The sequence below is a fragment of the Chlamydotis macqueenii genome, chromosome 8, assembly GCF_036417535.1.
Source record: "Chlamydotis macqueenii isolate bChlMac1 chromosome 8, bChlMac1.mat, whole genome shotgun sequence".
In the NCBI taxonomy this organism is placed as follows: Eukaryota; Metazoa; Chordata; class Aves; order Otidiformes; family Otididae; genus Chlamydotis; species Chlamydotis macqueenii.
In genome coordinates this window covers 28295554-28433582 of record NC_141563.1, presented here as the reverse complement: position 1 = coordinate 28433582, position 138029 = coordinate 28295554, and the positions used below count along the sequence as shown (strand labels likewise).

General features: G+C 53.6%; 5 protein-coding genes across 7 annotated transcripts in view; 3 read left to right on the top strand and 2 right to left on the bottom strand.

Annotated features, from left to right (window-relative positions):
* The window catches only part of LOC147599978 (uncharacterized), an 11419-nt gene extending 1154 nt beyond the window's left edge, over positions 1-10265 (top strand). For both annotated transcript variants that reach the window (XM_086753714.1, XM_086753716.1), the window contains 2 exons: positions 1-457; positions 9730-10265. The exon at positions 1-457 is cut by the window's left edge. In XM_086753714.1, the coding sequence (XP_086609840.1) occupies positions 1-457; positions 9730-9905 (633 nt within the window). In that variant the 3' untranslated portion in view covers positions 9906-10265. The remainder of the gene's footprint in view (positions 458-9729) is intronic.
* A 7057-nt stretch (positions 10266-17322) lies between these two features.
* On the bottom strand, positions 17323-23414 carry LURAP1 (leucine rich adaptor protein 1). Its single transcript, XM_086753109.1, has 2 exons — positions 23179-23414; positions 17323-19832 (listed from the first exon to the last, which is right to left on the bottom strand). The coding sequence occupies exons 1-2, from the start codon at positions 23377-23379 to the stop codon at positions 19149-19151; spliced, it is 885 nt and encodes a 294-aa protein (XP_086609235.1). The 5' UTR covers positions 23380-23414; the 3' UTR covers positions 17323-19148.
* A 165-nt stretch (positions 23415-23579) lies between these two features.
* POMGNT1 (protein O-linked mannose N-acetylglucosaminyltransferase 1 (beta 1,2-)) lies at positions 23580-37840 on the top strand. Its single transcript, XM_086753108.1, has 22 exons — positions 23580-23723; positions 24577-24771; positions 26009-26117; positions 26520-26635; positions 26927-26992; positions 27434-27547; positions 28225-28342; positions 28641-28739; positions 29248-29375; positions 29941-30011; positions 30303-30378; positions 31595-31678; positions 31811-31852; positions 32070-32128; positions 32618-32690; positions 32992-33120; positions 33433-33558; positions 33714-33778; positions 34166-34210; positions 34378-34513; positions 35022-35131; positions 35422-37840. Exons 2-22 carry the CDS (start codon positions 24661-24663, stop codon positions 35522-35524), a joined length of 1980 nt encoding a protein of 659 aa, XP_086609234.1. The 5' UTR covers positions 23580-23723; positions 24577-24660; the 3' UTR covers positions 35525-37840.
* Positions 37841-44507: 6667 nt separating this feature from the next.
* Positions 44508-48694, bottom strand: TSPAN1 (tetraspanin 1). The gene is made up of 7 exons (XM_086753809.1): positions 48631-48694; positions 47402-47608; positions 46906-46980; positions 46070-46168; positions 45561-45698; positions 44986-45069; positions 44508-44733 (listed from the first exon to the last, which is right to left on the bottom strand). Exons 1-7 carry the CDS (start codon positions 48685-48687, stop codon positions 44680-44682), a joined length of 714 nt encoding a protein of 237 aa, XP_086609935.1. The 5' UTR covers positions 48688-48694; the 3' UTR covers positions 44508-44679.
* A 6186-nt stretch (positions 48695-54880) lies between these two features.
* Positions 54881-136590, top strand: PIK3R3 (phosphoinositide-3-kinase regulatory subunit 3). 2 transcript variants are annotated; one of them, XM_086753131.1, is made up of 16 exons: positions 54881-54938; positions 55499-56177; positions 60386-60481; positions 60697-60774; positions 69296-69427; positions 72428-72629; positions 72988-73073; positions 118942-119053; positions 121407-121505; positions 122941-123121; positions 123968-124093; positions 124872-125014; positions 126180-126356; positions 127209-127283; positions 127604-127774; positions 129227-136590. In XM_086753131.1, the coding sequence occupies exons 2-16, from the start codon at positions 55862-55864 to the stop codon at positions 129426-129428; spliced, it is 2196 nt and encodes a 731-aa protein (XP_086609257.1). In that variant the 5' UTR covers positions 54881-54938; positions 55499-55861; the 3' UTR covers positions 129429-136590. The 2 variants fall into 2 exon arrangements, with proteins under 2 accessions (XP_086609257.1, XP_010117030.2); XM_010118728.2 differs by lacking the exons at positions 54881-54938; positions 55499-56177; positions 60386-60481; ... (2 more) ...; positions 72428-72629; positions 72988-73073 and adding an exon at positions 103059-103978.
* Positions 136591-138029: the final 1439 nt, after the last annotated feature.

Here is a 138029-nt window from a genome sequence, read left to right as displayed (position 1 = left end):
GATTCTCGCCTCTTTCTCTCCCTTTTAAATCTCTTGGGCTTGGAGATCTCTTTCCTCATTGCAACTATGATTATTTGCAACATCAGTGCCATCAAAGATTGGAGCACTTTCCTCTCCCAGATTCTCCCCAGCGTTAACAAGACTCTGAACTTGGTACAGCAAGTGGAAGCCACCACCAGCTCGGTGGTAAGTGTCCTCCAGGACCCCGAGCAGGACAACTACCTATCCAACAGCCAGTCCATGAACTCCAGCAACTTCACGGCTGGCCTAGACCACTTGTTCCAGTACTCGTACTCGGACAATGACCAGCTTTACAAGGAGTACAAACCCCCTCCTCGAGACGCCATTCCTCTGCCCAAGGCTGTCCTCTACCTTCTCATGGCAGCCCTCGTGGTGGTGGCAGTGGCGTATGCCATCGTCGGGCATCTCATCAAAGACCTCATTCACGACTTTATAGGTGAGTGCGGGCATCACGCGTTGTGTGCATGTGGTTGAAAAAAAAGCCTGGTGCAAATCCTGGCGGGGGTCTCCTTCAATTTGGGTAGGTTATAGACCAAGCCTTGATCCTTTCACATTTACAAGAGTGTTAGTTGATCTGTTGCGCTGAGTTCTCCAAACTGAGCTGTATGTTAATCAGCTTCCCAGAGAAAATCCTTGGGTTTAGCTCCCTTCCTAAAAAAATGAGGCTTGTGCGTGTGTGTATAAATGTATACGTGCATAAGTCTGTGGTGCTGAACGATTGTGAAATCCATTGGCCAGTTTCAGCTGAGCTTGGATTAGAGGTCTCCAGAATGAAAAGTTTCATGGCAACAGATACCTGAGCACAGGCTAACAACCAGCTAGTGCATTGTGAAAGGAAAGCTGCCATATGAGCTTAACCCCTTATCAGACATCAGTGAATCCACAAACTCCTAGGTTACACAGCTCAGCAGTCTGGCTCCCTTGTACATCACCTAGCACAACCATCACAGCCTCTGCAATAAATCTATACGACGATAGCCCAAAGAGTGCGCATTTTTATGAGGTTCGGCTTCCCCGTCTCTTTCGTTTCATCCTGTTGCTGATGAATGAGGTCCCCTCCTGTGGGCAGAGGGGACAGGGCCCCAGTGCAGGGAGCTGGTAGCAGTGTTCCAGCTCAGACAGGGAAGCAGGAGGTATCCACAGCGGGATTTAAACTCCTGGCTCCCGCAGGTGTGCATACCCTCCCTGAAAACTCTGGGAAGCGATGTCCTCTGCAGGTGAGCGGGGCTGAAATCCCTGTGCGCACTCCTTGCGCCGAGCCTGCCCCCCAGCCAGGAATGAAGCCCTGCAGGCTCTGTCTCTGCAGTGGGAGGGAGATCACACTCAGCTGGAGCAAAATCCACGTGTACGTTCTCAATTCCCTTTTATTTCCCTGCTCCTGGGACACAGGAGATACACATCAGCCAAAACTCTGACCGGTGCCTGCGGGGTGGGCAGCACCCATGCTGATGGGAGGGCAAGCCAAGTGCTTTGGGCAGGGGGTCCCAAACAGGCAGGGCCCAGCAGATCTGGGATGCAGGGATTTGAGGAGGAGGTATTTGGGACAAGAAGGGCTGAACCTCCTGGCAGAAAGCGGTGCTTGGGGTCTCACATGAGGCTCAGCCAGGAAAATGTCTGGGAGCTGCTGCTGAGGAGCCTTTCTTCGCCCCAGCTGGAATGGAACAGATACTGTCTTAAAGTGTTAAATATAACACTTAATCAGCAGCTTGCTGGGGCTGTAACATCTCCTGGCTCTGCCGCTCATCTGATTTAGCGTCGCCTTCCCAACAAAGGTAGGCAGCAGAGACAGCACCTAAAAATATACACGCTCCTGCCCTGAGATGCTCAAAGGACCAGGCCAGAGCAGGTTACAAACCCCGCCGAGACGGGAGCCAGTCCAGTCCTGGTGCCCCCACAGAGCAGACGCCCCTGCCCTGAGTGTGGGGGTCCCTGTCGCAGGAGAGCATTGATGCGGGTGCTAAAACCCACCCCGTGAGTGGGTACTCCAAAGCAGGGCCAAAATCCAGATAAATGTCGTGCCCTCCCCGGCAGGGAGAGAGGGTGAAGCCGTGGTTGGAGACACCCGTGCCCTTGCCATGCTATTTCCAGCTCAGCACCAACACTCCCTGCTGACCTTGGGCACCTCTTGCTTTTGCCCCAGTGTGGGACAGGGTTAGCGGGGTGCCCCTTCCCTCCCAAAGCCCTTTACAAAGGGACTTCCACAGCCTTGCACTGCACCGTGGATGTCCCAAAGCTGGACAGGCACCAGGACAGCTCTGGGGTCTGGCTGCTTTCTACCACTTTGGAAGAAGCCCTTTCCCCCCTGAGCGCCCTCGCTGAGGGCAGAACATCCTCCTCGCTCTGGCTGGAGGTGACTTCTCTCTGAGTTAGGATCAGAAATTCAGACGTGAGTTTCTGCCCCATCCAGACAGAGAGGAGAAGGCATTTCCCAAACTCCAGCAGCACCCCTTGGTGCTGAAAGCTGCCCGAGCCTCCAGCTCATCCTATTTAGCACTCTGGGCCCGTCTTTGCACCATTTATACGCTTAAAATGAGCCAGCCCTCGGAGGAGAGCAGACGAGACCGTGTTTGTTAACGCTGCCAAGCAGCAGCCTTTAAAGAGAAGGTTTCATTTGAATGAGTTTGTATAAAATGACTTCGGGGACAGGACAGAGGGAGCAAGGGATAGTAAATAAGAAGCTGGTCTATTAGCTGCTTTAACACAATGCTGGATTTATATACTCGGCAGCAGCTCCAACCTCCGCTATCAGTGTTTCTGTGCTGATCATATTTAAAGGATACAGAGAGAGATGGAAATAAGATGCCAAAGGGCTGGAGCCTGTTTCGGGGAGATTAAAGTGCGAATAGTTAATCGCCACTTTAAACACTCACTCGGAGACATTGAGGATGATTTGGAGTCCTCAGTAACAGCTTGTAGGACACGGCTGGGGGAGTCAGAGCATCACCCAACCTCGTGCGCTCACGGGGACCGTGAGAAGCGGGCACTGGACTCGGTTCAGGGTGGCGGAGGGGCTCTCGGGATGCTATTCTTCCCTTCTGAAACCTGAACAGGTGTTTGAGACACTGACACTTCTCTTGCAGCCACTTAAAATTTCAATTAGAGCTTGTCCAGGCATCCCTGGGGGCAGAAAAATGCTGCTGCGATGCCCAGTGGGGTGGGGAGGAGAGGAAAATGGGAGGCTGCATCAGAGGAGAGGGAAAGATGTATTGCTGAAGAGAGGGAGGGCAGAGTTCCCCTTGGCCGAGGTGCGGGTCCTGTCTGTCCACATCCCACAGAGCACATGGATGTGGATAAAAGGGCTCGTCCTGGAGACAGCTAGCCAAATTACCTTCTCTGCAGTCCCTTGCCACTTGCTCTGAGCTGACAAAATCTTATGTTCGCAACTTTCTTAAAACTCACCAAGCGTCTCCGCTCGGGGATGGATGCGAGCTGCTCGAGGCGGGAGCATGGCTCCTGCATGAGCACAGCTCAGACCCGGCTACCAGTTGAGACAAATTGGGTCGAAGCATTTGGAAAGCGGCTTAACTCGGGAGCGTTGGAGAGCTGCCGGAGACGGCGCTGCGGCGAAGTGCCGGCTTGGCAAATGACAAGCCTGTCGCCAACCTACGAAGTGCCTAATTACTGCAATCCTTGGGAATCAGCCCGCCCTCCCTCCTCCGTCCCCAGCAGTTCACTGAATATCACCCTTATTTAAACACAAAAAAAAAAGGAGAAAAAAGGGGGAAAAAAAAGTTTGACTGGAAACAAAGCTGTTGCCATGGAGACTATGGTGTGTGCGGTCCCCGGGAAAGCATCTCGCCACCTGCACCGGAACCACATGGGAAGGGTCCGTTGGTCTGTGTGGGAGCTGATGCTTTGTGGCAAGACCTTTGCCTGTGTCACCCAGTTTGGCCAAGGTCTCCTCTGAGTTGCTGATCTCCAGAGGAGATCTTGAGGAAACTTTGCCTTCAGGAATGGGCCCAAGGCAGGTGCCCAGTTGGGGTAAGGCAGAGCAGGCTCGCCGACGCTGACAGGACCATGCTGGTCGGTGGCTTCAGGACTGCTCAAAACCCTAAGCCAGTCTCAGAGTCTTTCTTTTCTTTGCCCTTTTGACCCACCAGCTGTATTTTTATTTTTCAGCCTTATCTCCACATGCCACATTTCAGGCTTCTTTAGGAAAGCGTCTCCTTGAACAAAGAAACTGTGCATGACTGTAGCATTGCTGAAACTCGCTGCTGGGTGATCCTGCAGGGACTCGGAATCCGCTTTTAATTGCTCCCACGCAGAACCGCAGGGCTTTTAGGATAATTCAGCCTGTGGCAGGGATTGCAGATAGCGTCTCAGGCCTGTCAGAGAGGACTTACATCTTCTTTTCAGGCTCTGTTTTGAGGATGATTTGTTTGCCTCCCAAAGTTACGGGAAAATAAGAGACCATATCAGGTTCCCTTCTGTTTCCTCACCTTGGTGCTAACCCACCTCTGACACTCACCCTCCTGCCTCAGTTTCCCTTTTAGTGCATGGGGGTGCATTAGGGGTTCCTTAGCCACTGCTTTAGGGGTGCTCATGTCTAGCAGCAGCTGCCGTAGCATGGCTTTCACTGGGTTAATTCCCAGTGTAATAATAGGCAGATGCCCCATCCCTGCATCCACCCTGGTATCACCACAGCTGCGGCCATTGACCAGAGAAGCAACCACAACAGTCTGGCCCTGAGAAAAGCAGGCAGAGGTTTGCCTGCCACTCTAGGGTGGCTGCTTTCACCACCAAACCTTTGAAGCACAAAGCCTGAGCAGTGAGATGGCTCCTGGCATGTGCTGCTGGGGATCCACCGAGGCTGGCCCCGAGGATGCACCATCCCACAGCGGCATTTCCATTTCTGCCATCACATGGTCTGCTGGTGGGCTGTGTCAGGTCCCTGGGGTCAGGACCATGATTTCTACTCCTCTGCAAGTCTGGTCTTTCTTGAGCTGAGACAGAGCTGGGCTCCTCACCCTCTGGCCATCTTCGCTCTGCCTCCTTGATGAATGCCTGAGGCTGGAAGATGCAGAAAGCAACTAACCACCCCCAGCAGCATCCCTGCCTCCCAGGTACCACACCTGAGTCATCACCTCTCCAAAACCCCCTCTGCAGAGCAGCAACACTGCCCTGCAGGTGGACTGGGATCAAATTCAGGCTTGATCCAGGGCTATGCTGGTGTAGAGAAGCTGTTTTTAAGAGAAAATCATGATTAATTGAATGCCTTTTCTGTGTCACCCCCTTTCCTCATCAGGCCCTTCATGCTGGTGACAGCTCTGCAGGGGGACGGTGTCCTTACCTGTCCATCGGCAAAGCAGCGTGCCTGTGCTGTAGGGCTGCAGGACAGTTTTGACTCAGCACAGCTAACCTAAGAAATTTCTGCATAACAGGGGAGGAAGACCAGCAAGTTAATTTAGAAAGATGTGAATCTGGGGGGAAAGGGGGACTTCTTGCTAACAAATCACCTCTGACAGAGACAAACAGAGATTTTCCAGCAGAACAAACCTGGGAGATATCTGCTGATTTTGCTAATGAATAAGCAGAGTCTGTCCTGTAAATGAGACAGATACAGTGTCCAGCTGCAACTGCTGCATCGTGTCAAACACGTGAGGGATGCCCTTGAACTCATGTCCGCTGGAAACGCTTTGGCTGGAGCTGGTCCTGCCTTGCTGCAGAGTACGAGGTGATCGCTGGGTCGGGACCTGTTTCAGAGAGGTCTTCTGCTCCTGCTGCTGGGAAAAGGGCTTTCTTAGCGGCTGTTTTCACACCCGGCTCCATTTAAAGCAAGTAAAACTAGAGCACAAGTTTGATCGTTCATCTAACATGTTTCCCCTTCTGTCGTCGCTTTTTTCCATCTCTGCAGGGAGTGTGAATGTCTCACTCGCTGGCTTGCATTTAAATTTCAGCCCTTTCTCCCACCACCCTCTGCTCTTCCATCAGGGACATCTCTTTTCCAGTGGCTGAAGTGCCTCATGGACATCCCACTGCCTGCGCTGTAAAAGGTTTTCAAGTGAGGATCATCCCTTGTGCCACTGGTACAAGGAGAGGTAAAACAAATTGTGAAGTACGGGCAGCCCTGAACAGTGTTTTTCTGCCCCAAAAAACACAGCAGATCCCAAGGGATGCTGCTGAAGACTCAGGCAAAGCTGGGGAGATGCAGGGGCACTTTGTGCCACATCACTCTGCCGTTTAGGGAGAGATGCTGTTCCGCAGCTCCTGATTTACCCAATCTACCCTATCTCCTCTCCCCAGCTGCTTTGGATCAATCGCTCCGTATCGATCTCACCCCATCTCAGCACTTTCCAACTCGCCTTTCGCCTTGCAAGACCTCAGCAGGCACACTGAGCCTCGGCAGCGCCGGAGCGTGGGGAGAGGTGTCTCTGGGTTGGATGCTGCTCCCCCAGACTGGCTGGGAAAGTCACTTTGTCCCTCTGAGGCATTCACAGACATGCCCGTGTGCATGCCCTGATTTTGCAGCATGTGTCACAAGCTCCTTCCAGGGGCTGGGTAGGCAAAGGCAATGTTTTTCCTTCCCTCCACAGCGTCACCATCCTGGGTCTAGGGGTGCCGCTGCCCGAGGAGCGCACTGTGGGACCCCTGCTCTCCCTGGATCTGCCCTTGGGTGCCCCGGGGCCATGGGGTATCCCGGTTCAGCCTGACTTTGCTTGTCTTGTAGCTAGAGCACATGTGAATCTGCATGTGGACTTTGCTCCAAAAGAGGATTTCATTTTCCTCTTGGAGGCAGTTGTGTCCATTTTCTGTTGCTCATGCAGACCCCTTGCCAGATGTAAGGGATGAAGAGAGAAATATCTGTCGTGATGCTAAGGGCTTCAGCTGCCTTCTATCGGTTACCCCTGTCCCTCAGCTCTCAGCCCCTCACCACTCTCCATTACCTGATTACAACTCCTGACAGGGTTTATTATCCAAGGTTTCTATCGCGTGCTTATGTATGACATGAGGTTGTGCATCTCATCCCCCGCAAAGGTCTGAGCAAGGTTTAATCACATCAGGACCAAAGACGTGCAGGTCTCTCCTCCCCCTCGTCCCACCCCAGGTATCCCATGGGGGACCCAGGAGGACCCCGGTTTCTCATCCGCAGGCTGAGCGAGTTGGGGAGGAGCCGGAGGGAGAAGCTGAGGAGGAGCATGCACGGCTGGGACAGAGCCAGCCAGCAGCTGCAAGCAGGGGAAACAAGGGTGCTGACATTTTTATGGTTGTTTCTCCAGGGTCCTGCTGGCAGGAGATCCTTTGCCGGCTCCATGGGGCCTCGCTCCCCTCTTCCACACATGGCAACACGCTGAAGTTACAGGCCATAAATGGCCACAAATAATGTGTAATTGTATAATTACTTCACTCCTTACTTACACAGTCAAATCATAAAGGCATCACAGTAAATACCCTCTAATGACAGCCTAATTACATCTTCCTGCAGATTACCGGGTAATTAGATCCAGCAGGCTCCAGAAATAATTCCCAGGGAAGCAGCGGTTCGGATTAGCGCGTACAATCCAGCCCACACTTACCCGGGAATTAGACTGCAGCAGCCTCACGCGAGCTGCCTTCCCTGGGTACCCTGGCCACCCTCGTCCCCTTTGGTGATGATGCACCATGACCCCTTTCCCATGGAAATTACTTTTGCTGAGCCCTGACGGCACTCGCCCAAAACATCCATCCTCTGTGCATTTCTGCCTTTATCGTGGTGCCATACCCAGCTCTTGCTTCTTCTGCTGCCTGCAAATGTCCCCAAGGGTTCATTGCTTGGCCACCAAATGCCACCGCCCCTTGCTCACAGGCATGCAAAGCCCTGGTCTTTGCTTCCCGTTGCAACCCTCAGCGGATGGCTCCTGGAATATCTGGGGACCTGTCACCTCTTCTTCTAGAGATTATTCCTCTTCTTCCCTGCCGGACCAGCCCCTGCTCCCACTGGAGTTTTACCACTGACGTCAAGAAAAACAAGCCGAGGCCTTTAATAGTATTTGTAGGAGGCAATCTTGTTATTGCCTTCCAGATCCTCCTCACGCCAAGCGACTGCACAGGGGCCGGCACAAGCCTGGGAGGTCTTGGAGGCAGGAGAGGGGTCCAGCCAGTGTAGACCCAGCCCAGGTTGCAGGGCCAGGCTGGGAAGCAGCTGGTGGAGTGTTTGGCAGTACCGTAAATCCCAGCAAAATGGAGGCTATAAAGGAAAAAAGACCTCAGTGAGCTTCTGGAGCTTGGCTGATTTCCTTGGGGAAGGGTTGTGATGAGGAGCCCAGCTGCTGGTGGGGGCTGTGGACCATGCAAGTGAAAGCTGAATGACCCAATTGGGGCTCAGGAGAGACCCAGGGCTCCCCAAAAGCCTTTGCGGACCATGTCTTTGCTGAGTTCCCCAATCACTCTTACCAGCACCGCAGTAGATGTGGGGACAGTGATGGTTCTTCTCCTGCCCTTCCCATCACACAGACCCCGCTGGCACAGCGACGGAGGTGAACAAAAAAGTTAAAAAAAGAAAAAACTGTCGCTCTCTGGACACACTGCCTGTGCCCAGTATGGTGGAAGCTCTCTTGTCCTTGGAGCCTGCACCCACATCCAGCCAACTGACATCAGGCAGTGGGCCCCCCCTGCTCCCTGCCCAGTCCCCGTGGCAGGGTGGACACCTGCTCTGGCTCCACAGCACGAGCATCACACCGAAAGCCATGCCCCATGCCCTTGGGGATGGTGTGGCCAAATATCTTTAGGCTGGAGAAGGAAGTAAAATATTGCATTGCAAAAATGACAAAACTTCTGGGTTTTCTTCAAAAAAAGAAGGAAAAGCTTTGGGGCTTTTGAAAAAAAGCCCCAAAATTCAACCTACTGTGCACACACTGAGCACAGGGGGAACCACAGGTCTTTCCCATCTCTTTTCACCACCAGTGACCCAACAAATTAGAGCTTCATATCCTTTCATCCCTGGGATCCAGCCCTGGCATTTGCCATCATTTGCCTCAGTTTTGCTGCAAAACTTTTTTCTGCAGCCCATGAAGAAGGCAAACATCTCCCTGTGATTTCATTTCTCTGTTCCCACTCTACCAGCCAACCTGTGTCCTCCACCAAAGAGCTGCAATTAAAATGCCCTGTGGGTCCAGAAAAGACTCTGAAATACCCCCTGCCACAAAGGAGAGAAATGTTATTTCTCAAGAGCAACCCCAGGGTTGTGAGAGCGGCCAGATTAGCTCAGAGTCACGTCCAGGAGCTCCGGTGGCCTGCCACAAGCACAGCCCTGAAGCTGCCCGCAGAGGTTTTGAAGCCCTGGCGTGGCTGTGATGCCCTTCCGTGGTGGATAAGCCGTGACCCCAGCCATGCCTCCAGCCCCATTTGGATGTCACAGGGTTATTTAATTATCCCCTCCATTTCCTATGGCAAAAACCCGCTGTAGGAAACACACTGCTTTCCCCACTTTACTTCAGAGACACTTCATTTTCATTTGTGGGATTAGCAGGGTGATTTCATTTGTTTAAGCCAGGAGGACTTCCAGAAACCAGCAGCCTGAAAACCAGCCCAGAGCTGGGAAGAGCAGACATGCTGGTACCAGGGGAGTGGAGGGGGCTGACGGGGCAGGTGTTGGCGAGGGATTCTCCTGTGGGGTGAACACCCAGAGTGAGGGGTAGGGTGTAGCAGGGGGCAGCAATTTCCCAGCCAGCTTTGTCTCTGGGGCCAGCTGGAGGTAACCAAGGGCTTGTTTTGTGCTTTTCCCTCCTCCAGACTGGATCTTCGGCCCCAGCCCAGATGACAACAGCAACAAGAGCGATGTCAACTGCATCAGCAACAGTGTCAACGAGATGAGTGAGATGCCCGAGCTGCCACGGCACCGGGACCGCCAGTCCCAGGACGTGGTCATTGCCATCAGTGAGACCTGTCACCTGCCACAGCAGACGTGACCAGCGCGGTGGCCAGGCCAGGCGGGATGGAGCAGAGGGATGGAGCAGAGGGATGGAGCAGCGGGATGGCGCAGTGGGACAGTGCAGCAGCCGCCTTGCAGGACCGAGCGGCGAGAGGAAGGGATGCGCAGAGCTAGCACCATGGAGCAAAGCCCTCCTCACCCCGGTTTTGCCAACCTCTAAGGACTTTGCCAAGGCAGGCAGCATCACCCTTTCTCCCGGGCTTGTCAGTCCTGCCCTGACATCTGCCCGTGGGTTCGTGACCTCCCTTTCTTCCCTATCAATAGCAAAAAAAAAAAAAAAAAAGGAAATGCAAAATACACCCAACAAACAAAGCTCGCAAGAGAAACAAGGCGGAGAGGAGCCGGGCAGTCCTTTGGCGTGCAGCTGTCCTGGGGATTGGGTGGTGGAAAGGGCGAAGGAGACAAGGAGGCTGCGTGAGAAGTGAGGGTGTCTGTATTTCTGCGGCCAGACCCAGGACACAGCAGGGAACTGGGACTGCAGCTGGGGGCTGCAGAAAGGCACTGAAATATCAGCAGGGGCCAAACCCAGCCCAATACTTCCATGACCTGCCTGGGCCATCACTTCTCTCCCTAGTTCTACAGCTCCAGCTCGCAGCCTGTTTCACTGGGTGCATCCTGCGGGTGTGGGGCAGAGGGGTGACAGTCCCAGCACCAGCCCCAGGCCACCTCCCCAAGGATCCTTCCTCCCCTGTGCCCAGGGCCAGGCCAGGGCCACCACCTCCCTGCCACTTCTCTCTGTCCAAATGCATTCTTTCCCATTGCTAACTCCGGGCAGATCCTCGTTTCACACTTTTTAAGGGGCTCAAGAGAAGCCAGCAGCAGCCAAGGTGGGGGGTGAGCTCCCAAATCAAGTGAGAAAAGGAGCATCCTGATGGTTTCATTGGTATTTTAAGGCCAGCTCTTGCCCTTCTTGGGGTTTTAAACCAGGATCCATCATTTCTCCATATAGCAGAGTGGTTAGCAAGCTCATTCCTTGGTCCCGGTGCCACTTCCATATGAAGATCCCTTTGGCCCCCACATCTTTCCTGAACTTAAAGAAAAAAAGGCTGTACTGTTGGCCCAGAGACCTGATTCTGGGAAAAGGCAAATGGTAAGGACTTCGTTTGGGGAAACAAGCCCTGCCTTTTCCAACCTGAGATACCAGTGCACCGCTAATAGCAGAGGCCAGAGCATCATTTTCCCCTTCTGAAAGTAGTTAGCAAAAATGGATGTGGTTTCAACCTCCTACTCTGATGGCTTTTAATGGGAGCCATTACCAGTGGTCCCACGCTGGGGCTTTGTCAGCTTTGCAGCAAGCAAAGGCAGTGACAGCACCACAAACTTCCCCCCAGTAGCCAACCATTTCCAATCAGATACGTCATTGCTGCCATCGTAATTTTTCTCTCATTTTCTCGGCCCTGGGTTTGTAATGCAGCTGCTCTGGCAGCTGCCAGCCGGCTCCTTCGCTGAGGCTGTCGAGGGGAGCTGGGCAGCAATGCCACAGCAGCGTGTGGAGATGCTAAGGGGGGATACTGGGTCTGTCAACGCCTGGGAGCGGGGCTGCAGTGCTGGAGCTGGCTGTGGGCTGGGGAAACTAGGAAGGTCCATGTTCCTGGGGAACAGGAGATTGTATGGGATAATGGGGCTGGTTTCCTTGCTCCTCTGCACTTCCAGCATCTAGAGGTTGGGCATTGGGGTCACTCAGGTCCACCTCGGCCACCACTGCAGAGGGATGGTCACACCGTGTGTCTGGCACAGACACCGCTCTCAAAGCGACTGGTCCCTGCCACAGGGACTTGCCACTCACTGGGTACAACTGGTCCTCCTGTGGCTGCAGGCAACAGCCCTGGCAGCTCTTCTGCATCGAGGACCCATTGCCCACCAGCTGCTGGAAACAAGGTGGGGGCTTCCCTGAGGATGGAGACAGCCACTTCTGCTCCAGCCAGGTTCTTGCTCCCTTCCCAAGACATCCTGGGTCGCATATGCCGTGGTCTCACCATGGGAAGCTGCTCCTGCACCAAGCAGCACCTCACACTCAGGGCTAGCGTGGCAGTCACCCACCGCAGGCCACCATCCTCAGAGCAGGAGAAGGAAGCAGCCAAGCTCCCTCCTGTGGCCGCCTGCACTGTGTCCCACCAGGCTGCTCGAGGCTGGGAAGGGTCTGGTGAGAAATTGCCCTTGACCCCATCCCTGGCCTTCTGGAGCCAGGACCCCCCTTTGAAGCCCCTTTTTTTGCAGGGATGCAAGGAGGGATCCTGGTGCTGTGCCTAGCCCCTAGACCGACCTAGCCCTCTATTAATGTTACGGTGGTGTGCATGTGGGGGGAACCACCAACCACCTCCATGAGCTGCGGAGTCACACCTGGCCAGCACCAGGAACCAGGCGGGCACTGGAGCTGTGCAGGGCCCCATGGCTGCAGCTGCTTTCTCTACTGACCCCTGCCACACGCTGGAGCGAAACCGCACAGGACAGCAGTTTCCCACGCCACCTTCCTTCGTATTCCCCCCATCCCTGCATCCTTGCTGTCATCTGGCATATTCCTTCCCCCTAATTTCTCCCCACCAGACATTGCACTAGGGCTGAGCAAGGGTGCTTGCGAGCCTGTTGAGAGTGCCAAGGGGATGGTGAGAGGATCCCTCTTTGGTGCAGGAGGTTGCTTTTTAAGTCCCTCTTCACTCCTCTAAGCGCCTTAGGGAGCAGGGATGAGAGATGCCGGTGCTTTTTATAGCAGCCGTAATCCCCACTGCTCACACCACCTGCCCCCCCCCCCAAGGCCTGGGGCTGAGCCTCCCAAATGGGGACTGCTGCCCAAAAACTGCCTCAAACCCCTTCAGTTCCTGGCATTGCCTCTCTCCCAGGGCACAGATCTGACAGACAGACCAACATACATGGATGAGCACCAGAGCAGCTGCCCAGCCTCTCCGCTCTGCTCCAAGACTCAGGGAGCTGGAACCAGCCTCACGGCCCAGCTGTGAGAAAGTCCCCGGGAGCAGGAGGAGCCAGGGGAGGCTGGGGGTTTCTTTCCTCTCTAATCCCCCACATCTTTAACAAGAGGGAAACTGGGGCAGGGAGGGAGCAGGGAAGGGGCAGAGCGCTCCTGGCCCTGCAACACAGAAGCAGAACCCTTTGCAGGGCAGTGTTTGAGCTTCAAAGGCTGACGAAGCTCCATGTCTGGCTGTAACCCCCAAGACCTGAGCTTCAGCGTTTTATCGGGGTTGTTTTGGTGCTGGGGTGGCTGGGTTCCCTTACTCAGGCCATGCCCCCAAAGCCAAGGATGGCATTTGGGTCGTCCAGGTTTCATCCCTGGGGGTGGAGGGGGCTGAGGAGAAGGGATCTGAAATGGAGCAGCAGGAGATGTGATGGGGTGGGCACAGGTGCCTGGGAGAGGCGTATTCCACCTCCCATCCCTCTCCTGGTGGCAATTCCCCTATTCCATCCCTGTCCTGGTGGCCATTCCCCCAGGACCACAGCTGTCCAGGGAGGACGGTGAGCGCTGCAGCTGCGTCGCTTCCATTTGGGGACATCTTCCTCTGATCCTGCTCCCCATCCTTCCACAATGAGGACGTATCCAAACATCCCCCTGAGAGGTGGCCAGGCAGCGTCCCTGCCCTCCCCACTGCCGCGCGATTTCTCTCTTAAGCAGCTCAGCTTCTGCTTCTGTGCAGCCGAAAGTCCCCCTGCCTCTGCACCCTGCCAGGGGGAATCCAACACATCCGTTAACCTTTTGCTGGTTTTGTTTTGCTGACCACAGCAGATGGAATTTTCTCCAGCCCTGGGACCAGGGGGTTTCGCAGGAGAGGGCAGCACAGGAAATCCTGCCTGAAACCGTTCAGGTTCTGCCTGCACCGCTTCCCCCCTGCTACCGGTTTGGCCCCCACCGCCTCTTTGCAACATATTTATTGTAGTTTTCCCTTTAAACATCCCACAGGAAAAAAAAACCAAAAAACAAACAAACAAACAAACAAAAACAAAAAAAAAAAACAAAACAGGGGGGTTCTTCTAGGTCAGGCTGCGCTAAGACGGTGAAAGCAGATTAATTTCTCAGAAGAGCAATTCAGATTTTTCTTCCCCTCCTCGCTGGGGACTGAAGCGGGGCTGGCGGGCAAGAGCACAGACATCTCCTGGGCACATGCAGTTTTTAGGGTCACCCCTGGAGAGGGGGCATCCCCAGGTCGCAGCCCTGTGTGGGAGGTGGGGGGGCTCTTACCAAGTGGTGGGGACACGCAAGTGGGAAGGAGACGGTGGCACAGATGGGACCCTGATGGGCCAGGGCGGGTGCCCACCACCCAGGGAGGAGGAAGGGGAGAGCTGTGCCACCATTCCCTCTTGGAACCCCGTGTCCCCAGGCCCGTCCTCCTCACCCACCTGTGCCCACACACCCTCGAGGCCCCGAGCGGTCACGCTTGTTTTTCACTCCCAAGGAGTGTTAGGAAGCTCTAAAGCTGGAGGATTAGTCTCCAAAGCCAAGGCCTGGCCTGCTGCCAGCCCGGGCAGGGAATATCCCAGGGAAGCCTTTCCCAAAGGCTCTCAGCTCGCACTCCAGCATTGCCCCAGTGGCCTCTGGCCGGTGACACCAAGGGCAGACTCAGAGGGGGAGTTGGGGGGGGTCCCACGGGTGGGGAGGAGGCAGGAGGTGACTCTGAGGCTCCTGCTTGGTGCCTGAGCCACCCTGGGCAGTCGGAGAATCCCCTGCCCAGTGTGGCTTCTCCAGTGTTTAATAGAGGTTGAGCACATGCTGCAAGCCCTTTTCTTAGAGGATGGGCACTGGGTGACATCTCTTCCTTCCTCGGCTGCCTCTTTGCACAAAACCTGTAGGAGCTTCCTGCCTTGGAGACCTGTAACCTTGGGCCAGAGGGAAAGAAAAGCTGGAAACCGGCTGGAAACCCAGGAGAGCCCTCCGCTGGGCTGGTTTAACCCCATACTGGGAGGTCCTGGGCAGGCTGTGGGAAGCAGGCTGGGTGAGCGACTGGTGGCCACAGGAGAGCTGGATGATGGGGCCAGGCTGACTGCCAGGTCCCCCAGGACCAGGACTGAATGCTGTCCTGAATTGGAAGTGGTTTTAGCATCACAAGGCTCTCCCTGGGGATCGCTGCTTTTCTTCAGCCGGCACCAACATTTAAGCCTTTCCCAGGAGACCATCCCGGCTGCCAGAGCACCTTGGGGCTGAGAGCAGGGCTTGGGGGAACAACCAGCCCTTCCTGCCCCATTTGTTGGGGGGTGCATGGGCATGATGCTTCCCAAGGGGCTGGTGGTGTGGCCTGGGGGACCCCCGCTGCCCCCACTAGTGGCACCAGGTCACTTCATCGCATGGCTCTGGCTGAAAACCTCCTCTCGAGGGGTTTTATTCTCAGGCAGGTAACCCTGCAAGGCAGCCCATGCGCAGTTCAGGGGAACCAGCAAGCAGGACACCGTCAGCCCCAGGTTAGACTTGGTTCACCTGGGACTTTTCTTATCTTTCCTTCTCCACAGCAGGTGCCAGAGACAAGCCAGTGTTTGTGCATGGCCCAAAGGATGCATTTTAGAGCAGCCCCAAGCAGCTCTAACACACATTTTGCCTCTCAGCACAGATCCTTGAGTGATGCACAGGGAACAGCACAAGGGACAACAGGGAGCATCCCCCCTACAGCACCCAGGAGGGCGGGGGTGCCAGGATCCAACCCCGCAGACTACACTTGCACCCATACATCCCCTGCACCCGCTCCCTGCGACACCCCATGGCGATGCACCCCGTGGGGCTGTGTGGGGCCACAGGGCTGCCAGACCAAAGGCCACGATGGCTGGCAGAGAGGCTGGATGCCACCTCTCCTCCATGGGGACCAGGCTCTTCCCCGCCTCAGGAAAAGGTTATTTTCACGCTGCTTCCCGGCAGAAGCCAACATAAATTGCTCAAAATGGCTGCAGCGCTCAGGGGACCAGGTCGTTTTGGAGCCGATTTGCATGCAGGGAGGGGAAAGCCCAGAGGACTTTTTAATAACTAGCAAGGGGAGCTATTAAAGTGTTTTACTGCCTCGTTAAGACAGCCTAATCACTGTGTATATCTTAAAAAAAAAAAAATTGGCTTGCTGGTGTTTTTATTGTAACTGAGGTGGGTGTTTTCTGGCACCTGCTGGGATCCTGCCTGCTTTATCTGCTTGTTTTCTTACCTGATACCAGCACCGAGCAGCCCAAGAGCAGCCCAAGGGCAGCCGCAGGCAGGGCCAGGCAGGCTCCTCTCCCGGCAGCGGCGAGGGGAGAAGCTGCAGATCTGCACTGCGGGACGTCTCCCACTCATGGGTGCTCTGCGCCCCATGGCTGCACCCACCTTTCAGCAAGACGGAGGTCCTTGGGGTGTTTCCCCCCCCAGGGCGGGTTTGGGACATGTTGGCTCTGCGTGACCTCTCATGCAGGCAGCCCAGAGACAGGGCAGGGCGTGGCAGAAAAAACTGTGAGGTCTCATCCACCCCTCCAGCTCCAAGGACTGGGATTTGCAGGATACCCAGATTTTGGGGCTATGGGCAATGCAGGCTCCTGTAAGCTAGGCTGAAGAGTCCATGCCCAGGGAAGTCCCAGCAAAGGCTCATCTGCAGCAACACAGAGCTGTCTGACCCCCGGGGTCTGGGTTTGGAAGAGGAATGGGCTGGGCATTTTGTTTCTAAGCTTTTCTTCGTTCTATTTTATTTTATTTTTTACCTCAGCCCAGCAGAAAATGGGGAGATCTTGCCTAGTCCCGCCGGCTCCAGCATCCACCTCTCCATCTGCAAAAGCTCATGGATTCAAAGCCAGGAGCTGGAGCGGATGCTAAGGCCAGGATGGCAGGGCTGGATAAGCCACTCTCGTTTGCTTTGGAAAGGCTGATGTTTGCATGAGCACCGGCTCCAGCGGTTTTAAAGGGACCCACCCAGAAGCAAATCCCAACAGCCTGAAATCAGAGATGTGGCTGTTCCCACCCCGGGCTGGGCTGGAAAACTCTCCATCCTACACCCAGACCCCCCCCCGCCCCCGCAAACCCTGGGTGGAGGAGGCCACAGGAGCCAAGGCTGCAGCTGCAGAACAAGGGAAGCAGAGACCCCAGCATGGCTAAGAGGCCTGGCAAACACCGAGAAAGATCTTCCTTGGAAATTTGGGGCAGGAAAGGTGAAGCTGCTGCTTGTAGTTGGAGACGTAGTGCAGCCGAGCTCCATATGCCCCATCTCCCAAAGATACAGTCTCACCAGCATCCTCGCTTCTGGCAGATGTACCCAGCTGCTTCAGGAAACATGATTTTTAGGTGTCACCACCCTGGTGTGAGAAGGGACAGATCCCCAGACACATGTGCCTGTATCACTAAACCTGCCCTGCCTGCAGAGCTGCTGGTGGCTCCAGGGTGTTCCTGCGGGCAGCTTCTCCCCTCCCCCTAGAAACACCCATAAGCTCAGCAAAGCACCGACAGCATGGGCTGGGAGAAATGCTACCATTTATTAAGCCAGCAATTTTTTTATCGAGAACAATTTTAACAGCGCTGGAGGACTTACCCCATCTCTCCCTGGGACCCTCAGCTGATTTATTGCATGCAGGGTAGAAGGAAAGCGGGGGACAGCCGACCTCGGGGGTGCGGTGGCTCGACAGCAGTGGTGGAGCTACACAGGGAGCCAGGAGCTGCTCACAGGTGGCAGCAAGCCAAGCACGGCTGCTCCGGGGCAGGCAGCTGGGATGCTCACATAGGACAACCCACTCCCAGTTTGCTGGGATTTCCCCAAGTCCTCAGCAGGTGCCATCTCTGGGAATTTTGGACATTGTCCTGCTCTGCACGTCCATCCAGGGAAGCCCTGATGATCTGCAGGGGAAGGGAGGATGCTCGGGGGTCTTGGCATAGAGGGTGGTTTCCGCTGAAGGTGCTGCTTCAGAGACACAAAGCTGAACCTGTCGTGCACCCAACTGCTTTCCCAACCACAGCCAGCTGACATCTTGCATCTAGAAATCGCCACAGCCAGGTCTTCCCTCTCCCTTGGCTTCCCATTGACTTCAGGAGATGCTGTCTCCACTCCCACCACCCCAGCACAGAAAGACCCAGGCTGTGACCCACGCAGGCAGGGGAACGACAGCACTGTGGTGAAAGCAAAGCCATCACAGCGCTCGGCCAGGGACACACACCTGCAGGTTGTGAAGCCAGGATCCTCCAGGCTTGTCCACCATGCCTGGAAAAGCCCATCTCCTTGAAGCAGGATGCTGTGGGATACACAGGTCCTTCCCTGCATCGTCTGGCGAAGGCAGCAGGTCCTGCCCAAGCTCGCACGCAGCTCCAGCTGCAAGCCATGCTCTACAAGCCAGCGAGGGGTGTGCTGGGAGGTATGGGGGGTGAACAGTAAAAGGCACAGGCAGAAGCCAAGGCTAAAAAGACAGAGAAGATGTCTCCAGGGCAGGGTCGCTGTAAATCCACTCCAGCAGAGGAACCTCATGTTTCTGGTTGCTGCAAGGAGGCAGAGACCCGGCACCATTCATCACACAGATGGAGAATGTTGGCCACAATCCCCATCATGCTACATCAGGGGAAAGCATGAGCCTTTCAGAGTCTGAGTCCCACAGGCTCTACCAGGCTGCCTGTACACTGCCACGTCCTGGAGTTTCTGAAGGACCAGGTCCCGAGCTGCGAGACAGTCCAGAAACAAACTGGGAGAGCTGGATCTCCATCTCCCACCCAGTGCTTTGCCCTTCTCATGTAATCACACCAGGAAGGGAAGTCTGCATCGACATCCTTCCTCCACAGGGTATGGACGAAAACTCCCCAGCCCATGCTGGTGTCACTGAGCTGTGAATGTGTGGGAGCATCTCCTGTCCCCTCTGGGTAGCCAGTTTGGGGTAAGGGTCCCCAGTTTTTGCAGATGGGAGGCTGAGGATTAGAGGGGAGAGGTCCCAGGAGTCCCCTAGGATTAGAGGGGAGAGGTCCCAGGAGTCCAGTTGTCCTAGGTTTCCCCACCAACTCTTCCCTGCCACCAACATCAAGGACAACAGAGGAGTGACCAGCCACCTGCAAGCACCATCCCAGAGCAAAGGATTAAGTTTATGGGGACCCACCTCATCCCGCCTCTCCCAGAAATTCGCCATGGGGCAAGCACCCCGTCCCTTAGGGCTGCATCACTGAACACTGACAGGGGTGTCAGAGAAGCAGTGCAACACCACCAAGGCAGCCCGTCCACCCCCTCCAGCCACCTCAACTCTCGCAAGCAAAGACAGTGAAGCAGAGCGGGCAGTTGGGAGAGTCAGACCAGGAAGGCGAAGCCGTGGGCTACAAGAACGTCACATCGTCCTGAGACTGGAGCCAGCGCCAGTGGGCATCGTACTCCAGGTGCAGTTTGCTGTTGAGTTTGCAGTTCTCTAAGTCAGCCTCAGCTTTCCGAGCCTTCCCACCTGGGTTCCCCTTCCCCAGCCTCTCCCCAGCCCCCGATGGCAATTTGGGGTCTCTGCCTGGTTCCAGAGAGGAGGGCTGCTGGCCCAAATACCCGTTGGCCACCTGAGGCTCCTTAGCAAAGCCGTGATCCTGGGGCAGCCCGGGTGGGGAGAGGTCCACGTGGGGCCACTCGTGTTCTGCTTTACCCTTCTCTTGCTTCGCAAGACCCCTCTCAGGGTCGATCCTGACCCAGTCCTGCTCTGCTCTGACCAGGGCTCTGCCCGGCGCAGATGCAGTTTCGGCAGCGTTTTGGGAATACTCATCCATGTCATCGGCCAATGTGTCCAGGTAGCTACCGACGGAGATGCTGTCCAGCCGGTCGTTGGGGTCCTGCAGGCTGTCCCAGCTGCCCCGCCGCGAGGCCGCCTGGCTCTCCACCAGGCTGTACTGGCTGCTGGCCAGGCTGCTGCAGCGGCTGGTCAGCGTGCTCCTCTCCTCCAGCAGCCACTTCACCGCCTCGATGCCCTCGTTCACCACCACCAGCTGCTGCAGGATCTTCACGTCGACCGCTCGCAGATAAGCCTGGCAGGGAGACAGAGAGCGCAGGGTTTTTGGGGGGGAACCAAGGTCACCCTGATGGCTGAGGGACCTGAGGCCCAGCACGCTCTGACAGAGGTGTCACCGCGGTGGCCACAGGTGTCCCAAGCTGCTTGATGAACAGCACGGTGTAGGGGAATACCATGCAGGGAACCATTCTAGGGGACCCTGTCCAAGACCTGGGGACACAACCATTGGGGATCAACCACTTATCACACCCACTGGCCACCAGCCCCCTCGGGGAAATAAATCCAAGGCACTTATGTCACTGTCTCCTGTGGGGTAAGCAAGGAACTGGAGGTACTGGGTGCAGATCTGAGCCCAGAGCATCTCCCAAGCCCTGGGAGGCAGCTGGGACCAGGCAGGAACGTGCTGGGGCATTGCTCAGACTGGCTGGACCATCAGCACCACCCTGGGCTGTTTTGGCTGGCCACCTTCATGCATTTACTTCCCCCCTCCTAGGGCCTGGTGACAACATGACACGGGAGGATTTGGAGCCTGAGACCCAAATCACTCTCAAAACAGAGAAGGATGGCAGAGGGGGACAGGGATTATGGATCACAGTGCTCGCCTCGCTGACTCCTGCCCCTCCAAGCCTGGGGATCGCTCTTTGCAAAACTCCAGTTGCTGCAGAAACATCTGTTTTCCTAACGGAAAGCCCCGCGTGCCAAGACATTCCTGTCTGAGTGATACTGGCCGCCGACAGCCACTGGATTTCCCCTGCGCGGGACGCAAATATTTTGCCAGGAAAGGGAATAAGGCGGCAGTGGGGGGAGAAGGAGGGAAACCCACTGCGGGAGCAGGACAGGTACGGGCAGCCTGGGAGCTGCGGATGCCTGCAGACTCATTCACAAACACACCCTCTCCCCAGCACCAGCAAGCTGTGACAGAAATCCACGCATCCCCTGGGATCATTTCTGAGCACAGCACCCGGTCCCCAGTATCCGGTGCCCTCAGTCACCCGCCCGCCCACGAGTGACCTGCCAGTCTCTCGAGACCCCCATCTCCGGTCCCACAGCGAGCACAGCAACAAAAGCATCCTAACAAGGAGCCTGGGAAAACTCCAGCTAGGGTTTCTGCACGTGAGGCCTCTCAGTCCAGAGGACAGGAAAAAAAAATCGGGGCAAAGATGTGTAGAGACCCGACATCAATCCCCCATGCTCCTAAGCTGGATTTAAATAAAAAATAGCAGCGATGTGCCCGGATTGGGGTAGGAGCCAGCTTCGAAGTGCAGAAACTTCCTTTCTAGGCAAGTTATTTCAAAAACTGCCTACAATGGACTTTTTTGCACACGCTGCTAAAGCATCTGGCCTTGGCAGGGAGAAGACGCAGGAGGAGGAAGGATGGGAATCCCTGACAGGGGGGTTCCTCTTTTTTCTCTGCCACACGCGACTGTGGCTGTCAGAGATGCAAGGGGAGCCACCCCACGAGCAGAGGGTGGGAAAACACTCCCCGCTTTCCATACCATTTGCTGGAAAGAGTCAGCCATCGATTTGCTGCTATTTCAGGCCAGCCTGCCCACTCCCGTTGCACTCGGAGAAACCGCTTCTCCAGCAAGGCAAGGCTAGCGCGGGAAGAGACCAAGGTCCAGCTGCTCTTTATATTCCTCCAGATGCGGTGAGGGGTACACCACGCCAACCCCATACCCATCCCAAAGCCCACACAGTGCTCCCCACACGGTGCCCGCTGGCATCTGGACCCAGGGCGGCGGCAGCATCCAGAGGGGAGGAAGATGACAGCGGTCCTGAGTGCGTGGCAGGGGGCGGAGGAGACCTACCCGGACCCCTGTTCTGGGGTGTGACCCCCTGCCCTGCTCCGTGCCTCTGTTTCCCCACACACATCCTGCAATGCTGTCCTCCCCCACATCCACGAATGTCCCTCCTTTGTTCAAAGGGGGACCCACGGGCCAGCGGAGCTGGGGGTAGCGCTGCCCTCCTCCCCGTGCTCTCTAGGGGCAGGCAGAGGCAGGGGGAGCATCCCCCCGGGGGGAAACAGTCCCTCTCCCCTACCCAGCACATTAGAAACCTGCAGGCACCATCTCCCTTCCAGACATCCAGCCCCAGGGACAAAACATCCTCCTGGGATCAGGAGGGGAGAGTGGGAATTTACTGTCTTCTCCTCCCACTGCCCCCTCCCAGGCCACCTTCTCCTCTGAGCACTGGTTTTGCTGGTCTCTGCTGCTGGGAGAGGAATTTTGGTTCCTGTTCATAGAGATGGGAAGACCGCAGTGGGGAGCCCTGTGCTGGATTTTGGGCACCTGGGTGTTGGTCCTGGGTGTGAGGTGACCCCACTTCTTCACTGGCTGGCGAGAAGAGCCAGGGCAGAGAAAGGAAAAGCTTTTCTGAGTCGAAGTTAACGCTTGGCCAAAGCCAGGCCTTGCAGACCGTGATCTGACTCTGCCTGCACCTGGGCAGGACAAACACCACCGCTGCTGCTTCCTCCTCCTCCTCCTCTTCCTCCTTCTCCCAGCAACCCAGCACCCACAGACCTTTCTCCTCCAGTCAGAGTGCAGCCTGGAAGCCGGAGCGGAGGGAGGATGAAAGCTTTTACGCTGATGGGGAATATTGAACCGGCCAAATCGTGGGTGCGGAAGGCTCAGGCTGGGTCGGTCCCCAACCCCCCCGAGTGGCAGGCGGGGATGCCGGCATATTTCCCTATGGAAATGATGCTCATTCCCTCTCGCTTGCGTGTTTCTGCGTGGGAAGAGTCCCTTCCCCCAGCAGCACTTGAACCCATTGCCCAATCTCGCCACGTTTCCAGGAGGCGCAGGCATCGCCGGTATTTGCTCCCTCCACGAAGAGTGGGAGGCGGGAAAGCTGCCACCAGCACTCCCACGGTCCTCGCTGCTAGCGGAGCCCAACCCTTTACTAGCCACTGGAGAAGCCCCGAGGGGAAGCGAAGGTCGGGAAAGCTCCCGGCGATGCTTGTGCCTTGTCACCCAGAGGGTGACACCCGTGGCAGGGGCTGGGGTGGGGGAGGTGGACACGGGTGGGCAGGGCTGAACCACTCGCCGTGCCCTTGGCGAAGGTCCCTGCCCGAAATCCGGATCCCCGCGACACCCCGCTCCCCGCCGGAGCCAGTGCCCGGAGGGTGCGTGGGGGACAGGACGAAGGTGGGACCCCAAGGTGGCGGGGGGGGGGGGGTGCTGCGTGGGCCGAGGGGCAAAGAAAGGCTGGGGAGGGGAGGTATGGGCTGGGAGTCCCCAAAATGCAGGCAGAGCGCGGGGATGGTACCGGGAAGGTGGGCTGTTACCGGGGGCGGGGGCAGTTGCCCCGGGAGGGTGGCTGTTACCGGGGGGGCCAGGCAGTGCCCCCGGTGCCGCGGGACTCACCAGCTCGAGGCGCAGCGCCCGCAGGCGATCGGCGAGGGGCGGGCGGGCGCCGCGGGCCGGTGCCGGCGGTACGGGCGGTACCGGCGGTGAGGAGGCGGTCTCGGCCCGCAGCCCCCGCAGCAGCCCGGCGGGCGGCCGCCGTCCCACCTTACCGGCCAGGTCCCGCAGGTCTGCGGGCAGCGCCTCCCCGCCGCCCTCCATGCGGGTGGGGCGGCGGCGGCCGCGCTGTCACCCCGGCCCCGAGCCCCGGCCCCGCCCCGCCCGCAAGCCCCGCCCCTCGCCCCGCCCCTCCGCCTCCACCTGCCGGCGGGTTCCGGCCGCGCACCAGCGGGGTCCGCCAGGGAGCGCAGAGCGGCGCGGGGGGGGGCGGAGCTTGTGCCGGCCCCGCCCCCGCGGCGTCTCTGCGGCGCCGGAAGCGGCGCGGCCCCGCTGGCGCTGAGGCTTCGCGGGGCGGCGGCGGCGGCACCGCCGGGCGCGGCCCAGCCCCCGGCCCGGCCCGCCCCAGGCTCAGCCTCCGCCTCCCCCTCCCCCTCGCCGCGCGGACCGTGAGTAGCGCGGCCGGCACTCACCCTCCGGGCCGCACCGCCCGGCTCCCGGCATTCCTGGGCTCTCCGAAGCGCCTGGGCCTGCCGCCCCCCCTCCTGCGCCGCTGCTCTGGGAGGGCCGCCGCTCCTTGCCGCCGCCGCTCCTTGCCGCCTCCGCCCTCGCATGCCTGACTCTCCCCTCCCTCCGCCCCCAGCGCCCTTCGCGACCCCTCCCTGGGGTCCTGGGCTCCCGCACCCCCTCGAGTGCCCGGGTCCATCTGCGGTACCCTCCTCCTCCTCCCTCCGGTATCGCCGGCTCTTTCCCCGAAGGAGCTGGGGTGACGGGATCTCCAGCAAGGCTGTGGCCCAGCGCTGGTCCCCACGTCTGGGCTGGCTGTGTCCCCACTAGTGGGGATGATGCTGCTTCACAGCTCCGCTGCTGCAAGCGGGGAGGGTGGTTGTCCGCAGTAGGGACCCCACAGGCTGGTACGGCTGGTGGTGGCACCTCCATAACGCCGGCTGGTCTGGGGCCTGTCGCTGGCTCATGCCTCTTGGTCGCTTTTCTTTTCGTGGGAGTGGGCCCACCACACTGCAGTGGTATTGCTAAGGTGTCAGCTTGGAGCAGAGGTGCTCCCTGACTTGTGGCTTCAGGGGCTTCCCGTTGCCCAGTTTACAGTCCTCCAGCAAAGCCTGGCCTCCTGCATCGCTCCCTGCGGGGCTGGGGGTGCTGTCAGGTGGGGAGGCTCCATGGAGCTTCAGCTTGTGATGCATGAGTGCCACTCACGGCCACCCTCTGTGCCAGGCCCTGTCTTTGCTGGGGAGAGGGTTTGAAGGCACTCGCCTCTCTCACCATGCACTTTTCCCATCCTGGCAGGGAGCCCCGATGGAAATGAGAGTGGAGCAGAGCGCATCCTGACCCCTGCCCCACGCGGCTGCCTCTGCGCCGGCCCCTGTGACTATGGACGAGTGGAAACCCAACCCTGCCGTCAAGCCCCACAAGAAGCGGAGCTGGTACCTTGCCTGGAAGTATAAGCTGATGAACCAGCGCGCTCTGCGAAAGCTGTGCCAGGTGAGTCACCCGCAGGCCTGTGGTGGATTAGGGAGGATAATTTATAGAGTTTATGAGCTTATGGAGCAGCTGCGTGGATGGAGGTGGGTCTCTTGGCAGTGCTGGGTTGACCTAACAAGCATAACTTTTCCCCCCAAAACCTACCTCCACTGATTTCGTGCTCATGTGTGGAGGAGTCTGCAATGTCTAGCGGTTCCTTCTAGCTGCAAATAGACCTGTTGGGTAGTTCTGGCAGGAGATACAATTATCCAGGTGTCCTTGGGTGGCTTTCAGCTGGAAACCTGACTGATTTCCTTCCTTCCTGGTTCTGGACCTGTGCCGAGTGCAGCAGGGCTTTGCCTGCCTGTTTTGGTTTGCAAATCAAGCCTGGTATAAGGCACAACAGGTGGACAGAGGAAATAGTGCCGAGTATCGGGATCTCATGCTCCAGAGGCAGCTGGCGTCTGGGAAAGCCGCGGGCCTGGTTGCTTGTGCTGTAAAACAGCTAATCCTCGGTGGAGCCGGCGTTCTGGCGGGTGTCTGGTGGCGTAAGGACAGGGAGGGTTTGGCCCCATGGCAGCAAGCTGCAGAAAAGGCACCATTCCTGAGATGAGCAGAGCTTGCTGAAATCTGGCAGTTGGTTTCTGTGGGAGGGAGTAGGGGAGGGTTTTGCTTGTGCCTGGGGGCCTGAAGGCTTGTGAGGGCTCCCTGGAGAAGGAGGCTGCTTGGTCCTGCGTCCCCTGGGGTGCTCGGGGGTTGGGAACGGGCCTGGTCATTCAGGCAGGCGTTCCTCATCATGCTGAGGTAATGGGCTAGAGCCTGTATGCTGTCATCTCTCTCTTTCATGATACTGCTGTGGCTGAAAACACAGATGAATTTTGAACTTAAGATATGTAAAGTATAGCTGCAGCTATGGAGTAGCCAAGTCTACAGCAGCTGGTCTTCTCTCAGCAGCTCTGACTGAGCCAGTCTTGCTAAACCTGGCTGCTGGTCCTGCTTGGTGCTGTTTTGTTTGCTTTAGTCACCTGGGCTGCAGGGCTGCTTCCCTGCCTCTCCGGTACTGACCAGGGTGGAAGGTCTGGGCAGGGTGGTAAGGTGGCCTTGCTGCTGGAGTTGCTCACTGTGAGCCCAAGGCTCTGTTCTTGCCTAGTTAGAAGTTTTCTGTGCACAGATCCTGAGAGGTGCTCATACTCCTGAGGTGGGCTGATCCTGGGGTTGCTACTTACAAGTTGCTAATGCAAAGCGTCCTACATTGCAGACAGGTGCTGTCCTCTTCCTGCTTGTAACCGTAATTGTGAACATCAAGCTGATCTTAGACACCAGGAGAGCTGCTTATGAGGAGGAAGAGGAGTCTGCACAGGACTACGGTGAGGGGCAGCATCTTGCTTTTCTTTGAAAACAAGGAAACTGGAGGGAGGGAAGTAATTTCTTTCATCAGGGCAAACTTGTGACCAGCTATGGTATGAAAGACAGGTCTGTGCATGTGGATTTAACAACAGTTAATAGAAAAGACTGTTCCCATTCCTGATCTGTCTGCTGAAGGCTTCAGCACGTTTGGCTGCAGAGGTCTGTGTGGGGATAGCTTGGGTCAGACCTGTTACCGTTTTGGGTTTCCCTTACCTGCTGTCCCCTATAGATTCTGACCCATGGCTTGCTGAGCTTAGATACCTTGTGGACATGACCTCCTGGAGGCTTGACTGGGCTAGTGCTGAGCAGGGACAAGCCAGGGGTGCTTTGGCTGGTTGAGACTGGGCATTTCTCCCCTACAGATGATGAGCTGCTGAATGTAGAGGTCGCTAGGCACCCTGTCAGCAACAAGAAGGTCTTGGATGTCGAGGTGTACTCCAGCCGGTCGAAGGTGTATGTGGCTGTGGATGAGACAACAGTAAGTGACGGGTACTGACTGTCCCTGTAAGCAGTGGATGGATGGAGCTGAATGGGTGAAGTGTCAAGCACTTTGGCTGGCAAGAAGGTCAGGAGTGGATCCCTCTCCTGCTGACAGGACTGTGGAGGTGTTGTCTTGTGTGGTCTTCTACTCTGGCATCCATCACTGCCATGCGCAAAGCCAAAATGTCCTAGGAGAGAGACTTGCCCCTTGTTTGGGGGCTCTGATGTGCTGAATGGGCAAGGAATAAGAGGTCTTGTCATATTCTTATCAGCGTTTCTCTACTTACAGGTCCTGGAAGATGAGGCCCGGGAGCAGGGAAGAGGGATCCACGTCATCGTCTTAAATCAGGCTACGGTAAAGCATCCCTGCCTGTCTGCATTTGTCTTTCTTTCTGGGCAGTGTTTGTCCTTGCCCTTTAACTGTTGGGTACATGAGGCAAAGGGCAGCCAGGAGAGAAGCCCCTGAATGCTTGTTTCCCTGTGGTTTCCAGAGCACAATGTGGTCACCCATGGGGTCCCTGTTGTGTTTCTCTTGTGCTTGCCTAGCTGTCCTCGGGGAGCAGGCAGGAGAGGAGTTGTGAGGTTGTGAGATGCTGTCATATTGTGTGCTCAATGCACTTCAAGTTGTGTATGAAGGCCCAAGGGCTGAATTTGCCTGGGAGCTAACTCCCTGGCATACCAGAAAAGTCACTCATCATGTTGTTGAGGGACTGAGGCTTCCAGGACAGATTTCCATAATTCTGTGTGTCCTGGCCATATAGCGTTTAAGATGCCTCTGACGTTTGAATACCAACAGGGTCATGTGATGGCCAAGAGGGTCTTTGACACCTATTCTCCCCATGAAGATGAAGCCATGGTACTTTTCCTCAACATGGTTGCCCGGGGCCGGATCCTGATCTTCACCATTAAGGTATGTGACCTTAGTGTCAAAAGAAAAAGTCTTGAGACAGGACGCCTTAAAGCTTGACCGGGCAATTGCCTCCTGAATGTCATCAGGCATTCCCAGGGCTAAGCATCGCAACCCCACTGGGCTACGCCTCCCTGGCTGGGTCGCCTGCCTTGTCCTCTCTCTCCTCCTTGTTACTACAGTTACTGCTATGTGCCCAGCAAGACAGGAGAGCAAAAAGCAGATGTGTCAGAGCCTGCAGCAATAAACAAGAGGTTAGGTGGAGAATGGACATGAGGAAATATAAGGATGTGGTAGGAGCCTTCTGCGTCCCAGTTCCAGGCTCTGCAGGGGGCACTGTGAACTGTGCTGGCTCTGGGCTGCTATGCAAGAAGCACTGTACTGCTTTCAGGGTTTCAGGTTTATCTGTGTGAAGTGTTGCTGAACACACAGTCCTGCTTGAGAACAATTTGGTCTCAAGGAAACAGGAGTCTGTGACTCCTCTGACTTCCCAATGGGTCACAATGAAGCCACCACCAGGTTTAGTGGCACAGAGACCTTAGGAAACCTGCTCTTGAAGGTTTCTGGCTCAACTGATTCAAGGGTAGGAGTGGGCCCTGTACCCTTTTGATATTGATGGGAGGCTTTCCTTGTCTGCGTTAGAAGCCAGACCTCAGCTGCAGAGTTGTGTTTTGTTTCAGGATGAAGGCTCCTTTCACCTAAAGGACACAGCCAAAAATGTCCTAAAAAGTCTGGGGAGCCAAGTTGCACCCTTCCTGAGCTGGAGAGACATGTGGACCTTTGTGGGGAAGAAGGGAGGTGAGTCTTGCACAGGGTGGGAGAGAGTTCATGGCGTGTTTTTTTTTTTTTTGGGAGGAGCCAGGTGAAGACAAACCCAGCCCATCCCCAGCGCACTGTGTGAATAGGGAACAAGTCACAGAGAGTGGCAACTCTGTTCCTGGGGGGGATGGGGGCAGAGCATGTACCTTCAGCAGCCTGCCAGAGGCTAATGGGAAAAGATGCCAAGCTGCCACCCTGAGCTACAGGCCCTGGTCGTGCCTTGACGCAGTGGGGACGGGCCCTTCCAGACAGTCCTGACCCTCTGTCCCTGCTGCAGGGGAAGTATATGGGGAGAAACATGCCAAGTCGCCTGCCCTCTCAACATGGGGTGACCCTGTACTGCTGAAGACAGAAGTTCATCTGACATCTGTGGAAGGTAGGAAGTAAGATCTGCTCTGTGGTGCCGGGTATCTCTGAGAGATATCTGCCTGCTGCTCTTGATGTTTTTGAGTCAAAGCCATGGGTCTGTTAGCAACATCCCAGGATGGATTTAGGGCTGTTGAGATGGGGATGGTAACTTTTAAAATGGGGCCAGCTTCTCTCCTTCCTGCATCTATGGCAATTCCATGCATGGTTGTTGAGAAGAGTGGCGATGTGGTCTGGCCATTTGTCACCTTCCCAAACCTGGCTTGATCCAGTCTTTTCTGACTGTTGGCCTTGAACATGGCCCATTGCTGCTCAGAGTGGCCATATGGTGGGGATGGTTTCTGAATGGCTCCTGTGGTTATATCCGGCATCCGGAAGTGCTGTTTGTTCGTAGTAATAAGGACTGGCTTGGTGATGGCTGAGCCCAGGGAGAGCTGTCCATGTGGCAGTGCAGCCTGCAGCACGGAAGGTGAGGCCATGGGAATGAGCAGTCTGTTTTTCCTTCTTGGTGCCTCCAGAGGCTGAGTGCCATTGGCCTGACACAGAGCTGAACCGCCGCCGGAAGAGGTTCTGCAGCAAAGTAGAAGGTTACGGCAGCGTTTGCAGCTGCAAAGATCCCACACCCATCGAGTTCAACCCTGATCCCGTGAGTGCAGGGGCAGAGTATTCAGGGAAGGGTCCAAGAGGGAGGGCTGGGCTGGACTAGGTGTGTTTGCAGCTCAGATGCAGAGCCCTGTCCTTGAGCACCAGCTGGGTGGTGCAAACTGCCCCTTGGCAAGCTCTTAGCATCAGCAAAGGTAAGGTGAATACGTGTGGTCAGGTCATGCTGGGAAAGGGGAGTTACCTTGCCCTGTGGCTGCCCTGAGCTGCCATGTTACCATGGCTCTAGGAACATCAGTGTAAGCAGCAGAGCTTACGTTTGGAGAACAGTGCTGAAGGGTTTGGACAAAGGTCTTTATGTGAATGCAAGTTGAGATTTGGGAGCTGGATCTGAGGTGGTGTGAAGGAGGGAAGCTGGCAGGGTCTCCAGCAGTGCTGAGTGGAGTCCTGGTTGGTCGATGCAGTCCTGAGCCGAGGGGTAGGACTGTGCAGCTCTGCATCTTAACAATGGGGCTGATGCCCTCCCCTTAGATCCTGTTCTCAGGGACGTAGAATCATTTAGGTTGGCATGACCTCCCTCAGCCCCACTCACACACATTGTTCTCTTCCAGCTCAAAGACAATAAAGTCTTTGATGTGCCTGTAGCTGTTATTGCAGGGAACCGCCCCAACTACCTGTACAGGTAAGCACTTCCAGGGCACACGGCTTCTCTGCTCTGTGCCACAAGACCAAGCATGGCCCAGGGCCTCCCCTTCATCCAGCCTCCTCCTGGGGTTGCATGAGCAGTGTGGGCAGACCTGCTGGGACAGCTCCCAGGGTCCTTGCCCATAGGAAAGGGAAGAGCCTGGGAGTAGCAGGTCCTCTTCTCTAATCATGCAGACTGTCCACCACCCCAAGGGATCCATACGCCTGTGCTGAATGGCCTGGGCTCACCAGGGCTGTGCTGCACTCAGGCCCCTCAATCTCTCCCCAGGATGCTACGCTCCTTGCTGTCGGCGCAGGGTGTCAATCCACAGATGATCACAGTCTTCATCGATGGGTACTACGAGGTGAGAGCACTCCCAGAGGTCCTTGTAACCAGGTCTTTGGTCCCCCAGCTGAGAGTACGTGGTACTGGCCCACGCTGGGGTCTCCCCATCCCCTTTTCTTGCTTGATGAGTATTGCCAGCCCTTTGAGTAGGGTCTGGGTGTAACACTGCCTGTCCAGCTCCGCTCTCAGTAAGAGGTGAAAAGACCCACAATGGTCTGTTTTCACAAGGCTTATGAAAGCTGAGGCCAGGTAGAGGAGGACTGGCCCTTTAGAGAGCAAAGACCTTCCTACCAGCTCAACCTTATAAAGCCCTGGAGAATCCCACTGCAAGCCCTGGCTCTCTGGCAGCAGGATGTGCTCCAGGACAGGCATGTGGGGTCTTAGTAGGTCTCAGGAGCTTGCTAGCCCTCATCTCTGTAGCAGCCCATGAGGCATTGTCTGGTTGCTTTGTGATGGAGACAGGGAAGGGAACAGGCTTGTTTCTTTGCAGGCCTCTCTCACTGCTGCTGAATTGTGGGGCTGGGGGATCTGGCTTGTTTATGCAGGCTCTTACTGCAGCACATCAGAGTGGTTAAAGATAGCAGCATCCATTGCCATGGCAACTGATGCAGCCTCCCTCAGCTACGAGGGGGCAGCCTGGATGCTCCTGCTGCCATGGTGGATACCAGGGAAAGGAGGAATGGTTGGTGCAGTGGGAGCTCCTTCTCTCTTTTGTGGCTGGGAGCTGAGGCCGTCTTGGGGCAGAGATATGTCAGCCCAAATGTGGATTACTCCTGACCCCAGTGCAGATGTGCTTGGTCAGAGAGGTCACCTTTCTTGGCCGTGTAAGAGAAAATAAAATTGATTGTGGTCTTGATATTAAGCAGCTAGTAGGTGTTCCTAGGTATACCTGGTTTTTTTTCTGCACTGTCAGTGGGGGACTGGGAATTTGGGGCCTCTCAGATATTCTTTAATAGGACTTTGAGTCTGCAAACTAGCAGGGCTAACAGAAACTCATGGTGATATGTAAGGCCTGAAGGACCAAGAGGGTTTGACAAGTTCCTTGCTGTTCGACGAGTTCCCCTGGGTCTACAGCACAGCATCATTTTGAGCCTCACTTGCCCCTAAGAGAACAGCCACATACAGGGGATCCCACAGGCATATTCTTGTTGTCCCAGCGAGCTGGCACTGGCGGAGGGGTGGGGAGAATGTGTCCAGATGACACATTTGATGAGCTTTGTACCTTTCCATTGCAGGAGCCAATGGATGTTGTGGAGCTGTTTGGCCTGTCAGGAATCCAGCACACTCCCATCAGCATTAAAAATGCCAGAGTTTCCCAGGTGAGAGACCTTTCCCAAATCTTGGCAGAGTTATTTCCTGGCATCTGGGGTAGCATTCAAGGAAGGCAGGTTTAGCCCCGCATCTGTGCCAGGTTGGTGCTAACACAGGCAACCATCTGTCTTTTCTTGTAGCACTACAAAGCCAGTCTGACTGCAACCTTCAACCTGTTCCCGGTGAGTGGGACCTCTGCCTGTGTCTTGTCTAGGTGCTCGACCCATGGGAGCAAGACAGTGCAGGGTTTCCCTGGGAGAGTGGCATCTGTGATCCCCTTCTAAGAGGAGCTGGAATCATTCCTCTGGGACAGGAAATAGCACAGGCAGGGAGCACTGCTGGGTGTCTCTATTCTGTCCTGTTCCTCTCTATCCTTCTGACATTCTCCTTGCCCTGTAGGATGCTAAATTTGCTGTGGTTCTGGAGGAAGACCTTGACATTTCTGTTGACTTCTTCAGGTAAAGCTGTGAGTCCCTCTTTGCGTGAGGCATTTCCTAGAAGCTGCTCAGGAGAGGCCAGATCCCTGCCATGCTGTAGCTCACCTGTCCAAGGCTGAGCAGTCCCCAGGCAACAGCCATAACTGAGCTCTCCCTGCAGATAGTCTTGAGTCCACAGTCCTGGCACTCAGTGCAGGGTGACTTCAGGGTCTAGGATCGCTTCCTGGTTTGCTTTTTTGGGGATGCTGGTCCATTCTGTACACATATGGTTGGGGCTGCCCCGTAGCAAGAGGACAGGGCTACTGTTTCTTCTTAAGGAGGAGAGGCTCTGATGGAGTACAAGACAATGCTGTTTGGGTGCTCCTCCCCTGATCTCACACCAGCATCAGCTATTTCAGCCTCAGAGATGGGTTCAACAGTCCCAACAGTTGGGGTGGCTTGTCCCTTGGTGGAGAACTTGCCTTGGTTTGCCTGAGGGAAGGATGTTTGACTGGGCAACTCTTTCCTCAGCTTTCTGAGCCAGTCGATACACCTTCTGGAAGAGGATGAGAGCTTGTACTGCATCTCGGCTTGGAACGACCAGGTGGGTCAGGGAAGGATGGTGGAGCAGGGACATGTCTACCCTGTGTTGTTCCTGTTTCAGGCTGGGGTCCAAGTTCCATCTTTAAAACAGAGTGTGCCCCCCACTACCTGAAGTGGGTCTGTCTCCCCAGGCCTGGACTGTTCAGAAGTGTCCCTGAAAATGACTCTCCTTTCCCTCCATGTGCTTCCCAGTGGCTGTCCCCTGCTCCCCATGCTGAGAGGATCAGTGGAGCAAGTTGCTTCCTTTTTTGGGTGAGGTAGGGCTGCATTCAGGGTGCTGAATGCTCCCCGTGACATTGCAGGGCTATGAGCACACAGCTGAGGACCCCTCGCTCCTGTACCGTGTGGAGACCATGCCAGGCCTGGGCTGGGTGCTCCGGAAGAGCCTGTACAAGGACGAGCTGGAGCCAAAGTGGCCGACCCCTGAGAAGGTGAGTACCCTAGAAGGACCCTGTCTTCTGCACCCCCATCTCTGCCTATCAGCAGTCCCTGTGGGTACAGCTCTTGGAGGGGCCCTGGCTCTCCCTGAGCTTCAGCTGGGAAGGATGCCAAAGCAGAATGGATTTGGGACAGACAGTAATGTGAGGACTACATAACCAGCCACAGAGCTGGCGGGAACAGCCCAGGCAGGCTAGGGCCGAAGAGGCTAGAGCCAGTGTGGGCAGCCAGAAAGGTCTCTGGATGGCCACGCTACCAAATCATGTCCCCAGACCTGAGTGTGAGTGGCAGTTTCCCCTCCCCAGCTCTGGGACTGGGACATGTGGATGCGGATGCCTGAGCAGCGGAAGGGCCGGGAGTGCATTATCCCTGACATCTCGCGCTCCTACCACTTCGGCATCGTGGGGCTCAACATGAACGGCTACTTTCACGTGAGTGACCTCCCTCAACCTTCAAGTCCCATCCTGGTGCTGAGCTCTGACTTTGCCGCCTTTCCAGGTAGCAGGGATGCTTGAGGTGACCTCCAAGTACTGCTGACCCCTGACTGAACTCCATTTGCTTTCCCTCCCCTCTCTCTCCCTCCCAGGAAGCCTATTTCAAGAAGCACAAGTTCAACACAGTTCCGAATGTCCAGCTTAAAAATGTGGAGAGGTGAGTGCTGTTCAGAATGAGATCTAGATGAAACAGTTTCTTGACCTGACCCGTGTCCCCTTGTGATGGAGGCGTCTCCCTTCATTCTGGAACAACAGCCATAACCTCCAGCCCCAGCACACCGGCCTCCACTGGGTAATCCTTGCAGTGGTTTTTGTGAGGTTGGGTTCAGCTGCTTTTTGCTCCTGGTGTACATGTTGAAGGGTCACGTTTTGCTGCCACATCCTCCGGGATGCATGGTAGTCGCTGCTCTCCATCCGTTGGCTCCAACCTGCCTTTTAGTGTCATAACTGGATCAGTCTTAAATTTGGATCATCTTGGGATGTTCCCTGCTAATCAAACTGTCTGACTCTGCCCTGATCTTTATGCTCTCTTCTCCTCCAACAGCTTGAGGAAGGATGCCTACGAGACTGAAATTCACCGGCTCCTGGGGTGAGTGCCTGCAGAAGGTTGGGAGACCATGGGGCACACTGGGTGAACCAACCAGGACAGAAGAAAGGGTGGAGGTGGTTCTGGCAACCCCAGCCACGGCTTTCGTGTCTGAAGTGGGAATAGGGAGGAGGTGGGATCTCCCTTCACTCCCTGTTCTGTTTCTCCAGTGAAGCTGAGGTCTTGGACCACAGTAAGAACCCCTGTGAGGACTCCTTTGTGCCTGACACCGAGGGCAGGGTGTATGTCATGTTCATCAGGATGGAGCAGGAAGCAGATTTCACCACCTGGACACAGCTTGCCAAGGTGCGGCCCCTGACATAGCCCATCCTCACCCTTCACTGATCTCAGCATTGTTGGGAAACATCTTGCTGCTGTTCTTGGCTTTGCCCATGGCATGAACACAGCTCGGCGAAAGGATTCTTGCTGTCCTTGGGTGATGTTAAAGCTCTTGGTGTTTACAGAAGGTACTGGGTCATCCAGGACAGATCCTTGACTCAGTGGAGAAGATAAGTCTTATGACCTCCCTGTGTGGGAGCCCAGGGCCTGAGCTTGTCTGGTAGTTTCCATCGCTTGCCTGGAGGTGATGGTCAAACCTGCTGTCCTGAGGCAGGGATGGGAGCAGGATCCCCCTCTCCACTCCCTGATGGTGGCTGGAGGGGCGCTTCCCTGCACCACCCCAATGAAGGGGTGCAGCCATCTCTGCTGTGTCTCAGGGGTGGCAGGGTGGTCGCTCTTCCCTTATTGTGGGACACCCGTTCGTGATGTCTGTCCCCAGGCTCTGATGCCTCTTCCTCCCTCCCCACTATCCTAGTGCCTCCACATCTGGGACCTGGACGTCCGCGGGAACCACAAGGGGCTGTGGCGCCTCTTCCGCAAGAAGAACCACTTCCTCGTGGTGGGGGTCCCTGCCTCCCCCTACTCGTGAGTATCAGGGGCACAGGAACCTGGTAATCCAGCACCTGCCATCCTCATGGCACTGTCCCCTGCCTGGGACACTGCATCATCCACTTCTGTCCCAGCTCAGTCCTGGGCCATACCACCCCTCTTCTGAATCATTGTGGTGGGAGGGAGGACAGGATACATTCCCAGGGCTGGAGAATGTACCAGTGGGAAGGAGATCACGCCAGGGAGGCAGGTGGTGCTGTTGGGAGTTGGGGCCCTGAAGGAGACCACCACCTCTGCCTGCTCCCATCCAGCCTTCTCACCTCCAGGGCCAAGAAGCCGTCATCAGTGGCTCCGATCTACATGGAGCCCCCTGCCAAGGAGGAGGGGGCGGTGGCAGTGCCAGCAGTTGCTGCAGCAGAGCAGACGTGAGACTGGCAGCTGGGAAGCAAAGGGGAGCGGGGAAGACAGAGAACCGCATGGTGCACAGACAGAGTTGGCAGCAGCTCTCAGAGGCCGGTGACTGGACATGGACTCCCATTTCAGGCTGCAAAACAGATCTTGGGCTCTCTCCAACCTCCTGTTGTGGTCTCCCTCTCCCTTGCATGGGACAGGGTCCTTCCCTGCAGATACGCCACCCCTCATCCCAGGAACGTTTTTTTTTAACACAGACTCTTTACTAACGCTGCTTCTCTTGTCCCGTGGCTGGGCAAGGCTGGAGGAAGGAGATGCTCAGTTAGGGGCTAGAGAGGACCTCGAGGAGGCCTCGAGAAATACTCTGCTTCCCTTTTTGGCCCTCAAGCCCTGAGAAGGCAGCATGCTCATGGAAAAGTGCTGCAGCCTACTGGCTAGGTGTTATTTATTAACTCTTGCCTGTCTGGCTCCGTGCCCAGTGGTGAACGCGGTGGTGAAGAGGGGATCTTCCAGCATCTCTTCTATCTCCTGCACAATGGATGCATCTTGAAGACTGTGCTGGGCTGGACTGGACATCTCCCTGCACACCAGCTTCGCATCTTGGGCTGCAGCGACTGGTGCAGCCCAGCTCATAGGCAAAAGGGAATGCTGAAGAGGAGCTGAACTTGCTGTGGACATGTAGGGGACACCCCATAGCCAGCATGAGGGTGGTCAGACACCCCTTTCCTTTCCCTGCAGTTCTGGGAGCTGGAGATGACTGTAGATGGAAGCGGACTAGGCTGTGTGCTGCACCTCAAACCGTCCTCACCCACCTTCTCTGTGGGGAGCAGCCGTGGGGAGTGAAAGTGCCTTGCAGAGCGAGCCAGCGGGCATTTGCCCTGGCTGCAGGAGCAGGATGAACCAAGGTCCTCTGGAGTGAGAGATGCTACGCTCTGGTGTGGTCCTTGCCTGTGGTACTATACCCTGTTTCTCCCTTCTCCCTGGCCAGGTACCCCCAGCTCTTGCTGAAGGCAGAGGAGGTTTGCTCTCCTGAATCTTCACCCTTACCATGGTACGATGCTACCAGGGAAGCTGTGAGCTGAGCCGGGATGGACAGCCTGGCTCTCCTGCTGTGATACACCCCTCATGGAGAGAGGGGGTCCCCATCCCCCCTCCCATGCCTTAGGAAAGACTCCAGGGCCCCCTCCCACCCCCAGCCACTTGGTACTAATGTCCACCCCTCTCTGGGGGCAGTCCTGGTCCCCTTCCTCAAAGCACATCTCTGTCTCATCCATGCAGCAAGAGATCTGTTCTCTCCCAGGTTCCCCAGCTTCAGGCAGAGATACTATGCTCTGGCTTGCCCTTGGAGGAGGATTTGCTGCTCAGCCCTTTCCCTGTGGTTTTGGGAGCTCTTCCCCTTTGTTTTCTCACTGTGAACTGAGCATCGGGGTCTACACTACACTAACTTATTTATTTATTGCTTGTGGGAAGGGGAGGATAGCAGGAAAGCAGCATGGAGAGCTGGCCGCCCGCAGTGTGAACAGTGGCAGTTGGGAGAGGTTTGTCTCTTGTCCTTTGTTCCTCTCCTTCCTCCCTTGCCCCGTGTAGGCATATTTGTGAACTTGGGCATCTGACCCTCACCATCCCTTGCGTATCCGTCCCAGCAGCAGGGATGGGACAGATGCAGGAGGGGAACAAGAGGGTGCAGAGTGGCACCCCTGAGGCTGTGGTATGGGCTTGAGTTCAGCCCTGCCCTCTGCCACCCCCAGCGCTGCCCTTTGCTGGGACTCTGCTCTGGCAGCCAGTGGGCAGGCAGCCTCTGCGCTGGTCCTCAGGGTAAAGCAGGTTCTTTCAGTGCAATGGGAAAGGGACTCTGTTTCTTCTGCTGCATTGGAAAAACCTCCACAACTTTCTGCCACGATGCTCTTTCCTTGCCATCTCCATTCCCAAGGCCGAGTTTCCTGTCTCCCTGAAACTAAATTCACCCTCTTTCCCTTCTTTTCAGGCAGGGCTCAGGCTTGGTTTCCTCCTAGTTCCTGGTGGGGCTGGAGAAGGTGGTCCTGTGGATAGGGAATGGCTAAACACAACTTCCCCTCTCTGCTGTCTGCCCTGTAGTGACCAGGGAGCTGTGGCTCCCTGCTCTCAGCCACAGCAGGATTTAACCCATGGGCTTCAAGCTCCCCGCTCTCCACACAGTGCGAGGGGCCAGCTGGGTGCTGTTCTCTATCCCTCCCCATTCCTCCAGCAAGACTCCAGGGCAGCAGCTGTGGTAGGGCTGGGTGTGTGGGCACCCAGGGCTTGCTGCTTTCTGAATCGAATTATTTTTTCAAGAGTAAACACTGCAAAAGCTGTTGAGCCTTGTGTGTTTCATAGCTGGCTTCGTACCTGGCCCAGGGCTGGGGTCCCTGGTTCTGGCCACCTGCCTGGAAAGGACAAACCCTTGTCCTCTGGTGTCTCCCCTATGCACTGCAGGGCTAGCTGTGGGCTAACAGTAGCCCTGGGGCCTTGCCCTGTGGCTCCTGTGCCAGCAGAGGTCCTCCAAGCTGTGCTGAGCAGTGCCAGAGCGGCATGCACAAGTGTGTGAGCTGTTTCCTCCTCTTTATCACTTTTATCTTCAGTTCAGTAACGGAAAGTCTGACCAGCTGCCTGGAGACTTTTGGCGTAACCAGCTCCCATGCTCCCTGTGGCACCTCTCCAGCCACCGTCCCCTGAGAAATACAGATTCATGGCACTCAGTTCCTGGCTTGGTGTCCCTTGGGGGTCAGCAGGGTGAAGCAGCTGCTCGCACTGGGGTGAGGGGCAGCGAGCAACGCTTGCACCTTGCCGTCAAGCAGGCTGAGCCCCGCAATGAGCCTGGGCTGTGTTTCTGGCCTCACTGGTGAATTTGAGTTTCTTTCCTTTGAGGGAAATGGGAAATTAAGATTCCCCTGCCCACGATCACAGCAGAAGGAAGGGATGTTGTAGCTGGAGGGGACTGGGCCTCTGCTGTTAAGCAGCCACAGGTAGAGCTGAGACCTGACAATTCATGTCATGTCACACCAGGACCAGACCCCCTCCCACTGCTCCTGAGCTGTTCAGCCCCTGTCTGGTTGAGGCTGGGAAGGGCAAAGCAAAAACGGGGTGCAGGAGGGACCTCCAGTAAAACCAGCCCTGCAGCACAACAGCTTTCGCTCCTCCCCGCAGGGGTGGATGGGGGCAGGGGTGAGGCGAAGCCAAGCGCGGAGCAGGCTTGGTACTGCCATGACAGAAAAAACAGCTGGAGAGCCTCTAGGTCAGCCCTGTGTGGGTGACTTTTGCAGGAGGCACAAGTGACCTCTCCACATTTCTGCCCGCATGGGGCAGGGAGCCCTGGGAAGGTAGGAGGCACACGCATTTCTGGGGCAGAGACCACAGGACCCAAACAAAACAATGACGTGAGAATTCTGGCCACCGCCATGGACCGGCTGCAGCCTGCGTCCTGTACCAGCTGCCTCCTGCTCCCCCGCCTGCTCCCTGCAGCCAGGCTGAGCTTCTTCCTAGGCAGCTGCCGCCCCCTCCCCAGGGCCAGGCACAACTTTTGGGATATGCACCCCCTTGCCAGAGGCTTTCCTCCCAGTTCTGGGAGCTTTGCTTGGCAGTGCTGGAGCTGACAGCCTCCCCGTCCGCATCCATCTCCTACCGAGGCAAATCCCTGTGGTGCTGAGCCCCTGCCCGGGTCTTGTGGGCAAGGGAAGGATCTGGCCGCTGGACTGATGCGGGCTCAGGTTGACACTCACCACATCATGCTCGCCTCGAGGAGCCGGTGTTTGCAAACTGCTGTGTTTGTAGGAGCATCCCCTCCTGAAACGGGAGGGGTGGTGCTAAAAGCAGGTTCACCCCCTTGAAGGGGAGTGCCTGTGCCAGGCTGATGGAGTGCTTCAGCTCATCATCCCCAGGGTGATGGTGATCCCAAGGTTCGCTGAAGGGGCTCAGTACCTGGGAGCTTGTTAGAGAAGCCAAATCGCTCCCCATCCTGCCCTTTCTTGGGGTCTCACTCACCTCCCAGCTCAACGCACAGGTGCTGGAGCATCCCTGGGTGTCGAGGAGCTGGTGGGGCGACTGGCCCATCGCCTGCCCTCCCTGGGAAGCCCAACCTGCCAGCTGCCACGTCCGGGCCCCCTGGGGCACCAGCTTTAGCACGTGCAGCCCAGGTTGCGGGTTCCCAGGTCTCGCCCTGCCCCACGCAGCCCCCCTGCAGCCTGGCCTCCCTGGCTTTGTGCAGCTGTACAAAGGAGAACCTGTCCGGGCTGCTCCGCGTCCCAGGAGCTGGCTGATAATTAAACAAAGGCAAAATAGCCTTGGCATGAAACTTGACCTTTGGGGGGGAGGGGAACTTTGCATCATTTCTGGTGGTGATGATGTTTATGCGTTATGCTTTTTTGGCTGGGATCTCCGTGCCATGGGAGCGGGGAGTCCTCATGCTCTGATGATGGGCTGGGATGTGGGAGACCTGGTCCAGGCTGACCCTTCCCGTTGCACATCGGTCCTTCTATGCCCCACAGATGGAGGGAAGCACCCTCCGGCTGGCATCCTCCGGGATAACAGACACGGTCCTCTCAGATGGAGGGATCTCGGCGCTGGAGGAATGTCAGTGCATAAGGCATGCTGGCCTTGTCCCCATCCCTGCATGGCAGTGACGCTGTGCCCAGGCCTCCCTCATCCCAGCTCGGGGAGCTGATCCCAAATTTTCAGCACCTCTGCTTTATAAAGAGCCCTGCAACGCCGAGGTGCCCAGTCAACTCCTAGGAAGGGGCTCTGCTTGGCTTCTTCCCTTGGCCTCTCCCTGCCCTCCCCTGCGCCCAGCCCATCCCTGTCCCCATCCCCTGCTGTGCATCCCTGCACAGAGCTGCCACCTCCTGTGCCCACACCCAACAAAGCCCAGCGATGAATTAATCTTCAACTGGGTACCCAGGATTGTTGCCGTGATGGTTATTACCCTGTGTGCTGCATGACGCGGCGTTAATGATTAACATCCCAGGTTCAATGTCAGCTCCTGCTTGCTGCCTTTTGAGTAGCCCTTCCGTCACCTCCTCTCATATCCCAACAAATAACCGGGGCATGGACCTGCCTTGAAACCAGCCCTGGGGCTGGGTGGGCACCCAGGACGGTTTATCTCTGGGGTAGGGAGGAGGAGAAGGAGACCCAGGGAGGAAGGCTGTGCTGGGGAAAGGGTGCATTGCCTCACTACTTCCCCTGGGGCCACCCTGTGCCCTTCAAGGATGTCCTCTCCTCCTTGATCCGGGAACGTCCTGGCCAGGCTGTTGTGGCAGGTGGGGGGAAATCCCCCGCAGCGGGCACTCCTTGGCAGCTGGTGCCAGATGAGTTTGCTTTTGCTTCCCATTCGCTCCCTTTATCAGCACAAAGCCGAAGAGCTGTGATTCCTCCTCCCACTCATGACCGTGTTGTCCCCCACCAACGCTAATTCCCAGTAGGGAAGGGACAGCTTGTTTCCTAAAGCGCTGAGCACTGCCCGCTCCCTGCCAGCACACACCCCTCTGCTACGCAGGGTTTTGCCCGTTGTGCCCCGGGGCAGGTGATGCCGGTGGCGAACGTGCCCTGCAAATCTCCTGGGACTTTGGCCCCTGTGTGGCACCCATGGTGGTGGGGCAACACATGAGCCAGCACCCCATGGTGGGGTGAAAGGCAGCTCTGAAGATATCTGCCTTCCCCATATGGCTGGGGGCTCCAGCCCCTCGTTTTCCCCACCCTGTGCCCTGTGGGAGTCTGCTGGGGGGCCAGATCCATCCCATTCAGCCCAGCCTCCAGCCCACGCACCGGCCCTTTCCTTATCGTCTCCTCAGCCTTGAGCCATCCCGCTCCTGAAACAGGGAGAAATTCGCTGTGTGGGTTGTGAAAGCGGCTGTTTCCCACAGAGAGAAGGTCAGAGGCTCCTGCGGACAGGATGGAATATGATGACATCGGGCCAGTCCTTGTCACATGGGGGCTTTTTTGGGGCCTCAGCAGATGAAAGGAGCTGCCATGATATTCCTAGCGGCTCCAGGTGGATGGGGGTCTGCGTGCACCCCTGTTTCCCTGTACAGAGCAAAGCCTGGGACACAGGGACCAAACACCACCCATTTGCTAAGCCTGACCATGACAGTGACTCTAGCATGTCCCTGCACAACCAAGTCCCCCACCCCAGCCATCCTCATCACCTCCCCGCCATCCTCATCACCTTCCCAGCTGGGAGAGGAGCAAACCCGACCCAGGAGAAAAACAAACCCTGCCCTGGGCCCCGCCACCCTGCCCTTGGCTCCTGCCAGCTCTGCCCATCCCAGAGGGTTTCTGCCCCTCACCGGTGCAGCCTGGTCAGCACCCACACCGGGGGTTCTTGCCCACGGTGGGTGGCACAACCATGGCCAGGCAGCACCCAAGGGCGCGTGGCTGGAGACAGCAGTGTCCCAGGCTCAAGCAGGCGGCAGGGCGCTGCTTGCTGCTGGCGATCTCTGCCAGGGAGACTTTACCCTCCCGCTCTCCCCTACTCCCACGGGTGGAAAAGAGGAACCCCCACCCCGGCACACATACACACACACCCTGTCAGCTGCTCGGGCACCTCGAGCCCAAGGACGCGTTCCCGGGGGCAATAAGGAAGTTTCTGTTTGCTACCACATGCCCTCAGGGACTTTTTGGCCTCTCAACTGTCAACTGTTGGGTGCCAGTCTGGGAGAACTGGGCAAACCTAAGGGTTACAAGATGCAGAAATGCCTGGTGGCACCCACACAGGTTGGTGGGGAGGGGTCACTGGGCTGAGATGCATCCCGGGGCTGGTGGGGGGACCAGCTGGGATGGGGTCTCTTGGGGGAGCCCGGAAGCCCTGGTGGTGCCTGGGCAGTGGGAAACGGAGGGCAGGGACACAGCAGGACCACCGGGAAGGCTGCAGCACCAGTCTGGCTTACGCCCTGCTGCTGCCCTTCGGCTGCCGGGGAGCAGAGAGCTGGGAAGGGCAATGGGGAGGAATCGCATCCGGGAAGAGAAACTGGTCCTTCGAGTTTCCCCAGCAAGCAGAGGGGAGGAACCGAGCCGGTGGTTGCAGAGGTACTGCCAAAACTCAGTGCCACAGAAACTGCCTGCCCTATCCTGGAGAAACCCTGCGGCAGGGAAGAGGTGTGAAGGTGGGAGCCCCCACCCAGCCAGGCCTCGCCCCCAAGTCCGCTCCACCCCACGGGGACAATGGCAAAAACAGCCGGCTTTGCCAGGCAGCCCCAAAAAGAGAGAGCAGAGGGGTACACGGCCAGGCCAGGTGTGCCCAGCTCAGTGCTTGCTGGTGGTGCTGGGGGCCATTTGGCATTGGCATGGCCCCTGGGCACCATGACACCCCCGGGAACGACTCTGGGCACGTGGCAGGGTCCAGATGGCTCCCGTGTGCTCAGAGAGGGTAAAGAGGAATAAAAGCCCTGACATCACCCGTGAGGTCAACAGTTTATGGCAGAACCAAGATCTTCACCCATCCCGCGAGGAGGAGGAAGAGGAGGCCATTTTGTGGCAGCTTCCCCCAGGTATCACTGGCAGGGCCAGAACCCACGTCACTGGGGCTGAATCACCCGGGGTGGGGAGCGAGTCCCCGCGCCCGCCCCATTGCCACCCAGCTGCTCCTGCCAGGGTGCTGGGGAGATGCTGGTGCCCCGGTGCAGCTCCGTACTCGGTGCGGGAGCTGATAAGGGGGTGCCACAGCGGGCACGGAACAAGGCAGTGCGGGGGGAGACTGTTTGCACACTGGCTTCCTGCCCCGCTGCTAATTGCCTTGTCCTTCACCACCACTTCCCCACAGTCCTCACGCTCTGCCCCACAACCAGGGAGGTAGGAAGCCTCATTTCAAAATGAGGTGAAGCACCCCTCAACAACACCTACCCCCCAAACCACCCGCCTTGGCCTAGCTTTTGAAAATGGGGAAACTGAGGCCCGGTGAGTGGATGCTCAAGGTGGGATAACTGGCTGGTGCTGGGGAGGGAACAATGCTGGGGAAAAGGGGTGGCTGGAAATGTTCCCAACCCACACACAACCCCCCTGCCATCCCCACATGTCAAGGGACTGTGGGTGCATCACACAGGTGTCATGAGACCATGCTGGGGGATGGAGATGGGGCTGGCAGGACCCCCTCACCACCCCATTTGGGGTTCCCAAAGCTGACGGGGACACCAACACCCCCCCAAGCCAGCCCTGCCTTTCAGGCTGAGCTGTTGCTCGGTGCATGAACAGGCGGTGCTGAGCCAGCGGCAGCTGGCACGGAGGGCAGGGCAGCTTTGGGAGGCTGCCGGTAGGCCCCCCACTCCCCAGCTGTTGTGCAAACACAGGGCTGCTTGTTTCCAAGCACCTGAGCAGGTGAGGAGCCGCAGCAGAGGGAGGGCAGGCAGGGCTGTGCTGCCTGCATGGGGCTGATGGGATGGGGGGAAAGCAAGGCAGCCCCCCATCCTGCCCCACTCCCCCCGGCAGAGGCTGTTTATGGACGCTACCACCAAGAGCAACTCCAGAAAATCATTTGTATCCAAGATGAAAAAATGTATTTGTTTTTCTTCACAACACAGGAGCTTGGCCATGAAATGACAAGGGGTATGGGGCAGCACCAACAGGGCTGTGCTTCATGCCAGGGCAGGGACCAGCCAGCATCTCTTTTAGGGGACAACACGGTGACAGGGGCAGGGCTGGCAGAAAAATGGGTATAAAGGTAGATACATCCCCATTTGAGGGTGTAGTTATCACCTACAACATCTCAGCTGGGCACCAGCCCCAGTTCAGTGGAGCAATGCAGGGGGCCACAGACCAGCCCCACTGCCAGCCCCATGTAGGGACACTATGGGGACAGCGTGGGAGAGGTACACCACATGCCTGCAAGGGTTTAATCAAGACATCGCTGTGCTGCTGCCGGATCAACAGCCCTGATCAGCCCCTGTGCCGCTTTATCTCCCAAACAGACCAAGCAGCTTCCCGCCCCCCCCACCCCACCCCCTTCACAATAAAACCCCCAATCTCTATGTACAGACTCAGTGTGCCATATCAGTACAAAAATATACACAAACTCTACAGATCCCAGCTCAGTAGATCAAAACACAGTTATAAATCACAGTGCACAGGACAGCATCAGGCTCAGGGAGCGATGGGGTCTCCCTCCAAGAAGCACAGCACGCCACGGGCATGCCCCGGCATGGTGGGAGGGCAGATCATCCTCCTGCTTCCTGGGGTCATTTCTGATCCAGCTTGCAGTACAGGTACATGGAAACCGCCATGGCTGCGATCTGGGGGTGGCAAGAGGCAAGTCAGCCCCCCTAAGTGTCCCCCCCAGCACAAGTTTGGGTCACAGCCCATAGCATCCATCCCCAGCACGCGCAAAGAGGAAGAGCTGGGTGCACCCAGGGAAGAGAGCTCAGTAGCCACCATGAGGCTGATGGTGGTCCATGGGGCTGCACCAGCTGCCACCCAGGCCGGTCCCAGCCCCACCACTCCCCTCCAGGTACAAGGCAGCAGCACAGCAATGCCCCAGCACTCACCTCCAAGGCAGCGATGCCAGCTGCCACACCACCCACCACACCCGCGTTAGTCTTGATTTCTTCCAAGATCTGATGAAAACAACCCTGCAGGACACAACCACACAGGTGAGGACCAGCAAGGGGCACCAATCCCCTAATCACCAGGGAACAGCATCCCCAAAAAGAGGTACAGTTCTCCAGTCCAGAGCTGCACAGCCATGGAGAAGGTCTGGGGGCCTCGGGGGGCGGGAGGGGGGGTCAACTCATCTCAGGCCAAAGCACAGTATTGGGGTTGTAGGAGCAGAAGAGGCGAGGAAATCACCTGAAAAGGCAGACTGGTGCCCAGATTCATGCTTAGCTCCAGGCATGCCACCCTGCTGCAGAGCTCCCTTTAGGACCAGAGCAGTGGTAACAGCTCTGCTCGTCTCCACTGAGGAAAAGCCAAGGCCACCACAGCATCCCCCAAGACTTAAATCCCATGGGGCCACCATATTCAGAGCTGGGGCTGGAGCTACAGGACAGGTCTCCCTCCTCATGCCAGGGCACACCCCAAACCAGGCTCTGACAGAAGGTGAGAGCAGCTGGTGCATCCATACCGAGACATTGCTGTGTGCGGCGAGCGTCTCATTGCAGGGCTGCAGGTCCTTACAGCAGGACTCCGGGTAGGTTTTATATTCATTATACCAGGGGGAGCCAGTGAAGTCTGTGTAGTTATTCAGGCCACAGCAATCGATCTGAGAGAGAGAGGAAGGAATGGGGAGAGCATCCTGCATGTCTGCCTCCTGGGTCGGACATGGTCTGGACACCGCTGCCCCATGGAGGGGGTCACCCAGGTCAACCCAGCTCTGGGGCGGTGCTCAAAGGCCTTCTTGGGACCAGGATTTTGCCCCACACGCCAGCATGTACAGCTCTCACTCCAGCAACAGGACCACTACATCCCAGCAGGTAGGTCCCAGGCACCTGGGAAGCCAATGGGATGGCGATAGTTCTGCACATCCAGGACCACAATGATGTCCCCATCCTGCTGGCCCACCCAGGTGTGCACCACCAGGCCTGTGCTGGGAGCATCCTGACCCACAGCTGGGGGCCCTAGAGGTCAGCGCACCTCCCTCATGGTGACATTCCAGATGTGTGTGAGACTCTTATCCGCTCCATACTTCTCCCTCAGGAGAGGGGTCACCACAGCCGTCAGCAGCGTCTCTGCCTGGAAGAGGAGGCAGAGAAACACCATCAGAGAAGGTCCTGAGGAGCACTACAGAGCCGAGAGTCCCCATACTGGTCTCAGCCCACAGGAAGGAGGCCAACCTCCAGGCCAGCATGGCTAGGAGCACGTCACACCACGTCCCTCTGGCCCAAGGACACCTTGGCCACTTCCTCACTAACCATTGCTTTATGGCACCGAGGCCGCTTATGACAGGTGAGTCATCTGATAAGCAACATAACCAAGGGAGCCAGGAATGACGCTTGCCCTGTGGTTGACTTCTCCTGTGCCTAATGAGGCAAAGTCCATGAGGGTGGGAGCAGTCACCTTTCTCCCCAGGTGGTTTCTCAGGTGCCTAATAAGCAGTTGAGTTTGCTCAGCATCAAGCATTAGAGACATCCTCTCCCATATGTCTCCTACCATCAGAGGTGGAGAAATGTCAAGCCTCAGCTGGGCTTTCAAACCCCTGGACTAAGGGGTTTGAAAGAAAGTAGGTGAAACTTGTACCAAACCCTCATTTCTTTAGGGCAATGGGCACCCTTGTTCCCTCCACCCTCACCCCAGCCTGCCCACGTAGCTGGTGCTGGCAGGGACCAGCGTCCCTTCCTCCTGCAGCAGTGCCCACCTCTCAGCTTCCCCATCCATGGGCAGCACTGCCAGCCCCCCAAAGTCTCCTGTTTTCCCAAGGGGTAGGACAGGTCCCAGATTAGCCCAGCCCAAGACTCAGATATGCCACTCACAAGACCTGTGTAGACCAGAGCCACCACAGCAGCAGCAATTTCAGCAATGAAGATGATCAGCACCACCGAGAAGAACTAGGACACAGCAAGGGGAGGGAGGTCAAAGCAACATCCGGAGTCCACAGGGCCCCCCAGAACCCATCTGCTTCCCAAGGGCTGCAGGACCCTCCCTCAGGGCTCAAGCCCTGTTTTATTGCCCTCAGCTCTGCTCCAAGGCAGAAGCAGCACAACCTTGGGGTCCTCCAACCCTCCGCCTGCACGGGGCTGACCTCTCCGGACATGCTCCAAGAGAGACCTCTGCTCAGCACCTGCTTCCTCTCATCCCTGCCTGGGGCAGACTTTGGGTCCAGAACTGCCTTTCCAAGGTCCACCCAGCTTTCCACCACACGGGAACATCCAAAGAACACATCTCCACAGATAAATCTGTCCCTCAGATCTCCCCCACCAGAGACCCAGCTCAAATGAGGCTTGGTAAGGAGATAAGTCAGATCCATACCATCATCAGGAGACACTTGCTCTCCTTCTGGGCGCCGCAGCACCCAAGGAAGCCGATCACCAGCAGGATAGCACCAATGACGATGAGGAAGTAGCTGACATTCACAACCTGCAGGACACTAGAGGAGACTGCCCCAAATATATCCAGGAATGACTGTCCATCCACTGTGACCCAGATGCCAACTCCCAGGAGGGTCCCGCCACCGAGCTGGGAGAAGAAAGACAATGTCAGCTCCCAGGCAGGCAGAGGTGCGGGATTTGGGGAAGGTCCTGGCACAGGTATTTCTCCCCTCTGCAAGTTTTCACTGTACCAAACCAAGACTTTGTGGCCACTGAGGGCAGCTAAGGGTGCTGCCACCACACACTTGGGGTGGCCAGATTGATCACTACCCCGCAACACACTCCACCACCAGCACATGACTACAGTGTCACAGCTGCCCCTTTCCCCAGCCCAAGGGGTTTCAGTGCCAGCAGGAGGGCAGAAACCCCCATGCAGGGCAGCCAAACCCCCTGACCCCAGAGGGCCCTTCATGGCCAGCTCAGACAGCAGCCACCATCACACTGCCACAAGTTCCTCCATCTGGGCAAGCTGCCCACTCACACATCCATCTTGCCCCAGCCCTGTCCTCCACCCACTCAGCCTTCCCCACCAGCCCCAAGTCCTGGCAGGAGCTTTAAGGAGGATGTGTTTCCCCAGGGTGAGCCTGGAGGCTTTGCAACCCCCCCCCCCCCCCCTTCTTCCCAAGGCTGTATCCCACTGCACCCCCTTCCAAGTGGCTCCATTGTTCCTGCAGAGCCAGGGGAGGGCACAAGGAGGGACATGGGTGGCTGATGCAACAGCCACTGTCCCCAGAGCCCAGCATGGTCCCTTGGGCTTTGCCCAGAGCTGGGGATGCCACTGGAGCAAGAGAGCCCCACAAACCCAGGGCCTTGGTCCTCAGTTTGGGGCCAGAGGCCAAATCTCGCACCCCACCAGCATCCCAGGAGCACAAGTCCCACCTGCACCCAATGGCCCACACCACCCGCTCCATCCACCACAGAGAGGGCCACAGAGGGGCAGGAGGGCCCACACAGGCCGGTTTTGCCCACCCCGTCAGTGCTCAGGGTGCTCCCCAGGAGCTGCTCCCTCAGACCCCAGCCCCTCGGACCAGTTTCCCAGAGCAGGCAAGGGGGCTGCCAGGCTCAGCCCCCACCCCGTCCCGGGCAGAGACGGCAGCTGGGGTCACTTACAAAGATGGCCAGGTTGAAGAGGATCATCATGACCTTGATAAAGGTGAAGAACCCCATCTTTGCACCTGAGGAGAGCAGAGAGAGGTTAGCGGGAGAACCCCCCCACCTAGCGGGGTCTGGGGGCTCCCCACAGGCAGAGTAGGGGGCAACCCACGGGATCCACTCCCTGAAACCGCCGAGCCCAGCCTACCTGAGCAAAGAACCCGTCTCACAGCTCCGTCCCACCCACACTGTCCTCCCCACCCCGCAGCCGCTCACTTTTAAGAGGGCGCGGCCGCGGGACCGCCCCCGATGCTGGACACCCCCCTCGCGTCCGGCCCGGCCCCCGTCCGGCCCCCCCCACGCGTGTTCTGGGGTGGTTGGTGGCTTGCTGCCCTCTGCCGCCAAAGCCACCCGCCCCGGGGGACCCGGGTAGTCCCCACTCGACAGAGGCCCACGGAGCAGGAGGCTGGGACCCCCGGGATGGGGGCTTTGGGGAGGGCAGGAGCTCGGCAGCGGTGCTGGGCATCGTGTTTGGGATTTTCCGGCCACGGACAGCCCCGTGTGTCACAGCCCCACTCTGCCACCCACTCACAGCACGCCCAGGGTTGAGTCACCCCGCAGCTCAGGACCACTCGGGCAGGGGCCTCAGGGATCTCTCCAAATCCCGAATCTCCAACCTCCTGGGCCAAAACAGAAGCAGGCAGAGGGAGACACAGGGGAAGGGCCACGTGAGTTTGTAAAGGAAAAGGGAAAAAATTTAGGAGCCGTCCCTCCCTAACTGTTGCACAAGGAGGCAGATTTTCGCTGTCGGTGACACAGCGGGGTGACGGCAGGAGGGGACAGTGACAGCCACAAGAGATGCCAGCGCTGGAGCAGGTCAGAGACCTGCCACAGCCTAAGGGCTGCCAAAAGCTATTTTCTTTGGAACGATGCTTTGAAGCAGGGCTGGCTGCCCGCGGAGGGGGGCTGCAGCTGGGAGCCAAGCAGCGCACGAGGGGATGCTGCATCCCCAGGCCTGACAGTGGGGGTGGTCCTTGCCCATCCAGCGCACCCCTGGGGCGTGTTGGTCCCCTCCCCAGCACCCACAGTGCGTCCCTTCAGCTTGTCATCAAACCGCAGAGCGATGCAGGAGGCCGGGGAGCCCTCATCCTGCGACAGCAGGCAGCCAACGCAGGCTCTGCGTGCTCGGCACGTCTCACCCCACGCCCGGCTCCCCCAAAACCCCACAGCAAATTCCCTGCCTGGCCATAATGATACATTTCAGTGGGGTGAAGTCAGCCCCACTGGGTTCCAGCCAAAGCCCAGTGGCGTTTGGGGGAAGCCTTCAATCCTCCCCGCCACCCTGGGTATGAACGCAACCCGTGCTGGAGCTGGGGGCTTTAACCCTTTCCCCCTCGCTGCCTGCAGCCTCAGCCCTTCCCTGCAGCAGCTGCCCCTCCTCTGCTGCCAGGAAACCGCTCGGAATGAGGGGCTGAGCCTTCATCCCTCTTCCGAAGGAGGACCACTTCCCCCGCAATGCAAATGTGGACCCCCATCATATAGCCCCTCTCCTCACAGTTGCCTCATCCCAGCCTGACCTTGTTCGCTGCATGCATCCCCCCCACCCCAAAAAATAGTTTTTGGCAGATATGTACATGCTCCCTGCCATTCCCGATTGTTCTCAGCCACAGGGAAAATCCAGGGATGAGCCATGGGCCGCTCCACTCACCTTCCCAGAAGCCTGGGGTTTAGCTGCTCCCCAGCATCACCCATCCGAGCCCCATTAGGGAGCTGGGGCTGGATTTTCTGGCTCTCCAGGAAGGCCTGACCTGACCAATGCAGGACAAGCCTGATGACATTCCCATGTCCCTCCTGCCACCGCCCCGCTGTCCCCATCTCTGTGCACAGCCTGGCTGGACCCCAAGCCACCCATTCCTCTCTACAGGCAACCCAGCCTGCGATGCTAACTAAGCATCTGCCTGGGAATAGGTGGGGGGAACCTAAACTGGCATCTCGCACCCCGGCAGCCCTCCTGCCAGCAGGGCTTGCTGGGGCCCACGGCGTGAATTAGCAAATGCTAAATAGCCTGAGCAATCTGCCAGCAGGGAGGACAGGCGGGTGCTGAGCCGGGCTCGCTTGGCTCTGTGTCACACACAGGGACTCAGCTGGGCACAGGGGATGTCACCCCTCCCCCTGCCTCAGTTTCCCTCCTGGTAAAGCCTCGAGCAGGGTCAGCCACAGAGACTAGAGACCAGACCAGCTCGGGCTTGACGGGATTTTGGGTTAGCCCCAGCCAGGTGAGCACCTTGCAGAGGGCTTTCACGTGGGTGTTTTGGGCTGGCAGCATCTGTCCAGCTGTCTGTCAGCATCCAGTCAGCTGGAGAGCGATGGATGGCTGGACATGCTGCAATGCGCGAGAGATGGACCCGGCTTCGGATTTGCAGGTGGAAGTTACTGCATGTTGCAAATTTGTGCTCGATTCATCACTTCCCACCTCCTGCTGGGGAGAAATAAAAAAATCTACACGAGCCAAAAGTTTTTGACATCTTGAAAATGAAATACTTCAGTTCTCAGCTTTGAAAGGACTCAAAGAGTATTGGCCAGAGAACTGGGGAAATCGCTGATTCCCCCACCCCGGGAGGGACCAGGCAGTGGGACCACATCAATTTCCCCACAGCCCATGGCTGCAGCTCCTGCTTCAGGGGAACCCTTCCCATTTCCATGTGAAAACACAACTTAGGTCCAAAAAAACGGGAGCTGCTCCAGCTGGTGCCATGATCTGTGCCACGCAGAGCCCGGGGTGTAAACATGGGGGCAATAAACCGGGGCCGCAAGCGTGTCCCAGTGGCGCATCCCCCCGGTACGAGTCCCTCAGGGAAAGGATCCAGCCCTGCCCCTTTTACGTAGCTGATTTTAACCATGATGCTGTTTCTAGCCGTGTGTTAATAATGCAATTAAAGGGGGGCTCAATGGCATCTCCCTGCCCGTCTATTGGGCTGAGCTTATTCCCGTGCATTTGCCCCCTGCAGTGAGACCCCCGTGCCCGCCCTGCTGCTGGTCCCCTGCCTGCGCCCCTCCAGATGAGGTTTTCTCATTTCTCACATGTGTCCCAGCTGGTAAATCCTTCCCGAATTCATTAACCAGAGCCGTGCAGAGGCGCCAGCTGCTGTCAAGCTGAGCAGAGCGGGCTCAGGGATGCAGAGCGCTGCACCGCGGGGTCGCGTCAGGACAACCCCGTGCCCGAGCGCTGATGCTCTGGAGGCCGCTGCAGGCAAGAGGTGCGCTGCGAAGCCTTTGCCGTCTTCTTGCCGTCGTCCTGAGGATGGCTGGGGCCGCCCGGTCGATGGAGGGATTTCTCATGGTTGGGGTGTGGGACTTGCCCCGGCTCGGGGCTCAGTGCCAGGGTGCGCTGGTGCCCGCTGCCCAGGGGGGTGGCGTTGAGGGGCCGTTGGTCCCCAGTGCAGTGCCAGGGTGCCCTGCCTGGCACAGCAGTCTCTCCGCTGACACCCGCTCCGGCAGCTCTTGGTGCCTGCCACGCTGTGAGGCTTCAACCCAGCAGAGAGGCACAGAGAAGAGCCTCAGGGCCAGCCCCGGGCCATGCCCTGAGCTTTTCCCTATGTTCCTCAGGTTTTTCCAGCATCTCCCTCCCCTTGTCAAGGGTACCCCAGCCCAGCCTGGCAGCTCGGCAGCAGGAGCATGGCTCTGGGAGTGAGCAGCTCCCAGCTGCCCGCAGGCACCGCGCAGGCAGGTTGTTGGAAGAAGAACTTGGCTCTTCCCAAACCAAAACCCACAGAGGCCAGAGCTCACTCCTGGGCACCCCATGAGAAAACTGAGAGAGAGGGAGTTTTCCTGCTCCAAAAGAGAAGAGAAAGAAAAGTGTGGCCCCCTCTGAAGTGGGGAACAGAGATGAAACAAAACAAAAGCCACCCGTGAAATGTCAGTGGAAATCAAACATCATTTCTCTCTGATTTCTCCAGCTGGGAAGGGCTCAGCCCAGTTTCACAGCTTTGCTTACTCCAGCCGGGCACATTAACAGCTCTATTTGTGCTCTATTTATCCACAGCTGTGTGGCTAACTTCTCTGCCTGCTGCTGGGGAACATGGGGCAAGTGTGGCCAGCGCATCGTGGGGCTGGATGGGATGGTGCCGGGCAGCCCCCAAAGCAAAGAGGGGAGCAGTGAAGCCCTGGAAGGACAAGATGGAGCCTGGCAAGCATCCCCTGGAGATGGGATGGCTGGCCCAGCCAGGAGAGGAGAGGGGCTTGCAGCAGGGCACGGGGACCCCAATAAGGAGGTGAGGGGTTAGTGATGCAGGGGTGACACAGGGTGGGGGAAGTTTTGGGAATAACCCTGCTGCAGCAGGACTGGGGTGTGGGTGAGGTATGCTCTGGGGGTTAACAATGAGAAGGGGCCCTGGGACAGGAGCTGGTGGTGCTGGGGAGGGCTGGGGTGATGCTCAGCCCCATCCAGGGGGGCGGCAGGGCAATGGGACTGGGCTCCAGCAGAAGATGGTGCCTTTGGGTTTGGGGACTCCGAGGTACATTGGGAGGGGAAGATGCATACTGCTAGGTGTGAGGGGTCCCACTCAGTAGCCTGGGAAGAGGAGATGGTGGGTGTCACGCCAGGGTGTTCCCCTGCCCCAGAGCCCTGAAACTGTGTTAATTCCTGACCTGTGTGTAGCATTGCTCCTAGGATAGGATGGGTGGTAATATCAGGTGGTGGTGTACTCACCAGTTTTCCCAGCTTTAATCCTCTCCCAGGAGGAAAACAACACCTTGCTTTTCCCCAGGCAGTCCCTAGAGCTCTGGCACCATGCTCAGCTCTGTTTGGCTTGACACAGGCTGGGGAGATCAAGCATGGCTTTAGGCCCTTGGCAAAACCCCATCGTCACCAAAGGGCCATGACTGGGGCAGCCCCAGGCAGGGAAGCGCGGTGCGAGGGGAGGGCAGCATCCGGCTGTTCGCAGCCGGCCAGTGGCCAGGAGAGACTCCAGCTTCATCCCGGCAGCAGCGCGGTGCCAGCAGGAGCAGGGAACGGAAGAGAAAAAGCCCTTTTGGTCCTCAAAGGCCAGCAGCTGGGCTGGACCTGGGCTGGGGAGCAGGGCAGCGGGGGCTGCCCAGGGAAATGCAGCTGGGGTGAAATCCCCTGGGATGCTGCTGCCCTGCAGTCAGGCCACACACTGCAGGGAAAGGAGGGGGGAGTTTGCTGAAATTACTGGTTGGAAGGGCTGTACATCTCCTGTGCTGCTCTGCTGACCTCTGTGCCTCAGTTTCCTCAGTTTTCCCAGCACCTGGGGTGCCCCGTTGGACCTCGTGCCATCCCTGCCCTGCTCCAGTGCTGCCCCGGATTCAGCCAGAGCGCATTTCCCAGAGCTCGTGTTTTAGGTACCATCTATTTTTAGGATGTCCAACCTGCAGCAAAGACAAGGAGCAACTGCCATTTCAGAGACGTCAGCGTGAGAAGCAAGGTTTAAAAAAAAATACCAACCAAACAAATCCAAGCCTCTGCACCTCTGGGAACATCACATCAACCTCGCCGTGCTTCACAAATAAATATTGGGACAGCTCCACCATGCCCCAGTGTAACTGGCTCTGCCGAGACTCGCGGAGACATGAACCACCTCAGGGCAGAGGCACCCCCAGCATGGATGTCCCTCAGCTAGAAGCAAGCTGAGAACTGATGCTCTTGTTGCATGTGACTACACTGCTGTTGCCATGAGCTGGTTTTGTGCGTGTTCCTGCTGTGGCCAAGCTTGGCCCTTTGTGCGTGAGCCCTGCCAGCCCCCTCCAAGTTCTCTGGCCCATTAAATTTTAACTGTCACTCCATTAATTTTTAAAGAGCCTTGCTGCATGCAAGAGCTCCCACAGCATCACCCTGTGCTGTTTTATGGGGTGCCCAGCCCTCTCCCCGGGCCTGGGGAACATTTCTGGGCAAATGCTCAGGAGGAGAGTGAGGAACCTGGGCTGGGATTCTCCATGGCAGCTCCTGCCTATCCTGTGCCTGTTTTCTACCCTGGCAAAGGGATGGGGTCCTCTGTGGGTGGGCTAGGGGCTGGCATGGGGCGGGGGGATGTCCATGGGGTGCTGGTCCTCCCCTGTCCTTTAGCATCCCTAAGGATGGATGGAGGTTTCCCCATCCGTAGCTCTCCATCCCACAGAGGAGGCAATTCGGGAGCAGAGATGCTGCATCTGGGGATGAAATCATCCACACACTCCTACAGCAGCGCGGCGGGGGGGGGGCACCCGGCTACCGGGGAGGAGGAGGAGGAGGAGGGACACTGACATCATCGCCGGAGCGGGGCCGGCTCCGCTCCCGTTCTCCGCTCCCGCCGGGGAAGCCACCGCGCCCGGTAAGGCTGGGGGGGCTCTGGGGGGCAGGGGGATGGACGGACGGACCGACGGACGGTCCAGCGGCTGCTGCACATCATCCCTCCCTCCATCCATCCATGGGGTCCTGTGGGATGCGGGGGGCAGCGGGTGGGCAGCAGCACAGCCTTTCCCCCCTGGGGAAGACATCTCTCTGGGAGGAATATTTAAAAATGCACCAAAAAAAAAAAAAAAAAAAGGAAGAAACCAAGCACAAAAAACACTCGAAAATCCTACGTCTTCATCCGCCAGCTCCGTGCAGCGATGCCGGGCTGGAGCTGTGTGCAGCAGGAGGTTTCTTAGCACATATGTCTATTTTAAAAGCCTGTGGCGTGATCTCTTGCCCTACTTTCCAGACTCTTGCCAGTACTTTCCTCGCGTGCAGCGGCCGAGTCCTGCTGGCAGGAGCTCCCTGGGAAGCGGGCGCTGAGCGAGCCGTTGGCCTCTCCCCGGTGTCGGGAGGCTGGGATGGGGGGACAGGGTGGTGGGATTAGGGTTAGACGGCGGGTTTGGTCACTAACGTCACTGCCGTTCCCAACTCCAGCACCACGCGGATGAGACCAGGTGGAGAAAAGGACAGTTCGTAGCCAGCACCCCAATTAGCTTCACTTGCTCCCCTCCATTTGCCCCGGTGATGAAAAGGCTCCCTGTTCGTGCCTGAGACAACCCTGCCGAGCTCTGGGCACCTGTGTGGCTCTGCAACAATTTTGGGGCTGGAGGGGTCAGCGGCCGCTCTCCAACATGGAGATTTTCCATCAGTGAGATGTTTATTCTGCGTGCGTAGGGAAGGGAGCGCTCCCATCCCCGCCGCCTCGCCCCGGCCCGGCCGTACCTGCCCCGTGCAGGCACCTCGGGCCCCCGATGCCCAGCTGGATTTGGGCAGCGTGACCCACACTACATCATCGCCATGGCGTCCTCGGATGGGCTGCAGTACCGGGCTCTCTACGAGTACCAGAAGGACCGGGAGGAGGACCTGGCGCTGTGCCCCGGCGACGTGCTGACCGTCAGCAGGGCTGGGCTGCTCAGCAGCCCCGACTACAAGGACGGGGATGAGCGCAGCCCCCAAGGTTGGCTCCACGGCATCAACGAGCGCACCAAGGAGCGCGGCGACTTCCCCGGCACCTACGTGGAGTACCTGGGTCCCGCGCGCGTCGTCACCGCCACCGCCAAGGCCAGGCCACGGCCCTTGCCCCCGCCGCCCGCTGGGACGACTGCACCCTGGGGTGAGTGCTGGAGGAGCAGGAAGGTGGGAGCCCGTGGGTGGGGGTCCCCTGCAAGATGGCAAGGGTGGCGTGGAGCCCGGGTGGATGCTTGATTTTGGGATGGCTCAGCAAGGATTCACCCTCGGGATGGGGACCAAGCCCCAGAAGGAGGAGCTGCCCTGGGAGTTATTTGCCCCCGTGCATCAAGGCAGTTGCAGGAGGGGCAAGGGGTGCCCCCCAGGCAAAGACACTGCAGAGATTGCTCCTCAGCAGCACCCCAGGCTGGATGCTGTGCTGGCGTGGGCTGTCCAAGGGGGTCTGCGTCTGTAAGATCACAGGAGAAGATGCAGGAGCCCTTTGGCCCTCCAGGGAGGAGCAGAAAGCCCCATGGCAGTCTCTGAGGATCTTTTCTTCCAAGTGCTCTTCTCCATCCCACTGCGGCACCCGATTCTGGCTGCTCTCGGTGCCCGGGTGAGCGCTGGCCCCCAGCCAGCCCCTGGCCGTGCAGTCACTTTGTGCAAGCTGGGACAGGGGATGCTCTGAGCATCCAGTGGGGTCGGTCTCCAAGGGGGGTTCCTCCATCCCTTGGGGCTGCAGCACCGTGCTGGGGAGAATATTCGGCAGGGCCCCTCCTAGCATGGGGATCCCAGACTCCACCAGGATCTGCTTAGTGGAGTCTGAGTGTGGCCAAGCACATTGGGGCTGAGAGGGATTTCACAGCAGTTGCATAATGTACCCAAGCTAAAAAAAAACCACCCAAAAAGGCAAAGTTAGAAACCCCTCTTCCAGCCAGGCACGACCTGGCAACTCCAGCCAAAGCCGCGGTGCTGTCCTCCAGAATGTGATGGAGAAGACATGGCTGTGGGGAAAGCGGCATCAAGTTTAGCCAGGGCTGCCCAAAACCCGCCCAGCTGCTGGCCTGACACCTCGGGCACCCTCCTCGCCTGGTCTGGGACCAAGGCACAGATGTGGTAACTGGAGAGGCTGTTTCCCTCCTGCACTGTCTGGGCTTGGGGGGCTACCTTGGCCCAGGGTTTAGAGGGGCACCCGCTGACAGGGAGATAGGGTTCAAGGGCCCCTTGCCACTGTGATTTAAGAGGATGGGGGCCACTCGGCCCCTGGGCTGAGCACGGCAGGACCCAGCTATCATGGGGCAACTCCTTCCCCCAACGCCGTCCACCACCATTTATGGGGCTTACCATGCAAATCCCGCCTCTCAGCCCCCCCCCCAAACAGGGATGCTGGGAACCCCCTCTGCCTTCCCTCACCAAAACAGGGGTGCTCATCCCCAACTGATGACCTGAGTGCGCCAAGGCAGACGCAGTCCTGGGTTGGCAAGCAGCTGTGTGCTGCCATCACAGCGGGGAGGAGGCCACTTTTTGAGGGTGAGCTCCCTTCCCAGCCAAGCTCACCGGCATGCAAGGAGCCCCCTGCCCCTGGCTGTTTGGTGAACAGAGCCCTAGGAAACTTGGTGCTGTAGTGTGGGCAATTTGGGTCAGACAGGAGCACACACAATAGCTCTCCAGCCCAGTTCACCAGGATTTTTAGAGCATGGAGCCACCCTCTTGCTCCTGCCCCTGCTGCCCATCACTGTTGCCTCGCACCTGCTCTGCACAGGGGGTGGTATGGGATCCTCTCTGAGAAGCTGGGAGATGGGCCCAGGGGACCCCTGCCCACAGGTGGCGGGACGTGGAGGTGCCCCACAGACGCAGGCAGCAAGTGCAGCCTGGCTGGAGAGCCTGGCCCGTATGAAGGGTCTTGGCGCAGGAGCCCTGGCCCTGCATGTACTTGGGCAGGAGGATAACAACTTAAAATTAAAAAAAAAAATTAGTGAAATTGATATTTTTTTTTTTTTTTTTTTTTTTTTAGTAGGGAAAAACCCACCAAGGCCAGGTTTTGGGGGTAAATTGGGGAGGGTGCTGCCATCTGCAGGACACGCTCTGGCTATGGCCTGGTGTCCAGCCCCACGGTCCAGGGGGACGTTGGGTGCTGCCCCTCCGTGGGGTGCCCCTCCGTGGGGTGCCTTCCCTGGGGCGGTGCTGGGATGCATGGGCGCCTTGGCAGGGGACGCTCGTGGCCCACAATCACGTCTTTCTGCAGCAGGGGAGCAGCATGCGCCGTTTTCTGTCAGTTTAAACCCAAAACTCCCGGCTGGTGGGATTTCCCTTGGAGTAAAAATCCCCAACATGCTCTTGGAAGAGAATGGACTTTTTTTTCTTTTTCTTTTTTTTTTTTTTTTTTTTTTTTAATTCTTCCCATACTGTTTCCATTCCCAGATGGAGGTTTTGAGGGACGTTTTTTTTTTGCCTGGTCTGAATGCTTATTTTTCTGTGACAGCGGCATGCCGCCCTGCGTGCCCTTGGTGCCCACCCAGCCTCGGTGGCTGAGGACCCTGGAGACCCCGACCAGGGTGAAGCCCTGGGGGAAGGCCTGAATGGGAGACAGACACTGCATTTCCCAGCTGTGCCCCAGAGCCAGGGTTGGGTCTGTGGGGAGGAATGGTCTTTTTCTAATTAAATAATATCCTAAAAAATGGTTCTGCAGCAGATCTGAGTTCCTGGGGGACTTCCCAGGAGCTTGGTGGCTGTTTTGCCCCTGCCTGGTTGTCCTGGGCAGCATCACCACTGCAAGGCATCACCTCTGCTGTACCCGGGGCCGAAGCTGAGCAGTGCATCGGGATGCTGGGGTCCTGCCTGGCACCCTGCGGGGTGAGGACGGGCTAAAGCTCCAGCCCGAGCCTGGGGCTATTCCTGCTGTTTCCACCAAGAAGAAAGAGGTTTTGGTTTTTTTTTTTTTTCCCATCACTGCCTTTCCCCAAGCCTTTGCCTTGGAGACCAAAAGCCAGTTTTCCATAATTGAAAAACCACCCTGGAGTGGGGACATTTTCCATGGGCTCTGAACCGCCTGCTTTGCTTTAAACCCTAAAATCTTCCCCATTCCCACCTGAGGCACCTGCACATCTCCATTGGCGCAGAGGGGACCCTCTTGCTGGGCTCTGGGGAGCACCAGGGCATCACTGCAGCAAAGATGGGAGCCTGGATCCACCCATTGCAGCCAGGTTGTGTTTTTGCAAAAGATCCAAGGCAGTGCGGCCCTGTCCACAGCCTCCCATTCCCCTTTTTATTTTTTTTTTAATTCCTTAAAACCACTGTGGGGTTCTTGGCTTCACATTTGAGCCCCCTGCCTTCCACCAGGCAGCAAAAAACAAAGATAGAATGAACCTAACGTAGAAGTTGGCCATTCTGAAGCGTGCTTCACTGCAGGGGGGAAAGTCACACTCGGGCTTTATTTAATTTGCCAGAATTTTTAAAAATATATTTCCAGCAGAACAGATCCACTCACCACATAAAACAGGAAAAGAGCTCTTGACACATCAGCCCTTCCAGATGCCATCCGTGCCCCGGCGGACGCACCTGGCTCTGATGAGCTGAAGCCAGTGGCAGACCCAGGCTGTCCCCTGCCTGTGCCTGTCCCCTGCCCGCTGCCTTCCTGCGGGGGTTCAAGGCCACTAATGAGAGACTGGGGCAGAGGAAATCTCAGCACTGTGCTGGGGGTAAAGGAGAGCTGCTCTCACACCTGCCAGAGGGTTTGCTCCTCTCTGGCAGGGTCTGGGGTGAAGCACCCTTGGTGTAAATCCCAGCAGCCAGCAGCACCTGGGCATTAGTGCCATGGGAAGCCTGGCCTGTGCTTGTCTGATGGGTTCCTCAAGGACTGGTGGAGGTCTGTGCCAGCCAACATGGGCAGCTGAGTTCTCCTTGGACTTGTGCTCAACCCTATTGTAGACAGTAAAGAATCCAAGTGGGTGAGAGCTGCAGGGAGCTGTGTTCATGATGGGTATGGATCTGGCCCGTCAGCTCCTGCCTGGTGCCACTAAGGGCTGTGAGTGACGAGAGGGGGCAGTCTCAGTGCTGTGGGAGGAGAGGTGGGGAAAGGTTTTTGGCCCAAAGGAGCTCCACGCTCAGGGCAGGATGCTCCCCACAAGCAAGGCATGTGGCTGAGCAGGTCTCTGCATCTCAGCAGGCAGCTGAGCCCCTGATAGTGACTCTTACTGCAAAAAGAGGATAAAATAAGGGAGAAGTTCTCCAAAATTGGGCATGCGTCAGCTGAAGTGTTGGTGGTAGCTGTGCCAAAGCAGCAGCTTGATCCTGTACTGGGGCAGTCGAGGGAAACGGCTGGAATTCCCACAGGCAGGAATTTCCAAACTCCTTCTCCCCATCTTTCCATCACAGGGCTCCCTGGGCAGGCAGAGCTCGCCGAGCAGCCCACCCTCCCCGAGCAGGCACTGCCGACCGTGGCCAGGCTCATCGAGGCGCTGGAAAAACAAGGTACATGGGTGCATGCACGCGACCACCCGCTCTGCCCGTGTTCAGAGATGCCCCGAGAGCATCACTAGAGCCAAACCTCTCCCTGCGCACCCCGGTACCCACACAGTGTGGGCAGAGCAAGGGCACCTGGTGATTTTCGGCTCTGCCTGCTTCCATGGCATTGGAGGGAGGATTTGGGGCTCAGGACTGACACCTCTCTCCTGGCTGCTCCCCAGGTCTCGACAGCGAGGTGCTCTACAGATCTGCCCCCAGCGTGCTGGGCGATGCTGAGCTGAAGAAGGCTCTTCTGACGGGTAAGTCCCAGAGCTGCGTCCCCGCCGTGTCCCTGGTCGGGAAGGGGGCTGTGGAGGTGATGCTACCCAGGCAGGCGATGCCAGCCAGGCACAGCAGGGATGGATTACTACCTCCCACCTCCTCATTACAGCTCTGTACCCTAACTACAGCCCTAATTACAGCTCTGTACCCTAACTACAGCTCTGTAAGGCCCTGCCTGCGTCCGAGCGGCTCTCTGCTCCTCAGTGCCCCAGTATGACGCTGCTGAGAGGGATGTGGGTGCAGGGTTGGGGCTTTTCATTAGAAGTTCTATTTTTTTAGGGAGAAAAATATTTTGTTTTGCAAACCTTTGGGGTTTCTATTTGAGGAGCAGGAGAGGGAGAAAGCCTCTTATGGGTGCGATAGGGAAAAAAAAATAAAAGGAGGAAGAAAAAGCTCATTTTTTTAGGAGAACGGGAAGCGTTTTTCAGGACTGGGGAGGGGGGCATGAATAGGTGGGGAGGAGGGAAAAATAATCTCCCTACTTCTGCTCCTAAATTCACGGCTGGGATGGCACGGGGGCGTTGGGGACGTGATGGAAGCAGGGCGCCGCTCAAATTTGGCGGGGGGCGGGGGTGCGGTGGGAGCTGCGTCGAGCATCTCCATCCTCCCGGCCGCGGTGCCCAGAGGGCGGCACTGTGGGACCAGGCACGGCCCAGCCCCGCACTGCCCGGCTCCGGCGCCGCGTGTCCCCCCCGCAGCCCCCGCCTCCGCCCGCCCTTGGGCTCAGCATCCCGGGGCCTGCGGCACGGCGGGGATGGAGGGGGGGCGGGGGGAGGGCCGGCGGTAGCGCGGCCGTGTTGCTGGGGAGAAGAGCTGTGATGCAATCGCTAAATTAAGCAACATGACCTCATCGCTTCTCCCGCGCACCGGGAGCCCAGTTCCCCGCCGGGCGGGGGGACCGGGATGCGGAGATGGAAGGGATGCAGGACAGGAGATGTTGAGGAGCCCGGAGCTGCTCCATCCCGCTGCCCGAGGGGTGCTCTGCTCCCCCGAGGATGATGGGGGGCAGGGTGCACCCCGCTCTCCTCCCTCCCTTTGCAGGAGCCCAAGCTGCAGCCGGGGGAAGGCAGGGGCTGTGGGGTGCCCGTTCGCACGGCCTTGGCCCCCGGCCTGCATTTCCCGGCTGGTGTCCGGAGGAGGTGAAGGCATTTTGAGACCAACCCGGCTGCCATGGGCACGGGTGCCCAGGCTGGGCAAGGGGCAGCGACAACAGCACGAGAAGGGCGCTTTGCTTTCCCAGCACGCAGGAGTTTCGGATCCTCCATCCTTCCCGCACAGCATCCCTGGCAGGTGCAGGGCTCCCTGGCAGCACCGCAGCGGTCACTACCGAAATCCTGCCCGGCCTCAGGAGACTCCCCCAGCCCCGGGGCAAACCCCATTGGCTTCACCAGAGCCTGGACTGGAGCTTGGAGCAGCTGCTGGGTCCGTCTGGGTTTTCATCTCCCACTGTGGGAGCCAGCACGGGGCAGGGAAATGCCATTGTGCTTTCCAAACCATTTGAAAGCCCTGAAAAATCCCCAACGTCCCTGAGTGACTTGATGCTCCCAAGCCCCCCACCTCCTCTAGGACCTCAATAAGCTCTTTTATTTGACAACTGAAGGGACTGCACTGTGTCAGAGGGCTGCTCTGCAAGTGGGATGGGGACGTTCCTCTGCCAGGGCCAAGCATCTCAGCAGAACCAAGGCTTGGCAGCCTGCTCCCCCGGCAGCCTCCTGTGGATCAGAGTCCCAGCACTGCTTTCCCAGGACCCCATGGAGCCCAACCCAGGCTGGGGAGGGCAGGGGAGCATCTCTGCTTTGGCTCCCAAACAGGCATAGCGGTGCTCTGGGGTAAAAGAGCAGCACCAGCCCTTTCTTTACATTTGGTGGGGTAAAACATCCTCACCAAAAAATGGAAGCAGCATGAGGCAGCAGAAGTGAGGGTGGCATTTCTCTTCCTCCATTGCTCCTGACAGTCCATCCCTCCAGCACCCCACCTCTGCTAGCAACCCATCTGCAAAAGTCAAACTCCTTCTTGGAGGAACGGGGAGAAATTGGAGCCGGGGCTGGCAGTGGCTGGAACTGAACCCTTTCTCAGCTGGGGGGAATATGGGCTTCCCACCGCGGGTTTCAGCTTCCCTGGGAATACCCACATCACACTGGTGTTTGGCAGCGGTGGCAGGAAAACCTTGAGAGAGTGCAAGGAAAAAGGAGCAGGGGCTGGAAAAGTTAGAGTATTGGTTTTCTAGCTCCCAAATCAGAGAATGGTTTGCACTGGAAGGGATCTTAATGTGTTGGAGAAAGCAGGGTGTTTTCTACACTGGAAGAGCATCTGAGCTTTCAGTGGGAAGGAGGTTCCCTTGGGGACAAGGAGCCGTGCAAGTCGGAGTGGTCCTGGCTGTCCCTTTTCCCATCCCTGGCCCTTTCGGACCCATGGAAGACCTAGCCTGATGGAGCAGCCCCCGAACCAAACATCACCCAGGCTCTGGGATGAAGGTTCCCCATTCTTGTGGAGCTGCAGCAGTGTTGGGAAGAGCAGACTTGGATGCAACGTGGTTCCATGCAGCTCTACAGCCTGGGCTGAGCCTGTCCCCATCCTGGCACTGGTGACGTCCTGCAGGATGGTGGCATCTGACTGCTGGTTAGAGCCTGTGCACCAAACTTGGTATTTCCATGTTGGATGATGCAAGAAAAAAAATATTTATAGGCAAGAAAAAAAAAAAAGAAAGAAAAGATAGAGCTCATTGATAAAGGGTGGTCAGTGAACTGAGCTCCCACTGCCACCTGGCTGAGATGCCACCAGGGCTGGTATGTGAGGCACGAACCGAACGGTGATTGGGCTTGCAGCTGGCTTCTGCTGGCTCCAGAGGAGAATGAAGTGTTTTAGGACACTCGGTGCTCAATTCAGACCCTTAGGTTCCAACAGACAAGCAGGGCGATGCAAGATCACTGAACACGGGAGTCAGAGTCACATGGCAGCACCAAAAAGGGACTTAATGAAAAGCCACAGCCCCACGGGGGGCCGAGGGGACTCACCAAAGGGTTGCAGGCAATCAGCCAGCCAGGAGCTCTGCTGCAGCTGCAGGGAAAGAGTTATGGGAAGAAAAAGAAGAAAGTAGAGCTTCAAACGGCAGCGGCACGGTGCAGGGTCAGTCCCAGCTGCCCCCCGTGCTTCCTGCAGTGCCCAGTGCCAGGCTACTCCACAGTTTGGGGGCATCTCTGTGCCAGTCCTGCCAGGGGTTCCCAGCCCTCAGCACTCCTACTGTCCCCTCTGTGTGGCTCAGGGGCTGTTTGGAGCACAGGGGATGGGGCAAATCAACTGCAGAGTCCCTGGTGCCTGTGAACATGAGGTGTACGAGCCCCTCCAGTGCCCAGGAGTGATGTTTTCCCACCCCATGTTTGTTTGGGGTCCTGCCCGCACCCCTCGTCCCTTGACAGGTGCCAGGCAGCCACCTCCTCATGGCTGCCATTGGATTTGGAAACTTGGGACCTTCTCTGGCCAGTGCCCTTTAGAGCTGCTGGAGCCCTTTAGAGCTGAGGGACCTGAGCTGGGAGATGCCTGGCATGGGGCTGGCTGCAAAGTCCTGCGTGTACTAGCTGGTGGTCTGGATCCTCATCCCTCCTCCCTGGTGAGGATGGGACACAGAGACCCTGCAAGGCCCCCAATCCTGTGGCTTCCTGGGTGTCCCGTATGACTCGGATGGGGCTGAACCCATCCAGGATGGTGGCAAAGCACAGAAACCTTCCAGATTTCGGATAACCCGTGCCCCGCTCTGGGGTCCATCAGGATACGCAAAAGCCATGAGCCTTCCCCAGGCAGCACTGGGAAAACCTGCTGTTGCTGGCAGGGCCAGGCAGGAGCTGCCTGCACCTTGGGTGCCGGGGCAAATCCGGCAGCAGCGCAAGGTGGATTAGAGCCCGTGTCTCCAGGCGTGCCGTGTCTGCGCTGCCATCCTGTGCACTTTGATCTCGGGCCTCGGCACAGAGCAGTCTGCCTGGAGATACAGGCTCACGTGCCCGGGAATTAGGTCAGGCCTCGGTGGGGATTAGCAGGAGGCCGGGAGCTGCTGCTGGGCAGAAAAAGCTGGGCTGGAGCGGAGAGAAGTCTAGGGTGCCTTGCACCGCTCCCCCCATCATCCAGGCATGGATGCCCAGGGAGGGAGCACGTTGCTGTCCTCGTCCCTGGGATGCCAGAGGGAGCTGGAAGTCCCCAAGGGCTCTGGTTTCCCCTGGCCAAGCTATTAACTCCACTTTACTCCCGAAGACAAGGCGCCCCGCTGCCTACCGCGCTGCTTTTTATTTATACCTGCAGTGGAAATAAACCCCGCGTCGTCAGAGCCTGGCAAGAGGCATGAGCTCATCTCTTATATTTGGTGGTGACAAAAGAAGGGTAAATAAACGGCAGTGGCGCAGGCGTCCCTGCCAGACCCATCAGGGTGAGCTTTTGCCGTCCCCTCCCGTAGCTGCTGGGGAAACTGAGGAAGGGAACTGCCCACGGGAAGCTGAGGTGGGGGAAGGCAGTCTCGCTGGGTACCCTCGAAAGGGGGTCCCAGCATACCTGTCCTGGCAAACTGGGGTTATGCGGGGAGTGAAGCCCAGCTGGCAGGGTGTTTGGGGCTTCCAGGAGCTCCTGTGCATGGGCAGGGGGTGTCCCGGCAGCTGCCAAGTCCCCAGCACACGGCACCACCAGGCTGCAGAGGGATCTTACAACGATGTCAAGTCCAAGCCGGGGAAATATTCCCTGATTCAGTGCACAGTTCCCCAGTAAATCCCCACTGTGGGATGCCCAGGAGCCCTAAATGTCTGGTTGGGTCTGGGGGTTGTGCAGATCCCTGTGCAGGCAGCATCCGTGTGGGTGGGAAGCTGTAGCCCCCAGGACTGGGTGATGGGGACATCCCTGCAGTACCAGCTGGTGCTTGAACCTAAAAGGTCTGGAAGGGGTAGGGAAAATGCCTGGTCAGTATTTAAGTCAGCACTGGGTACAGGTGGTTTGTGTGTCCCTCTACCACAGGGACCGTGATCTGCACCCTATCACCCAGGCGCTGGCCGGTGACATGGGGCACAGCCTCCACCTATGTCCATGTGCAGGGGACGGCCAGTCACTGGGATTCACTCAAGCCTCTCCTTCGAAACAACCCCCTCACCTCCTCCCTGCCACCTCTTGGCCAAACATCCTCTGCATTTACTGAAACTCTGGGCTTACTCACACCTCCCCAGCTGGCTGCAGCTGCCCGGAGAGATCTCAGCATTTCCTGCCCAGCCTGACTCAGCCCAAAGCCCCGGCACCCCTCCACCTCTGTTGGGATGAGGGGTCTGGCATCCCGGTGGGAGGAGGCTGGGAGCACCCATTGCTTTCCCCTCTGGGCCAGTGGCCATCCTGCACACCCCTTCCCCAGCCCCAAATTTATTCCTGCTTTTCATCCCCCATGGGGAAGGGATGCTCTCCACTGGTCCCCAGCCACTTGCTCACTCTACCAGCAGGTCAGCAAGCAGGTTGTGTGCCAGAGGGGGTTGGTATAGGATTGAGGTTGGGGTTTTGGGGTGTTTTCCTTCTGTTTGTGGCAGGGAGATGGAATCCCTCCATCATTCCCTGAGGGAAGGGATGGGAACATCTGGAGAGCAGCGGGAGAGCCTGACTCATCCTGCAGCATCATTAACTTCTTATAGCTGGTTATCATCTCCCTCTGATAAGGAGAGAGCAGCATCCATGGGGTCAGAGCAGTGGTAATTGGCTGGGAAGGTTCCAGGTTTAACCCTTTCCCAGGCTGCTGGCCGAGCCTCCCAGAATTGCTGGAGTGCAGCCGGTGCCGGGGAGCAGCTCAGAGCACCCCTCAGTTGTGCTCTCAACCTGACAGGGAGCCCAGCTCACCACGGCAGCTCCAGGGGAAGGAGGGGAGCTGGGGCAGGAGGATGCCACTGCATCTCCGGGAGGATGGGGACAACAGGCTAGTGGCTATTTCTAGCCACCATGCCAAGGAAAATGGTGCCAGCATCAATCAGTCTCCGTTAGCAGGGTGTAAGTCCCCCTGGTCTCCCCATCATGCCTCTCTCTGGGTGTAAAGATGTTTTTTAGTCTTCCTTTGATAACAGCTGAGCCTTCCCTTTGAACAAGCCCCCAAGCCCATGCCTAACGATGCGCACGAGCTAATTAGGCCGCGGTGGAGCCCGGGGCTGATCGCCTGGGGCCGGCGCCCGGCAGCCGCCCCTTCCCCGCACAGAAATAGCTTGCAGCAGCTCTTCCCAATCTGCGCCAGCATCCTGAAGGCAAGTGACAGGTCCCCACAGAAACCTCCACAGCGGGTGGGGGAGAGCAGCCAGGGCTCCTCCTGGGTGAGAAGGGGTTTGGGGTTTGCCCAGTGCACCCCACTGACAGGAGCAGCTCTCTGCAATGCAGCCCAAGCAACGAGACCCCGCAGCAGCAGCATCCCTGGGCTTTAGTCATGCAGTGGGGGGTTTCAGCCCAAAACAAGGGTTGGAGCATCTCGCAGGATCCCTGACCCTGCTTTCCTCCCTCTGCCTGGCTGGAGCCAACCTGCCAGCTCACTTCTCCAGAGCAAGTGGTAGCAAAAATGAGGAACTGGCTGTCATCCCCCACAAATCCCAGTAGAAATAACTCTTTTGTCCAGCTGAGAAGGTCCAGAAGTGTGGCTGGGAGATGGGAGCATTAGCATGGACCAGAGCAGGGCCAGGGTGCAGCAGGTGAGAACTGGCACAGCCCTGCCCACCTCAAGGATGCTGAGGGCAGAGTGGGGCGATGCTGTGACATCAGGGGGTGCCAGAAAGGCAGCGCCCGCCTTTGTCCTGGGTTGCGTTTGGCCATGCTGGAAGGCTGCCTGCCCTGGCAGGCAGACGTTCTCATGCTGCCCCCGGGCATGGTTCCCAGCCCATCGGGTGCTTTCTCCTGAAGATGAGGTAGCGTCTCCAACGGCTGGGTTAAAGGCTTCGCTTTGGGCATTGGTCAATCTGTTTTGTCTCCGATCTCTGAGCCAAATGGCAGGCACTGTCTATCCGGGACCTGCCACAGCTTCTTGTCCCCAAGCAGGTGGAGGGGGAGGTGGGCAGGGGGTTGCCCTCGGGCTGCCTGGCCCATGGTGGGGTCACCCCAAGGAGACAAGATCAAGGTCAAAGTGCCCAAAACCAGCCTTTGCCAGGAGTTAGGGAGCTGCTCCCAATCCCAGCCCCGCTGGCTGGGCATTTCCAAAGCTTCGCCCTAGGAAACAGCTTTACTCCACTCTATTGGGCTTATCGCCCTAGAAAGGAGCACAGGCACATGCGGTCAGCTGAAATGGTTGGACACTTGAGGCATTTTCTGCTGGAAAATGCTGGGCTGGGAGATGGAGCATCTCCCAAAATGGCACTGATTTTGGTAAAGCTGAATTGGGAGGTAAAGACCCAGAGAGGGGGGGCAAAGGGGGCTCGGAGCAGGGCAAGCCCACCGTCTTCTTCTCAGTCACAACAGAGTGGGCCATTTATGCTCTGACATGTCGTCCTTAAGAGAGTGCAAAATTTGCTTTTTTCAATATTCTCATGTAGAAGCAGCAAGAAATTAAGTTTCTACAAATGAACCATTTCAAATGATCCCAAATATCTTGGGCTTTTTATTATTCCCCCCTCGCATCCAAGATTTCTCCTGCTAGGAGAATTTCAAAATGTTGCCTTTGGTTCCAGTTCAAATCAAAGGCGGATTTTGAAACCTCCAGAAAGGGACTGTCACCCTCCAAGCAGCCACCTCCTGGCCCGGCTGGGCTGAGAGACCTCCAAGAAAAACGCATGAGGCAATACCAAAGGATGCTGAAAGGGCTCTTCCCCCGGACCCTGGTGAAGCAATGTCCCCGTGCCAGCCCGGCCATGGGGCTTGGATGGACGTGTCCCACCCTTTGGCTCCTGCAGGACTGTGGGACATTTCTGCTCGCAGCGCTGCCTCCATCCCAAGCCCGCGCTGGGTGGGCTCAGCCTCCCCTGAGTGCTTTGCCCCATCCCTGGAGCATCCTTCACCACTTCCCCTGGGGCAGCTGCCCTTTGGGACACGTTCACAGTGTTTCAGGTTTGCTGGGGGTGACGTGGACCTTCAGTAACATGCATTGTCTGGGAACCAGAATCCCATACCATGGAAGCATTTTCCAAGCAGGGAAATTCCTCCAGGGCTGGGATTAGCACATGGTGCCTGGCCCTGATGGCTGGAGGGGGCCTGGGGCAGCCGCTCAGCCCATCTCATCAGTGCTTTCCTGTGGTGGGACCCTGAAGGGATAGCGAGAGCCCCCACCCCACGCGCTGGAGGTATAGTGCACACAAGGCAGAAACACTGCCTCGTGCTCTCCATGGGCACATGGAACTCAGGATCAGTGGATCTGGTTCAGGGGAGCTGGCGGTGAAATCATGCCATACCTGGGGGATGAGGACATGGGCAGAGAAACCAGCACCCGTGTCTAGAGGAAGGCAGGCAGGGATGGAAGAGCTCTGAGCTCCGTGCTGGAGCGGCAGCATCACGGGTTAAAGGCTCCCACTGGGTCTCTCCCTGCAGATTCCTCGGCTGTGGACATGGACCTGTACGATGCCCAGACACTGGCGGAGGCCCTGAAGTGGTACCTCCAGGAGCTCCCGTCGCCCCTGATACCCCCAGCCCTCTACAGCGACTTGGTCCACATGGCTCAAGGTAAGCACGGCCGGGCTTCCCCCATGTCTGGGACCTCTGTGGGGCTGCAGGAGCTTTGAGCAGCCCCTAGAAAGGCTCCCCAGCATCTCCAGGGTGGCTCCTGTCCCCATCCCCTGCCCGATGCTGCACCAAGGGCAGATCCTGAGAAGGACTACTGGGAATATCCCCCGCACCAGAGTGGCACAGCAGCCTGTGGGAGATGCTCTGGGAAAGTGAGGGGAGATCTGGTGGGCAGCTTTACTCTGGGTGTAGCTTGGTTCTCTCCAAGGAGGAGGAGGTGCTGGCTGCCGGGACGGGCAGCTGCCAAGGCTGGGTGATGCTGGCCCCAGAAGAAAGCATTATTATAATATTTTGGCTCTGCTGCCTGGGAATTTTTTACTGTAATCTCGTTAACTCTTGGCTTTATATGGGCATAGAAAATTCCCTGCTTTTTCAGCTTAGTGCTGTTAGGAAGTGCCTTTAGGTCCCTGCAAGCTTTCCAGCCTCTGTGCAATTGTATGAGACAATCAAGGTTTTTGTTTTATTTGGATTTTTTTCAAATAAACAGGGCAGGGCTTGTACCCAGGTCAGCAGAGTCCACGGTCCATCCCAACAGGGAGCCTGGACCAAAACCCATTTCAAAGGAGACCTCACAGAGCCGCTCAGCCCCTCCCAGCCCAGCGCCCCATGGGCATTCCCAGGCACACATGAAGCCCTTGCCCACCATGTTAGATAGGACCTGAACCCCTTGCTGCCTTCAAATCCAGGATTTCCACTTTCGCAGGAGCTCGTCTTGCTGCTGGTTGCTGCAGTATCCTCCATCCCTGTGCATCACCTCCCTGCCCTAAGCCAGATCAGCGCTTGGGCAGATCATGCTCTTGGCTGCCTTCAGAGGCACCAAAAGATCATCCATGGCCAGGCTAGCATGGCCTTCTCCTACCACGTCCTGGTGGGAAAAGGCAACAGGCTCTTGGTGGCCTCCATCAAGGCAGGAGGGACACACAGAGAAGATGGGGGATAACTCACATCCCATCCTCCCTGCCCTGCACAGAGACACAGAGCCAGGAGAAATACCCCTGGGGCTGGTGGCACCAAGATGTTGCCCTTCCCTCACCCATCGAGAGAGGAGAAATCAAAGGCTGCCTCCCTTCCAAGGATAAAAACGCAATTAGGAAGCAATTAGCTGGGTTGCCTCGTTAAGCGACTTCAAAGGAAAGCGCCTTTCCCCCCCGCAGCCTGCACTGGAGCAGGCTCTGCTCCTGGCACAACGGGTGCAGGAGGAGGAGGAGGAGGAGGAGGAGGAGGAAAAGGAGGAGGAAGAGGGGGCAGGAACGGAGGTGAAACTGATGGGGATTTCTCTGGGGCTTTAAAAAAAATAAAATAAAAATACACGTCTTTCAGGAGACGGTGCTGCTTTTTGGCAGGCTGCCCTTGCAAGCAGGCTCCTTCTTCCCTGCTCGAGGCTGCGGGCTGGAAAAGTGGCAAGCTGACCACCTGCAAAAGGAGGTGGAAAACATCCAGAAATTCCCCCTTTGGCTGTGCACTTTCCCCCTGCAGCATCCCCTGGGTGCAAAAATGTGCAAAAAGCAGTTGACGGGGGTAGGGGAGGCCTGGAGTGATGCCAAACATCCCACGGGAGCAGCTTGTTGTGAAAAAGGGCACACAAACACCCCATCACCATACCAGCTGGGTTGTGGACCTGCTTCGGAGGGGATCCCTGATCCCCCACCCCTCCGGCTCTGGTGCACCCCATGCCCAAGGATGGATGCCGGGAGATGGCTGGGCATCGGCCAAGCCTCAGCCCTGGTGCAAAGAGCCACGAGGAGCTGAGTCAGCCCCCAGCCGAGCTGGGCTTTGAAGCCAGCTGAGAGCAACACAGCCCTGGGGACCTCCCTGTCCCCTGCAGATGAAAGGGCCAGGGATGCAGGACGGCTGGAGAGCGGCTGTTTCTCGTGCCCAGAGCAGGACTGCAGTCCCAGGCCGCTGAGCTCACAGCTCACAAGACCGAGGAGCCCCAGCCAAGGCTGCTAGAGGGCACTGGGAACACAGAGGGACACTGGTGGGAACATCATGGGGGGCATGGGTTGCTCAGGGCCACCACAATGGGAGTCCTGGTGGCACCTCCATGACATACAACACCACTTTATTCACATGGGCAACTCAAGGGTTGCTGGAAGTAGTTGACCCCCCTGATCAACTGTCGTAGTTCAGCAGGTCCGCCCTAGGCCCAGCCGAGTCCACTGAACAAAGGGGAGCGACTTCTAGCAGTTTCCTACAGAAGCTACCACCTTAGGCCCCCCCTCACTAACAAAACCAGAACATCAACCCACCCTGCTGCTGCATTTCAGGGGGAGGCCATGCTGGGAGGGCTGCAGAGACATCGCTACGGCTGTGCCTGTAGCTCTCAGCCCAGGTGCAGCTTTTTTTTTCTCCTAAAAAGCCTTTTCCCTCCCAGCTTGCTTTTCCTGCAGGGGAGGGCTGAGCCTTTAAATTCAGCAGGTCCTCCAGCTGGTGCCTGTTTCTGTCCCCTCTGCTTTGCTCTGCTTTTTCCATAGCTTTGCTGGGTAGGGCTCTTGTTCCTCACTGGAGCAGTGGCGAGGGGTGTTTAGGTGCAGCCCCTGCCAGGTGAGCAGCTCAAATCCCCTGTGCTCCCTACTTGAGAGGGGGAACGTGCTCATTTCACCCTACAACCTGGTCTGGGGTAGTGTGAGTGGGCAAATGAGGCTGCCAGCCTCTAGCAAGAGGCAGCTGAAATCCCCAGGGCATCACCTCTGTGTGCCCTATGCTCCCTGGGGTACCCATGTGTCCCACAGCTTGTCTGCAGGAAGGGGCAGGCTGCAAAGAAACAGTCATGTTTTTGGGGGGAGAGGTTGAAGTCAGGTTTTTGGGGGCTCTGTGGGAGGCAGAGGCCTGCTACAGCTCATGCCATGTGTGCTGGCAGATATCAGGCTCCCATGAGAGGCAAGGGGATGCCTCACTTCCCAAACTGAACTTGCTTCTCCTGTTTCCCCTCTGCTGCAGAGGCCCCGGGCCTGGAGGAGTGCGGCCAGCGAGCCAGAGCCCTGCTGGCCCCCCCGGCCCTGCCGCAGCCCCAGGCGCTGCTCCTGCGCCAGCTCACCAACCACTTCTGCCGCCTGTGCCAGGGCACCCGCCGGAGCCGCCTCTCGCCCCGGCTCCTTGGCGAGCTCTTCGGGGAGCTGCTTCTCCATCCCGCAGCCACCAGGTGAGGTGACCCCATCACCCACAGAACAGGACGGGGCAGGCGAAAGAAGGGTGCCCGTAGCCATGGACACACTGGCCACCAAGCAAGCTGGTTTGGCTGGATGACAGCCCATGGATGGCTCAGCCCTGGAGTTTTCCGAAGCAGGAGGCCAGAGCTGGGAGCCCCCATCCCAACTGTGATGCTCTGCCATCACCCGTGTTCCCACAGTGACCAGTGTCACACATGGGACTGGGATCCACAGCATCTCCCCAGTCCCACAGGACATCTCTCGGGGTGGCTGGCTTCTGTCCCAGGGGTGTGGGGGTCTCCAGGGGGGCTGAGCTGCTGGCACCCCCACAGACTGCCCCTCTCCCCACAGCACCGAGGCAAGCCCTGAGCTCCGCGCAAGGATCCTCGAGTCCCTCATCGTGGCCGGCGAGGCAGCAGAGGTGCCAGCAGCCCCCGGTAAGAGATGCCCAGCCGGCAGCAGAGTTGGGGGGCCACGGGAGTAAAATCTGGGGACGTGATAGCAGCAGGTCGCGGGGTGGTTTCGGTGACTGGTGCGGTGACAGGAAAGTGCCCGTGTCCCTGTGGCAGTGCCCGGGCTGCGCTGGCTCCCTGGCTGGGTGTGCTGTTCCCATTTCCCTCCCTCCTTTCTGCTCAGAGAGACTGGTTTTGGGGCATTTCTCTGCAGCCCCTCAGAAGGTTTGCAGCTGTTCGCTTGCTTTATGTCTGTGTTGCTGCTCTTTGGTTCTGGTGTGGTGCAAGTGGGTCCCGCTCCCTCATTTTGGGAGCTTGGTGCGTGTGGGCGCTCTCGGTCAGGGCGTGGCGTATTTCAGCGAGCAGTGGTGGCAGTCTGGGAGGAAAAAAATACCAACACAACCATAAAATGGCAGGATGGTGACTGCTACAGGATGAAACCTGGTTTTATGATTTTTGACTTGTGTTCAGTTTTCACATGTGCAGAATCGCACTGCATCTGTCGACGCGCTGCTGCTTCCCCGCTGGGGCACCCCCAGGGTGGGGGTGAGGATGAGCACTTGTCCCCCACCTCTCCGTATGTAGGAAGGGAGCTGGGAGCGTGTGTTTTTTCTGCAGGTGTTAATGACCCCACCCAGCCTTCACGCCCCCCAGGACTGCAGTTCTGCCCTGTTTATTACCAACACCAGCATTTGCCTCCAGCACCCCTCTGCTTCTTACTCCTGCTCTGGTGGTTGATGTCCCAGCTCTCTGGCCGCTTTCTTCTGCTGTGTCCCTCTTGCTTGGTGGCATCTCTTCTCCCACCACTGTCCAAAACTGAAGTGCGTGCTGCTTATGTCTTCTGCAGCATTCCAAGGACAGGAGACAAGGGGTTGATCCAGGCAGAGACGTATGTGGGAGGGAGGGAGGGAGGATGCTCAGCAGAGCACAAATTGCAGACCTTGAGGACCACAGAGGTCCATCCCTGTGGGATCCCATCTCCGAGGGATCCAGCTGTATCCCCACACTGAGCTGCCCAGATCCCCAGGAGGCACAACTGCTTCCAGCCCTCCTGCTTGGAAACACACTGGCCTTGGCCCCAGTGAATCCTGTCTCCGTGTGATGTCTCCGGGTCCTTGTCATCGCCCTGCCTCCCTGAGGGGCAGCCGGGCCAGCAGGATTACGACTCTTAATATTCCTCATAAATCAACCCTTTCAGACCTGTCATCTTATTTATCGCTCTCGCCCACGAGTCCATCGAGATCCCTATGTCTCTTCCAGCCACTGATCCAGATGTTGGGCAGCTGCAGCCCAGTGGTCCTCGGGGTCCCCACTGCTGCCCCCAGACCCTGTGCTGTCACTGGTTGCCCCCACCGCAAACTGAGCCGAGGGGTTGGGCAGGATCCTGGGGTTCTCATCTCCTTTCTGGGTCAAAAAACCTCCTCTATGGGCACACCCCCGCATGGGCACCCCACAAGTCTGGGGCAGGGCACGGGGTACCCGGGTTCGCCGCCCCGCCGGCTGCTTTGCTGCAGGACTTCAGACAAGTCCTGCCACCTCCCTTCTCTTTGTGCCTAAAAGTGAGGATATTATTACTTGGCTGTCATCACATTAGGATGTTGGGAAGCTTAATTAAATGCCTGCAAAGCGTTTTGGAGGGCTGCAGATGAAAGGGGCTATATATAAAGTGCAAAGAATTATTATTAGCAGTGGGATCCGTGCCCCAGCCCCGCTCCCATCGCCCTGGCCCCGCTCCCCCGTGTCCCGGCACCGTGATTATTTTCGTGCGTGTGTGGAGTTGCGGTTTTATAATTATACATATAAAATAGCTATAAATACCCTGCAATAACACGGCGGGTGTGCGTGCGGAGCACAGGAATAGGAGTCGGTAGCCGACATGGAGGAAACCGCGGTGTGACCTCATTCTGACTCAGGTGTAAATATACCTCGCGTGAGCCGGCGTCTGGGGGGCTTGGGGGCCACTCTGGGGGCTGCAGGGACAGCAGCCGCCTCGGCAGCAAGGGTCATGTTTTGGGTGAGGTCGAAGCAGGCTGCGAACCCTGCGGAAGCTCCGGCAGGGTTGGGGTCCCTCCTCTCCCACGCATCCTGGGGCTGATGGTGGAGGCTTGGGTGTGAAAATGGTCAAGAATAAAAATGTAAATTATGAAATCTGGTTCCTGGAGGGGCTTACGGGGGTGGATTCGCTGTTGTTGAGTTTGCCGCGTCCCTTCCACAGGCTGGGGGGTCTCTGCAGCCACCCATGGACAGGGTCTGAAGGGGAATGGCATGGGATGGGTCCATGATGGCTCCTGAAAGTTCTTCCCAGTGACTGGTGGATGCAGCAGAGAGGTTGTGCTGGAGGCACTGGTTTGCACAGGGCAATGCTATGGGTCAGTGGCAAAGCTGAGACAGAGCTGGGGCTGGGCAGCCACATCCAGGCCACCTCACCATGCTCTCCAGCAAACCCTGGACAGCCACCCCCAGCCCAGCCTGGGGGCTTGGGGGCATTCCCCAGCCCCATGGGGACCCAGGGGGCACACAGAGCCCACAGCAGGACCCCAAAGCATGGAGATCTGTTTCCCAAGCAGGGTGAGGGGGCAGGGGAAGGCGAAGGGAAGAAGTGATGCAAGTACCAGCTCAGCTGAAGGAAGATGACTTCATCTCCTTTTCCTCTCCTGATGCTATTTATAGCCACTTTAATTTACTCCCCTTTGCTTTATTATCTCTCCAGCAAGCTGTTAGCCCTCAGACAGCAGGATGCCTTTACTCACCATGCAGCACAGACTTCTGCCAAAAAAAAAAAACCAAAAAAAAACCCAAAAAAAACCCCAAAAAAACCAAAAACAAAACCACCAAAAAATTCCCAAAAGCAGGGGCGAGAGGCAGGCAGCAGAGTGCTGGGGGCAAGAGTGTCACTGTCCTGTGGCATAGGTTTCTGGAGAAAATGAGAGGATTTTGGCTCCTTTTGGGGAAAAGAGTGAGAATTGGGCAAGAGAGATGTCTCCCTTCCTCCTTACGAGCAGTGCCTGGAGGGGACAGGACTGGTGGTGCCAGGGTCCCCTCCTCACCCCAGAATGGGGGTTACTGTTTTGCTGGGCCCTGCTGAAGCAGGCACCCCCTGCTCCCCCAGGACCTCTAGCTCTGCCCCACTTTACACAGGGCCAATGAGTGCCAGTGAGTGGGAACTGGGTGCCAGCACCCAGCCCAAGCACCTTGAAAACACCTTCCCAAAGAGCAGGTTTGGCAGGCCCATGCCGTGCAGAATCCAAGGCACAGTCTCCCCACGGAGTCACTGTCCCAGTGACTCCAAAATCCAGTCCCTGGGGGGGTCAATCCCCAGACGCTCAGCCCTGAGCCCAGCACCGTGGGACCCCACGCTCCAGTGCTGAGCAGGGATGGAAGCCACAGGGCTGTGGTGGTGCTGGTGGCAGGTGACATCTTGTGATGTGACATGCTGGGCACTTCCCAGCCCAAGCCCCACGCCGGCATCTCTGTGACAGCGTTGCTGCTGAGCAGGACTGCTGCGTTAAACCAAATTAGAAGTATCTGGCTTTGAAGTTTTTAATTAACTTTTTTTTCCTGTCTGGTTTCTTCTGAACCCAAGGGAAAAGCCCATCCTCTCCTCTCCTCGGCTGTCATGGCAGGGGTTGCAGACTCACAGGTCAGGAGGGAGCAGAGGGCTCAGACCCCACCTGCCTGGGATGCAGGAGGCTGTGTCCAGGTGCTGCCCTGCCCGTGCCAAAGCATCCCAGTGTGGCCAGGAGCATCCTGCCACTTGGCTTGGCACACTGGCCGCAGGATGCCTCCAGTCTTCATTGTCCCTCAGTGTTTTCATTGTCCCTCAGTGTTTTGTCCCCGCGGGGCTGGTGAGGAGGATCCCATGGGGGTTAAAAATTGCCAGGACAAATCCTAACCAAAACCCCTTGGGTGAAGGGTTGGGGGGGGGGGGCTGCAGCTGAGCAGTCCCCTGCACCAAGGCACCTGGTTCTGGCTCCCCTAATCTGCAAATAATACAGAGCAAACAAATTAACGCTGGGGAAGGGAGAGGGGGGAAGAAAAGAAAGCCAGAGCCTATCTAGTGACAGGAGTTAGGGAGAGTGGCTAAAAATAACTAATCTCTGAAGGCATGAGGAGGAACACAACAGAGATCCACGCTCCTGCCATCCCAGAAGGTGGCCTTGCACCTCACCAGCTGCTCTGGCCATAGAACAGCCCAGCTTGGTGAATCTGAAGACGGAAAAGCCTCCGAGATGATGGGCAGCAGTGGGGAGGCGAGAGGTGCAGAGCCATGCTGTGGACTGAGGAGTGACGGTCACACCCACAGCAGAGGATGGGGGTCCCCCAAGCACCCAGGGCACCCGGTTGGGAGGCAGCCACTGCCTGACCCACTTGCATGCAGCTGGTGGGTGGTGGAATGCTGCTGGGAGACCCCAGGGGTGCTGCCTCTGCAGCTAATTTTAGCTCATGTTCAATTAATCATGGAGCAGGAGGGGATCCTGGCAAGCCCAGCCTTTGCTGGTGCATCTGCCAGCTCCCCTGCCTGCTCCATGCTCGCTGCTGGGAGAGCAGGGGCTGGGACACATCCCCACCCTGTGATTTTGGGCTGAGGAACTAGGAGCGACCCTGCACCACAGTCCCCTTCCTCCATCGGGGTGTGAGCGGCTGGGACAGCCCTGGGAAGGATGCCTCGTGGCAACCTGGGGACAAAGGGTGGGAGACCTCTTTTGGCATCTCCCCGTGCCTCAGTTTCCCCTCTTGGCTGGCAGAGTTGGCCTTTGCCAGTGTGGTTTCTGCACTACTCTGGGCAGGTGTTTTCCTAGCACACCAGGGCTCTGGGATGCCTCCCTGGGGTGGGGAGCAGTGACATCCAGCTGGGAACGTTTCAGCCAGCCCAGAACTTGGCCGCACACCCCGGTGGCAGTCCCTTTCCTGGAGGTCACCAGCTCTGGCCCCTTCCCATCCCCAAGCTCTGCAGGTGGCCTTGCCTGGGCCACAGCACAGCGCCGCCGGGCAAAGCTGGGACAGAAGCAACTGCATCACTCGGGGACTGGCAGCATCCCAGGCACGAGAAGGGACAAGGGACTCTGGTGATGTCCAAGGGTGGCAGCTCCTCTCTCCCCATGGCAGCCACAGCCCTGCTCCACCGGCCCCAGTCCTTTTTGCGGCAGGAGGAATGGCTCCTGACGGAAACATGGCTTGGCTGGGATTGAAACCCTTTTCCTCCCCGCACTGCATGGCCGGAGCTGATAACGGGCTGGATAACCCCAAGCATTGTGTGTGCTGCCGGCCGGTGACCCACCGGAGGCTCCGCTGCCAGAGGGGAAATGCTGTTGCTCGGCTGGCCGCGATTTGGAGGGAGCGTCCCTGCGCGCTGGTCAGTGGGGCTCTGGGGCTGCCCTAACAGGCCTCCTTTATTTTTACCAGCACGTGAAGTTTTAGGATGGCTCCATAAGACCCTCACTGGTGCAAGCCTTGAGGGCTGGTGCCAGCAGGCACCAGCCAGCTTTGGCTGTACGGCCACGAAAGCTGCCAGCCCGGAAAACCAGAGGGTTCAGAGATGTTGTCTGGTGTGGCCGGAGTTTGGCCCTCGGGGTCTGCAGGGCTCTCTGGACATGGCTTTGCAGCTCCCAAAGGCCAGGCTGGCAGAGCAAACCCTCCTTGACTCAGACGGAACCACCGGCTTTGCTGTTACAACCCGGCCAGGGCTGGCTCGCTCCTTGTGCCGGCAGCCGCTTGCCGAGCCAAACTGCAGGAGCGTGCGTGCCAGCACACATGTCCTCCCTGCTCCTGCCCTCAGACGCTGTCTGGGCTGGAGTCACTCTTAATGCTGCAGTGACTCTGGCTAAACCCCACTGGCAGCTTCGCAAAAGAAGATTGGGAGGGTGACAAAGCGCTGGTTGCACCGCCAGCCACAGATGGTTTTCCCACCAGGCTCCGAAGCCAGGAGCATCCTCTCCTGCGCCGTGGCATTTCTGTCCCCTGCAGCCTGCCTGACAGCAGGTTGCCCCGCTGCCCTTTTGGTTAGGAGATGCTGGAAAAGGCTGATGCTGCCCAGGAGGGATTGCATGGTGAGTAAAGGGTGGCTGAGGCCTCTGTGATCCCACCAGCAGCTCTGGACCCTGGTCCTGTGTGCAGGCTCTGCCTCCCTCAAGAGCATCCTGGCTCTGGTCCAAAGGAGAAGGGCAGGATCTGTGCTTTCAGGAGGGAAAATGAGTCCCAAGGGGACAGCAGGGCCGTGCCAGCGGCCGAGCGTGGGACTGGGGTAAGCGGTGACTGTCGGCTGCTATCTGGGAGGTCAGGCAGAAATGCTCTCGCAGGCCTTGCCTGGCTTTAAAACCTATTAACGTCACTTTGCCATTCGAGCCAAGACCCGCACAGGCAGCAGAAACATTCAGTCGCGGCTCAGATCAGAGCAGGATTTCAATTACAGTAATCAAAGGTGACACAGATAAGAAACCCCTGGTCTATGAAGCTGCGACAGCTGTCCTCTGGCTCAAACCAGCACCCATCCAGAGCGGCTCCATCAAAACCACTGAAGTGGTACTAGGGTAAAATTGGATTGCAAATCCATTTTCATCTGCTGTGGTAGAAAATGCTTTCCCTGCGCTCCTTGGGGAAGAAAGCCACCTTCTCAGGAGAGCAGTAAGGGAGGAGGGTGCCAGACATGGAAAAGGGGACATTGCCCCAGCAAAGGCACTGACAGCCATTTGTGGATGATGGAGGCAGCGGGACAAACAGCTGGGATGCTGGAGCATCGTGGCTCTGCCTCCTGCTTTCCCCTCTCTCCTTCAGCCTGGCCCGGCAGGGATGCTCATGGCTGGGGCAGGCATGCGCTCAGCCCGGTGCCAGGCTCCTCAGAGGGACTGGCATTCCGCTGAGCCCTGCCGTGGCCACAGCACCCCGGGCCGTGCCGCAGGACAGACGCCCTCAGCCAAGCCGTGGGGACACCCTCCAAGTCCCGTGGGTGCAAGGGGCCCTTTCTGCCCCCCCACCCCTGGCATGGTGGGAGCTGGCCAAAACACAGAGGCTCCTTCTGCGCCCACTGGCCCCACTCCAGCCTGGCCGGGTGTCAGCTGCCCAGCCATGGCGTGTCCCCCTCCGGGAGCGTGAGCCCTCTCCCGAACACTGGGGATCTGTGCGGGGCGGCAGGACTGAATGGCGGGTCTGTGCCGGGCAGGGCGGGAAGGCGAGCCCCTTGACTCATCTGTTTACCTGGAAGTGGAGAGCGCGGCCAGGCCCGCCTGCCACTGCAGTGGGTGCTTTCATGATGGAGCTAACGGGATGGGGAGTGCATCCGTTCCCCAGCACCCCGCAGCGTGCCAACGATGGGGATGTGGACAAGGACCTGGCGTGACTTCTCCCACCTCAATGTGTCCATGGGGTGCTGGACCCTCCTGCCCGCTGTAGATGGAGAGCTGGAACCTGGGGAGACATGGTAAGATAGGAACAGGCTATCCGAGGGGTGGGTGATGCTGCTGGCCGTCCTCTACTCTGCAGTATTGCTGTGTCCCAGGGCTCTACAGGGTCCCCCCGCATATGTCTCTGTGCTGGCTGGGTTCCCATACTGTCCATAGCTCTCTGTACCAGCCATGGGGCCCCACACGGGCTGTGGATACCTGTACCAGCTCTGTCCCCATGCAGGCTGTGTTACCCTGTACCAACTGTGTCCCCAAGGGGACATGAGAGTCACTCAGCAGCACCCAGGGAGCGGGGCCGCCCATGCAAGCGGTGGGTTTTGTCCTCATGTGGGTCAGAACTGACAACCGCGCACACGCTGCTGGGGAGGGAAAGCGGACAAGAGTGTCTTGGCCAGTGCCTGGATGCATGGGGGTTAACGAAGCTGGCTAGCTGTCCCCAGGGTTCAGGTTGCCGATGCTGATGCTGCACAGCTAATCCCAGAGGCTGCCAGATAGGACGGGGACTGCTCCCTCCACCCACACTCAGCCCGCGCAGGCAGGGCCAGGAGCTGTGCCATGACCTGCTATGGCCCTAGGCCAGCTGATGCTGGAGATAACCAGGGCACAGATGCAATGAGTTTGGCATTCTCAGTCTCCGGCAGTAGTACACACGGGGTTGGCAGGCAGGCAGGGGTGTTGCCTTTTACCCTGGCCTCAAGGCTTAGAGACTTTCCAGTTCGCAGCAAAGCTGTTTCTGCCCAGTTCATCATCGTTCATCCTTCCCTTCAGCTGAAAGAGTTACTGCCCCATGTCCATGGCGGGGGCTCGCGGACTACATCAAATCTCCATGAGGCTGTGGCTGTGCTTCGGGGTTGCTGAGCAGATTCCTCCAGCTTTGGGCATTTGGGGAGGAGTGTGGGCAGTGAAGGAGCTGGGACGCCCGCAGAGGCTGGCATCTTAGAGAGCAGCCTGGCACTGTGTCATCCCTGGGAGACCTGGGGCTGGGGCTGGACCGTTTGACCTCACACCACACAGACATGGCTGCAGCATCCTTGCTGAGCACCCTCGGCTCTTCCTGAGCACCTAGGGGACCCACGAGTCCTGGCTGCCCATCCTGCCCGCCTTCAGCACCTCTAATTTCACCATCCTGCATTGATCTTTCATGCCCTGAGGAGGGAGAAGCATCCAGGGCTGTGCTTCGGCACCATCCCAAATTTCAAACCCGGGTGTGCACAGTGCCATGGCAGCGCCTTTATTTTTTCAGCTGCTTCCCTGTTTTCTTTGCAATTGGGCTCTTCCACTGGGGATCACGGCAGTTATTTGGGGAGGGCTCAGTGTGCTGCTGAGCAAGCAGCCTGCAGCATGGTGCCCAGACCCAGGACCTCGTGGTGGCCTGCCCTGTCACGCACCCCCATCTCGGGTGGCTCCAACCCTCCTTGGCCATGGCACGGGGGCAAAAATCTGGGCTTGGGAGAGACTTCTACACACCCTGAAGTCACCCTGGGACCTCAAAGCCACCTGCTCCCCATGGCCTATGTGGCTCCACATACCATGGACTGCCCAGATTTATCTCTCCAAGGGCACCAAAACCATCAGGGCTCTTGGTCCATGGTGTGACTGTGCCGAGCCCACTGAAGCCCAGCATCGTTGGCATTGCTCTCACTCTGACACTGGTGCCTTCCGCTCCAAGCCCATGGCTTCACTGGAGCATCTCTCCTGTTACCTCCCATCCCCGCTACTCTGGGATTTAAAGCTATGGGGAATGTGGGGAACAACAGCAAAGGAAGGCACCCCGGGGGAAGGAGTGGGACCAGGAAAGCATGAGCCCTGGGACCCCTGCATGAACGGGGTTTGGAGGACTGAAACCCTCAGTGACTTGGTGGGCAGGTCTCTCTAATGGTTTTTGCCCCCAAAGCTGGGGATGTAGGCGAAACACTTCTGGGCAAGGGAAAGCATCCATGCCTGTGGCGGCACAATGATGTTCACATCTCAGAAGTGAAGAAAAGAGTGAACAGGGGAGAAACTGAGCAAAACGCCTTCAGCGAGATGGAGCAGGGCAAGTTGAGACAAAGTCGAGGAGGGGGTTGAATCTCACCAAACCCTGCAATGTTGCATTTCAGGGCAGTCCTTTTTGTTTCAGCAGTCAAACAGTGATGTCCACCGTCTGCTCCACTCGGTGAATAACTGCCCGCTCACTGCCGGCTCCGCTGGCCGATTTCTTTTATATGAAGAAGTTCTGGAAAGAAATGCATTTCTACTGGATCAGAGAGGGGGTTGGTAATGCAAGAAGCACCAGCCCAAGCTAGGCCATTGCAGGAGCAGTTGTAACCGTTGGGTGGCTGCATGTTTCCGAGCAGAGCTCTGCTCCGCAGCCTCTGACAGCTGTTTCTGCAAGAGCCTTAAATTGAAACATCTGGAGTGTTTCAGAAAGAGAAACCTGAGTGTTTTGGGGTCCAGAACAATTCAAAAGATCCAAGACAAATTCATGAGCCATCAGGCCTGACCTAAATCTAGTCTTTTCAGTGAGGAAGCCAAAAGCCCTCATCCAAGTCATTTCCTCCCAGCTTTTAGCGGGATTAGAAGTGCAGTGTCCTGCGCTGGCAGGCGTCCCTCCATGCTGAGCACATCCAGCCCCTGAAATACCTTTGTGCTGGCCCCAGAGTCCATCTCGGCATTCTGATGCTTGCTGCTACCATCGCTTCCAATTTAGACCTTCTCGTGGCAGAGACTGATATAGAAGCACTTTGCAGGATGGCGCTTCCCCTCCCTGGGGAGCCGGCGCCGGCGCTTGGCTCTTCCCGCTTGCCGGCTCCGAGGAAGACCAAGGAGCTTGAATTACTTTTTTCCAAGAAGGATGGATTTGGTTTGCAGAAAGATAAGGTCTGGGGAGCCGTTGTTCTACTCTGCTGAGCCTTTTGCCATCTGGAACAGCTTTTGGTTTCCTTCTGGATGCCCCTTCCATGGCCTGCGTCGGCACGGCTGGGACAGGGGCGAGGTTGCTCGGACCCCCAGGGAGGGGAAGGGTGAGGAGGTGGAGCCGGGGGACATGTGGGTCTGTCCCTGTGCACCCTCTTTGCAGGGGTGGGAGAAAGTCAGCTTGGGCAAGTGGAGAGCTGGTTTAGGGAAGGGCTTGGAGCAAACCCTGCTGTGTCGATCGTGGTTGGGGAAGTCCCCCCGGTCAACCCTTCTGTGGGACGTGCCCACTCTGCCTGAGCTGCCGCCTGCTGATCCCCTCACCAGGGTGGTGGCTGTGAGCTCCTGGAGCCGGTGCTTCTCATGCCACGTCCTCCCGCCCAGCGGTGGGGAAAGCCTCGTCTTCTCCATCCTCCCTCTTCCCCTCTGGGGAGAAAGGTAAAAGCAAAGAAGTCAGCATCAGGGCTGGATGGCTGGATCACCCAGGGTCTAAAGGGGGTAAGACTCTCCCCAGGGTAGGGGCACTGCTAACTCCAGCCCCCCAGGTGAGGTCTCCAGTGTCTAGTAAGGGGTTGTGCTCCTGCAGCTACTTTGTCCTCAGGGAGGCCATAAAAAAACGTCTCCCAGTGCTCCCGCTGCCTGTTCCCAGAGAAGCTGGGGGAGAACTGGGTCTCTTGGGCACAGTGCTCCTCCCAGCTGGAAAACACCCCACAGAGCTCTGCCAGGGGGTGGATGTCAGCTCCCATGGCCCTGTGCGGCTCTGAGCCGGTTGTGCCTGTGCCACACAGCGGGGTCCCCTGGTTTCTGCCGGCTGCTCAGTGGCTTTGCGCCAAAAGTGTCCTACGTGGTGGCTTTGACTGGCTGTCCCCGAGGCTGATACCTGGCTTGGGACCACACTGCCGCTGCCCAGGCAGCCTGCACCGTCCTCAGCATCCATCGCTTGAAACCGCAGCCTCTCGGCGAGCATCCTCCCCGGAGAGGCCGCTCTCTGCAATTAATCTGGGCACGGTTTATGCTAACGACTCTCTCCACTTTAAATTATAAATGGCCCTTGGCATGTGTGCACACAAACACACGTGCGTGCGCAGAGATCCTTTAAGGCCATCATTAGCTGTAATTAGTAGGATCTGTCACTCATCTTTGGCAGTTAACGATGAGCCCTGAGTCAGAGGAATCCAGCGGCAAATAAAATAAACACGATTTCAAACAGTTTGGAAATAACAAGCCCTCATTAATCAGACAAGCCCCAAAGGGAAGCCCTTGGAAAAGCGGTGGCTCCTTTGCCGTCGTCGAGAGTGGGGCTGGGTGGGCTTTGCTGGCCTCACCCATCCCACTCCCTCCCCAAACTCCCCTCTCCAGTGGGAGTGGGAGCCGGAGGCAGGATGCTTTCCCGCTTTGCCAACTTCATGGCAGGGCTGAGGTGTCAGAGCTGGCCAGCTCAGGCAACAGGCCTGAAAGCTGGTAAAATCCACCAAAAAGGGCTCTGGCATGGCCTCTCTCTGGGTGAAAGCAGCCGAGGCCGGATCTTGCCCTGAGGTGCGGGCAGGGCGATGCCTGTGCCCCAGAGCGGGAACAGGGGCTCGGCTCTGGGTGCAGATGAAGCAGCTTTGGGGTAGCATATCCCCTGTCCATCGCTCATCCCAAGATGTGAAAGGCTGCATGCTAAGGGCGTGACAGAGGCAGCAGGAGCGTCCCCAGGATCCGGCCACACATGGCAGAGCAGGATTTGGGGAAGGAGCTGGTATGCGGGATGTTTCCTAGGGAGCAGGGGGAGCTGGGGAGTTTTCTGGCTGTCACAGCTGCAGCTAAATCACAGCAAATAGGAGGGGAATGGGACACATGAGGCTGGATTATATTACAAAGGAGCAGTCCATCATGGGGTATTTAAAATAATCCGCTTAGATGCACAGTAGCAGATTTGGAGTGCTAAGGGAATTGAAGGCGCTGTGGCTTTGCAAGGCTGGATCAGATCTAGTTAAGACGCCACTTAGGACAGCACATCCCATCCTGCCTCGATGCCCGAGGGGACAGGCACATGGCACCCGCAGCCCCTGCCAGGCCACCCCGCCCCACCGGGGAGGCACCCAAGGTGACACTGGCCATGTCAGGTTGGGTAGCAATGTCCCGTGGCATCTCCCTGGTACAGGCAGCAGGTTTGGGTGATGTAACTGGTGCTCAGGGTCCAGGGGACGCAGGTGTAACTCAGCAGGACCTTCTCCCAGCAGCTGGCTGGCTGGCAAAAGAGCTCAGACTGGGGGACACCGAGGAGGGAGCTGCACCCGTGCTGTCAAGGAATGGGAACTTCTAAGGGCATCCCCCTGGCATCTGCCGCGCAGCTGGGGCTGGGGACCCGGTGTGGGGTCCCCAACAGGCTGGGACAGGGTGTCACAGGGGGCTGGACAGGACTCTTGACGTTGCTTTGTGGGGGGAGCTAGGGCTGGGGCTGCTCTGGGGACAAGTGGCCCTATCTGCAGGGATGGCAGCTGGACGGGCTTGCAAGCTCCACAGCATGGCTGGTGGCTGCAGAGGGGGGTGGCTCACTAATGCCATGAGTGAGGGGGTCCTCTGTGGGGATCTGGGGTCTGCGTGGGTAGGAGCATGGGCTGTCTGAGCATCCCTGAGCATTCTCACATCGCTCCTCTGAGCCGAGCTGAAAGCTCAGCCCCAGGGAAGCCAGCTCAGCCCCAGAGAGGGATTTCATCCCAAAGACTTCATCACAGGCAGGCATTCCCTGAGATGAGCATCCTTCCAAGAGCAGACACCTCTGGGCTGCTCTGACCCCAGGGGTTCAGCCCACAGTGGCCCCGCAGAGGCCAGACCCAGCAGCACCCTCTCGGAGCCTGGCAGCGTTGCCAGACATGACCCCGGCACAGAGCTGGCCATCACTCTGCCCATCCCTTTGCTCCCAGGGAGGGCAGAGCCCAGGAATATGCCCACAAAACCCCAGGTCACAGGTCAGATTAGGCCATGGGACTGCCTGCCCCTCTCCTTGTGCTTAACCTGTGCCCTCTGTCTCCCCGTGACCCCGCTGCAGTGCCACGCTCAAGGCGAGGGCTCGCTCCTGCGGGTTTAACCGCTGTCCCCAGCTCCCCTGAGCATTAATCCAAGGGAGGATTAAGGTTAACAAGCTCCTGGAGCCACCCAGCCCTCATGCCTCTCGGGATGGACCACTCTGCCCTGGCCCCAGAGAGGGCATGGTGCCCTGCCGTCTCCCCAGGACTGGTTGCTGTCCCCCCCAAGCCCTTCAACCTCTCCTCCACCAGCACGCATCTCACCAGAATTGCATGGCATGTGCTTGTCTCTTCTCAAATTGGAGCCCAAGGGCCATCCCTGGGGCTTTGGGGGCTTCCAAGCCTCTCTGAGCATCTTCTCCCACTCCTTGCAAGCCCTGGTGATGGGGACCAGGGTGGGGGCTTGGCTTCTCCCCTCACTTCTCCCCTGTCCCCTGGGTGCCGTGCTCTGGGTCGCTCATTCCTAGAGAGCTCCAGGTTCACGATGACTAGTTTAAATGCACAGAAAATACCTTAATCCCCAGTAAGCCCCTGATCCCTGCCTGCCTCGTGCTCCTCGTGAGAGCCCCCAACTCTGTCCATAATCCCAGGGAGAGGTGACCCGCACACCCTCCAGCCCTGGGGACATGGAACCCTCTCCAGGGCACACACGAGCTCCCGGGGCCGGCATACAGGTGCTGGTTAGCCTTGCCCAGGTGGTCCTCTGTCACTTGGAAGGGACAACGGGGATGGAGTCCCCAGGGATGCTCCTGCCATGGGGTGCGATGGCCAGGGTGGGGGGGTCACAGGTGGAGCTGCCTCCCTGCTGCACCCACCTTAGTGCCACCAGCTCAGGAATAGGAGCTTTTAGAGAGAATCAGATAACTGTTACCTATTTATATATAGTTATGACTTTTTAACTTCTATTTTGTGTTCCTGTGTGCTTCACAGTGAGCCAAGCCTCCCATGTCCCAGCCATCCCCCAAACCCCTGCACCATCCATTGCAGGGGGGCTCCCAGGATGTGGAAATGAAGAGGCCCCTGGCTTGTGGGGTGAAAGAGGGCCCTGGCTCTGCCCCCAGCCCCATTTCCCCAGCGCCGGGAGCTTCTGCTGCCTTTACCTGCCCTGACCCGCAGCCCCGCGAGCTGTAATCCCCCTCCTGCTGCACTCGCAGGATCAGAGGCTGCCAGCGCCAAACCCATCCTGGAGAGAAGGAGGCACCGGAGCGGGGGGTGGTAATAAACCCTAATGACACCCTGGGGAGAGCAGGAGGGTGACAGGCTCTCCCCAGTCTCTTAGGTCTCTAAATAGGCAAAAGGAAAAGAAACCCTGTTTGCAGAAGTGTCTCTTATATTTATAAGAAGCAAAGACGATGCTGGGATAGAGGCTGAGCTGAGCTTTTAACCAGCCAGATTACACTTAGCAGGAGCATTTACCTCTGCCTCTAATCCGCCTGCCACAAAGACCGGCTAACTCCTTCCCGGATTTGACCGGGAGGCTTGAACTCTTCCCGTAGAGGAGAGACTTAATTCCGAGCTGGTGCTGGAGGGCTGCAGGGCCAGGGTCAGCGCTCCCTCCCAGGGACATCAGGTTTGGGCTGGAGGTTTGAGTCCCAAACTCATTTTTTTTCCGGGCCAGCCAGTCCTGCAGGCGGGACAGGAAGCAGAGGGGCAGGTGCTGGGAGCCCCTCGGTCCCCAGGAGCTCGGGGATGGTGAGATGGGCTGGTGGCAGGGGGGGAAGAGGCTGCTGCGGGATATGGCCACGCTCCTTCGGCACCCCAGGGCACAGCGACCCCGCACCACTGCTGGGGCCCGCTGTGCCCCATTAAGGGATTTCATTGGGCAGCTTTGGGGCAGGGGGACAGGGACATGGCACTGGCCGATGTCACCGAGCTGGCTGGTGTCGGGCAGCACGCAGCTCTGTCAGCGCCGCCGGCACAAGCACCTCTGCAGCAGCCGGCAGCCCGCCGGTGCGATCCATCGGTGAAGACAGCCTGGCTGGGAGAGGGGCCAGGAGAAGGGCTGGAGCGGCTGCCAGCACTGGCGTGAGCCCGGCTCTGCTCCACGGGGCCTGGCCCAAAGGGCTGCCCACCCTCAGTCGCGCCTTGCACCGCCAGCGCTAAGCCCAGGTTTGCAGGCTGAGCCGGGAAGGAAGCGTGAGCTGAGACAAGAGAGCCAGGGCTGAAGCCTCCCCTGAATTCTGGGAACTCGGCGGCATCGGAAATGTTCCTCCCGGCACAGCTGCGTGTGAGGGGACGGCATGTCCCCTTGGCCAGACCTGGCAGGGTCTCCCTCCATCCAGAAGCACCTCCCGGGGCGCGGGGGGGGTGCGAGCCTCTGGTGCAGCCCAGACTAGAGTGACACGGATGGCCAACGCGCTGCCACGTCCCGCCACCACCACCCCGGCACCGGCTCCTCGCACAAAGGCCGGAAGCGGGGTGCAGCTGGGGGGTTTCCCGGCTCTGCTGCGGCCTCCGGCATCGCAGGGCTGAGCCAGCAGCCAGCCAGCGGCGCCCAGCCTGGCCTCTGCGTGGCTTTGCTGAGCTGCTCAAGCGGTTTCTGCCACAGTCAGGGCTTTCACTGCCTTTTCTCTGCTGGCTGCCCCGGTGCCACCACAGTGGAACCGGTCTGGGGGGCCAGGGGCTGCCCAGGGCATGGAAGCAGCTGTAACTGCTCCATCCAGGGTTCACAGCACCGCCGTCGAGCATCACACTCGGCAGCAGAAAGCACCTGGCAAGAGAAAATCCACCTCATGTGTTTCCAAACTTGGCACTGGGACCTGCCCCAAGGCTGAGGGTGCCAGGCTGCAGCAGGCAGTGGCGGGCCGGCCGGCCACAACAGCCGTGGCTGCAGTGGTGAGGAGAGGATGCCGGCCCGCAGTGAGGGCCATTGAGAGGTTTGCTGCCCTTTAGGGTGTGTCCTGGGGCAATCAGCTGCTCTGACCATGGCATTATAGCGGGGACCATATGCGTAGGGCTGGGATGGCAGTTGGTGTCGTGCTCTGTCCTCCTGCATGCCAGCTTCCAGAAATCACCTGAAATCATAGAATCATAGAATGGTTAGGGTTGGAAGGGACCTTCAAAGGTCATCTAGTCCAACCCCCCTGCAAGGAGCAGGGACATCCCTGACTAGGTCAGGTTGCTCAGAGCCTCATCCAGCCTGGCCTTGAACGTTTCCAGAGATGGGGCCTCCACCACCTTTCTGGGCAACCTGTTCCAGTGTTCTATAACTCGCATCGTAAAAAATTTTTTCCTAATTTCTAATCTAAATCTACCGCCCTCTATTTTAAAACCATTACCTCTCGTCCTATCGCAACAGGCCCTACTAAACAGCCTCTCCCCATCTTTCTTGTAGGCCCCCTTGAGGTACTGGAAGACCACTATCAGGTCTCCCCGGAGCCTCCTCTTCTGCAGGCTGAACAGCCCCAACTCTCTCAGCCTGTCCTCATAAGAGAGATGCTCCAGCCCTTTTATCATCTTCGTGGCCCTCCTCTGCACCTTCTCCAACTGGTCCATGTCCTTCTTATGTTGGGGGCTCCAGAACTGGACACAGTACTCCAGGTGGGATCTCACCAGGGCAGAGTAGAGGGGGAGAATCACCTCCCTCGACCTGCTGGCCACGCTTCTCTTGATGCAACCCAGGATGCGGTTGGCCTTCTGGGCCGCAAGGGCGCATTGCCTGCTCATGTTAAGCTTCTCATCCACCAGCACTCCCAAGTCCTTCTCCTCAGGGCTGCTCTCGATCCATTCCCCGCCCAGCCTGTATTTGTGCCTGGGATTGCCATGACCCAGGTGCAGGATCTTGCACTTGGCCTGGTTGAACTTCATGAGGTTGGCACAGGCCCACCTCTCCAGCCTGTCAAGGTCCCTCTGGATGGCATCCCTCCCTTCCAGCGTGTCGACGGCACCACACAGCTTGGTGTCGTCGGCGAACTTGCTGAGGGTGCACTCTATCCTACTGTCCATGTCGCCGACAAAGATGTTGAACAGGGCCGGGCCCAGCACGGACCCCTGAGGGACACCGCTCGTGACCGGTCTCCACATGGACATTGAGCCATTGACCACCACTCTCTGAGTGTGGCCATCCAGCCAACTCCTTATCCACCGAGTGGTCCGTCCATCAAACCCATGCCTCTCTAGTTTAGAGAGAAGGATGTCGTGCGGGACAGTGTCAAAAGCTTTGCACAAGTCCAGGTAGATGATGTCAGTTGCTCGTCCCTTGTCCACCGATGCCATCACCCCGTCATAGAAGGCCACCAGATTGGTCAGCCACGATCTGCCCTTGGTGAAGCCATGTTGGCTGTCACCAACCACCTCCTTGCTCTCCATGTGCCTTAGCATGGTTTCCAGGAGAATCTGCTCCATGACCTTGCCAGGCACAGAGGTGAGGCTGACCGGCCTGTAGTTACCTGGGTCTTCCTTATTCCCCTTTTTAAAAATTGGGGTTATGTTCCCTCTCTTCCAGTCATCGGGGACCTCACCAGACCGCCACGACTTCTCAAATACGATAGCCAGTGGCTTGGCAACTTCATCCGCCAGTTCCCTCAGGACCCGCGGATGGATCTCATCAGGACCCATGGACTTGTGCACCTTCAGGTTCCTTAGATGATCCTGAACCTATGTCAAAGGTGGTCCTAGCACCCTGAAGGCATCTAGGCAGGTTTCAAGCCCACCTCCTACGTTTGCCCCTGCAGTGGGTGAGGTCCACAAATATCACCAGATACATGAGGACACTTTGCAACCAGCCCCATGCTGGGATGGAGGTTGTGCTGGAGAGCAAGACAGTGTGATTTGGTCACCACAGCTTCTGGGCAATGAAGATACATCTTCTTGGGACTGTTGCCTTCTTATTGGAAGCGTGGGGCTCCTGCCTCTGCCACACTTCACTAGTTGCTGCCCAGCGCAGGGCTGAGCAGTGATGCCTGTGGGCAGTGGTGGGTCCCTCCTGCCTGAACCCACACAGAGGCTCTGAATATCAGAAACTCCGGCTGTGCTCCGCCGTCCCCACCGGCCGCCAGCTCTTCTGATCTCCTCTCCCAGGGGAAAAACCTCCTGATTTCCCTTTGGAAACCAAACGGTGCTGCACGGTGGGGGAGCAGGAGGGGAAGGGAGGCCTGTGGCTGGACTACAGGTCAGAAAAGCCAGCCACATTTCCTTCCTTGCTGGCAGCCCCAAATTCACGGTGACCCAGTCATGATGTGAATGGAAAATTAGCCATCCCTCATGACAAGTGATGGCTGTGCCGTGGCATCCCATCCTCGCGGCAGCATCCCCCCTCCAGCTCCTCCTCCCATGTACCCAGCCCCAGGTGAGTGTGCCCCAAGGGGTCTGGCCGCTTGTATTCCTCGCCCACTGCATCCCTAACAAGCAACCTGCCACATTTCATTGCCTTTGCACAAACAACAGCAATCCTGGAGAAACGCTATTGCTGGGGCAGGTGGGCAGGGCTGCGCAGGCCCCCACGCGTCTCCTCTGGCCTGTCGGGCAGGGGGCCAGCTTGGCTCCCACAGCCCTGTCTGCCGGCAGCGCTGGTATGTTCACCGCGAGCTGCCGCTGGCCCGGCTGCCGCTTACAGTAAATCTGAGTAAGTTGTTTTGGGCAGAGCGTTTGAAGTCCCGCAGGCAGCAAACCAGCTGTATCCTCCCAGCACAATCATCCGCTGCAGGCATCTCCCGTTTCCGTGCGCCCCTCGGCTTTCCCAGCACTGACCCGCCGTGCGTCAGCTTCTGTCACCGGCATGAAGCCGCTTTCCTAGGGCTTCCCCCAGCTTCCCGGAGGCAGCTGATGTCTCGGGGAGAGGAGCCACGTCTGCCATCACCCTCTGCTTTGGGTCCGGGTGTGCAGGAAAGCCGGGAGGAAGGATGCTGGGGCACTCGGTGCTTGCAGCACAGTCCCACAAACGGCTGCCCGGCCACCCTCTTGCCTCTTCTTTCTCCCATCGCTGCCCTCCAGCCATCAGCTGCAATCTCCAGCAGAGGAACTGGGGGATTTTTCTGCTTTTTGGGGTGAATATGAAGTCTTTGCCCCTTCAGTGGCCAGCAGATGAACCTGAAGGGCCACTCAAGCATTTCTTTAAGGGCTCAACTGGGATTTAGGTGGTGAAGTTGCTTGCTCTAGCCCTCTTCATGGATGGGCAACTCCATGCATTGGGAAAAGGCAAGATTTGGCTTAACCAGAAGAGTTTCTCTGAACCCTCAGGATCACAGTTTGCGTTTTCCTCTCCTTTACCCACAAGGATCTTCTCCCTACCCATTTGTTAAGTGAAAACCACCAAGGGTCTCATGTCACTGGTGATTGTGAGGCTTGGGGCTGCAAGGACTGTCCCAGACCTCACTTCACATGTGCACCCCAAGTCCAGAGGAAGGTGAGGTACATGCTGCTCTGTTGAATGAGCAAGAAGCAGAAAGCAAGCAAGGCACTAAGTCACTCAAGCACAGATCACCTCCCAGATGCTGAGCCCTGCCAGCCCTGACCCAGCAGCCTGGGGACACTGCCCCAGGGCAGCTCTGCCAGCCCCACAGCATCTTCTGCATTCGGCCCAACCCTTGCCACCATGGGAAAGCATGCACAGCAGACAACAGCTGAGGGACTTTCCAGGGTGGGAGTTTGCTCCTAGTCTGATTTTTCATAAGCAGGCTGCCAGCTCGTGAATTTGAGGTATTTTTCAAGTTGGTTCCTGCAGTGGTAGTGATCAAATAATTGCTTATACACCCGTCTGGCCTGATGGCTCCTGCTCACGGAGCAGAAACTTGCTGTCAAGGCTGCTGGGATGTGCTTTCCCCTGTGATGGCATGGAAGATGGTACTTAAGAGGAACATGTTGAGGCTGCAGGTGACTTTCCAACGTAGAGCTGTGCCACTGTCCAGGCACACTGCTGGACTTGTGCCGCCTTCCTCTCTGTGGAGCCGCAAGAGGCTTGTGCCCAGCAGCAGGCTTTCCCCCTGTTCCCCTTGCCCAAGAGGGTGCTCCCAGCATCTTCTCCACTCCTTTTCCTCTCCTCCACCCTCCCACCAGCTTGCAACCCCAACAGCCCATCTCTGGCTCTTCCCACCTCCTGGTGTTCGAGCAGGCATCCCGAATGACCCTGCTGCTCCAAGTGATGATGGAGGACACACATTCCCATGGGAAAGTCAGCTCTTCCAGCAGCAGCCTCCTCCAGCCCCCAAAGTGACAGGGACGTGAACATTTCTATTCAGACCAACTGTTTTTTCAGGCATTCGTAACCCTCTCTAATGTGTTTTTCTTTTTCTCTTTCCTTTGGGGATGGAATTATTCTGGCTTTGTGCAAAAAAACAGCTCTGAAGTGCTTGGGGAGTAGAAGCCTCCCATTATACTTTTGAAAAATAATATTAATCTTCCCTCTCCTTTTATGAAGAGCTCTCTCCCCAATGGCTTGGGACTGGAGGTAGGCATTTGATGTGGAAATAGCCCTTGCTGAAAGAGCCCCTTTGATGTTTGATTTTCACAGGGCCAACTCTAAACCAACTGCGGGGTGCAGAGGGTGCTGGTGGGGCTGGGCCCCAAAGGGTGCCCAGGAAGGACGCATGGCAGAGGGGAGGTGCTGCCAGACCCTTATTCTGCCTGCCTGCTGTTTCTCTGAGCAACAGGCAGGTGTTTCCAGGCTTTCAAAGACAATAAAACCAGAGAGATTTCCATTCATGAAAACTGCCCTTGGCCTGACTCCGCTCTGGGACTGAAGGCGGGTGCTCAGCCTGCAGTGAGCCAGAGGGACGGACGCAGCTCTCCGCCATCCGTGCTGCCTTCCCGGCAACGGCATGGTGGCACTGAGCTCTGGGTTCTGTAAGCCTGACTGTGCTGGTCCTCCCATTGCCTTCTGCGCCAGCCATGCCCCGCTCCCTGCCCACTGCAGGAGCCCATGGCTCCGGCTGGCAGACACCCACGCGTCCTAAGAGCAGGTCTCCATGCCTTTGCCCAGGACAAGAGAGACCTGGCATCTCCCCATCAACTGCAGAGACCAGAGGAGAGTGCAAGAAGCAGGATTTGGCCTCAGCTGCAGAAATGCAAAGGCAAAGGGAAGGAGAGGACATCCTGGCCAACCCCATGGCCCACTGAGCTCCCCAAAACACCTGTGCTGAAACCCACCCACTGCAGGGAGCCGGGGCATGGGGCCGTGCCGTGAGGATGATGTGCCTGAGCTCGGTGTGAGTGGAGGTGCGGGCAGGTTAGCACACACACCCAGACAGCATCCGCCGGTGACAGCAGCCCCATCCTTGCTGCAGGGACGCACGGGCTGGTGAAGTGGATATTCGCTTTGGGACCGAGCCTCTGTCTCGGGGTGCCTCAGACACTGGTCCTATCTGATCATTTAAAGTTTTTAGTGTCCACCAGCCTTGCCCCCCACCGTGCAGCAGCAAGTTTTTCTCTCCTTTCCCTGCCTCTTCCCCTCCTCCTGTTTTCTCACATTTAATTCCTCAAAGCACTTTTAATAGGCTGCCGGCTTTGCCTGTGTTCAGCAAAGAGCTCGTGTCCAGCGTGCGCTCATGGCGCTGAGAAACAAACGGGTTTGCACTTCGGTCTCTACCAACCTACACATTGTGAGAGAGAACCAGCCGCCTTTTTACCCAAAAGCTTTGTCCTCAGCAAAATCTGAAGATGTTGCAAGTTTTGTTTGACCATCAAGGAACAGAAGAACTGCTGGACATCTGGAAATCCTGCACACGAGCATGGTGCCAGCACCACTCAGCCCTAAGGCACATGCTTAGCAAGGCCAGTGCTCCCGGGAGGCAGGGGACCAGCCACACACATGCTGCGCAGTCCCTCCGTGCACGGACAGCAACGCTGATGCCTTCCAAATGCTCTGGGTTTGTGGCGCGTTTGGAGGACATCTGTGCAGCATTGGCACTGATGGGCTCAGGCGTCCAGCAAATGGCTGAAGGATTTACCTGGTGCACTGGGAAGCTGAACTTCACGCTGCGGTGGCTGATCTGCCAGCACATGCCCACCTTCAGCTGTGCTGCCGCAGCCTGGTCCAAGTAAATCTGTGAAATTTGGGGGTTCGGTGGTGATAAAGTCCTGTCCGGTGGTGCAAAGCAGTGTGGTGGTTTGCAGGGACGAGGGAGGTGTGTTTCCTGCGTGTTTCTAGAGGATGTCTAGGACTTCAAAAGGCAAGCGGAGACACAGAGTGAGCTCTCAGTCCCATAAAGTCCCACCTCTCCTCCAGGAAATTTATATTCTTCTCTTGGTTATTCAACCAAATTCCTCCTTTGGGTTTGGAAATCTTCAGCAAAGAAAGAACCTTAATGTAAAGGACAGGGGAAAAAAAGGTCTTCAAGAAGCCCACCTGCAAGTTGCCTTTGCTCAAGCCCTCCCTGCCCATCACCTTGGCTGGACAAGGAAGGCATCGCGTTCATGCGCTGGTTTTTAAATGATTACCCTACGCAGCACTTTATTTCCCCACTTAGCGTTCAGAGGCTGCTCTTCTTGCACTTATTTACTGTTAAGCAAAGAAAGCCAGGGAAAATGATCTCCAAAGCAAACAGAGCCATGTTTCCATTTGGGAAAACTTAGAGGGAAAGCACGTGTAGCTAAGCAACAATGCATGATGGTCAATGGGTCCTTTTCCAAGGCATGAATTGCATGTGGATAACTGCAAGGAAAACAACCCCAGCCAACACGCTGCCGACGTTCGAATTCTTGGCCTAAGCGATTAATAAGAAATGAGATGACTTTTCAATACCCCCGAGAGCTCCCTGGGTTGTTACGTTTTTTTTTTTCTCCCACTTTTGATCTCCACCCAAGGTTCCGGGTGGGAGTCTCCAATACCGCAGCTGGGCAGAGCTCCGAGTACGGATGCGTTGCAATGAGGTTCCCTGGACCCAAAAAGCTATGGAAGGAGATGGAGACAAGGGAGTCCCATGGCAGGACTGGGGACCCAGCCAGGAGAAATTTCTTCCTGTTTAGGGCCAGAGCAGTGCCGGTGTTCATTTGCACATTGTCACCTGTGCCCCCAGCAGTACATCGGGATGGCTTTGCTCACTTATCCTCCCTGTGAAACGAGATAATCTCCGCTGTAAGAGAAGGGACACGCTTTCTTACTGTGGGGTAACGTGTTATGGGTATACAAGGGTACCAGTACTAGGATAACACTAGCTATGGGACTGTAAAATCATTCCAGAAGCCAGGAATGGGAGAGTTTGCTGGAAGACAAATAGGTAAGGTCACGTTTGGTTGGGGGCATGACGTCCATGTCACATAGCTGCTGGCCTGGCTCAGTCGCGGGTGAAGGTTTAGGGAACTCTTCAGCTTTGCATCCTAGGGCAGGAAAACTATTGTGTTGGGTTGGGTTTTTTTTTTTCATAATAATAGCAAATCTACCAGAGTTCAAGCTTTGCATTTGCAGAAGTGACCACCCATCCGGGCTTTTCCAGAATTCTCCCTACCGGGAATGGTGCCACCTTCAAACTGGTGCTGGCAATTCAGCCTGAAGGTCACCAAGCGGGACGGCAGCAGAACAGGGACCGGACCTCGCCTTTGCTAGGCTTGCCATTGATTTCCTCTTCCTGCCACTTGCATCACTGGCAGCGATAAAAACACACACTGCCATGTTTATTAAAAAGAAAGAGTTATTGCAGGAAGGTATTGGGATTATTTCTTTCCTTCATGAATAAAGTTCTACAGTTCCTCTTAAAATCAGACCTGAGGAATTTACAGAGTGGTTATTGTACATTCCTTGGAAAAAAAAAGTTCTGAGCAAGTAGTTCCAGTGCATTAAAGCAATGAATAGAGGAAGTGAAAAATATTTTAAATTCCTCTACAGTGTTACATTTCAAAAATGTCCTGGTTTAGGACATTAGAATAGGGGGGTGTGGGGTGGGTTTTTTTTCTCTTTTTTCCCCTCTAATTCATCTGAACTTGTTACAAGTCTCCTTCCATTTTGCTCACCATTTCCAAGACTAAATAGAGAGAGGCCTGGAACGATGACAAGAGATGCGAAGTGCACAAAGGGACTGGAGTGTGGTCCGATAATTCTGTAATTGGAGCTGCTCAAGGCGAAATTTTTTTCAAGCCAGTGTAAATGGGGATCGCTGAAACCCTTAACAATCGGTCTGTCAGGCTGCTTCTTTAATGGATTGCTCTGTTTAACTCTCTCTGTTTGTCACTGGCAAGATGACAAGAGAAATTAGTGTACTGGAAAATATAAGGTAACTGGCAGCTCCCCAGCCCGGCTCCACGGCCCCGCAGACCCCGGGGTGCCGCAGTGCCGGAGCCCAACTCCCTGACTGTTCTGCTGCCTCTGTGGAGGAGGAAGAGGGGAGCTTGCAACCTCCTGCCCTTCTTAGGAGTAGGGAGACCTGTAAAAATACCCAGTGGCCCTGGGACTGACATAGTGAAGAGTATGTGGGGAGAAGGAGTGTGTCCCCACAGCTGTGGGGACCCTGAAGCACTGTGCACAGCTGGCTGCTGGCTGGGATTGGGGTGGGGAGAGGACCCGAGCATCCTCCCAAGGCCAAGTCACAAACCTTTCATCAGCTGCAAACTGGCTTTGTCTTCTGCTTTTGGATACTTCTTTTTTTTTTTAAGCACAATGGGTTAATGTCAGCCTTCTGGGGGCGTTGGGTGCAGGGTGGGAGCACTCAGCCATTAGAGAAGATGCTTGCAGTGCGTGCGCAAGAGTGTGCGTGAGCATACGTGAGTGCGTGCAAGTGTTCACCACTTTGGAGATGCTACTTGTTCGCAGCCAGCCTCACAAATTTGGCAGTGACAATGCCCTGAGGCTAGAGATGTACCTTTCGCTTTTCCCAGGAAATTCCATTCTGGTTTGGCTGAGTTATAAAAAAAAAAGTTTGAAAATCGCCATTTCCCTTCTGCTGCCTGCATTCCTCAGGAAAACTTTGGCAGCCTGTCAAAACAATAACTGAACGTGAACTTTCTAAAGAGCTGGCCCGGTGCTGTCTGCCAAAGCAGCAATTCAGCAGAGCTCAGCGCAGTGTGTCCTTTCCCTCACCCCCTCGTGCCCACCCCCTTGCACACCCATCCCCGGGCACCCTTTGGCGCAGACATGTCCACCCCGGACACCAGTGGGCAGAGCACGGGGTTGGCATGCGTTGCCTCACTGGAAACGCCACACACCTCCTCTCCCCTCGCAGAAGAGCGGCTTTCCGTTTCAGCCCCGACTGTTACTCCTGCGATTTTTGGGACAGAAACCTCTGAAGCAGTGAGGAAAGGCCAGTCCAAATCTTGCTGAAGAATATGTTAGGTCCAGCTGCAATAACCTACGTGGTAGACATTTATTTAAAAGATCTTATTCTTTTTTTTTTTTAGTGTTATTTCCTATGCTAAAAGAATGTTGTTTACAATGCAAAGCCAAGTGCTTTTAAGTTAGGAAATGCCTAATGTATGATTCCTCGCAAGCTCAACTCCGTGTGCATGGGTTGTGCTCTGACCTTTCCGTACGTGAGCCCCTATTTCCACCTCTTTCCTTGTGTGGACGCTGGAGGGAAGAGGGCACGGGCTGCTCCGACAGTTGTAAATAAGACACTTCCTAACATATAAGTGTTTCATTTGAATGTTTTTGCAGACCGCATATTATTCTTTAATACAAGTTTTTGATGCAATGTATAATTTTCAAACCAAAGCACCCGACTTCGGCACACTTGCCAGAGTTTTCCCTCACCACAGAAACGCGGCCGCATCTGGGGTGGAGCGAGGCAACTGTTTTGCAGCCTATTAGGATGCAAAATGACTCTAAAGGCTAGAGGAGGCAGCCCAGTCCTCGTTAAAAGCACCCATTACATTTCACATGAAGGTGCAGGAGGATGCAGGGAGGGAAACTGCTGCTACTTTACCCCCACAGGGGTTAATACTCTTAATCCGGTGGCAAATGCTTTGCAGTCTCTGGAGTGATTTCGGGGCTCAGATTTACAATTCAGGGGGAAGATGGTGTTTGCACCATCCCCATGCTGCTAGCACCGCGCTGGTTCAGGAAGAGAGGATGAATCTCTGCCTTTCCCACCACCTTTTCTGCCGGCAAGCCCCAGGTTTCGCTTGCAGCGCGCTGAGCCGCGCTGAGACTCCAGAGGCAGCGTCTGAGCCGAAGCAGACTAACGCTCCTGCCTTCTCTCATCTCCTTGTCACCAGGAGGTGAGAAACAGGCAGGAATAATCCGTTAACTAAACCAAACTGCCACAACTGGTTGTTCTCGTGCTGTTACTTGCAAGATGCGGCTGCCCCTGTGGGAAGGTGGCCGCCAATTACGGCAGATACTCCACAAATCCCAGTGTCCGTGCAGGGCAAGGCTAGTAATTTTGTGTAGCGCATACTGCCGGCCAGGGAGTCATCCTTTCCGATGTGAACGCAGCTCTATCTTCTACAAACTCCCCTCCAGCAGGCCCTGAGCTTGTGCTAACGGTGAAGCTAATATTTGGATCTTGGGAGTGGCCAGGAGTCTCCAGCCTGCCCCAAAAATCTCTCATCATTTCAGTACGTTTGGCTGGCAGCGCTGTGGATTCAGCCCCCCTCCCTCCTCCGCCCCTCCAACTATAAAAGCCTGTTGTGGCCTACATTCAGCTGTCAGATATCACATTATCGTGGTTCGGCAAAGAGGAAACCAAGCAGTTTGGCACAAATGGCTTTTCTGTGTTCAGCCTGTTCCAGCGCGGGTCCGTTCGGCTCCTCCTGAAGCACATGGAAGTGCTCAAAACTTCAATATTTAATCTTGCCTTGAAATGCAAATTGTCAGATCCAAGGAAATGAAAGCGAGCGAATGCATGGCCGGTGACGCGGGGAGGCAGGAGACGCTGTGCTCGCCTCTTGCCTTTCAGCCTCTCTTTGCAGCAGGGCTGCCCTTCTCCTGCTCAGCGTGGGGCACCAGGACCCTTTCTCGAGCACTGTGACCCTGGTCAAGCGCTGTCGTTATCACTGTTATTTTATTTCAGTGTTTGAATGTAGCTTTTCCCAACTTGGGGTGATCTAGCGCTCAGCCAGACCTTGAGCATCCCTGAGCGCTCGGCACGCTCCCGGTTTTGTTTCTGTTCTCCGAGGGCACTGCCGTGACACTGGATGCTCAGACTTTGTGCCCATGGAGGAGAGATGCAGAGGCAGAGGGGATTTTGCAGTGTGTAAGGCAGCACGTGTGCCCCCTCTCCCCCCCTGGCATGCACACAACTGCTCACCCCTATTGCAAAGCAGGCAGTGTGGTAGGAAAGGGAGAGCCCCATGCATACGTGTTGGGAGCCAAGTAATCCTGGATATATTATAAGCACAGTTTTGAGAAATAAAAACACATTAATATTCTGTTCTCTCAAGGCATTATCCTACTGTTTACCATTACACACAATCCTTTGCCTTAAATTGCATCTTTGATTAAAGCAGCAATGAGAGAAACCAGTGCTAATAACAAAATGTATTCTGCTTTAAATCACTAAAGTGAAAACATCAATAAGCTGTAACCATCAGTGCCGCCATGAAAATGAAGGCAACCACCATGGGAAACAGCAAGGATGAAATCCACTTTGCCAGCATAAAAGCCAAGTAATTAGGTCTTATGTGGGTGGAACATATAATGAGGTGCAGGAAGGGGGAAAATGAATTTCAACCCAAGCCTGCCTCCTCCTCCCCCCTCTCACCACTGCTGCTAATACAAGTTTGGGGTCTGCAGTAGGGACAGCAGCCCCATTTCTCAGCACCACGGGGTCTGCAAAGCAGCATCCACATCTCCACCTGCACTCACTGCCCAGCCCTTCCACAGCTGGTGGGCAGTGGGTGGTTTGTACCCACGGTACCAACTTAAATTTCAGTGGGGGAGAGGGGTGTGCTTCCAAGGAGGGTACTTCATTTTGAGCAAGCTCGAGCTCATATATTGAATCAGTCGAAGAAATTTAATTTAAGAATTAGGAAAAGGAATCGTATCTGGTTATCGTGGATTAATCAGAGTTTGCGGATGGGGATATAAATTTAATTTATCTACAGTGAGTTATTTGAATCAAAGCCCTGTGCTCCTCTGCAGCTGTCCGTCCCTCAAGGAGCTCTATTACTGGAGCTGCTCTCAATTGCTTGCCATGGAAGTTGTGATACATCAGCAAACTTCAGATCATCTGCGCCCAGCTCTTCCCACATACCCTTACGTTGGATACAGCCTCTCAGTTATTCAATGTTGCAGTCACTCCCCAGCTCACCTAAGCCAGGAGTATGTTTCCAGTAGCTTTCTGCCTGATGCTAGAGCAGGAGAAATTATTCATAACTTACTCTTCCATGCTTTAAAGTGCAAAAAAAAATAAGCAGACAACTTCAGTGCTAGGTTTTCTAAGGTTCCTTGACATCTCCGCAGCAGATCAAGGTGCTCATGTGTCCTTGTGACACTGGTTAGAAGTCTTCAGAAAGGGCTTTTCCTTAACTTCTCAACAGCTGTCATTTTACCTTTCTTTAAGGATGCTTTGCCACAGAGGCCGACTGCTGAGCTGCATTTCTGCCTTCCACCAGTGCTTGTGGGCTGTGGGCTCAGGGTCTGGCCATCAGGATGTGGATGTGGCTGGGAGGCAGGTTGAGGTGCAGTTTCAGGTGTGTTTGCAGCTCAGATTTATGCCAAAGCTTGGGAGAGGCAGCCATCCGGTTTAGTGCCTTTTGCTCTGCTTTTTTGTTCCTCTGGTTATGTCGTGAGAAAGAGTGCTGGCTTTCCCCGGGGGTCCCACTCCAGTTAGTGGATGGTTATGATGCCCTCTGAAATGCTCAGGTTATTATTTGGAATTCACGGCAGGCAGCTGCCAGGGACCTGCAGAAGTAAGGCAGGGGAGGAAAGACCATGTTTCTGCCAGCAGCAGGGCAGGCAGCTGGGAGGTAGTGCGGTGGGGCCGCCAGCCCAGGCCCCAGCCGGGGATGGGGACAGCGGCCCTGCCAGCAAACGACCTCTCGGGCCTGGGCCGCGGCCCTCTCCCACAGACCCCATCCCCAAAGCGGGGCCTGGCCCTGGCCGTGGGGTACCGGCCCGGGTGGCCGCAGCTTGCCGTCGAGGTGGGCAGGGGGCGTTCCCCCACCGGTAGCGTTGGGGCCGGCTGCGGCGGGGGGCGCACAGCCCACGGGCTACCCCAGCCAGGGCCGGGGGTCCTGCCCCTCCGCCTCCGCGCTCGCCTTTCTTTGTCCCGCTTAGTAACCGGGGCTCCCAGCCAATCGCCATCGAGCCGGCCGGCTTCGCCGCCAACTGATTGGGTGAGCTGTCCAGAGCCCTCTGCCAATCCCGGCGCTCACTGCTCCCTCAGACAAAGACAGCAGCTCTGGCAACTGGGCTCGACTCCCCCCGCCCCCCGCGCGTGCTCCGCGGCAGCAGCCCCTTGGCGACAGGCCAGCCGAGGGACCTACCACCGCCCCGGCTCGCCTCAGAAAAGGGGGGGGTCGCTAGGAAAAGGCGGTGAGAGAGGCGGCCGAAGTGACAAAAGGGAGCCAGGAAAAAGTTCGAAAAGTCGGAATTTTAGTTTATGCCAGGCTGTCTCCCTGAGCTTGTCTCCTCGGAGTGAAGAGGGACGTTTTTCCCTTCTGCTTTTTTCTCGCACCCCTTCCTCTGCCTTGTGGAAGCGCCCGCTCACACGACCCCCTCCCTCCCTGCGTCCTCCTCGAAGGGGTTAAAAAGCCGGCGCGAAGCCCCGCCCCCAGGGCCCCTCCCGCGCGGCGCTGGAGGGGGGCGTGGCCTCGTCCTCGGCAAGAGACGGTTGGCGACGGTTGGGCCCCTCAGAGCCTCTTAAAATGAAACCGAGCGGGGCCGGCGGCGGCGGCGCACAGAGCCCGGGGCTGCCACCGGCCGGAGCCGCTCGGGGCCGCCGCCTGCGTTGCGCGGGGCTGCCAGCTGGGCACGGCGGGCGACGCCGCTACTGCGAGCTGCCCGCTCGCCGCTGAGCCGAGCCGAGCCTAGCCGAACCGAACCGGCGGGGACCGCGGGCCGAGCGGCCCCCAGCGCTGCCCGCCCCGCTCGGGCTCCGCGCCCCCCGCCGTTATTGTTGCCCGCAGCTCCCTCCTTTCTCCTCCGCCGGCGGAAAGAATTCATCCAGAGACCGAAATCGCCCCTTTTCATCCGCTTGCTTCGCAGTCTCTCCTTTTTATCCCCTTCTTCCCACCCTCCCTCCCCTTTTGTGTGGGGGTTTTGTTTTGCTGTTAGCCCGGTATTTTAAAAAATACCCCGAAAATGGCGATTTTTTAAGAGAGAATTCAGGAAAGTGGCTTTTCTGTGGAAAGGTGTCTTTTTAAACAAAAAGAAGCACTCTATATTGTATTATATATAACTACCTATCTTAGTTCCTGCAGGGCAGCTGCTGAGGTGGCTTGTGTGCTGTTTTTTTTTTTTAATTAAGTTTAATTTTGCAATTTTTAAAAAGATTATTGAATTTTTTTTTTTTTTTTCGCTAGAAGTGTTATTTTAGAGCGGGGTGGATTCTTCTCGGCTTCTCCCCGTCTCCGTCTTTTTTTTTTTTTTTTTTTTTTTTCCCTCCCCTTCCCTCTCTCCATTAAAAGCCGGGAAAGCCAATCTCTTATTTATAAACCTGCCGGGACTTGCCTGTCGCGATGTACAACACGGTGTGGGATATGGACCGCGATGACACGGACTGGAGGGAAGTGATGATGCCCTATTCCACTGAGCTGATATTTTACATTGAGATGGACCCTCCAGGTAGGGAGCCGAAGCCTGCGTGCCTGCCTGCGCGCCCCTCGCAGCCTTTTTCATTCCTGCCTTCTCTCCCCCGCCTGTCCTCCGTTCCAGACTTTTCCCATTTGGAAAAGGAATGGGGAATCTGCAGAGGGGGAGGTGAAAATAAATAAATAAATCCTACAGTTAAACTTTGATGCTTGCATAAACTTTTCAGGGACTTGAACCTGCTGTCTCCTGGGCAAAAGTATTTTAATACTGGTTTTTTTGGGGGTGGGAGAGTAACTGCGATTTATGGTGCCTTTTGGGAGGTGGAAGGAGACAGGAGGAGGTGAGCTGCTCACAGCCCCTCTCCCGAGTCTCCTTTTTTTTTTTTAAAGCCTTTATTGAAAACCGTATATTTTAGCTGTATTCACTTCTGGAGAGCGTTTTTATTAGCCTCTTCACCTGTGTGCCGTTATGTGCCTGTAACACTTTGATGGCAGTGATTTACCTACCTCCATTCAGTTCCAGTTTAATCGCTTTTACAGTCTCAGAGATGCTTTTCTCTCTTTGCTCTCTTCCAGCATTGACAGATGAGGTGTGTGTTGTCGCTGGGTTTTGGTGCTGGGGGGATAATACTTGGGAACAGGCTGGAATCCATCCCTGGAGGCACTGTTATTTTGATAACACTTAATAACCTTGTTCAAAGGGGTTTGATGCAACTTTTTTTTTTTCTCCCCCGATGGATTGCCAAGTGCTGAAAATGAAGAAATGCGTTGTCTCCTTGCTTGCCTGAAGTTTTTAGATGGGACAGAAAGTTTCTTTGTGTCTGAAGAGTGAGGGAAGGCTTACAAGGAGGAGAGGCTGAGCCTTTCTTTGGTAATGAATTGAAGTAAGCGTAAATGGGTACTGGTGAAACTGTATCTATACCTGTAAGAGTCTAACAGGCTGAGGGCAGTGAGATAATTGAAGGGCCTTTATGTTCTTGGGTCTCTGATCTGTACAGCCAGAAGGTACAGTAAAATATGCATCAAAAAATCTTAGCCTGCAGAGAAATTGATAGCAAGTAAGTGCTTCTAAGTGGTATCTTCTGTTCGGTGTGTGCTGTCAAACTTTCGAAACGCGCTTTTTCAATCTGTGCTTGAATCATAGCTTGTATCTCCAAGTGTGGTTTAGTCTCTTTGTTTCGGCACAGTGAGCTCTTTTTTTTCTCTCCTTAGGTATGTGGTACTTTAAAAGAGGAGGAGGTGATCATCCTGAGATTTTTGGATCTCAAGGACCTGTACTTCCTCTGGTAACTCTGATGCTTTAAAAATTGGACAGATTCCCAGACACACAATACTGGCCACTACTCATTAAGCTATTGCATAGCTGACACTACTTATTTTTAGATGTTACTCCTGAAAGTGTAAGTTCAGTCAAATCTGCTTGCGTGCTTCTGTGACTTTCAGAGGGTATCAAGCGAACAAAAACCTGTGTTCCATTGTAGGTGACTTAAAACAATTGGTGTGGAGTTTTTTTATTTAAAAAAAAAAATAAAGCCCCTTAAATGGCTTATGCGAGGAGGCTTCTAAAAGGGGCTGAGTGAACTGGTCGGAAAACAACTTTTCAATATTTCTGGAGGAATTCGACCATACAGCCTTTGAAAATTCACATTAAGCAGCAGCACTTCTGACATTAATAATGCCTATATTTCCAGCACTGAAGCCCTCTTGTCAGGGATCAAGGCTCTGCACAGTCCAAATACCAGTTAGTAAAAGGGCTTAATGTTACATGCTGGTCCCTGAAGTGTTCAGTGACTTTATCTTTCATATTTTTAAACTGGAAAAGCCAGAGCTGGAAGTGATGCATGAGATGGTCCCCATGTGTATCTCCTGATTTCATAGAACTATAACATTTAAATTGTAGGGGGAGAGAGGGAGAGCGTGGCCAAGGTGGTCTGCTTTTTCCCTTGTCCAGAGGTGGAGCAGGAAAGCATTTTCTGGTCTGGGATGATAGGTCATCTCTAAGGGGAGCGTGGAGGAATTTATTTGGAAGACTTAAACACTCTGCATGCCTTGGGATAAAGTCACTGCCTTTGCACCCGGTAACAACCGCAACTCCATTTGGCCCACTTCCAACAGAAATTTGTGAAGGTTTTCAGTAGAGCATTCCCCCGCACGGTGGCTGGAGTGCCTGAGCAGCTCAATGGTAGCAATATGTTTTCTCAGCAGCATACAAACTAACAATATGCAGCGAGTGTCCCCGCTGCCAAAGGAGGCAGCGCAGTCTTTTGTTCACAGAACTTGCGTGAAGAGATCCCTGGCTGGTCTTTATGCTGCAGTACTGGGCATCGACTGATAACAGGAGCCAAGTGTCTCAAATCACCCGTGACTGCTTCTGATTACATTTTAGTGCGTCTAAACTTCAGGCAGAAGACAAAAGCAAGGTGAACGTAATGTGCCATGTCACCCATAACCTCTAAGTCAAGGGTGGGGATACTGTTTCTTGTTAAGGGCCAGCAGACCTTTAATTTATCTTGGCAGGCTGTCTTAATACCCACCTTAGCGTTGCCCAATAATAACACAGAAATAAAATCCTGTGATGGCAGGCAGCCTGCAACACAGCTGTAGCTTCTGTCAGGCCTCAGTGCACCTGCACCAGCTTATCAGTGTGCTCATGGTTTCTGTCCAGGGTTGTAGGTGTAAATGGATGCTCAGAGCAGGTCCTGAAGCTTCTCTGCTAGAAGGCTTGCTCAAAAGTTCAATAATAATCCTAAAGTTGATGCCTCTCTCACACATGAGCTTTCCCCAACTCCAGCACCAGCAGGGTGAGGCTACAATGGATTGCTAGCTTTCTGCTAGCTTTTAATCCATCCTAAACATAGGAGTGGGACAGTTTTTCTAAATAGAACAGTGGAACTATAGATTTGGTTCTGCCAGCCTTGCAAAGCATGCCTTAGCGCAGTACAACTAGTAAGGGAGCAACAGTAGTGACAACCAATGGGGTGATTCCTGTTACTTAAAACTTTTTCATTCTGCTCGCGCGCATAAATGCATAATAAAATATCTCCCTGGCACATGGCAGGATCTATATGGCAAATAATACTAGGTGCAACTAAATAACTTTACATGTCTAAAGACAAAACTGGAACCATCAATTGCATATTCTCTAACATAGTAGCTTCTAAACTTTCTAATCAGGTTTAATTTAGAGTATTATGACCATAGCAGCATCACACGCTGGTTCTGGTGTTAGGAAACTGGCTGTCAGGGGTTCGCTCGCATCTTTGTTCTTGCTGTGGGTCTTGCTGTCTGAAAAACCAAGAAAATAGGTTACTGGATTGAATGTAGTTTTTCTTTAGCAACATCTGTTCAGGTCTGCAAGAAGTGGTTACTGACAGAAGTCAAGTTTTTGAACGGAGGATGTTGAATTAACTGCAAAAGTTCCCAGAGTACCTGAAGCATTATTGCCTGTGTACTACCTCCCTTCTAGTTAGTAGGACTAAGGCATGTTTTTCCCTCTGTAGATCTGGGATATATTATCAGTTGTGTTGATGACAAAATGTTTAATCACTGAATACATTTTGTCACAGTTGGATGAAAATCAGTAAGAGTTCCGCTGGGATTTCAGATACAGATGTCAGCAAAGATATTTGGCTCAACTACACATTAAAGGTTAGTTTCATTTGTGTGGGTTATGAAGAAACCCACAAGTTTAAAGCAGGCTTACTGATACAGAATCTGTAAGCAGATAATAAAATAAGTCTTTGTCCTAAAGCTGTACAAAAGCTACCTTTTTGAAGCCTGTTAGGCCCAAATATGACAGACCATGTTTATAACTTGACCCAACAGTCTCTTTCAGGAATATTACTTTTCGTTGCCTCGTGTGCTGAGACTGACTGTAACAATGCTGCTGCTGCTACAAAATCTTTTAATAATTAGGGAGGGGGCAGCAATAATCTATAGGCTGCTTAGTTTAGTCTGCTTTGCAAAAGCAGCACTACCATTGTATGAGTGAGACAAGTATTCAAGGGGAAAAGTGTATTTATTCATTATAGTTTCTATTTTCTTCTCATATATAATTTGACAACCCTTGTTTTAGGAGAGCAATACTATAATTGTAATTTGGAAAACATAGGGTTCTGTTCTCAAGGGCAGTGTTTACTCGGATACCAGTCCTGCTGTATCATTATCAATGTTTCAGTGGAAACTGAATGTGGTTTCTCAAATGGGGTTTGTGGTAAGCAGTAGCCAGATGTAGGTGAACGCTGCATGTCTATGCTTGACTAGTTTTCCAGGGGGAGAACAGATGCAAATTTTAATGGCATTGTCAGTATTGTCCTTCAGCTTATCTAAGCTGTCTCCAGAAGCTTATCAAAGAAAAGTTCTGCTCTTATACATCTTATTAAAAAAAAAAAAAAAAATTAGTAGTTCTACTAATGCATGTAATCAGGACAGCAGCACTGTGGCAGCAACTGTATTCATAGCAAATTTAAGTCTTGCTGAAAGTCAGGTTGCCAAAAAAGCAGATGTTAGGGTTTGAGATTTACCTTATTACAGAAGGGAAGTTTTAGACTGGGAGTAAAACATGGAGTAAATAAGGCTCAGTCCTGGAAAATAGTTTGAATTGGAGTCTCAGCTCCTTTAAGGACAGTGATATGAAATGCTTGTATTCTTTTCTTGTTACACCTAGATTCTCTACTGGCCTCTTCATTTAATGACTGCTGTAACCATTTTTTATTTCTGATTGCATTTTCAAGCTTGCTTTTGCATTCCTTGCATTTGGTTTTCATTTTGATGGCTCTAACTGTTAAAGAATATCACTCATCAGCTTTCAATTAAATACATGAATGCAAAAAATAGCATCATTAATATAAAGTGAAATGATGCTTTGCTTGAGATGGGAGAGCCTGCTTTAAAAGACTGACATTTTTGTTTATCAGTAGGCTTTCAGATGATTTAGAAATAGTTGGGCAGGGAAAGCTTGCAGAATGTTGTTGTTCAGCCCTGTGTTGTGTAAAGCTGTAGGTTTATCCAAACTAAAACGTGAAAACATTCTGAGAAGAAACCAAGATCTTCACTGCGTGTTTGAAAGCAAAACCTGCAGCAAATATTATTTCTGCAATTGTTGTTCCAAACAATTTTGTGTATAGCATGACAGGAGTTAATCACTGTGTTACTTCCTTCTACCTCACCTGTTTAAAAGAAGACTCTTCTTGGAGTTTCTTTGGGGACTATCGTTTTCCCAAGCAACAGAGTCAACTTCTGTCTTCACCATTGCCTGTGTGATATCTTATTCCAGAATGAAGCTATTGGGGCTTATCTTTGCTCTACAGCTTGGGAAAACAGAGGCATAGCTGGTCATGCACATCTGTGCCCAGTACTAAAAGCAGTTGGGTGCCTGACATCATCTCATGTTGGTTGTTTAGTGAGTCACTTTTTGGGCAGAGAACTAGAGAACACTGGAAACAGCAGCATAAAGAATACTTTTATCAGCATTCTCTGTATGTTTTAAAGCTTAGGTTTTATTATTGTCAAAAAGACTGTTAACTGTATTGAAACAGGTTGCTGTAAGACTTTGGCCCCATTAAAGCAATAGGTGTGTTCTCGCTGGATTTTTGGCAATTCGTTTTTGTAAAGTAGGTTGCTGAGTAATGCTTAAAGAACAGACTCTACTCCTGTACTAAATGCCCCTATGGAAACGAGTCAGATTTTCTTTTTTTTCTTCTGCTTTTTATCTCATTTCTTTTGACAGGTTAAAATCTGCAGAATAGCTAAGTAAGCAAGAATCTGCTTCTCCGCGTAATCTAAACTATGGCATATGAGCTGCTGGGTCCCCAAACAATCTGAGTGGATGTTCTCTCTTCAGAAGAAACTTTCATTGTTCTTCATCTTTGCTGTGTCCTCCACTCAATAGACAAAGGTTTTGCAGTGTTTCAGTGAATATATTCCACTACCTTGAACTGTTCTAGGTGTCCTAAATAAAAGTGGCTACATAAAGGGAGTTTTATAAGAATTTATGCAGTTCAAAAGAAGCGAAGTGCAAGTTGTGCCTGTTGTCGCCCTTTCTGAAACAGACCCCAGCTGCCCTGCTGGACGCTGACCAGCTGCCTGGTGAATCCTGATGCTGAAGCACAATGTCCTCTGAAGCCTTCCTGTGACTGAACAGGATCCAGGTTCTTCTCTGGCTTTGACTCTGGTGGCACGCTTGAGATAGCTACTTTCCATCCAGCCCCCTTTGAAAAAGAAGATTAAATACTTCAACTGTTTCAACCTGTGCCTACTTCCAACATTTGCCCAGATTTTGTGAACTGGAAAAATGTTATTTTAATGATAGTTCATAGGAATATTCCTTCTTCTAAGATCAGATATCCCTGAAGCTGACACGTGGTTATTTAGGAAAGGCTTGAAAAAGTCATGTTTCTTAGCACAAAAAATTGTGGGTTTGGACAAATGAAAAAAAACCATCAGTCCATATCCCCTCGTTTGTTCTTCTGCTATGGAATAACTTGAGTTTTGGGTTGGTGTCACGCTGGGACTCTTGTACTTCAGGTCAGTTTTCTCCTTCCAAACATAAACCTCCTATTTCCTTCTATTAGCTACTACTTGGTCTCTGTAACTTTCCTCCTCTTCCCCATAAAAGAAAAATATCCACAGGAGCCATTTTTTCCAGGGTTTTCACCTTCTGTAGCCTTATCCTAAATTTCAGCTTCTGTAATCCATAACATCTGATGCTGCACATGATCATCTTTGCTTTTGGAGGAATTCTTTCCTTCCTTCCTTGTATCCCTCCCCTCAAAAAACCTAAACAAAAGAATCGAAAACTGGAGCTGCTGCAATGGAGCTAGAGACAAATTGCTATGAGGGAACCCAGCTTACTGTTCGGGTATGTTTTTCTTTGAGTGTGGGCAATAGGGTTTACACTCCAACACCTGCCCAGGAAAATGTTTTAGAGGAAAGATGAATAAGAAGTTCATTGACAATATTTGTATGTAAGTTCTAGTGTCTGTTACACCCCAAATTTGTACATTGCAATTAAATTTTCAAGGTGGTCTGTACTCATGCTGCACTACCCTGTATAGTTATCTTGAGGACATTGTAGGAATCTAGATTGTTAGCCCTCTGAGGAACTACTGCCAAGTGTCAAACTGGAAGTCTGTGACTTTTTGGTGGCATCTTTACTCTGATTCATCTCCTTTTTCCAAAAGGAGTCTCTTGAAGGATACAAGGAAGCTTGAATCAGAGATTAATGTTTAAGATCTTTTCTGTTTTGAAGAGCACAGTACAGTCTCACTGATCAGTTTTTGGAGAGTGAAGGAAGCCAAACTGCTGTGGTGAAATGGATTTCATTAAAATATTTTGAAGATCACAGTGTTCTTGGGTGAGAAGATTGAATCAATTTCTTCTGTTACACCTTGAGATCTCAGCCTGAGCAATGGCTGTAGAGTCTGTCTGGCTGGAGAACTTCATGCCTCCTCTGAATCTCAGCTTCTGCTGAAGGCACCGCATAGGACTGAGTGTGTGGGGACTTCTGCCTCAGTGGAACTTCCTTCAAGATAAAGATTCTTGGAAAACATACAACAGTGTTCCTCTGAGTACGTTTCTACCTTGAAATTAATTCTGGAGTGTTGATTTGAAATGCACCTTTTGATCTTGATCTCAATGGCTCTGTTAGCAATTTAGGTGGTGTTGAAATATTTCTACTTTGGTAACTAGAAAATAGTTTGACAGAGTGCAAGGACAGGTACTGTATGAGGAACAATTTTACATACTGCTCTGAAAGATCAGAACTGTTGGTAAGCTGAAATAAAATGCTGCTTAGAGCAGTAAGAATCACATATATTTACAGCTGCATTATTATTATTTTTAAGTAGACTCTTGTGCAGCAAACTTTTCAGTGGCACTGATCATTTCTGTGAATTGCTTCTCCTATGAGGTTTGTACCTGACACCTGGATGGATGGTTAGTCTTTGAAGTATCTGGGGAAAACAACCCTGGGCTGTTTTTATTTAAAATGGCTTTCTTTTGGCTTTGGTAGATCTCCTAGCCCTAATATGTCACTGGCTTGACTTCGTTCTCAGTCTTCCACAATGAAAACCTGTATGCTGAAGTTTGTGTTTTCCTTACTCTTATCCAAAAACCTATTTGTATGTATTGACCAAAGAGTATTTTTAATAGCAGTTTGAAAACTCTGCGTGTGGAGGGATAGAAAACATGCTGTGGTGTTTCTTCTGTGAAGGCAGATGAGGAACAGCTTTAGTTAATAAGCAAAAGGGAGAATCTACTTGCTCCTTACATTTTATATTTACTTTTATCTTATGGTCTTCTAGACTTTATACTATAAAGTACAATCGTTCTTATCAACCATTTCTGATTTTCATGGACAATAAAATACCTGGTGCTGGCTTTCATCCAAAGAGTGGGTAAAAGCCTAGGTCTACTGGCTAGCAGATAAAGCTGTTCCTTCCTGAACTGAGCCAAGCACATGATGCTGGGGAGTGACAACCTTTGAGTGACAAAACATGGCAAAACTTATAAAACATTCTTATTGCTTTGATATCCAGCTTATTAGTGACATGCTAATTATGCTTGGTAAGTAAGAGAAAACTTGTCCTTTTCATCCTCCTCATGTTAACTCTGCGACAGTTATCTCAGCCCTGTTGGTCATGGAACCTCTGACACTGTTGTAGCTTTGCAGCTGTTATGCTGTGGTCTGGCTTGAAAGGAAAGAAGTTTTTCATCAAGCAGTGAAAATAATTGGGAAGTTGGGATTTTTTTTGGCTTCACAACTTCATGCAAAGGCTGGAATGAAGAGGAAATGCTGTGTTACTTTAGAATGCAGAAGTCAAAGATCCCAGTGTTGTTTAGCTGACAGTGAGCATCTTCCGTTTCTTCTGTCTCAGCCCGTGAAGTAACAAGCCTTGCAAAGTAGTGAGGGGTGCTTGTGAAATGCCCAAAAGACTTCTGAATTTGAGCCAGCCTCTTCTTCACACACTGTTGTTGCCCACTATTCTGCAGAGGTCCCATAGCAGATAATCTTCTAACCTGTGCAGTAGCTGTGGATGCTTGTGAAGGACAGAGTGCAGCAGAAATCTGGCAGGCTGTAGGAGGTGAAACAGTGGTTTGGAGGTGTGGGAGAGGACTGGATAGCTGGGGAGTTTTCAAACAAAATAGATCTTTATCAAAAAAGCCAATTAATCAAAACTGAAATATTTCTTAGAGGTGTTGGTTTTTATGAAAGTTTATAGAAACACAAGCAAAGCTATAATGGGAGTGTTTTCATTGGAAGCCTGCCTGGCTTTCTGCCAACTTGTCTGCTGTTTTCTGTAATGAGATATTGAAAGACTTGGGTTCTTTGAATATGTCTTGCTCTTTGGCATCTCGCCTGTTTTGGGGGAGGAGAGCGCAAATGTGAGCATGCCTGAGGTTCTGTGGCCAGCAATAATGCGATCGAGTAGCTTCCTCCTCCGTCCCTTGAGTTCTCAGTGCGTGTTAGCTGCCCTTTGAGGAAGGGCAGCTTCGAAGGGCATTGGTGCTCAGTACTTTGCGAAGGGGGTCTTGGCAAGAGAACTGACGAGCTGAGATGTGGAGCTGCCAAGATAACTTACCTGCCAGCGGTGGGGAATGAGCTGCTGTCAGCAGGTGCGCACCACTCTCCTCTTTGTCAGCTGGAAAATCTCTGCAAAAGCACAGTCCCTTATTGCTCCAGCTTGCACACATAGTACACAATTTCTCAAATTAGGTGCAAAAAGCCCCTTTGTTCAGCATGTGCTTTTTTTTTCACAAGTGTCTTGAGGGAATCTTGTGCAGCAGTGACAAGTACAGGACTATTGAGGGAGGAGAAAACATTTTCGAAGCAAAGCCTCAAAAAATCTAAAGAAATTGAGTAAGACTACAGAGAGTAGTTAAAGATTGAGGGGATTTTTTTTTTTATTAAAAAAAAAAGCTAGCCTGCATTTTCATTCCAAGTCCTCATATATAGCTCCAAAGGGAAAACCCTTCTGTCCCTAAGGACTATGTCATTAAGATGTTAGCTGGCCTAACTGTGGATTACTTGCATGTTTCCATAGTAATGACACTTTCTAGAGCTTTACATTACCATTTGTAGGTTACCTACTGTACATCAGCCTTTTTGAAGCTGGGTAACTGTCTCAGAAATCCTATGATCTGTTTTCTGCTTGTCACAATGTGGAAGGAGAGTAGATTGAGAGCATCAGAAAGAAGGCTACTAAACAAGCTCATGGAAGTGCTGAGGGACTTAAAATTGACTTTATCAGAATACTTGGTAGTTGTGATTATTTGTAACTGTAAGACAGAGTTATTACTGCATTTAAACTTGCTATGCTTTTAAGTCACTGGCCTGCAGGTCTTGGAAAATACTAGAAGAAATATATTATGGAGCCATTCTTAGACTAAGTGGCATCTGCCTTAAAACTGCAAATTAGATTTTAATTAACTGGCAGGTTTATCTTGTACACAAATGCTGCAGCCAGAGAAGAAATGGGCTGCTTGACTGGATGCCATGTGGGATGTAGCACATGGAGACCTAAGGCATTCTTTTTCCTCTCCTCCTGAATTAGTGACATTGGAGACCGTCACACATAGGTGGCTCTTACATCATGTAAACTTGTGAAGTTATGGATTCAAAGCCTGACTGGGAAAAGTGCATGTCTCATGGAAGTCATAGTGTACTTTGAAGAGAAGTTCAGGGTTAATATAACGCACTGTTTTCTAAAAGAGACCTTAATTTAAAAAAAAAGAAAAAAATACAACAGTGCTAAACTTCAGACACTTGCTAGCTTTCTCAGCTGTCTTGGTGTTGGTGGTGGTTTGAATTTCAGGGAATCAAGTCCATTAAATCTTGAGTAGCCTTTTTGAAAGGCAATTCTACGCAGTCAAGAAAGCATCAAAAAAATTACCTTGGCAAAGCTTAATCAATAGACTTTTCTCTCCAAGGACCTGCGCTGCGGCTCTGCAGAGCAGCTCAGCTGGAGCTACCTGCTGGAGCCGGCACGGCGGCCTTCGGCGCCCTTGACGTCAGCAACATCCGATCCCGGGCCTGGCCAGCATTGGCTGCCACTGCCTCTGCTCCATCGCCAGCTCTTTTTTATTTCCCATCTTCTAAGTGACTCTGATCTGGGATTGGGATTTAGCTCAAGCTAGGCTGCTTGGGGGAGTTAGAAAGAGTGGACTAGAGTTGCTAAAGAAAGAAAAACCAGAGATGCCTGCTGCTGGGTGAGGGAGAGCAAGTCTGCTGTCATTGCTGCATGCCAGGCGGTCACTGAGGGCCGAACCTCATCTCAGGAATGCACTCATGTGGGAGTGGAAGGGTCCGGCTGAGCTGTTGCCTTTTGGATTTTGGAAAGATCGATGCCCTAAAGCTGTCCTAGAGGCATGGTAGGGGAAGGATGCTTGTGTATCTGGTGCTAATAGCCAGTTCAGATAGATCCATTGTGCTGTTAATCACTTGAGATCAATGTTCTTTTTCTCCCAGGAAAAAGGAGGCAAGAAACCACTCTAATCAGAACTTGTTTTGAGATAAAGTAAGATTGTGCCTGTGGCTAGATCAGAATTGGACCCAGTGACACGGAAAGAAACACTGCTGCTCTTGAAAGCATTTCTGTTGACTTCAAGCCAGCCTGATTTTACTTTACTGTAGGATTTTAGCTCTTTAATGTTCGTCAAGTAAGGTATATAAAACTGGATTTCTTTAAATTTAAATAAAAATCTGTAAACTCTTTAAGGCTCTTTGTGGTGTATCATAGAAACATCACGGGATTTCTCCTAGCAGGGTGGTTAGTACTGTCTAGGTACTAGTAAAAACTGTTCTACGATGCTGGTTCTAGCAACCCATTGGGCCAGCGTTATGAGAGCAGCAGTAGGATGGATGCTGCTCTGTTGCAGTAGACTTGTCATGCTGTTACAAAGTGCTCCCCTTATGTCATCACAGGTTCTGGGCTGTGGGGTTTAAGCTCCCTTTCTGCTCAGTTCTCCATTTGCACAGACTACAGTCATATCCAGCTGCGAGGGGAGCCAAGAAACACTGAAATGGATGGGCATGTTAGTCTGCTGGATACAGCAACAGCAAGGGCCTGCTTCTGTATGCAAGACAGGGAAAATCTGTTGTGACTCAGAGCTCAAAGTATTGAAGGTAAAGAATTAGATCCATAGCTCTCTGGAAACAGGATCCACCCTTGCAAATACTTCTATATTTTTAAAATGTGCAAGCTATTATAAAACGTTTTTCAAAAATCTATTGTGAAAAGGACTGGCTTCCATGAGTCAGGTTCTACAGGAACTGGTCCAAGCCTTATTCTTCTCCCTGGAAGAATTTCCTTCCAATTTTCTCATGCAGAATGAAGTTCTGCAGACAACCCCCCAGTAGTGAGAACTGATACCTACCTATTAAGGGAAGGAAGGAAAAAACCCCACCTGTAGTAAGGACACTTGGTGTAATGTTTAGTGCTCTGTGTCCGTATGCCATACTGCTGTTCCTTACCTTTCTGGTCTTTGTTAGTTTGCTTTTCGGTGCCCTGTACTTTGGAGTGAGCCCTAAGAAAGCTGCTAAATAATTCCACAGTGTATAAAGGAGCAAGACTTAATCTTACAAGGAGGGCTAGAGAAGTATTCAAGTACTCTAGAGAATACTTGAAAACCTCTTCTGGAAAGCCCCTATTACCAGTGTAAAACAGGCTTTTACACTGTAAAATACCTTGAAGTTTTTAATACGTCCAAGCCTTAACTTGCAAGACCCAGTGAAATAATTGGTTGTGCTGGTATAGTTTCCTAAGAATTCTCCACACTGTTGTGTGTTTTTTAAATGAGTCTTCATGCGCTTTTTGCTGACTCAGAATCTACAAAAGATTCTGAAGTAGACCAGAACATCTACAGGTTTCCTGAGCTTGGATTTACTGCCATGTGCAAACACTGATGAGACTCAACCACTACATCTGTCCTGTTGCTTAGAGTATGTAGGGTACCACAACCCAGGTATGAGGTGGGGAGGAGGGAGGACCAGGAGACACTTCCTAATTCTAGAGCTTTGAATGGAACAGCATAGGGCAGTAAATACAATTCATTCTGTAGGCTTAGCCTGGATATATGTTCCTCTGACCCCGCAGAAGTAGAATGGGGCTGGGAGGCAAATTAGGGTTAGAACTGCGTCTTACTCTCAATGGTGCTTTGTACAAATACTTAGGTGCTATACAAACAACTGTTGTAGTTGAGCTAGGAGTAACTGAAGCCTTCTAACCAGGAAGCTACTTCACTTAATCCAAAGGTTTTCAGCTTCCTGTTATAACAAGACCTGTTATTGCCTCACTAGATATGTGCACACCTGAAAGTTCCTAGCTCACCCCATAAAAAGAACCTGTATGCTGTGGTTTAATACTCGGTCCCGCAGAATGAATGCTGCTATCTGAATCAGGTGTTTGGTCAGCAACCCCAGGGTGCAAACGTCTGGGTCAAGGTTCAGGTTTAGTTTAGATTGGCTCGATTAAAGATTCTACTGGTTTGTCTGAGAACAGTGAAGTTACTGTGTTGGATATTCAACATGAAATGGTATTTGGAACTGCAGTTGGAACACTATTTTCTCTTCTTTAATGTGGGAGGTGTGGCTCAGAGGTGAGCAGAGGGATGGTGCCAACACCTCTCAGCATTAAGCCATTCCGCACTGGAGCTAGAGATCAAAATCTTCTTTCTGCTCCCTTTATTTGTATTTCTGCCTGTACACCGGGGTTGTGTGCATCTGAAAGTTGGCTGTTGCCAGTGTGTCAGGTCTGCTCGCTGATGCTTGTGTAATCTGATGGCTAGGGCGTGGGGCTGGGAGCACAGATGTTCAGGGCCTGACTTAAAACTGCGCTAGTAGCAAATCCACGTGTGTAGCTGCTTTCTTACTCTGAATTCAAACCTGCCCCCATAAAACACTCTGTCTCATGAAATGCCTGAAAAATGCTCGGTTTCAGTGGTAGTGTTCTTGATGAAGCGTTCAGCCTCTGCAAAGCAGGGGAGAGCACTCAAGACATCTTTCTTGAAGAAAATAGTGTAATGCATTTCTGCTGACAGACACATCTCTACCGGTACGTGAACGTGCCTGTGGCTGCTGAATTGCTCCTGATATAGGGCTTACATTGAAGGCCATTATAAAGTTGTTTGAGCAAAAACTGACCAAATAGAAAGAGCTTCAGTGCATTGTATACCCTTACACTGCGTAACCTATTTTGAGAACAGAAGTAAAAGCCTGTTTGCCTTGAATTCAGAATAGGGGAATTCTGGGCCGGTGTGCACTAGGCCTCCAGACGTGCAGTTCTGCCTGTCTTTTAGGGATTCGTAGCATCCCCTCTCCTGTGGTAAACATTTCAGCTATGTAGAGTGGTGCAGGCACTCAAGTAATGACCTAATGTTCCCTTTCCCATTCCTTTATCACCTCATGTCCTGTATTATTTGGAGTCATACCTTTTGTTTCTAACAGGAGCCTAAACATCAAATCTAGTATGAAACATGAACCTTGGGTCTGTGATGGATATACCTCTGCCCAGCCACCACTTCTCTCACCACCAATGTTTTTCCCTCTGAAGAAGAGCCCGCCCGTTTGCTCTTACAGGTTGCCATAAGGACTGGTGATGCCCGAGCAACTGGAGTTTTTCCATAGCGGTGCACAGTGCTCTCCAGGCTGTGGCTTTCAAACACAATGCACCTTTGTAACTTGTTTGGAGGTTTGGTCAGTGATTGCCCTTGTAGTCATGCCTGGGACAGTCTTTCTTCTAACAAAAACTCATGTTTCCTCATATTTCTTCCTTTTCCCCTCCCTCAAGCGCAGGTTTGGTTTGAATTCTAGGAAATCTAGGATCACAGGGCAGCTGTTGACTTCAAAATTCTTCTAAAAAATACAAATTCAATTTATTTTGAGAGAGCTTGAAATCCATGATGTATGTTTTATCTCGCTTTTTCACTGTTGTATTTCATTAACAGTTTAGTGGTTATTTTCTCCTGTTTACCTTTCTTTAATCTGTTCTTCATTTTCAGCTCTTCCTCCAAAGCCCCCCAAACCAATGACTCCAGTCAACACGAATGGAATAAAGGACAATTCCAGTTTCTCTCTGCAGGAAGCAGAGTGGTACTGGGGGGACATCTCAAGGTAAGCCATATTACTAAAATAGATTAATTAAACTGTATTCATACATGTTATTAAAAATAGAATAAGCGTGTTAGACTTCAAGAGAAAAAGAACATGCCTATTTCAGGCAGCATTTTATGGGAGGGAAACACTTCAGAACTATGCTTGGCAAAGCACCTAAATGCAAGTATTCAACTGGATTCAGGACTTGTGTTTAAGTTGTTACTGTTCTGGTGCAGATACTGCCAGTCTTGGTGACAGTTATTTTGGGTTTCTAGATTTCTCCAGATACATGAAGTCTTTTAAAAAGATAAAATTATTTTGTTCAAAAGAAAAGTGCTTCTGAATGTGCTAGCTAATTAGGTTTAGTAAGCATACAGTGCTGGGATGCATGCAGTTTGGCAAACTTTCAGTAGGAGGCTTGCTCAGAATAAAAGGAGTTGCATTCTTATTTTTTATTTCTTTAACCCTTTGTTAAAATTGCATCTGTATTAATTTCTATTACATGGTAGTATAAAAATAGCTCTTACTAATGCTAACCATCAGCAGCTGTACTGAACAGATGATGCAGACGCATACCAAATAAATTAAGTTTTACCTCCTAAGGAAACTCTTTTTCCATGCACTTGAGAAAATAATGGCTTGGGTTAGGTTCAGGAAATGAAGTGCCAGTTTTTAATATACTTAATTGCATAAAAGAACTGAAGTGTCCAGTCATCTCTTTCCCTCTTAAGGCACTTCTGAAGAGTCTAGAATTTGGAACTGTAAGGGGAAGCACGAGCATGCTGGGGGTGTGATCAGAAATTGCTCAAACTTGTGCACATAATACTTTGAAACACTTTGTCAGATAAAGGCAAGAAGAGTGTGTTTGCCACAGTAGTCCATTGAAGTTCTGAGAAGGGAAATAAAGTTTTCATATCTTTATTGTACCACTGTTATCTTTATAAAGCAAGCCTGCATAGATCTTGCTTTTGAAGGGCCTCGGCAGTGATATTTTTCTGTTAATTCTAAATCCAGGCAGAGTGGCAAAACCTGATCACAAAACCGAGTGGGCAGGGTTTGTTTAAAACTGCTCGATGTTGGTATCAGTTTATTGACTGTGGATTTGTTCCTCAATTAACAGTGCACGTGATGGCAGGAGCTAATACAGTACAAATCACATTGGAGTGGCTTTATTAGATTAAAATGTGATGCACATGTAAAGATGGAATTGTCCATGACCCTAATTTGGCAGCCAGCAGGTACAGACTTCATTGGGCTGTCCGGGCAGGAGCTGTGTTCTTCACTCCAGAACTCATGCTGAAAGTTTTCTCGTGAGCTCCAGGGTGCAACTTGTGGACATAAGCCCAAAGCCTTAGATCATATCTATCCACTCAAAGAGGAGAAGGCCATTTGAGTTAACTGGGTCCAGTCTGTAAAATGTTCTGAAAGAAGTAAGCAGATATGCACACGATACTTAATAGGAGTCAGTTTTACTAACAGACTGGTTTTCAGTTAGCTAAATCAAAACTAACGCTATTTTGTAAGAATACTTTTGTTCCTTAATATTTGAACAAAAAAGCTGCTGTTGATTTTTCTTTGTAAGATTCAAGTAGGCTTCCTACCTCACTTAGATAATGTTGAGGCTACCTGATAAACTTTATTTTCCAAATGATTGTATTAAAAAGTGCTTAGTGCTTCTAAGAACCTGTGAGGGAGCCGTTATAAAGTGAGATATGTTATCTGGGTGAAATGGTCAAACCTGGCAAGACACTTAACTCTTCAGCTGAAATAATTTCCCTAATGCTTACAGGTACTCACTTTCACTAAAAGAGTTCTTGATTTAGCTTAAAGCTCTGGGCTGAGTATCCTTTTGCTTTGGTTTAAATAAGGAAAAGTTGCACTGAAGCTAGCAAGGCTGTAGTGGTTTAAAACTACTGTAAATAAGATCAGAGTTAAGCCAATAATGAGTCTCTTGAGACTAGAACTGTGCTAAACTCTAGATACCTTTGAGCTATGAGACTAGAGCCCATTTCTTAAGAGGTCAAGACTGGCTTCTCAAAGGGCACCTGTTTCCAGTGTGGACTTTAAAACCTGAGCAGATTACAGGGAAAGGTTGTGAACTCTGAGACACAGCCACTACTGTTCCTTAAACAGAGGCTTTTTCCTAAGTGGCAGTTGACTGCAGCTGCTTTTTTTAGTATGACTACACAAGTTCAGACTTGCTTTAGATGACCTAAAAGACTGGAGAGCCTGCGTGTGAAGAAAGATTGCCTGATATTTTGAAGACTGAACTCCTTATGCATGCTGGTGTTACTGGCTAAGATATTGATACCTGTGCCAAAGATGATCGTGTCTTTAACACTTCCAGTTTTGCTTCCTTTCCATTCTCCAGGGAAGAAGTAAATGACAAATTACGAGACATGCCAGACGGAACATTCCTGGTGCGCGATGCATCAACCAAGATGCAGGGAGACTACACTCTGACGTTACGGTAAGCGTTGAGCAGTTGTAGTCCGCGTGGTAACACCCTGAGTAGCTAGTTGCTATACCAGTGACAAGAGTGGCTGTGTAAAGCTGACAAGGCTCAAGTTGAGAGATGTTCCCAAAGGTACTACAGATCATAGAATGAGCAAATAAATAGCCAGGTCTGATAGCTGGTTCTGTTCTGTGTATTGAATCCTGTAAGGATCTCTGTGTAGGTTAGGTGGGACTTGGGGAGGAGAGCTGCTCAGTAGTGCTTCACAGTTTCAGAACTACTAAAGTAAAAGGTATTTATAAACTAGGGCTTTGATTAATGGGAGTGTGTTGAATATCTCATCAGCGTGCAGCCCTGGAGAATTGAACACGGTGTCTTTTTAAAAAGAGTATCTTGTGCTTTCTGATCTGAAGTTTAGGAAATACTGAATCGGAGCCATGTTCCTTTCTTCATTAAAATTGTCTGCAAGTGGCAGACTTCCCAGAGCTGCCCAAGCCCTGTCTACTGTAGTTAGGCAGCAGACCTCACGTGACTCGCTGCTGGTGCCTTGCCTAGCTTGTCCAGCCGCTTGCCCCTGCCAGGCTCCCAGGATTGGTTGGTTGAGGCAGACGGGCGAGGCGCATAAGACACTGCCTCTGTAGCACCTTTGGGAGTTACTATGATAAGACAGACATTTGGTCTTGCCAAGAAATTCCGTTGTCTTAATGGCAGGTTGGACCTCAGGGGCGGAGTTTAAATTCTGCTTTGACCTCTGTCTTGAAGTTCCCAGCTTGTGCACTAAGGTTTGGCATGATTTGGTTATTTTGCAGAACACAGATGTCTTTAGAAACCAAAATTGAGAGTGCAGGAAGGACAGCATATTGCCTAAAGAGCCCGTTGGTTGAAAAAGGAAGAAATAAGCACTGTATTTGTGGAAACTGCTAGAATGTATATATCTGGATAATGTAAAGTCCTAAACTTACAACCGTCTTGTAATCCTCAGAGGATTTTGTTTACGTTCATGTATCCTGTATTGGCATCCATAACTTGAAAGACTTGTTAATCACTGTATAAATATATACTCAGTTGTATACTATTAGTGACCCCAAATTGCAGGAAATTGTGGGTTTAGGTTTTCATATGGCTCCTTTATTTTCAGCTTTCAGCATCCTCCTTTTCCTTTGCAAAACTTCTGGCAAAGCTAGGTCTGAAATACCATAAGCTAGCTCCAGAATGAACGCATAGGAAGAGGTTTACTTTGGGCTTTGCTCCTGTTAAAATAATATCTGATGATAATTCTGTGTGTATTGACTACTAAACTACCTAATATCTGCTAGTATGTAAAGAGTGACTATGAAGGTGTGCAGTGTCAAAGCCACTTGCCCGGGAGTTTTACTGGTGTTCTTGTGAGCAGCTCGAGAGAGATAGGAGGTACACAGTAAAACCTCTGAATGACTGTACCACTTTACAGGAAGGGTGGCAACAATAAACTGATAAAGATCTATCATCGGGATGGAAAATACGGCTTTTCTGATCCACTGACGTTTAATTCAGTTGTGGAGCTGATTAACCACTACCGCAATGAGTCTCTTGCTCAGTATAACCCGAAGCTTGATGTGAAGTTGATGTATCCGGTGTCCCGGTACCAGCAGGTAAGATCTTTGTCACGCCCCAATAGCTATTGGTTCAGACAAGAAAAAGATGGCAAATGTGTATAGGATTTTGTTTTCTCTATGTGATGCCTGATTTTTTTTTTTTTAAACTTTCACATTTGACCTCACTTTGTTTGTAATAATGGGTCTTCCACATTGTCGAGCCATGTAAGCTTCTTAATTTTATCAAGTTTCCAGTCTCCATCTGAGCAGTCCAGTAGAGAAGTAAAACCCTGACATGCAACAGACTTCAGCTTCTCTGAGAAGCCTTTTGGGTTTTTTGGTTTTGTTTTTGTCCAAGGGTCCCCCTTGGACCCTCACGGACCCACAGGGTGCTGTTCTAGACAGTGTTGCCGTGGAAGCATATACGAGCTGTGCAGCTGCTCACTCTGTGCATAGCCATCTGAATTTTTCAATAATATTTTTTTAAAGTTTTATTCAGCAATCTGAGACATTGTCCTGCACTAAGGAAAAAGAACTGAGAACTGCAGAGCTTTTTGGAAAAAAATACTCTCATCTTTAACCTTAGATTCCAAGCAATTCACTTCTTCCTTCCTCCAACAGGGGATAGCAATCCTAGACTGAGACTATAGTGTGGTTTTTGGAAGCTTAGTATTTTGGCATAGTTCTTGGTGTCCCATAGTTCCAGTTCCCACTGTCTGTAAGCTGTAGAACTTGTTGCATGGAGGAAATGGGATTTTGATGCAGTGTTTTATATTCTGTAGAAATCTGATTATAAAAATGATATTAATAGCTGTAAAATGCAGATGTGCATAAGTGGACAAATGAATACTCTTAAGGAAAAGCTACTTTGCTTGAAGGCTTAATTGCTTTTTGTATGTACAGGATCAGTTGGTGAAAGAAGATAATATAGATGCCGTAGGTAAAAAGCTTCAAGAATACCACGCTCAGTATCAGGAAAAGAGTAAAGAGTACGACAAATTGTATGAAGAATATACCAGAACATCACAGGTTGGTTCTGCTTTAGCTATCTGTAGAGTCTGTTTCTTGTTGTTTAAAAAATAAATAAAATTATTTTAACCTGTTTTGGCTAATAAAGGCAGTCCAAGGTCAGAAAATACAAGGAAAAAACTTAGTAAATTGTGGAATAGAACAAGGTTGTTTCAAAGTTGATGGAAACACAGTGAATATTACTTGTTGCTGATAGTCCTAGGGGCATGGTGTGGGGCAAGGAAGAAAGAGGAGCTGAGCTTCCTAGTATAAGGTAGAACGGTGGAGAAGGCCATCACCTACAGACTGCACTGCAGACATTTGCCTCGGCTGCTGAGTATTTCCAGCTGCTGTATGCTGCAGTGAGAATTGTAGGGGGATTTGTCCAGGTTTTTTATGAAGTCATGTTCAAATTGGACACCAGATATTATGCATTAAGGAAGTGTGAATACAGTATTTGGACTGCTTCTTGTAAAATAAGATAGTTCACGTATGGGGAGGAGGTTTGCTGGCAGTCTTCCTGCAAACTAAGATGGAAAATATGACCAAAATATTTGAGGGGTTTGCAGCCTAATAGAGAGCATCATGTGGGGGAGGAAGGTAGACTTACAGGGAGTAAGTCTTCCCTTTACTTCCCTGACTCTACTTAGACATTTGACTAAATTTAAAACTCGTTAATCACATTTTGACTTGTGGGAGAAGAAAAGTTCTTCTCCTCAGTCAACTTAGGGAACATAATTGAGTCTTGCATTGTCATCTGTATCATGAACAAATGATGAAGGACTCTTTCCTCACCTAGGAAATTCAGATGAAGAGGACTGCAATTGAAGCATTTAATGAAACTATTAAGATATTTGAGGAACAGTGCCACTCGCAAGAGCGATACAGCAAAGAATACATTGAGCGATTTCGCAGGGAGGGGAATGACAAAGAAATTGAACGGTAGGATCTCAAGTTTGCTTACAAGGAAGAACTAGTGTCCACATTGCCACTCCCATGAAATTCTTCTATATAATATTGCATCCTATAAAACACTTTGTAGACTCAGTATTTTCTGAGACCTTTCCTCAAGATGTCTGAACCTTCAGTAAAGTTCAGTGAACCTTCTGTCAGGGAATTGCATTGTAGACAGAAGACGTGGAAGATCTTTGGCTTATTCACTCTTAACTTCAGTAAATCGTAACACTGTGATGAAGATCAGGAAATAATAGTTGCATTTGCTTACCTCACTTCTATTTGGATTTGCTCAGAATATAATTCAGAAAAATATTTACTTGTAAACTGCAAAATGGACATAAATCTGGTAAATCTCATAGTCCATAGTAAGTTTTAGTCACTTTCAAAGATCAGTATTTAACTGCCACTACTTGGCAGTGGATAGTGTGGTCACCTAACAAATTCAGTAAGGGCCTCATTTGAAATAGCCCGTTCTGTGAAGGTACTGGCAGAAGAAGCTGTATCTGGGCCTTTGAAGAAATGCCAGATATAATGCTGAACTTGGCACAGTGCTGTGTGAATCATGGTAGGGTAACCTGAAGGAGATTTTTAGACTGGAACAATAACCTGTAACAATCTTGCTATGTGATGATTGTGGTGCTTCATTTTGACTAAAGATCAGTTAACAAGGGAAATAGGTTATTTTCCTGAGTTGTACCAAACCTGCAAAGCGATCTTGAAAGAACAGACAGGCAGTGTTACTCCCTGGTAGCTCTGGATCAGTAATTGGAATCTGCATTTGAAGTCTTGCTAGTACCGATAGCTGTGGTGAGATTGCATAATTGATATACAAAAAAATTAATCTGAAGGTGAAGGAGGAATCTGTTCCGGATTACCCTCCTACAGATAATTTCTTCCTGCATCTCTGCCAGAAGGAAAAACATTAAGGTGAACTGAAGGTTCAAACTATGTAAAAGGGTAGTAGGCCTTCTGGCAAGAGGTCTTTTCTGGCACTTGTAACAGTAATTTTCTTGTTAAAATGAGGCAGTCCAAGGGAGGAGCTGCTGTTATGGTAGTTCTTGTGATATTCTTATATAAAAGTGCTACTGATAAGGTTCAGTCCCTCTAGACTGATTTAACCTCACCTCTCAAATATTACACTTGTTTGCAGGATAATGATGAACTATGAAAAATTAAAATCACGCCTGGGTGAGATCCACGATAGTAAAATGCGCCTGGAACAAGATCTGAAGAAACAAGCACTGGACAACAGGGAGACTGATAAGAAAATGAATAGTATCAAGCCTGACCTAATTCAGCTCCGCAAAATCAGAGATCAGTATCTTGTGTAAGTAAGCCTGACCTGTACCTCAGAGTAGTGTCTCTGATAAACCTGATTAATGACTGTTTCTGTCAGGATAATGGGAATTTAATTTTCTTTTCATAACCAAGGTTTTGTGGGTGCTAAGGTACTACATTCTGGCATGGGATGTCTGGGCAATTGGTTGGCCTCTTCATTACTTCATTCCTTTATTATGCTGTTGTCAGGCTTAAAAGAACCTGCCACGACTGGGTGCACATTCTGCAACTCCTGTAAATAAAACATTTAAGATAAATGAGTTATAAACAAAACCTATTCCTGCTGATACAGCAGAGATCAGTACTTTTTGTACAGGATGCAGCAGATGTTGCTTGTACCCACCCTTGTTTTCACTGATATCCCCATTACCCAGCTCCTAATGTCCTTGCTCTGGACTCAGTGCACAAGGGTTCTGGCAGAAGCCGGGGGAAAACACTGTCTCAAAGGTGATGTTAAGAGGATAGAAGACGACAGTGGCAATACTCATTTTGTTTTCCCAAGAGGCAGAAGCAGCTGTCACAACTTGTATTCTGCTTTCTTTCTGGACTGTGCTCTGCAGAGGCAGTACCTCTTCCTCAGCTCTACCCTCCTCTTTCTCCATTTAAGAGGTGGCTTCGTGGCTCCTTTTGGTCGTGTCCAGTAAAGGAGGCATCTCAGAAGATGATGCAAAAAAGCGTTCTTATGGGATCTATGGTCTTTCTATGGCTGTTACTGTTGGAGAACAACCTAAGCTCCAGACTGTTTCTTTGTGGGACCTTGTGTCTGAGCCTCTGCTTGCTCAGTCAGAAAACCTGTACGTGTCCTGTGAAGTAATGTATTAATGCTCTCTTCTTCTGGCAGATGGCTCAATCACAAAGGGGTGAGGCAGAAGCGAATAAATGACTGGCTGGGAATCAAAAATGAAAATATTGATGAGTAAGTGTCATTATACATATGATTTTACTGAGAAGTGTTCCATTAATGTTTTCTCTTGTGGGAAGGACTGTAGAAAAAGGAAGAAATTCTCTAGGGGAACTGTATGTCATGTGGGGCAGCAACTCTGCTGAAACACTTAGGATTAAACAAAGTTGGAACAATTCAGTTTGAAGTTGAAGCCTTTGATATATGTCCATTAGGAGTGTGACCTCACAATTTGAGTGTGTTCTGGTATTTCTTTGAATGATTTAAAAAAAAATAAATCATTTTGCTTATTAACTCCTTTGACCACTGGTTAACAAATTTGTCCTCTCTTTCAGTGCATACTTTGTGAATGAAGAAGATGAAAACCTGCCACACCATGATGAGAAAACTTGGTTTGTTGGGGATCTCAACCGTATCCAAGCAGAAGACTTGCTCTGTGGGAAACCTGATGGAGCGTTTTTAATTCGAGAGAGTAGCAAGAAAGGATGTTATGCTTGTTCTGTGGTGTAAGTCTATTTTCCTTTTGTTCTAACTACTCAATTCATAAATGTCTACCAAAGCTCTTTATTTTGGAGAACACAAGCCGGACCTAGCCTAGCTGTGTCCATTGGAATGTGTTGCATATTTGCAGGAAGTCTAGCATGGTAAAAGCTTTGTTGCAAAATTGTGTTTTGAATGTGCAATAACTGTAGTTCTAGCAGTCTCTTCAGTCACTGCAGTAGCTAGTACAAAATTTTGAAGTATCCCAACTTGAAGCTCTACAGTCATAAGTAAATATAAAATATAAAAATCATAAGGCCAAATTCTCCCATATTCTTTCTTGCCAAGGAACACATGGGAAGAAGAAAAATGGGGCTGTAAAGCTGTAACATCTTCTGTTCTCATTTTCAGACATGCCCAACTCTAGATACTTTCTCTTTTATGTTTAAGATAACGGTGATGCTTCAGAGGAGACGCTGTTTGTGAGCAGTAGTTCTTATGACATTCATAGCCTTGCATTGACTTTGTGTGTTTCATGTCATTTTATGCTGGTGTTGATGGAGGTCAGAAATACTCTGATTCCATTATCTAAAAATCCTTCACGCCTGTTCTGGAGTGCAAAATGGCTTTCACTGATTTATTTCACGTGAGGTTAATTGCTTCTGAAAGCAAGTCCAAGAAATGAATATATGAAGGTGTATCACCTCAAGGTAACTGGAGATTATAGGATCTGCTGTGTTCAGGACACTGTTTGTGAGAGTCACTAAAGTGATGGGTTCATCAGATACTTCCGCTTGGTTGGTATCGCGCTACAAGCCAGCAACGGGATGGCATAATGTAGCTTGTTCCTACATGTGACCTGGGTTGTAATAGGCTCCAGTACAGGGATTACATAATACAGGATCTTTCTGGCAGATAAGATTTTCTAGCAGCTCTGGAAATACTGTGCTGCAGTAACTGCTTTGCCAAGTTAGGGACTCAGTCGCTATGGCTTCAGATAATGAACCAACTCGAACCCATGCCATGCTGAACGTTAAAAAATGTGCACTGGATGTTAGTGCTGCATTTCATGGAATAGTCTGTAGGTCCTAAGAATTTGTGGGTTTGAGCTTCTTTGCTTAGCGGAAAGGTTTCCAGGTAAGTTGAGCACAAAGTCATAGCCAACTTCAGGTGCTTATCTTCTTCGTTAAGCTCTTGACTTTTTTTTCCAAGAAGCCCTTGGAGAACAATGCAGTAGGGAATTGTTCTACTGAGATAGAAGAGGCCTTTTATGTGGATTATTATGCAAGAGTGTTTAATCGCATGTCCTGCAGCACCGTTTCCTCACAGACTGTGTTAGTCTCCTCTACTTGCATCTGCTGGGTTCTCCATTATGTAATTTAGTGACTGGCAGGGTTGCTGCATTAGTTAATTGTTAATAGACTGTCACTTTGGGTTTATCCTTTGATGTTAAACTGTCCTGTTTCCTTTCTTTGCAGAGCTGATGGAGAAGTGAAACACTGTGTGATCTACAGCACTCCGAGAGGTTATGGGTTTGCAGAACCGTATAACCTGTACAGCACACTTAAGGATTTGGTTCTTCATTACCAGCAGACATCCCTTGTCCAACACAACGATTCCCTAAATGTCAGGCTTGCCTATCCTGTCTACGCACAGATGCCCCCCTCTCTCTGCAGATAAATTTTGGGAAGGAGGAGAGTGTTGGCTATCTTGGATTCTTTTCTACAGTTTTTATTAGAACTTGGAGGGCATTCTTTCTCCTTAGACTGCTTGTTTTGCACAAGAAGTGATTCTGTGAATGTGAATCAAAAAGAGGCCTAGCAGCAACAAGACGACAACTTGGGTGTAGGTGTCCTGGTGCTACCTTAAAAGCTCAGCTGTGCTTTTACACTGATACTTTTGTTTCCTTATGAGGGGAATAAACTCAACACAACGTGTACAAAAATACTGGAAGCAAAACATCGTTTTATGGAGATGATTTTTTGCCAGGCACCTTCAGTGGAACTTCTAATCGGATTTTGTTTTCTCTTGTTCTTGTAGAGACAATTTGAAGCCTATGTTTGAGGCATCAGTAATGTCTTTCAGTCTTAAACTCCCAAGAAACTAGGGGGGAAGCTCTACCACAGCAATTCTTCTCTGTTAATTTTAGCAGCTTCACTGCGATTCAGCCGAACTTCCAAAAGAGGGCTTTTCTTGAGGTAGCATGGAATTTGGTGAGAGAAGACCAAAGGAATTATGGGAAAGCTTCAGGTTTTTATTTAAATGGAAAAATGCTTGTAAAGAAAAGTTGCTTTATTTTTTTGCCAACAGTGACAAAGTTTTGGTTTCAATGGCACTACAGGTCTTCACGTAAAGGAAACATTTATAACCAAATTGAACACACCAAAACTTTGTTCGTTGCTAGATTGAGCACTTACGGGGAAGGTTACGTTAGAATCCGCACATACTTTCTACACCAAAACTTGAAACAAATAAAAGGAAAAGCTAAACATTGTGTGGCTTCAAAACACTAAATTTGTCTGATCTGATGTAATTGCTCACTCTCCTCATTCCTCACCCCCTTTCCTCCCATTCCTCAGCTTGAGAATCTGTTTTTAGTTTTTAATGGTCCTGTGCTTCAGAATGTAAACTAGAATGAAGCTTGCACTCACCTGGTGCAGTTCTCTTGCTGAACAATGACCGACACTTGTAATGCTTGATTTTGGTATAGAAGAGGCAGGTGCAATCGGATGCTTCTGGGTGGCTTATTGCAGCAAACTTTTGCATGAGTTGTGCTCGTTTCCAGTTGTGTAGAAGTGAGTGTGCTACTATAATCTCCTCTGATTTGTTCTTTGCAAGCTCTCTCACACCACTGCAGCCAAGCAAGATTTTACACTGGTATAATCTCAATTCCCTCATAGTTATTTTGGACGTGATGCAAAACATGGGAAGGGAAGAGAACCGTACTCCTCACTTACTGGATGCCTGGTACCATCCTTTGGCAAGGTCTGCTGTCGCATACTGGAGTGGGTAGTCCTGGGCTTCGTCAAGTATAGCAATCATCCAATAAATCCCCTCCCTGGAAAGTGTACAAAGCAGCTTATTTCCATTCCTTAAGCTTCTAAAATGAAAAAGAGCTAAATTTGGCAAACTGAACCACTTGGCATCAAAGCACAACTGGCAAAGTAATTGTTCAGTGTGCAGCCTTGAAAGTTGCTTTTGTTCCTCTGACTGGAAGCAGTTCCCTTGCAGTGCACCCATTGTGCGGGACAGGAAGCAGACGGCCATGCAGGTCTGAGAATGCCCTAGACCTGTTTCTGACCCTGGGCTGATTTCCTGTCCAAAGGGAGGTTTTTCTGTAATGCCTGGGCAGTAGCGCCAGGCTTATTGATGTTTAATGTTTACACTAGAATTATTATTTTGCTGAATGTCTTGAATTTGTAAGCAGGGAAGTGACGAGGCTGGAGCATTGTCAGCCATTGCAGGGAAGGCAGTCTCGTTGCCTGGCATGCCTGTGAGATGTTCTGTTTTGCACTAATGACCCCGATGCATCCCAGGCACTTTCTAATCAACCAGAGTGCAATCTTCAGGCAAAGGATTCTGTAGATGCCACTTCTCTAATTAAACAAAACACTACAAAATCTTAACCAAAACTGCGTGAGAGAAGAAAATCCACACAAGCTTCTGTGTCAAAGTGACCCACATCTGAGCGCTTGTGTGTCCTTTCTTTCTCACTTCTCCAAGAAAAGGAAAAATGAGACGTAGCCTTTGCTCTTAGTGAAAATCTCAGATGAATTCCTCAGTGGTATAGGGACATGGAAATTTTTTATTTTTAAAGAAACTTGCCCTACCTCTTGGATAATTTGCAGTTCTAATCTGGTAGCTGTAAAGCTGCCTCACACCTCTTGTGCATCTCACATTCCCGTGGTGCTGGGCTGAGTCCAAATGCCTGAAGAGGAAAATCAGTTCAGAGGCACAAATGATAGCCAGGTGCCTCGTGCATGTGGAAAACCTGTGCGAGAGGAGTGTCTGTCTTCTCTGCCTTTGCAATCTCACTGGGCACTCCTCTTACAAGGTTAACATTTGAGGCTGATGGGGTACATGCTTCTGGTTGTGACATGTCCCTGTCACAAAAACAGGGACAACCTGGCTGAAGTGTTTCACATCCGCCCCGGTTTTAGATAGGGCTCAGTTTTGGTTTAAACAAGCACAGGTCTCCTTTCAGGCTCATAAATACTGGCACACCCTTGCAGTACTGACAGCAGCGGGATAGGAAGCAGGACTGTCTGCAGTTTCCCTGTGGCATAATCTGACTGATCCTGTGAGGTGCTGGTCCAGGGTCCAGCTCCGGCTCTGCCAAGGTCAATACGGTGTAATTCCGCTGGCATCCATGAAGGCAGCTTGGTTTTGTAGTGGTGTGAGTGAGCTGGGATTCTGGCCCCTCGCTCTCTGAGATCTCTTCACTGATCACAGGTGATGTATCTGCTGTGAGTGATGCTCTCAGACCCAATAAGCCATCCTGAAGCGTTCTTTGAAACTCTGCTTTGCCCAAACCTTCAGACTGGGGCTGTGGGCAGACTAAGCCAATGTTCCTCGTGTCTGGCTCCCTTGTCCTCTGTGAGGCTGTGTTTGGCCACTGCATCTCCTTGTGTTTGGTTTAGGCACCTGAAGCCCCCGCTGCTACGATCGCTCCCCTTTGACTCTCACGTGCCATTGCACAGGTTCTTTTTGCATCCGTTTTGCACTTGAAGGGCAAAGGAGAATGGGTACAAAACTGCTGCTGTGTGCAGCCGGTGTGATCCACGGGGCAGGGCCTTACTCCTGCTGCACTCGCTGTGCTCAGCCTGGTTCCGTTTGCTCCGTTAGTGTTAGACCTGGGAGAAAGCCCGCGGCTTCCAGGAGTTGTTCCACACTTGCGTGGGTGAGGAATCAGAAATGGGGTGAAGTGCAGGATTACACCCTGGTATGAACAGCAGCTGTTAAGCCTAAAACAAATACAGGAAATGTGAACATAAAGGCAAAATAAAGGAACTCAAGTTCTTTCAAAACAATAAGATGCGAGAAGGTTTTGGGTTTAAGAGTCAAAACGTCAGGGGAAAGGGGGAAATAGTCTCACTGTTGTAGCAGCCGTCTTTTATCGGGCTGCAGTGAGAGGAGTACTGATCTCGTTGACCTGTATTGTATTAAATATGTGTGTAGACTTAACTGAATAACTTTTGCACAGTGTTAAATGGGGGGGGGGGGGATGCTGAAACTCGAATATGCACAGTTTCTTCTAATCTGTTTGAAGTATATTTGCAGGGATCAGGGGTGAGTCAGTATTTTGTATTCGTATGGATGGAAATCAGGTCTGCTTCCACAGTTGCCGTTGGCCCCATTGCATCCGCCACGAGTGCCATGTGTTTGAAGTTAGTAAGTTATCAGTATTTTCCCACTACTTTCTGCATTGATTTCAAGTAATCTTAGCATGGGAAGAACCAACCTAGAAACAGAGGGATCTCCTGACAGATGCTTCACTGCCACGTGAAGCAGTAATCTGTGACTGACCACCTTCTGATACTGGATACTGCTCTAGATTTGGGGGTTGTATTCTGGTTTGTTTGTTTGGCTTTTTTTAATTCTCAGCAGCAGTGAATTGGGTTGCTGCTGTGCACCGCTGGCAGTTGCAATCTAGAGTTACATCCAGTACAGCCCTCTGGCTTATGCCAAAAGTAAAATGCTCTTTCCATGCTCATCTCTCGTGATGTGGCAGATGGTCAAGAAGTTTTCCATTTAACGTGATGGGCCTGATTCTTTTATCACTGACACAAGTGTAAGCAAGACTTCCACAACTGAAACCATTCCCAGGAAAAGAGCTTGTGTTTAACCATACCTGAATTCAAGTCACAGCGGGGCAAAAATCAAAGTTTGTCCTTCGCAAAGCCAGGCAACTGTAATGGGAACTGTGGAAATTAATGTTGACACTTAGTGCTGTTGTGGGGGGGACAGCGGAAGGAGGACGGTCTTGGTTGCCCCAAATCCTGGGCTCTCTGCAGGCTTGGGTGGCACCGTGTCTGTAACTGAACGCCGCGGCTGTTTAGAACAGCAGAATTGCTATAGGAGTGTCACACCTTGAGTTTGGAAAAGCCCCTTATTTGGTACTTGAACAATCTCACTTCTGTTTTTGAATGTCTGTTTATTTTTTATTTTTGTTACACTAACAGGGAATAAAAATCTGAGATGTTAGTGAGTCTCGTATGCTTGCTGCATTGTGCAGACATGAAACAGGTACTGCTTCTGGATCGGGAGGGGCGAGAGACAGGTTCAAAATGCAGTTTTACAAAGCACTATGAAGGGTTGGGGGTGGTTTTGTTTAAAATCAGATTTTCTTACGTGTACGTTTCCTTATGTTGATTTGCAATCTCTGCTTTTGGAGCAACAAAATCAAAACAACATTCCTGAAGAACAACGATGCTGTGAGGGGAGGGGGGATAGGCTTGCTTAAATTCAGTGTTCAAAGCAAATAGCTTTAACAAAGAGGAAGGGTGGGCATCCTAAAGCATCCCTCTGTTGTGGTTCCATGGAGCAGTAGACAGAGCATGGACAGTAGATGGACCAAGTAGGACCTCTGCCTTGAACCACAGAAGAGGCGATGCCAGAGCAGACCCTTCCCTTTGGAATAACCGGTTGTACTCTCCTTAGCTGTGTGTGCAAGGAGGTAGTCAGGAAATTAATAAAAGTCCTGAAGGAGCTGCTCCTCTTTCTGCATTGGAAGGGAACTTGCACTGCTGATCCCCTCGCTCCCTTGGCACAAGCCATGCAGCCAGGAGAAGGGAGCCGAGTTGCTGGCCCAGATAAACGCGGGCCTGTGTGTGAAGCAGCGTGGCTAGCTAGGTACAGCATGAGGAGCAGCTTTGGATGGGGTTAGATGAAGGTTGTCCAACATTTTTGTGAATCTTGCATTCTGTGGGCAGAAATACTTTCCACCAAATGGGAAGGGAAAAAAATTCTCTCTTGAAATCTTTTCAATTCCTTCCTGATTGTTCACAGGAGCGGACGAGGAGCGTTAGCTTGTTAACCGTTTCGATGGTGACAGTGCTTGAGGTGCTGGTCTTTGGGGCTGGCTCCATACAATTAATGCAGAATTTGCATTTTTTTATTGCTATTGGCATAGACTCGCCATATTTTATAACTGGATTCACCGTTTGTTCTAAAATTTACCTTTAAAAATGTTACACGAGCTTCAGCGGCAAAAAAAAAAAAGTGAGAACAGGCCCTTATTGATAGAGAAAATGCCTCATTGAGCAACTTGTATTAGAGAAAACAGCTTTAATTTGATGCCCCCTTCCACCACCTTCCTTTGGGATGGCTTCTGCGAGATCGGCGTTGGCAAACGAGGGGGCTGAGACTTCCCGCTGCACTCAGCAGCGCTGTGCCCGCGCGCTTGCCAAGCGCTCGTAGCAAGGGGCTCGGGGTCGTTTGGAAAAATGGTTGTATCCAAAGACAAAAAAAAGTGTCCGAGGGTGAGCATCACCCCAGGCATCACCTTCTGGCTTCAGGGCAGTTGTAGGATGCTGGGGCGAGCCACGAGCTGCCCCCAGGTCTGTGGCGGGCGTTCGTGTTGGGTCAGTTGGTTGGGGTTTTGGTCTGTTTCGTTTTCGTGAGTGACTTCTACATCCAGCGCAGATGTGTTTGAGGAAACCTGTTAATTTTGTATATCTGGCTGCTTATTGTACCACGGGATCGTAATGGTCTGCATCATCTGTGTGCGTGCGCGCGTGCGTGTGTCTATACGTACTGTATGTATATAGATGTATGTAAAATATATTCACGTACACATTTATATGCATTAGTGTAAGTGGCACTGCCCCTTAAAAACGAAACAAAAGTCACTGTTAGCACATGCTGCCACGCGTTTAGGCAGAGCTGAGTTTGTTTTTGTCAAATGAGAAGGAGTTTATTGTGATCATCTTGCATACGTGCTTCCGAAACGCTGAACTCTGGATTTCCTCGGGGGGGGGGTCACTATTTGTAAACTGAACTGAACTGGGGGTGCTACCGCCTGTGCGACAAGGAATTCCGATTTGTTCCAAGCAAAGGTTTAGCAAGAGCCACCCTCTCGCGCTCCTGCGAGGTGCAGTGACCGATGGCACATTTCACCAGCCCCCCGGCCCCCCGTCCAGAGCTGATGTGCAGTGGGTGGTGTTGGTACGTGTCCCTTCGTGAGTGGACCCTTTGTATAAGGTGTGGTTCAACGTAAAGCATGAGTGGGTGTTTGATCGTGTATCGAGGGCTGAAATAACAGCACACTCCTTTGTACAACCTTTGCGTTAATGGTTCTGCTTTTCTTTGACTTCTATTTTCTTTAAGGGACCCCGCATCTGTTAAGAACCCGCTTCTCCAGGAGCTGTCGAATTATTTTGTTTTCCAGATTAATTCCAGCATGTAACTTTGGTACTCTTGTTTGTTATTTGTGTAAAACCTGTTCTTCTGTCGTTTATGGTGTAGTTGGAAAAAAAAAAAAAACAACAAAAAAAGAAAAAAAAAAAGAAGGAATTAATGTAGTTTAACTTTAAAAAAAAAAAAGAAACAAACTGCTTCATAAGGAAACTAATTGTATGTTAGTGTTTTCGGCCAAGTCATCCTGTAGTTCCTAGCTCAGTAATGCAACACTGTACTTGTCACCAGGTGTGGTACAACTTTGCTGTATTTCTTTTACTAGATGGTTGGGCTTTTAAATCCCAGACACTAAGCATCCTGGGCCTACTTGCTCTAGATCAAAAAAAAAAAATGCAATAAAAAGTTGCAATAAAGCACATCGACATGTAATGTTTTAGAAGGATGTACTGACAGCTGTTTCTAATAAATTCAGAACTGCAGCATGGCCAGGCTGTCGTGGTGTTAGCGGTGTTTGTGTCTCCCGGCCGAGGCCACCGGCATTTTCTTTAACAGCGAGTTAAAATCAAGGCGCACAGAGGCCCAGTTCGCCCTCGGCTGGGGCTGAAGCAGCCGGGCCCCAAAACCCTCTCAGGGCTGAGAGGAGGGAGGAACACGCACAGCACACGTGTGCTCCTTCGTGGAGCCTTTTGCAGCGTCTTTAGGGAGAGCGGGAGCCATCAGCAAGGTTCCTGTGTGCCCCCTTGGTTCCTCTGCGCCAGGGAGAGCCGTGTTTGGTGGCACCGCTCCTGGTGCTGGGGGAGGGGGGGCTGAAGCAGCCAGAGGAGTGTGGGATGGGGGGTTACCCCTGCAGACCCCTCTCCATATGCATATTCAGCATTTTCCATTCGAGGTCTCAGGAGCTGCCGGGGAGAAGCCCAACTTGCATGGGGCAGCCCAAGGGCAGGAAAGCTTGAGGGTTGGCAAGACCAAAAATGGGGGCTGTTCACCCCTCAACCCTGGGAGTCGGCTGCGACGCTACAGCAGCGCCTTGGAGAAGCAGGGCAGGGGCAGAGCTGCTTTGTGCGAGGCTCGGCCAGTTGAGGTGGCAAACGGCTCAGGGTTTTTGCAACCGAATGAGTTGACGTTTTTGCAGACTGCTGAGCAACGTTTTTCCAACCTGCTGAGTCAACTATTTTTAAAAAAAAAATGCTGTGCCAGCATTTTCTCACATTGCCAGGTAAGCCTTTTCAGCTGCTGAGTCAGCACTCCCACTGTTACCCGAGCCCCAGGCCCCTCCAGCAGCAGCAGGGAGCACCAAAACGGGCAGAAAGCCCCTGGTCGGGGCGCAGGGGAGCACCCACGTAGACCCTGGGGGCTCACTCAGGCACCAGTCTTCACACCCAGCAAGGAGGGCGCCCCGAGTTAAAGCACCCCAAGGCTGGGTCCCCTTTGCCTGCTGCGCGCTGCCCACAGCCCAGCCTGCAGAGATGGAGCACGGCACTGGAGGGATGCGGCCGGCCCAGCGCCATCACCCTGACATGACAGGAGCCACGCGGCTCTTGACGGATGAGCTGTGGGCATTGCAGGCTGGTGTCCGCCGCATCGGCACCCCCAGGCACCCCAGTGGGAGGAGAGCGAAGGGGAAACATCAGTGAGAAACTGGGAGGATGCCGCAAGGCGCTCCTGGGGACTGGCTCTTTTTTATTAGTAGTATTTTTAATGTATTTCTTTTTAATAAAGGCTAATGAGGTAGCGTTACAGGAAAGATGTAAGTCACTAATTGGCGAATCATTTTTCAGGGCTTTGCCAGATGGGTCGTTTCGTTATGAAAACATTACAGCCCGGAGCTGGCGTAGGAAATTTCCAAGCGGCCGTGCTGACTGGATGGAAAGAAAAACACCTCCCAGCTCAGATGTCTTCTCCGAGAAAGGGCAGATCCCCGGG

What these genes read in the sequence shown, in the direction of transcription:
- PIK3R3 (XM_086753131.1), top strand. Translation starts at nt 55,862, where the DNA reads ATGGCGTCCTCGGATGGGCTGCAGTACCGGGCTCTCTACGAGTACCAG. An exon ending in CTTGGTCCACATGGCTCAAG is followed by an intron (nt 69,428 to 72,427) that starts GTAAGCACGGCC and finishes CCTCTGCTGCAG; the next exon opens with AGGCCCCGGGCCTGGAGGAG. An exon ending in AATGACAAAGAAATTGAACG is followed by an intron (nt 125,015 to 126,179) that starts GTAGGATCTCAA and finishes ACTTGTTTGCAG; the next exon opens with GATAATGATGAACTATGAAA.
- LURAP1 (XM_086753109.1), bottom strand. Translation starts at nt 23,379, where the DNA reads ATGGAGGGCGGCGGGGAGGCGCTGCCCGCAGACCTGCGGGACCTGGCC. An exon ending in GGGCGCTGCGCCTCGAGCTG is followed by an intron (nt 19,833 to 23,178) that starts GTGAGTCCCGCG and finishes TCTCCCTGCCAG; the next exon opens with GCTTATCTGCGAGCGGTCGA.
- TSPAN1 (XM_086753809.1), bottom strand. Translation starts at nt 48,687, where the DNA reads ATGGGGTTCTTCACCTTTATCAAGGTCATGATGATCCTCTTCAACCTG. An exon ending in TCTTCAACCTGGCCATCTTT is followed by an intron (nt 47,609 to 48,630) that starts GTAAGTGACCCC and finishes TTCTTCTCCCAG; the next exon opens with CTCGGTGGCGGGACCCTCCT. An exon ending in GCAAGTGTCTCCTGATGATG is followed by an intron (nt 46,981 to 47,401) that starts GTATGGATCTGA and finishes GCTGTGTCCTAG; the next exon opens with TTCTTCTCGGTGGTGCTGAT.
- POMGNT1 (XM_086753108.1), top strand. Translation starts at nt 24,661, where the DNA reads ATGGACGAGTGGAAACCCAACCCTGCCGTCAAGCCCCACAAGAAGCGG. An exon ending in GGAGTCTGCACAGGACTACG is followed by an intron (nt 26,118 to 26,519) that starts GTGAGGGGCAGC and finishes TCTCCCCTACAG; the next exon opens with ATGATGAGCTGCTGAATGTA. An exon ending in GTCCCTGCCTCCCCCTACTC is followed by an intron (nt 35,132 to 35,421) that starts GTGAGTATCAGG and finishes TCTCACCTCCAG; the next exon opens with GGCCAAGAAGCCGTCATCAG.